Source organism: Falco rusticolus, chromosome 7, assembly GCF_015220075.1.
Source record: "Falco rusticolus isolate bFalRus1 chromosome 7, bFalRus1.pri, whole genome shotgun sequence".
In the NCBI taxonomy this organism is placed as follows: Eukaryota; Metazoa; Chordata; class Aves; order Falconiformes; family Falconidae; genus Falco; species Falco rusticolus.
Genome location: NC_051193.1, coordinates 31,164,799 through 31,307,912, shown reverse-complemented (window position 1 = coordinate 31,307,912; position 143,114 = coordinate 31,164,799). Strand labels below are relative to the sequence as shown.

At 45.1% G+C, this 143,114-nt stretch overlaps 1 protein-coding gene and 1 long non-coding RNA gene across 3 annotated transcripts; both read left to right on the top strand.

Annotated features, from left to right (window-relative positions):
- Positions 1–23,202: 23,202 nt before the first annotated feature.
- Positions 23,203–95,227, top strand: SYT16 (synaptotagmin 16). Of its 2 annotated transcripts, XM_037396076.1 has the most exons (8): positions 23,203–23,533; positions 27,112–27,364; positions 41,727–41,905; positions 53,267–53,893; positions 74,736–74,971; positions 78,898–79,341; positions 80,420–80,609; positions 92,506–95,227. In XM_037396076.1, the coding sequence occupies exons 4-8, from the start codon at positions 53,338–53,340 to the stop codon at positions 92,817–92,819; spliced, it is 1,740 nt and encodes a 579-aa protein (XP_037251973.1). In that variant the 5' UTR covers positions 23,203–23,533; positions 27,112–27,364; positions 41,727–41,905; positions 53,267–53,337; the 3' UTR covers positions 92,820–95,227. The 2 variants fall into 2 exon arrangements, with proteins under 2 accessions (XP_037251973.1, XP_037251974.1); XM_037396077.1 differs by lacking the exons at positions 23,203–23,533; positions 27,112–27,364; positions 41,727–41,905 and adding an exon at positions 52,974–53,017.
- A 12,666-nt stretch (positions 95,228–107,893) lies between these two features.
- LOC119150650 lies at positions 107,894–120,338 on the top strand. The gene is made up of 4 exons (XR_005105170.1): positions 107,894–108,006; positions 109,276–109,398; positions 115,010–115,126; positions 115,215–120,338. It is a non-coding gene; the product is annotated as an uncharacterized LOC119150650 (long non-coding RNA).
- Positions 120,339–143,114: the final 22,776 nt, after the last annotated feature.

Here is a 143,114-nt window from a genome sequence, read left to right as displayed (position 1 = left end):
TGTACCAGACGAGTCATCTTTTCTGACTTTAATAGAAAAGGTGATAGAATATACCCTGGACAGCCCCAGGTGTCATGCAAGGTGCTTTAGTTAGGCCATGGAATGAATTTAATGTGCTGTAGTTGCTATGCGAGCTCAAGTCTTGCAGAACAGGGTGCAGCAGAGATGATGGTGGAGCTTGGGAAAACAGGCAAACTTCAGGGAACAACCCTAAAGCCCTAGCTTCTTGACTCTTTTATGATGTTTGCTGGAGCCTAAGGAATCATGATGTCTCCTGGAGATCTCTTTACTCTTCCAGATGCTAGAATGTAGCCAAAAGGAATTCCAAAAACTGTGTTCTGTGCCCCTGTTCTCTGTGCCTAGAAGTGGCACACACAAAATGCAGTCCTTGATGTTCCTACCTGTCATCCAGCAGTTGGTCTGGGCAGTGTCCAGGACCATCTTCTAGTGATGCTTCATTTCCCGTGGCTGCGTAAAACTTAATATATAACTTCAAGCTCTTTGACAGAGGTCCTGACAGTCCTGGCTTTGTAATTTGCAGCATGTCTTTTACCAACTGGGCAGTCTTTTTTTTCTTTTCCTCCAGAGCTCCTTACTCCTGCTTCCTTTCTCCCATCTGGTTCAGGAGGCTGAGGCCACCTTCTCCAGACCTGAACTCACTATTACTGCTGTGATGCAGAGGTGACATGCCAGCTGATAATGGACAGCAGGAGGCTGGCTCAGCCATGTATCTGTGTTCTTTCAAGGGTACTTTGTGTGTACCTTCAGGCATGTATCTATTACATATTTGAAATGAATCATCTCCCACTGTTGGGGTCTGCAGCAGGTGTGCAGACCCCAGTATCCCACAGCATTTGTGCAATTTGATGTGGACAGTGACAAATCCAACAAAATGGGTTCTGTTCTTAGTTCATATCCTTTTTGTTCCTTCTTTAGGCTCCAAGTGATTTTGAGGGTGTAAATCATCTCTTACTGGGAGCCTATCAGGGAATCCTGAAATCAGCTACAGCCTTTGAGCACTGTTCAAGTACGAAGAATATATTTTTGTATTTCAAAACAGAAAGGCAGATGTCACCTGTTGGGACAGTATATGGGCTGCTCAGATGCATAACTAGTAGGGGTGAAGCAAGAAGTCTGAAATGATGTGAGAAGATGCTTTACCAATCCCAGTGCAGAAGGACAAAATTTATGTAGACCACCTCCTGCTACAAGGGCAATGCAAACGTGTGCATGTGGTTGTTAGGACGTCGTATCAGTGGAAGATACTTGATGTAGTGATATGCTAGTGTTAAGGTGTGTTTTGTCCTCTCCTTGCCTGCTTATGAATGGAAAAAATTGATGGTGGTTAACTGCATGCAGGTGGATATAAATGTATAGCAGCAAGATGTGTTGGGAAATCTTCCATTATGAATTTGAGAGAAAGAAACTGAAACTAGTTTAAAATCAAAACAAAGCACTCACAGGAGCAAGATCCATCTTTCTGTAGCACTGCACAGAATTTGAACACAGCAGGTCTGAGCGCAGCAATTTTCCATCTTGAAAGGAGCCAGGTAGAGTCTTTGACCTGTAATCTGAGTTACAGGAATAGTTGTGGCTTCTGGGAAGGGAGCAAGTGAAGAAAAAAAAAACCCAGTATTTTTTTAAGTCTTTGTTAAAATCTTTATTTCTGTAGGATGTAGAGATAGTGATATCAAAAATTCTTCCTAAAATGCAATGCCTTGGTTTATAGATATGCCTTTCTAAATAGAGGTGGGTGAGTGGGGAAGATATTGTCCAAAATAACACTGAGAGCTACTCGAGGAGTCTGAATCTGACCTCTTGTCTTAGTTATTGGCAGTGCTTCATATCTGGTAGACAGCACTCCCCTCTGTGATGTCTTTGGAGCCAGTTTTGTAAGAATTTGCGTCTGGATGCTGGAAAGAGAAAGTGACAGAGACTCTAGAGGGCAGTGCCGCAGCATCCCTGTGACAGGAGCACTGCCAGGGCTTTTTCATAGTAATCTTACTCTGCAGGGTAAGTGCTTAAAATGGTTAAAAATAATATAGAATTAAGGAAAAGGGTTTTTTCATTATTATTATTTCACAGAAAGTTTTGATTAATGAAAATTTTTGTACCAGGAAGACTTGACCTCCTTTTTTGGGGGAACCTTGAACTGGCTGTACTCATGTTGAAAAGGTTTTATTCTCTTGAAAAAAACCTTGTAGGATATTTGTGTATGATTTAAAGAAACAAACAAACCAAAACTCATCCTTCCTGTGCATCTAGCAGAGTCCACAAAATAACTATTTGTTTTCACATTGCTTTCCCCCTCCTTCAGGACAGTCTCATAATCTAACATATCCCTTTTGACTGGAGGTGCTCTCTGTTTTCGTTGTGGAGAGATAAATCAATAAATCATCGTGTCAGCAGAGCACAGCTTGAAGCAAAATTTCCCTGTGCTGGAAGGTTTTGAATTAATTTTAGGTGGGAGCTCAGATGTGCCATACACACATGTCTACAGATAATATTACAAGGCTGCATTCAAAATGACAGGGTGTTGATTCAGTATGTCAAGCTGCTCTTAAGGATGTTGAGCCACAACCTCTAGGCTGCTTATGCTGTCAGAAGGGGTCGGTAGCTCCTTGCTACCCAATAAACAGTTTGTGTGCAGCTGGCTGATTATCTAATGAGCATTTGGCAGGAATTTTTGCTTTATGAGAGAGTTCACATCTCCAGCCTGTGACCTTATATGTCTCTGCAAAGTGAACTGAAATCCAGATCTTGCAGCACATGAGACCTGCGGGGCCTGTCATCCTCTGAGCGCTTGCTTGCTGTGAGTTTAATTGGGGAATCACACTCAGATGCCTCCACTTCTCTTTGGAAAGGTGCACGTGCATGTGTGCCCATGTGCACACACTTATCTTGAAGGATGTTTTGGAGCGTGTGCTTGGCTTATATGGCCCTTGTCCCTGATAGCTCTGAAGCAAATGAAAGGCACATACAGTAACAACTGCTGTTTTATAACCATCAGCAAGAGTTGTTGCTTTGCCTTCACTGTCCTTCCAGAGGTGCCACAGGCTGTCTTTCACGGCAGGTGTGTGCAGCACCTGCACGCTGCTCGCGCAGGTGCACGTACTGGGGATGTGCATGGAGTCAGGGCACAGTTCACATTGCAGGTACCTTCCGTGATGGGCATTGAGGACTCAGTGCTGAAATCCAGCAGACAGGTGCTTCAACAAGGATTGTGCCACCAGCATCGCTCCCTAAGTCAGTGGATGATAGATTTCTGTTAACTTTCACAGTAGCAATGCTTCTGCCAAATTGAAGTTGACTGCATTTCACAGCAGGAAAGAGAAGGTTATCCCAAGTAGTTGCTCTGAGTGCATACAAAAATCTGTGTGTGGGCTCAGCACTAAGACTCTCCTTTGCATCTCGACATCATTTCTGTTTAGGGACTCTTTCTTCCAATAATGTAATGAAATACAGCTGATACCTTATATATGGTGTGGAAATCACATAGCGCACATCCCTGTGCAGAGTGTTTTTTACTCCTTGATAATTTCAAAATACATATTTGTTTGTTGGTTTTCTAGGTAGAATGCACCTTGTTCATCTGTGGAAATTAGAGATGATGATAGGAAAAGGAGAGCTGTGGATAACAGAAACAGGACTTTACACGACTGAACTGAACAGGAAGCAGCAACGTGCTCTGATTTCAACCTGAGGGAGGAAAATTGCTTATACATGCTTCCAGAATAATAATTAAAGGAAGAGTAGTATTTTCCCTCTCAATTCTATCTGCTTTCTTTTTCTTCAGTTCTGCCTTTAAAGAGAAGGTGTATGAGACCTATAAATGCCACACTTCTGGCTATGTCTTGCTTCTCTTGTTGCAGCAATACCTATCTGCCCTCTCTCCAGCCTTTGGAAGCTACTAGTGGCCTAAGGCTGGAGACAACATCTTGTCGCAAAAGGGGGCTGTTATAGTGAAGGGATCACAGGCTATTCAAGGGGACTGTCCTGCTCCTCTGCTCTCCACAAGGCCATGCATTGTCAACAGAGAGTGGCCAGAGCAGAAGACTTGGCTCCAGCCACTGTATGATGTGGCTCAGGCCCTCAGCTCTTGGCTGTGAAGTGCAGGAGTGTCCTGGCCAGCCTCCTGTAGGGAAGACGGTGTAGTTGGGAAGGATGACTACAGACTGGTGATGGAACAGCACGATGATACCAAGGATATGTTGTGCTGCAGAAAGTACCTGTGCTTTGTCAGTGTATATGCAATATGGTTACATTTTTGTTTGATATGGTGTAGAGGAATGAAGACAGAGGGTTGATCAGCATTGATAACATGCAGCTGTGGCCTTGCCTCAGCGGCAGTGGGTTGATTGCCATGGATGATGTGCAGCTGTAGCTCGTTCCAGCTAAGTGGTTAAATAGCCCTGAGGAGGGTGGAAGGGGGGGATTGGATGGGTGAGGAGCAGTGTGGTCTGGTCTCTGAAGGAAGGAGAAACAGCATGGATGGTAGAATCTGACTGATGGTAAAGCCTTGTTGCAGCCTGGTAGCTTGCTTGTGCAGTGACAATGTGGTCTCTTCCATACTGCTACAAGTGCACTGCCTTCTTTCATTTTCTTCCCCTCAGATGTTGTCCTTGGTCTTCTCTGAGCCCAGTGGACTTTCCCCACTATATTTCCTTCCCTCACCTTCCAGGTCTGCCTAAGTCTGAAGTCAGGGACAGGTATTGCAACAGGGCAGGTATGCATCAGTCCGATTCCCCCTCAAGGAAGCGCAGGGTGCTTTTCAGGGCTGGTGGTGGTGTTGGTTGGTTCAGCTGGCCAGGTGAATCGAACAAACAGCCTGTCCCACCACCCTCTTTTTCCAACACTGAAACGTGCTGTTGTCAAGTAGGAGACCTATTGGTAAGAATCTTCTTGAATCTGATTGACTACTGCTTGATGAGTGTTGCATAGATATTGCGTAGAGATTACTGTTAATTTATGTTTGAACCAATTAATTTCTTTATGTGTTTTCTAATTAACTAAGGTGTGACTGTAAAGTGGATTAACAGAATAATGCCAAATCCCTGTCTACACAGTCTCCTTCTGAATGAAAGTTGTTATTTCCTTTATGGTTTAAAACAGAGCCATGTGTGCTGTCTTGATTGAGATTAAAGAGTATAAAATCAGCTTAATTTTATACTGTTATTATTTAAGACTGCTTTGATTTTTTGCAGAAGAGAGATAGCCAAAGGGCTTAATACCATTGAACTGATACGCAGCAAGTTCTTGTCTTTAGCATTTCTTTTGTGTGCATGTCTCTGCCAACGCCTTCAGAATAAGGAACCTTTTCTCTGCTCCTGCTTCTACCTTCAGTTATCTGTTTGCCGTTCTCACACCGTTCCTTTGACAGCCTGATGGTCCAGGTGTTCAAAGTGAATGAAAGGGAAGGTGTCCCTGCCTATGGCAGGGGGCTTGGAGCCAGATGATCTATAAGGTCCCTTCCAACCCAAACCTTTCTGTGATTCTATGAATAGTGGGGGTGGGGGTAAATAATTTTTTCCCTAAAATATGAGAGTCAAAGTGTGGTTGTCAGTTTTTAAACACAGTGGGGCTTTCTATTGCCTTTTTACCCCAAGTGATTTGGTCTTTTGTTAATGGGGGCAATCTGCAGTGAACTTGGCTGAGTTCTGCCTGTTTTGACAACAAAGGATAAAACCTCCAACTTCCTCAGAGGAAAAATTCAAAAACTTAAAAATGATTCAATATAAGCAGTTTGGTTATGAATAAATAAATCTCTCATGCAGTGCTTGGAACTGGTATCTACCGGACACACAAAGTTAATTGTTCTACTAATGAGAGAGAGTTCTGCCTCACTCAGCTGGGTCAGTTGGGATCTTAGAGAATTAAGCATGATGACTCTGGGCCCTAAAGCTTGTGATGGTCTCACTGCCTGTATAATTCTTGCTTTTGCAACCAGCAGAGAGAGTGATGACCACTGGGTGTTTAATATTCCTTCTTTATATACTGTTATTAAAAATGTGCTCATGGCTTACAGGCAGGATCTGATGTAATCATCACAGCTGCCTGACTTCACTGGCATTAGCCTTCTACACCACAAGATCTTACCAAACGTTTAAAATGAAATGCATTTCTCTTGAGCTAGTTGTGAAGGCTGTTCCTCACCTGCTGGGGCTACACGCGTGTGTCAACTTCAGATAAAATCTGAACAAACACCTGAAATGGAAAGGCTAAGCTGACAGTAGTGTTAGGGAAGGTACAGCACTCTCCTGCACGATCTTGTTCAACATACTTGTTTCTCAAATACTGCTGCTTGTTTTAGTGCTGAGGGAAACACTTTCCTGTCTAATGTATGAGGAAGCAAGCATCAGGTCATGTGGTGGTGGGGCCCATCCATGTGTTGGTCATAGGGTGGCAGGAAACCTTCTCATTGCTGAGCTAGTGACATGGGAGAGAGAGAGTGTGATGCTGAGGCCGGGGAGACTGCACCTCCTGGGAGATGTTTTGATGGTGGGTCCTTTCCAGGGAGCACAGACTCATCGGTGCTTTGCTAGGAGGGTGTGAATTGCTGCTGCTAGAAGAAGAAAGTGCAAGACAGGGACTGGTGGGCGACGCGAGCATAAACTACTCGGAGACTTGACAAGTCTGTTGCAGTTTTGCTAAGATAAAAGGGCTGGTTCCTGGCTCATCCCATGAACCTGTCTTGCCAGTAGCGCGGAATGGGGGAGCCATCCAGGCATGCTCTGTACTTTTGTGCCCAATGTCCCAATTGCATCCAGGAAGGATTGCAGCATTATTCAAGAGAAGGAAGTGGCCAGGTGAAAAGAGCATGGTATGCTCTAGACAGTTACTGTAACAGGAGCTTGCAGGTACTTCAGTGTGTGTCTGCCCTGGGCTTTAAATATAGTTGTTGCCAGCCCAGTGTGTAGGAGCAGGAAGAGACAGAAGGATCAGCCTGGCACACTGGCAGAGGGAGGGTGCAGGGCCCATCCTTGAAGCATTGGGAAACGTGGAGAGAGAATGAAATTTTCCAGTCTGCCCCTGGGCTGTGGAGGGAAGCATGGCTGCAGCAGTTAGAAGAAAGGTCTGTTTAGCCGGCTTCTTGTCTCTGACAGCAAGCGATGTCTGGCAGGAGCACAGGAGTGGGCTGACATGAGATCTACTCCTTTTGTGATTTCTCCCGGCTTTCACAGTTTACAGTTCAGGTGCTCCCTGGGCTAGGGATGGCTATCTCTGCTGCAAGCTCCCACCGCGTTGCTTCACCGGGTTGGAGAGATACAAACTTCAGGCAGGCAAGGTCACACTGCTTTCCTGTAAATGGCCGGCATGTGCAAAGTGTAATGGATAATTCCATGATGTCAACGACCAAAAGCAAACATCTTGTAGGGTGTAATTGGTTTTTCTATAGTGTCAAGAGCTTTTATGTGTTCAGCATAAATATCTTTGCATTGATTGGGAGAAGGAGATAAAAATCGATGATTTACAGTGCAGAAGTGCTTAGAACATGACATTAAAATGACTCTGGAAGACTTAGCTCATAGGGGACATAGTAAATACTCAAGAGGTACAGGAAATGAAGAGACTCTTCCCAAGTCCTGAAACCAAGCAATAAATTTAAGGGTCTGTGTTTCTCTGCTAATGGATTTCAATACTGACTTTCCTTTTGTAGAATTGCTTTCTTTTTTGTTGTTTAGTTGTGGTTATATTTTACTCTTTTTTTTTTTTTTTTTTTTTTTCCCTCTTCCTTTGGATGTTTAGGACCCAAGGCTAAATGGAGACATTACTGTTTTGTGAGGAAACTCTCTAGCTTGAACAAAATGGGAACCAAATGGTATTTTGGCTGGCTTTGTACACTAATCAGCAGGGGGGTATCTTGACCCATGAGTGCTGACGAGCACAGATAATCATAGAAAACAAAGCTGGAAAGGACCACAGGTCCATTCCCTTGTCCCACATCCAGATAACCTGTCAGGAGTAAGTTAGATTCAGTTTATCTTGCTGCAATTTAAGCACTATATCTAATAGATACAGAGATCAGATAACCCCCCTTTGATCCATGGTGATTTTTTTATCCCCATCCCCCCCTTCAGCCTAAATGGTCCCTCTTTCTTTGTCTCCTTGTGTGCCACGTTTTCCACAACCTTTCTTTTTTGTATTTTTTTTAAGAGGCATTTAAATTGTCCTTTACTGTCCTCAGTATGCTACCAGACCTAGATGCAATATGCAACAGTGCTGAGAAACGAGGAAGAGCTGCTTCTCGTGCCTTATGCAGGGATGGTGACAGCTCCATGCTGCCAAAGGCAGCCAGCCACATGGGGTGACCCCATGCCAAATTTCACCCCAGTGGAAGAGCAAGAATGTGTAGCCCAGTGGAGTCAGCGGGATGTAGTGCTGGTGTCTCTTGGCTGTAAGTGCACTGTAGTTGCAGGGGACTTTCTATACGTGAAAGAGCTATATCCTGGAGAAGCTTACCAGCTTTTCTGTGTCTGTCCTGCAAACTAATCCTTGGCAGGATCAATTAGCTGTGCATTTCTGCCAGGGCTAGACTGTCTCCACTACTTGTGCAAACTAGCTTGAAGCTGGCTGAAATCTCTGCTGCATTGTCTAATGCAATGCCACGTATGAAGCAGACAGCAAACCAATCTCTTGATCCTCTTTTGCAGAGACTGTTCCATGTCAGGCCAGAGGTGCCTTGCCAGGGCTCTGCGGTGGCAGAAGTTTTTTGCCGAGAAGAGTGTTTGATTGCCAGTACTGCCCCAAGACTAACGTGTTCCCTTTGCGTAAGAGTTTCCCAAACTTTTTGCAAGTATGATCATCTTGGGGCTCATCTGGATGTTTTTGGTGACCCTTTCACTTCCATCTTTTTATCGTATGAGAGTGTTTGATTCCTCTAGGACTGGAGAATGAGACACAATTGTAATGGTTTTTGCTGGAGGTATTTATATACATTTTTATATTAATAAGGAAAATCCCAACTGCCTTTCTTTGCTGGCAGCAACTTCTGTGATGAGCTGTTCCCTGGAGAGGAGAAATGCTTTGAGCTTCCTGAGGACTTTCAACCCTTTGTCTGAGAATCTCATCTTGAGTTTGGACTTTAAAGTAGAAGGAAAAATTGCAACTTAGGGACGAAGGATCCCAGATATGACTGGTGCAGGAGGCCACTTGCTGAAGTATGCAAGTGGATTGCTTTGTTTAGCTGGAAGTCAGATGTTGGGTGCTTGCATTTATAGTGAGGGGTACAAAGCAGATGTCCCTGAAGTACTCTGCTGGCATTGTGCATCAATATTAGCAGAAGACAGCATAAAGCTTTACTCTTTTCTTGAAATATCTGTAAGTAACAAGGGCACCAAATAATCTGAAGGGAATTGTCAATGATATTTTTGAGAATTTGCACAATAATTGCATGTGGCTACCTGCAGACACAAGGTAAAATGTCACCTAGATCTAGTGTTTCTTTCTGTCTTCCTCAAACCTACACTGAGGAAGGGAAAACTGCTCAGGACTTTCTGCCTCTTCAGCGCACAGGTCTAGTTTGATTTTGGCTGCCTGGTTTAATTGCTGTTTAATGTGAAAGCTGTAAAAAAGCCTGTGGAACAACCAATAAATCAGTAATATATATATATATAAAAATATAAATGAAAAAAGCATGTGAGTTCCTGAAGTGATACAAGAACAACAGGGGATATGATATTCTGAGATCTTCTGACCTTTTTTCCCCAAAAAGCTCTGAGGGACCGCCTGTTTTTTTCACCTGGCTGTTGTCAGAATTGATGATTTGTGCCTCACCATCTCCCCAGCCGTGAGCTGCCTTTGAATCCCGTCCAGCCCAGCTCCTCTGCCAGGCAGACTGGTGTGGGTGGTGCTGACTGTACACTTTATCTAGCACTGCCAGTAAACTGCTGCCCTAGGGTGAGACTAGGAATACTTTTATTGTTGAGTCTTTAAGGAACAAGTCAAGGCTACTGCTGAACTGAGGATAGAAACAAGCTGTGAGCTGAAATAATTAACACTGCTTTGATCACAGAAATATGGATTGCTTTGTCTATGGCTATAGAAGTATTGCAGAATTACAGGAAAGAGTGAAAGGTGTTAATGATACCTCTTCATTAACCTAATCCTTCATACTGGCATTTTGGGTGTTGGGTCTGGGTTTCTGTCCCTGCCATCAGTGTTGGTGGTGGTCTGTGTTGTACCCCTTCCCCATTGTGCCCGTAAGCTCTCCAGTGCACAGGCAGAGCAAGGTGCTATATGGACGCTCCGTACAGCACCCTGAACTGTGGCGTCTCAGTCCTAGTTGACACCTTGAAAGTGCTAATGCAATGCAAGTTATCACTATCAAAACTGGGTTTATTAAAGTATTGGCATTCATTTGTCACAGAACTCCAGATAAATTAAGCAAGTCTGTCTGTGGGAAGGCAGGCTGTCACCACTGTGCCTGCAAGGGACCTTGGCTTTTTGGCTACCTGTTTCTCACCGAGGGATGCCTGTACTGTTGTGGGAGCTCTGGTTTCTGGATTACTTCTGCAGGCAGGATGACTGGATTAGCTGTGTTGACTTGTTTATATCTGCAAAACCATGAAAGATGCAAGGTTGCCTTCTGTTTGGTTCTTTGGCAAACAGCAATTCTGAACAAAGAGTTGGTGATGCCTTTTTTTAAGTGATTTTTTTTTTTTTCCCCTCCTTAGTGCTGCTCCTCTTTCTGTGCCTTTCCCGTTGCTTCTCCTTACCTTTGTGGTCTGATAAAGAGCGATGCTGGATCACTGGGTGGAATAAATTTATGGCAGTTTGAAGCACATTTTAGGTGGTCTGGCCATGGGGTTGTCACTGCTGAAGTAAAATCAGGCAAGAGTGACCTTGTGCTGGATGAGCATCTGGCGTGCCATGTGTTATCCCAGCCTGCTCTGTCTAGCCATTGCTTGTTTTACATTTGGATTGCCAAATGCCAGCCCAGCTCATGAATATCTGTGCTGAGTCCACATGTTAATTATCATGCCAAGGGATGATCACAGAAGACCATGGAGGAGATGGGTTGCAAGTGTCATCTGAAAGCAGCTGAATCCCATGTTCTCTCTACTCCCACCCCAGCCAAGACTGGGAAGGTGGTAGCTGCGTACACAGCTGGAAGGTCATGTTGACTACTAGGAAAGCTGTAGACATGTGATGCTGGCAAGGGACGTGCAGAGACTTTCTGCCCACTGTCCAGGCACAGATCCTTGGCAGGAGGAGCGGTGTGGGCTCTACAGTGTTCTGCTCTGGAAAGGTGCAGACCTGCTGACCCTCGCACAGGACCTGCTGATGTTAGCAGAGTTGCTGTATGTGCCACCATTTCCCCTTGGCAAGCCTACCTGTGCTGTGCTGCCCTGGCCTGGGAGACAATTCATGCCTTATGTGACTGGTAATCTGGTGTGCAGCTGCTGCAGCAGCTCCTGGGTGCCAGTGAGAAGCTTTTGGCTTTCTGGAGGGGAGCAAGAGGGGACATACTGGTTCCCCTTCTCTGTTCCCCAAGGGAGCTGGAAGACCCATGCCTGTGGATGCTTTTGCCATTTTATGGAGCAGTGTGTGTATTTGATTTGGTCTGAAAAGAAAGAAGAAATCCTTCTTTATTCTGTACTCCGTTTTTATTCTTGCCTGCCTGTCATCACCTGCAGCTTGCTCCTCCCATCTTTTGCAAGCTGTGGGTGGCCAGGCTGGGACAAACTACAAGTTCCATAGTGTTTTCCCTTCTTTGTCTCCTTCATGTCCTTGTCAGAGCCCTAGAGAGGGAGAACCACTGTGTCAACACACAGCAGTGACTGGGAACATCTGTTCAAGCCAAAGAATAAGCAGAAGTAGGACTTTTTGCAAAGCTGCTGAAGGTTTAGGATGAGCAGGAGTGACAGATGAGGACCTTGCTGTCCAAGACTTAGTGGTGGGCTGTGTGCGGTGGCATGCCTTGGGGTGTCCTGCTGCCAGTTGTTGCTGCCCAGGCAGAGCAGCCCCAGCAGCAGGGAAGGCAGGCAGCGTTCCCTGGGTGTCGGGGCAGCTCTCCTGGCTGTCTTTGCAGACCTGTCGCTGGAAAGGGGAGGAGGCAAGCAGAACCAGTGTCTGCCCTGGTTGCCTGCCAGCACTTGCAGAGGCAGCACAGATGCAGCTGGTTGAGGGCATCTGCCTTGGAAGGGCATAGTGATCCTGTGCAGGAGTCAGCATCCACTGAGCCTGTCTGGAAGGCTTTGGCTGGAGGAAGCGAGGTTAGCAGAAGCAGAAGTTTTAACAGCATGCCTACCAAGTGGTGGCTCAAGTTGGCCCAGGATGCTGGAAACCACTTTTTAGCCTGGGCACTTCTCCATCTACATCCAATCTGTGCAGCAACCAGACATGCTAAAGAGCAGGGCTGTGACTCTCCCTAGGCCTGTCTTGTAGAAGATAAAGCACCGTATGGCTGCTGATGGCTCAACTTGACTGCTAAAGATATCTGAAGACAGAGAGGAAACACAGGGCCCACACCTTTACAGATAAAGAAGTGGGCATGGTGCATTTCCTCAGCAAATGAAGCTGTTGCAGTGTCTGATCTACCCGTGGTTTCAGTCTTCAGTAACATTTCTGCTAAGGGGACCATTGGGAAGAACTTTTGCTCCATAGTAAACTTTCAGGGGAGATCAGATTTGAGACCAGAATGTGATTTTTTTTTTTCCTGTTTAGTTTGTATTTTCCCATTAAATGCTGATTTTTTTCAGGTTTGATATTTTTGATTTTGTCCATGAGAGTTCTGCTTTGAACTCTGATGGCAGTACATTCCTGATATGTCCTTGGGATTTTATTTTTTAATTTTCATCACTTTGTCGTCTTTCCTGCCTATTTTTTTTATTGTAATCCCCCCTCCTATTTTAGGTCCCCTCCTTTTTTCAGAATTTAAGCACTGGAATTTTTCACTGCTGGACCCAAGCATTATTTGTGCTACAGGGCCTTTTTTTTAATACCCTGGTAGGTGCTTAGTCCCAGATTTCTAGACATCTGTCTTATTTGCAGTACCTAAATTTGGTGCTTTTTCAACTCTGCTTCCTAATGTAGAAAGTTTTCTGCAGGCAGAAACCCATGGAAAGTATGGGCACATAGCACTTAGGAAAATTGAATACCTTGGTTCTTGAGGTGGATAGACAGTAATTAAAGTGCTTTTAAGTCTGGAGAAATTTTGAAAAATGTTTCCTGCCTCCGTAGCTATCTTCTTAAGATCTGCAAGACTGGGGTAATTGTGCTGTGGAAGGTAGTTGTGAACGTAGTGAATAGGTGGTCAGTTTTTGTACTCTTGCAATTCAGAATGACAATCCACATCATTAAAACTCAGTGCATGTGTACTTGATATTAAACAAATTGGATAGCTCTGAGATTGCTTATTTCTTCCAGAGATACAAGGATGAATTCAGCCAAAGCAGTTTGCAGCCTGGCGTGTTTCAGCTCAAGGCTGCTAATGACGCATCCTAGAAACACAGAGCATCAGCAAGTCCTTTGTACTTCGCTAATATTTTTCCTGCAGTAACATGAGAGCAATTAGAGCTTGGAAGGATGGGAGCTGGACGGCTGGAGGAGATGGAAAAATTCAGAGGAAAACAGGATTTCAAGAAGTGAAGGCAGGGGGTGTATATGGGTGGGTGAGGGAGCAAGCATCTGTAAATAGTTGGCACTGACAGCTGCTTTTGAAATACATAGGCATTTGGAAAGACAGAGGTAGAACAGCTGCAAGTGCGTGTATGTTTTATGGAAAGAGAAGGAGAGTGATGTGCAGTTTGTAAGGGAAGGAGTGAAAGTTCAGAGCTAGGCAGGAATCCGTGGAAGGGGGTGAGAGGAAGTGGCGCAAAATGGGTATAAACTGTAGTGCAGCTGATGTAAAAGTCACTGTCTTGCTAGTGACCACTAGGAAGGGGAAAACTGCTGTTGCCACCTGCCTGCTGTTCCAGCCTGTCCTCCCTCCCCCTGCTTTGTCTTTTGATTTATAGTAATAAGAAATCGACCTTCCTAAGAGCAGGTCATGCGACTCGGCTGAGGGATTAAAGCTGAGAGTCTCTGACCTCCGAGCATATTGTAATGCTTGTGAGTCATTGGCTCATCCTCTGTATTGGCAGGTTGATGGATTCCTAACGAGGTTGTTAGTGGCATCTCAGTGTTGCTGCCTGAGATGTACCTTCTGTGTTTAAACTCTGACTTGGAGAAACAAGTTCATTTCAGGCTCTTTGTGTTTCTCTCCTCCTCCTTTTCTCAGCTTTTACTTCTTTAAATGTAGACGTCTTTTGACAGATCATCTCCATGGTAACTAACAGGACCGGGCTGCCTACAGAAATTGTAGTAATAAAGTGGTTGGCTTTTACACATGATGAAAAGATGATGAAGCACAATGATAGGTGATAAAGACACAGGTAATTGCTCTAGAATAATATTGCTGCCAAGAAGATGACTGAACTCCCACACAGAAGATGAACAGATGGTGTATTTATTGAAATTCATAGGCTGAGAGAAGAAAAATGTAATTGATGGCTGTGTAGGTTTTGTTTCAGTTTACTATGTGCTGAGCAGAGCCAGGAGAGCGGTGTGCCGGAAGATGGAGCCCGTATGCAGAGCCACCACGTTTTCTCACTGGAGAACTGGCTTATGCCTGAGACCAGAATTCCAATCAGAGCCATAAAAGCAACAGAGCCACTAATTGCTCTGATGCATTTCACTGCTTTAGATCTGTCACATAGCCCTGTTTTATTTTAGAAAGGGTGTAACACTTTTTTGTAAGAACAGTGGTGGTAAATTATACTAGCATACTGGGAACAGTGAAGTAGAAAGTGGAAAAGTGAATACTTTCAAAACTTGTGCTTGGTACAGGTTTTCCAAGACCAGGTGTGTGTGTTAGTAAATGGCACCTGTAGCTTGTTTGCTAACCTGGTTGTTGGAGACTGTCTTCTAGTATGGCAGCTCTGCTGTGCAGAGTCCATGGGAAAGCAAAAGCAGGGGGGTTTCTTCTGGTTGCTCTCTCTGCGCTTTAAAGTATAAGAAAACTGGTCAATTTGCTGTTGAGGCTCTTGTGAAAATGTTGTCTCTCTGTGTGCGGCAGTGCTATGGATCTGGTTTGAACGGCTATGTTGCTGCTTTGTGGTGTGGTGCAGTGGCCTTAAGTGTGGAGTGCTGTGGCATCCCCTGCCACAGGGCTCGGTGCCTTCAAGTTTTCAAAAAGAGTACTTCAGTGCTGCCAGAAGAACATAAAGGTCCCAGGAATCACGGTCTGAAAGGTCTTTCTCTGAGGGTACAAATAACCCTGCTTACAACAAGGAGTGCTGGCTCTGGAGTGTAAAGATTTTTCTCCCTGTGTAACAAATGCTAGCTGTTGAGGGAAATAACTGCTGGGAGGATCTTGCTGAGCTGAAGTGCTGGTGGCAGACTGCTGCCTTCCCTGCAGCTCCTCTGTTCTCAGCAGCTTTAGCACCCCTGTTGTGCCTCTAACTCCCATGGTCCCATGATTTACTGGTGATAACGTCTGGGTGCTGTTTAGTACATCATGTGATTCTCTCTTTCCCTACAGCTACTTTATTGATTATATAACTCATTTTCTTATGAAGTTCAGTAAGGAAACCACTTCCCACTTGGGTTTATATCCAGCTGCACCTACTCACATATTGACTGCATTTATAGGACTTGCACGCAAGGGGCTTTGAGAAGGTGGATAAATAGAAGAAGAAACATGTTCTTTGTCTTGCAATGGTAGTATTAATGAGAATGAAAATAAATATGCAGGTAGTACAGTAGAGACTCTCTCTCCAGGGCACTGCCTTAGGGAAGAAACTAAAAGTTGCAGGTTCATCACTTGACAGTGTTTGTGTCAAACTCACCCTTCTTTTTATTTCTTCTCCCCAGATTGGCAGGGCCCTCACATCTTCTGTGGCACCTGAAAAAATCTAATTTGCATGCAAATCGCTCCTGTTTAGTTTAAAACATTCCTGTCATTCTTTTTTCAAACTTCTTTCCTTTTTCCTGCAGAAAAGGAGGGGTAGAAAAAGTTACTTAAGTGATACACCTCCATCTCCACAAGATTAAACAGAATTGTGCTGGAAGTGGAAAGATTTGCTTTTTTGAGACCTGTCAGCCAGCCAACTAGCAGAGCGTTAAGTTAGAGATGCCAGAGAGATGTACTATATTAATGTGAGAGAGAATAGGAAAGGAACGGCAGAGCATGAATCTGAGCACTGAAAGGAGACTGGCCTACCAGCTATATCCGAGTGGTTACTCGAGTGCATGAAGCATGGTTGGAGTCACATTAACCCAGCTTGGTGACTGTCATTGTGGTGACTGGTTCATAAAGAGCCTCCTGATTTATTTTCAGTGCCAGCCATCCCTGTTGCTAGATCCAGGCACCTGAGAGGCCCTGTGGACCTCACCATAGGAGCTGGCAGGGTCCAGGGGACCTAGACAGCCTGGTGGGGTTCTCTGGAGAAGATGGTACAGGGCATCCTTCGAAGGATAACCTTTTCTGGAGATAAGGGGCTTGGATGTGTTAGCTTGAACACAGATTTGTCAGGTGCTTGGTGGCCTGGGTACTGCCAGCTTCTTTCTGTCAGGGTGGCTTTATTTACTGCCAGCTGCTGGCCTCTTTCCAAATGCCACCCCACCCCTCAGCCCTTCACCTCTAAGTGAGTGTTTCAGGCAAAGCTGATCAAAACAGTTTTATTCAAAACTTATTTTTCTGGCAGAAGCTAAGCTTGGTGTCATCAAAGAAAAAGGTAAATAAAAAAGGTACTGTCATTTTTCTGGAAGAAATTATCATTTTCAAATTCAGAAGCTGAACTGTTGTCACCCAGTTGGGGGGAGGGACCTTTCCAATTGCTTTTTCCTTTTCTACTTTACCTTCTCTCCCTTCTTTCCATCTCTGTTCCCCATCTCTTTTTTTCCTTGCTTGGAGGTGTAAAATCTGCCAGAAAGGTCAAGGGAATCTAGGCTAATGTAAAGACTTCCTCTCCAACTGGGTATTTTTCATTCAAAAAATTGGATGTTTTTCAGTCTTACCACACCCCCCCCCCCCCCAAAGTAATGGTTATTCTTGGACTAGTTTCTGCCTCAGGTTGGCTAAGGCTTCTCTAGTTTCCTTGCGCATCAGGGCAAGTAACAGCCAGTGGGCAGAGCTGGGCTGGCACTCTGTGCACTGATTCCCAGAGCTCTCCAGTAGGCAGCAAAACCTGTCCATGAAACTATCTGTGGCTCTCGAGTATCCCACTGGTCGCATGCACGTGGCTGAGGCTGAATGAATGGCTGTTTGGCCATTGCTGGAATGATGTTACCTGGCCAAGAGAAATACCGCTTGTAAGTGTTTATCCTTGGGGCAGAGGAGACTCCAGGCTGGAGGAGATCATGGGTTCCTTACCAGAGTGGTGACTTTTCCCTGTGCAGCTTGTAATAAATAGAGAGTACCTTAGTAAAATGAGCATGGATAAAGATAAGGGTCCAGATTAATGCCTCAGCCTAGTTTAAGGGAAAGCTGTGGTCACAGTATCTGTGATAATTTTGTACAATGGAGTTGCAGAACCAGGGAACTGGTATTGACTGGTGTGTATATAGCACACCGGTTGGGCTGGGGTGCTGTGCTGTTAGTTGCTGGGTGATTAGCAGTGTGAATTAGCTTTAAGTACCATTTCTGCTGGCACTGCTGCCCCTGAGCTTAAACCAAATGATCAGAAAAGTTTATTTGACTGAGAAAGCTACTGGGGTAAGGTTTCTGATGTCCCAAGTGAAAGTGGCAAACCACGCAGTTAATTTTTCATCTTTTGTTAATAGTTTGCAATCTTATGAGTTCAGATTATTTTTAAATTTTAAAATGATTTAAAAAGTTGAATAAAAAAAGCAATCTGTGGTGCACTGCCAGAAGAATGGTTGCGCTGTGTCAAAACAAAGATCCCTGATGCTGGCTGGTGGCAAGTACCTGGGGAGGATGTGGAAGAACAGAGTTTGGCTATGTGTTCCCAGCTTCTGACAGTCACCGGTTCGGGGTCTTTCTAACCCAGAGGCTTCAGTATGGCTTTTAAGTTTGATAGCCCATGAAGAACCCATACTCTATTTATCTGTTTGCTTTTTGAACCCGTTTATGCTTCCAGCCCCGCAGCAGTGAGTTCCATAGTCTTGTGTTGCATTAAACATTGTTTCTGGGCCTTGTGTTTTTTGCCTGATACCTTCTCATTTTGTTGTGTGCTCTCTAGCTGCTTTCTAAGAAAGGAGTAGTTAAATTTCATTCCTTATTTGCTGCCTCCATACAACTTACCATTTTATTACCCCTCCATCCCTGCTTTGATCCCATAATTACCTCTTTCTCTATCTGAAAAAGCCAAGTTTTTTACTTGAGTAGAAGCTATCTCAGACCCCTCATTATCCAAGTTGCCTTTCTCTGTGTGATTCTATTATAAATCTTTTCAAGGCTTCTGCACTGTAGTGAAGAATGGGAGTGCAGTATGGATTTGTAGTGGCAATACTGTTTTTGTAGTCTTATTCACTAGTTTTCATAATATTTCTTTATTTGCCTTGTTACTGAACACTGAGCTATTTTCAAAGAACTATTTGGACAATCACAGAGATCCCTTTTCTGAGTGAAAATAGCTGAATTATCTCCTTCAGCTTCTCTGCAGGTAACACTGGTACAAAATTTGGCTTTTCTACTCTAGGCCTATCATCATGAACATTCCTTGTACACCTTCATAATTTCTGACCCCACTAGCTCTCAGGAAAGGCATCCTATTTCTGCAACACTCGAAAAAAGAGTTGTAATTAAATTTTTATGCTGTTAGGAAGTTGCTTACCATAGTTGTTCTTTGGTCTGCCCTCCTATGATTCCACATTTAACTTAGCAGAAGTTCACCATCTTTTTTTTTTCTTCTTCTGAATATGATAATCACATTCTGAAAGATATTCTTTTTTCCCCCCTTTTTGTCTTTACTGTCAGTAATTGCCTTAATGTGCAAAAGTTCAATCTCAAACAAAATTGATTTTTTGGGTCCCTTTAAAGTGTTTCAAATTAATGATATAAGTATCCTGATGCTTTCCTATAGTACCTGTATGTGGTCTCCTGGAAGTATTTCCACCTTTCCAGCTACTTCTTTTGACTGCCACGCTGATTTTCATTAGTTCTCCTTTTTCAAATCCAAGTCTATTGCTTAGATTTCTGTGAGTTTTTTTTCCTTGTTGAAGGATAGCCATTCTCATGTGTTGCTGGGAACTAGCTGCTTTTCTATTACAGGTTTTTAACTAGTTATTTATAATGTCTAAAAATACAGTGTTTTCATCACCCTGTCAAGATAGTTTCCCAGTCTGTGTGGAGTAACTGTAGTTTCAAATCGTTCCTGTTTTCTGTCTACATACTCAGCCTCCTGTAGCCCTGTGGACAATGTCACAATCTGGTTGGTTTAAAACTAATCTTACTCTGTGCTTTTTTTTTTTTAACACGTCGCACCATTTCCCCGTTGTCCTCGCTCGCTCTGATGTTCTCCTGCTTCTCCTATTTGGGGAGTTACAGCTTCCCCCTGGGTTTTGTCTCCCTTTGGGCCCAATCTTTCTGTGTTCCCCATAGACGAGTCCCTCCTGTCCTTCAGCAGCACAGGGCTTGCCCGTTGGGAGGTGGGACCATGGGGGATGCAGCCCATGTCTCTGCACTCTTTGGCACAGGGCTTTGTGTCTCTGAAGATGGGGAATGGCCTGGTCTTGTAAGCAAGCTGTCCTTTACCGTAGGAAATGCCGCTGTGCTGTTGTGTAAACCTAGAGTTTACCTTGAGTACTGTGTGTGGTTTTGGCCCCCTTGTTTCCAAAGGGATATAGCAGAACTGGAAGAGGTCCTGCATAGTGGCTGGGTTAGCAGTGTGGATGTTTCTAGTACTGGGCGTAACTGGTTGACAAAGACTCATAAACTGGGAAAAAGAGATTAACTTTGGGGGATCATCAGCGGCATAGGCTTCTGTGAGTAGTAACAGAGGTGGGCAGGGGGTGCTTGCTCACTGCCTCACGAGGCCTGAGGGGTATCAAAGGGAGCTGGACCTTCATGCAGCAGGTGGTAGATCCGCAGAGATCACTGTTGAAAGGTGTATAGGGTGCAAAAAGTTTACTTGGGCTCAGTGTGTGGCTGGTGAAGTACTTGGAAGAAAACAAGCCATGTCAGGCTCAAAAAATCCTTGAGATGAACGTGGTTGGAAGGTTACTCAGGAGAAGGCACTTGTGTGTGTCCCACTTTTGCTCTTTCCTCAGCTTCCACTTACAGCTGCGGTTGGAGAGCAGGCTGCCTGGGGGAGAGGGGTTCTTGCAGGGAAGAACTGCTGCTGGTACGTTCCCACCTTGTGCTGAAGCTTGTGCTGTAGGTTTTGATTTATGTCTCTGATCTCCATCAGACCTTCACCTAATTGAGTAGATTGACCCTGGCTCTTACACAGCAGGCAATTAATCACGGACTGACTAATCAGCTCTCTCAATGGCTGGCACCTTGCAGAAAGGCTGGGAATCACTCACGTGCTACCTCCACAAACCAGTTTTATGCTCTGAGATTTATAGCCAGTTAATTCTATTGAATTCTGTGGATTTACTGTAAACTTCAATTATTATAAACTCTGGAACATAATATAAGTTACTTTACTTAGCTACCTTAAGTGGGAATTTAAAAACTAAGCTCTGTAGATGCTTTAACTAATTACACTCAGTAGTTTTACTGCACTATTGAAATTTAGCTGAAATCTGTCATCTCTCCCTGAAATTAAATACCTTGAAAACTAGCTGGCTGAGCAATAGGGTCTAAACTTATTCTTTAGGGTTTAAAAGTAGTTTTATTCAACGGTCTTAATTTTCATCTGGATAACTCCCAAAATTAACATTTGACACTGCTGAAATCTAGGATTTGACTTCTGAGCTAAGCTTCTCATTTACCAAGCTGCAGTAGTTAATGACCATTCAGTGATGTTAACTGCCATCTATTAGGAGTTTTAAATTGAAGATGCGCTGTGAAATAAGATAAAATTAAACAAAGCAGAATAAATGTGTACAAACACTTAGTCTTCCTGCACCGCCAAACTCATTTATGCTAGTGTGGTCTGTGCCAGGGCTGAGGCAAAGTGCAGCAAAGGGATCCCATTGGGGGCTGGGGGACTGTCCTGAGGGGAGGAAGCTGCTGCTGATATCCTTGTCAAGGATGACATGAGGGTTATTTTTTTTATTTTTATTTTTTTTTCCCCCAGCCAGGCCTACGTACAAGCTCCTGGATGGTGTTCTGAGCCCCCTGCTGACTCCGTTTTTCTGCAGGAAGGGGGTAACTGTATATACTTTGCTTGTTTTGTGGATCCTGAGTTTTGCTATAGCACTCCATAAAATCACATCTATACCCTTACTGGTAACAAATGTTCAAATCTCTGATTTACCAGCATTAATACACTTAATTAAATAAACTAACTTGCCATGGGCAATTGTGTAGGCTGTTTCTTAATATACCACAACTGTCTTTTTGTTTATCTTCTCACCTGAACCCTAGAGAGCCTCCACTGACTTTTTCCATTGCTTCCTGCAACTGATTGACAAGTGGACCCCAGACACACTCATCTCTGCTATGTTGTTTGTGGTCCTTGGTGCCTGTATTGTAGAAGCTGCTTGCTTCACTTGGCTTTCTCTTAATGACTTTTGTGTCCTTTTTGTCACTTCTATGACCTAAAGCATGTTGCTGTCACTGAAAGCACTCTCTGGTTTTGGCCTCCAGCCAAATCCCAGGCTGGACTACCCTTGCAACTATGTCTTCACTGATGGTGAATCCCTTCTGTACATTTTACTTGCACTGTTAGTCTGGTGTCTGTCTCTTCACTGTTTGATTTTATTTTTGTTACTGGTAGATAACTATGTTGCATTCAAGTGGAGTTGCACAGAGTCTGGAAGCATAGTTGATCTGCTTGCAGTGTGGATTCCTTGCATGTTCTGGGGCATGGACATTCCCCAGTGCATTTGAGTTTCTCTTCAGAGTTACTGAAAGTTTTTGAGGATCATTGGTTTGATATCTGTTGTTGAAGTATTCATTTCCCCCCCCTTCCTATCTACATGCAGACAAATCTTTGTTTTGGAGCATCGCTGGAGCTGGGCTGGGTTGGCAGCATGGCCCTGGCATCCTCCTTTCCCCTGCTTGTGGTGGTGTGTTCCAGGCAGATCCCTGGCTGTCACTCACATATGCTGAGCATGGACAGATGACAGTGCTTGTGCATATCAAGTGCTGTGAAGGTTTTGTGATAACATTCCTGGTGTTTGGGGCTCCTTATTGGCCACCTGCATTTGCTCATGCATCTCCAAATGGTTTTATTGTGTACCAAGAGCAGCCGGTCCTTTTCCTTCAGTCTGGTGCTTATCAGTGTCACTGGGGTTAGATTGTAGTGTTTGTATGTGGCAAGTGTTTGAATTAGCTAAAGCCACTCTGGAGGCATCTTCCTCTTATTTGGCAGTGCTCTCAATCAGTGCATGTGTTGCTATTTGTGGATTTTATTTTTTTCTTTTTTTTTTTCTTCTTCTTCCTGGAGTATTTGATTCTGTCTTGCTCATCTCTGTCAAGATAGCTGTTAGGGTGTGTATTCTACTCTTTGCTTCTCATACCACTTTCCATGGTAGAGTGGTTGCTACTGCCTGTATTTCAGATCTGTTTGTCTCATCTGTCCAGCTACATTGGTTTAATCTATGTGCTGACTTGGTATTTATGTTCTTGGTTTGGCTCCTTCCCTGGACAGAGTTGTTGCCTGTGGCACTCTGCTTGCATTTTTGGAGGTTTAGATCTGCGCTTCTTCATACTTCTGCTTGCAGGCTAGACTCATGTAACCCACAAGCTCTCTGTTTAGTTTGATGTTTCCAAAGTGGTGTGTGGACTTAGTTACAAGGTGAAGAACACCAATCACCTGTTTCTTGATTTCTGATCAAAACATGCAGTTTTTCCAGGGAATTCCTGTCTCCCTTCATCTCATCTGCAATTGTGATAGTTTTGGTTGTATTTCTGGCGACAATTTGGTTGTATTTCAATGCTGGAATATTATTTAAAAAACAAAACAAAACGCCCACCCACCTTTAATTAGAAAAATAAAATCCTTGCCATTGATTTTAAGGTCTCCAAATAGACTTGAACCACCCTTGCATACATAGATTTTTCTTTGGAAATCCATCTCTTGTGGCGTTTGAGTTGGCCTGTCTGCTTGCTTTGTTTCTAGGGTTTTTTGCCTGCCAGTTTGTCTTTGCTGGGAATCCCACTGGACTGACACGGCTCCAGGCTTTCCTTCCTCCCACATTGACTGTCACGGTAGAAGAAATCTGGGTTGCAACAGACACCAGAGACCGTGGGTTCCTCTGAAACTTCTGCAGATTTCTGTGAACTGGACCACTCATACCCACTTCAGATACTATTAAATCAGTGGGAAACTTTTTCACTGGAATAAGAGAGCCCCAGAGGCCAAGCTTGGGATAGAAGTCATGGCTGGATCTGAAAACCCATCTGTAAAGTGTGCAGGTACACAGGATTGTAGCAAGCCCAGCCGTCAGGCAGCACATTCTGGAATAGCTACAGGTAAACTGATCAAATTACTGCTTGCTTAATAATCTAAATAGGCACAATTTCTCTCTTCGCATACTTTGGCAAACCAGGTCAGATTTCTCTGCTACAGGTTTAGTGGGCAGAAGGATTTTCTTCATATTTTGGACTACAGATGAAGCTAACATTTTTGTTTGCTTACAGTCTCATTTCAGTTAGTATTCAAGTGTGGTTTCAGGTAAACAAGGCTGTGCATTTGGTCTGTGCCACTTCATAGAAAATTTTGTGAGGAAATGCCGCGGACTCCAGGCATGTGTTTAATGGAAACACTACTTCTGCTAAGACAGCTTCCTCCTCTTGAGTTCGGCACCTTGTCACCTCTACCTGTTAGTCATATTCACCTGCTGTATGCTTAGGCAGGAATGTGTTGTGTAAATATTTCTGACTTCATGCTTACCTAGCACAGACATCCTCCTGCCAGCGTAGTCTGCTGCTGTACTGTGTTAGCCCAGAGGAGTGGAGTACTGGGCAGACGCTGAATGAGGTCAATGAGATGTGCCAGAGATGTTTTACTCATATATTCATGCTTTGGTAAGAGGAGTGAGAAGTGCACTGACCTGAAGTTCTTTATATACTGTTTTCCAGTTTTGGGTCTCTTGACTCAGAGGCCTGACATTGTTGTATGCAGTTCTCTCTTTTGTCTTCTGTTTATTTTTAATAAGACTTGGGGCAGAGGGGGAAGAGCAAGTTTACTTTGGGCCCAAGAAGTGGAAGTTGTATTTGGTTTTACTACCAGACCTAGGGAATGTTGAGGAAGGCTTAATGTAGTGCTGCTTCTGTGCAGTTTTATTGTTATCCTGCTCTTTCTGCACATGGATGTATTTGTTCAGCCAAGTTTACCTCTAGTAAATGCTGTGTGTAGTGATAATTATTTTGCAAAGGAACTAAAATGAGTGGTGCATGTTAAATACTGGTGGAGTGTTGTGGCAGGTATCCCATGGTCCCATGGCTACTGCCCTCTGAAGGAATGAAATCAGCCATGCCAGTGTAAAGCCTCTTCTTCCTGGCATAACTGGGCTGTGCTGGGGTTGATCTCTCTCTCACCTGGGCTCTGGGTGTTGATGCTGTCAGGGTCCCCATGAATCCTTTGCTCTCCAGTGAGGTGTGCAGGGATGTGGGGCCTGGAGATGGATGAGGGGCTGTCAGGGCCACCAGCGGTAGGAGTGCAGCTCTCGGGAGCCTTGGGATACCCCCTGGCCTCCCCCCTCCTCCTCCCAGGAGTTGCAAAGCCTCCTCTATCCCCTTCCCTCACCACTTGATAATGGGTCTGGGTCAGTGCAGGTGTCACCCTGTGGGGTGGCTTTGCCCATCGTGAGCCTCGTTAATTAATTACAGGGAGAGATGACATTTCCTGGTTGGGAGGTGACTATTGGGCACATGCTGGCCTAGTTTTTACTCCAGGTTTGTTACAGCGTGACGTGCTTTATTATCCACATCAGGGTGGTGGGGCGGGGGTTGAAAGATACTCTGCTCAGTTTGGCTCAGCGCAGTGAGCGGCTGCCTGCCTCAGGAGGAAGAGCGTGGCGTGTGAAGGCAGTGAGGACTTTATGTGACTTTAAATTTAAAAAGGCAAATTCAGATCAATGAAAAAGCGGGGATGAAATACCCTCTCCCCCTCCCTGAGAGCTGTGAGCCTGGTGCACCTTGAAAAAGAAGAATTAGAAATCAATTTATGAGGGGTTCTGTCAGAGGCGCCTTGGCAAAAGGCTTTCAGTGGAGCTTTGAAGAAGAGCGTGGCCAGCTGGGCGCCGCTTCAGCAGCGGATGCCTGAAAGGGATCTTGCTGCTTGGCCGAGCTGGAAGCACATCGCGTTGCTGGGGGAACCAGCCATGCTGTGGCTCCCAGGTGAAAGGATGTTTGATCTTTAAAATAATGGTGTAAAGGTTTATGTGAAATACATTGTCCGGGTTTTAAAAATATCATCTTGACATTTAGCGGGACATAAAGGGAATATTTCCGCAGTTTAGCTGATGGCTGGAAAATAATAATAAAAACTGACTACATCTGAAAATTGTATCTCAATTTCTGCCAATTGTGCTCTAGCTCTTTTAGCACAATGGTTCTGGGGAAGAAAAAAAAAAGTCATAAAACCCACAGAAAAAAGGCAGTGTCAAGTTGACAAGGGCAAGAGTTTATTCTCCTAATGTTATTGTGACATTATTTCAGGATTACTTTTCCCATTGAAACTTTGTAAATGATGGAATCAAGAGTAAAGTTTAGAGTAAGAACTTAACATGGGAGAGCAAGGAAAGCAGCTGAGGGTGAGGAAGTCAGAGTGGAAGTCTTAAATAGTCTCCTGTTTTCTTTCATAAATATGATAGTCCTGATGAATTCCAGAGAAATTTGAATAAAGGTGAGTAAACATCATATTACCACAGAAAATATGTTAGGGGTAATAAGTAAGGGAATAACAGAATAATCAATGGTGAGAAGTTTGGAGTAAGCAATTTCTTTGGTGCAGGGGTAACCTGGGGCAGTGGCATGGATGGAGGATGGTGCTAGGTAAGCTGTGTTGAACCTGAGACCTTCATCTTTGGCAAATCATTTCACTGCCTCCTTTCTGGAGCTGCTACTCAGACATTTATTTTCAATCATGCAGCTTTGGGGCTAAATGTACTTACAGGGAATGGGGCACCTACAGATCTGCATGCTAAACTGCCCTGGCCCCTTCCTGGTAGCCCATCTCCTTAAATCTTCAAGGGATTGGTGCTTGCTTCTAAATTAGCAGGCTTAGCAGATGAGGGAAGTCTCCTGAGCAATGGATTAAACTTGCTCAATCAGTTGGCTTCAGTGACTACTCTGACCTAACTAGACTTTGTCTGTCCCTTGTTGCTCTGCTGCACCCTTGCATATTTTTAGCACTGTGCCATGGCCGCAGCATCCTGCTCTGGGACCTCGTATGGCTGATCAGCGCGATTGCTCAGCCATGCCTGATGTTGGCATCACGGAGACAGGGGAGAGGCTGCAAGTCTGGAAAGAGCCCTGCTGAAGGGCACATATTCCCAGCATGTCCCTGTGCCCACCCTGCGCCTTTTGCCTGCAGCCATCTCGCAGCCCAGGGACCCAGACACCCTCTGCAGTTGCCTGATCTACCCGGGAATCTGGTGCAGCAAGACTCACAAGTCAAGGGGCTTGATGTCTGCTTTAATAAGGACTTCTTTCCTGCTCTTGAGCTCTTTCTGAGTAGCTTTTATTTTGAAGATGCCAGTCTGGACTACTCTTCTGGGATCTGCCAGGCAGCAGCTTTTATAAACAAGATCATCAGAATGCCTTTTTTTTTTTGAGGGGGGGGGGGGAGAGTTGCATTAGGAACACCTGCAGAAAATTGCCTCAGGGAGTAGTTTACCTTAGAGAGGCAAGGTACTGCTGATGGCTGATTAGAGCCAACTTACAAATTGCTGCAGGCAATGGGGCCAGAAGCCCTTTAGTTATGAGTATGCAAGCCCCTGCTGAGTGGTGAGTGTAGTCCCTCCTGTTTTTCTGTCCACCTTCCCCCACTCCCTGTTTTGAGCATTGTGAGTAGCTGGGTTCAGATGTGTGATCTTATTTTACAGCCTTTCCATGCTGCTTTTGAGGAGCACCAAATATTCTAGAAGCTGGAAACAAAATCTTACACCAATTAATACGTTGCTGGGAAGAGCTCCAGTTTCACTGTAGAGACACCTTTTGAAGGCAGAAGCAGTGGGGATGGATTTGCCCTGAATGCCAGGGAAAAAACAATCCTTCTACTGGGAGTGAAATCTACATCCAAAATGCACGTTCAAAGCAGCAGTTGTGTGGATAGGGAAAACAGGATGTGATCTCACAGTAAGTATCACAAAACCTTCCTTAAAATATACATTAAGGTTAAAAAAAGGAAAATAAAAAAAAACCACCCAGGAGTTGAAGTCCATTCTATACCTTACCCCCCCCCTTTTTTTTTTTTTTTTTTTTTTTTGCTATGAAGTGTGACTTTACAAGAGACAGTCCCCAGGATGAAGCCTCTAACTGTTTTGGGGTGTGTAGCAGGTATATGACCTGGTATGCGTTAGGGTGGGTGCTGGTGCTCTGAGAGCACCTCTGTGCATAGTGGCCCCATCAGCAAGCACAGAGCTGGTGCAGCTTTGCGTTTCCAGCCTGGGAGCCCACGGTGATGGAGCAGGGCCCGGGCAGAGCCCTTCAGGGAAGCAATGGCTGGCTGAGGCCTGGCAAGTGCCAGGCATGGGCTGCTCCCTGGAGAGGAAACACTTTGTTTTAGACTAAATGCTTACTGTGATCCTTCCTTAACTTTTTCACCGCAAATCTGCGGGAATCCAGGATTGAAAAGGTACGTTTCTAAAATAGATCCCAAGTATTTATGATCAGAGTGTCAGTTTAAGCTGAGTAATAAATTGCATCTCTACACAGGGGAGAAATATCACTTAAAATTTCATGATAAATGAATGGCAAATTTTTTTAGGTAAATTTGTCAGCAGGATAATTGTTTGAGTAAAGACCTAGCACTCATAAGATGAGAGTAGTAGGAAAGCTACAGCTGAGGCAGTAGTTTTTAAACAAACCCCTTTGGAGGTGGTACAAGCTGCTTTATCTTGTTTCTCTGGCTAGCATTCCTTTGGTGGCTGTCACATGTTTACCAACCAGTAGGCTTCCTTCTTCCTTGGGACATTAAATCCACAAGCACGTGCAGAGAAAAGAGCTTGAGCACTGCTGCTGTTTCTGAAACTCAGGATTGTGCCTCTCTTCAGCTTTGCCCAGCTGATATGAACACCACAGATCCTGAGGATTTAGCAACCTGTCCCAAGAAGAAAGCTTTGAAATGTTTTATTTGTGAGAAAAGTGTTCTTGGGAAATTTCATTGCTGGTTTGACTTGTTTTGCTGCTTTATGTAAGTGTGATTAGGTAAGTCTCATGTTTTGAATGATTTGTGGCTATTTCTTGGTGAGCGGACAACTTTCCTAGTTTGTTACTTTGGCGGCAATTACAGTTTGAAAAACAACTGTGTTACCAACACTTGTTACTTACATGTGTCTTTGGTTTTCTTGATGTACAAAGGTCTTGGAAATTGCATGTAATGAAACAGGATTTAGCCTTTTCTTCTGCCTTCTGCTTTGACAGCGTGCCGTTTCCTGCTGTCACTTCAGATTTTACTGTAAAGCAGTACTAAGGCCATAATTCTAGATGACTAACACAAGTGCAGAGTATTCGCATTCCTGTTAAGCAAAAGGCACAGCTGATCACTGTGCAAAGGAAGCCATGGATAATTGCAGGTATTTGTGACTGAGGTATGTTAAAAAAGGGGCCTAAATGTAGCGTGATGGCTGTGGAAGAAAACAGTTGAAGGAATCCAAATAAAGTAGTAAGTAGACTCCATAGCTTGGCTTAGGGTATTTGAAAACATCCAAGGAACATGCTGCACTTCTTATTCTTTGTCCTTTATGTCAAATGTTTTGCAGAATGTGTGTGTGGATATTTGCTCCTCTGGGATGGACTGGAGCATCAGAACTGCAGAAGCCCTTGAAATACATGGAATCTATTTTAGTCTGTCTCCATTGTGTCTGTTTTGGCTAACAGTAGCCTCTATCTGCCTCCCCCCTTCTCACTCTTCTGACTCTGAAGTGGCATGGCTCTCCATTTATCCCTGAGAATGGTCTGACGTCACAGCTTTTGCTTGAAAGAAACTCCACGCAGATGCTTTGAAACTTGTTAACACAAATGAATCCTCAGGGACAGCATTGTGGTTGTTTTCATCAGGAGGGGGCCCTTCTCAGGTTTTGTAGTGCTGGGATCCTGCCTGCACGTTGCTTTTACAAAGAAATTATGGAGAGTGTCTTGCATCATTGACATTTGTTTTCTCTGAGATCATTCCTGCTCCCCATTAGATCAGTGAGAGCTCTGTTTTTGATTCTCCATGCCCTGTAGAGACAGATGTTTTGGGCATAAATCCAGAATCCATCTTTGGTTCAGTTTGTCTGAACTGAGACTAAGCAAGGCTGAGTGCCTGGAGTAGGAAGAAGGTATGATATAGGAAAGAATAAGGTGGGGAACAACATATAGGGAGCCAGCTGTTCTGGCCGTTACAACCAGCTGTGGTTCCCTCTTCCTTATGCCTGTGGGATTTCATTGCCTTTCCCTTATCACAGAACACTTGGTTAGCTGAGTGACGACTTCAGTTCATGCCCTTTTCCATGCAGCCCTAGTAACAAGTTAACTGGTTAGTTAATACTAACATGGATAGAGTAATGTTCATGGTGACATGCTAGAAGGTGGCAGTACTTGCTAAGCTCTTAACTCCATTAAATACATGACTCTAGAAACCACTGGCATTTTTTTCCCCCAAGCATTTGTTTTAGTGGCTTTTGTTATTGTTAGAACATATTTTCCCAGGGCATAGGTCACTTGGTCGATACCAGAGGCCTAGAAATCTTCCACACAATGTGCTCTTTCCTTGAAACCACACCCTGCTTTGTAAGCAGCCTTCTTCCGCTTCAGGGCTCCCTTTTAAATGCCAACAATTCCTCCACCCGTTCCTCAAGAGCTGGAGCCTGAGCTCCATAGCTAGCCCAGGTGCTGGGGAGCTGTGTGGTGGGGCACCCTCTCCTGCGCAGATGTTCTCCAAGCCAGGACAAAAAACATCTCAGGGTCCCCTGCACCACTTGTGGCAATACCGTGAGTTAATCTGGCAGCAAACTGCATGTGTGGAATCAAATTCAGCGTAGGGCCTGTGGCTTTTGGGTTCAGAGAGTGGTGGGTTAGTGTCCTCTGAGATGCAGTAAAGAATGACCCAGGAGGGAAAGGAGAGCCTGAAAGCCAGGGTTGAGTCAGCTCTTCAAATGCCCCTATTCCCTTTGGCAGTTGCATGGAAAGGCCCTAGTCAGGGCTGTCTTAGGTGATGTAGTGCTGAGGGTTGTTAGGTGGTAGTTGGTGGCTTTTGACGGACATGAATTTCATCACCACCAAACAGAATTTCTTGTCTCAGCAGAAGCGTGACTGTGGAAAATTCCTCTCCCACCTGCTGTTCATGCCTCTCTTTGTGGCCCCCTGGTTGTGCTAAATGGCAGAGTGATCGTCTGTCTCTGTGGCTGGGCTTAAATTCAGGGGCTGGAAACCTTTAGTGGAGCTGTAGGAAGGTTGGTCTTATTTCTACTTTGGAAAAAAAAATATTACTGATTGTGCTTTCAAGGCAAAATTAGCCACCAAAGCTGCCCTTTTAGCATTGCCAATTAGAAGCTTTGGAATAAAGCAGGTGTTCTGCAGTGCAGCTTGACAGCAGGCCCCCATCTAGGAAGGCTGAGAGATACAGGGTTGTCCCACTTCTTCTTTTTGGTCAGCAGTTTGCTGCTGCTGTTACCTGGATGTGTTTAATGGGAGCTGAAAAAGGGACAGCGTGGATTGCAAAGGCTCAAAACATACAGCACGGGGCCTGTAGGGAGTGTATATTATGAATATTGGAAAATGTATTTTTCTTTTGAAGGCCAGGGGCTGCGGCGTGGGCGCTGTGAGGGTCCTGCCCCTGAGGGCAGCCCTTGGTGGGCAGCCGGTCTCCTCTGCCAGGCTGGTGCTGAGCACAGGCACGGAGCTGCCGTGCAGAGCGAGCACGCTGTGGCCTCCTGCCGCTGCCTCATCTCCTCCGGTAGCTGTCAGAAGGTGTCCGTGGCCTAAGGAGCCAACAAATAACAGGTCAAGGAGGAGCCAGGGCTGTGTTCGGAGGGTGCCGGGCTTTCTGCAGGCATGTGGCCTGCTCTCTGCAGATGGGAAATTGTCTAAGTATTAAGAGGTTTGGTTTGATTAGCTGAAATCTCCTGTTGGCAGCACATTTCCAGTCCCTGGAGCAATGGAGATCAGACAGGTTGCCAAGGCAACGCACAGCCTTCAGCGAGAGGTTTACTGCTGCATCGTCCTTGGTCAGTTGATGGAGTAGGGTTTATTTAGGTCTTTGGGAAAGAAAAAAACCTTGCTGTCTGGCCTTTTGCTGTGGTGAGTCATTCTGCCTTGGGTCAAATGGGTGGAACCAAGAACAAGGTTTTGTGGATGAGAAAAATAAGTACATGACAGCATAAAGATCCCAATTAGATTCCTCTTTGAAGAGGTGAGAGCACTTCAGTTCTGAGTGGAGACAACTTATTATTTGTTATCCCCCGGCACCTAAGAGAAGCAGCAACAGAGATCCTACTTTCTCCTCCCTCTCCTCCCCTTTTCCCTCTCTCCCAAATGTAAAATGGTTGGGTTTGTTTGCTAGAGGACTCTGTGCTCACTGTTGAATGCTTGACCCGTACCAGAGAACCTTCCAGTTTGACCTTCTGTCACCACTTTACTTGCTCTCTGCTCTTTCCTTTGTTGCAGAAGCCTCGATAAATTCAGCTTATGTAAGTTTTCATTTCATTACATTGTTCCTCCTTTTGCACCCCCTGGGAGATGAAATGCTTATCATGTCACCACTGTGAACATCACTGCAGCAGTGGTGGTGTGTTGGAAGTCATAGTGCTGTTGTTACCTGTTTGTTGATCTGGACTTAAAGTCAGGAAGCGTGTGGGGACATGGGCATGTGTCACCGTGACTGTTTCCTGGTCTTCCTGAGGTAACAGGGTTGCACCAGCACTGTGCAGATCTGTCTCTGAAATTCTGGAAGGGACCTGATGCAGTGTTCTCATACGCACGGTCAAGGAGGGAAATGCTATTGTGCTGAGTGCAAGGCCTTGCTTTGCTAAGTTGATAAAGGTTTCTTTAAAGTAATTCTGGCAGTGATAGGGAAGACATGCTACAAGGCTAACCCCACCACACCTAGTGAGTTGAAGTTGCTATATGGGAGATACCTTGAAAGTGCCTTTTTTGTTTCCCTTACTGTTGAGATAAATGTGGGTTGTGCTCAGCAGTAGATACCTTGTGTCCTGGTTTCGGCTGGGATAGAGTTAATTTTCTTCCTAGTAGCTGGTAAAATGCTGTGGTTTGAATTTAGTATGAGAATAATGTTCATAACACACTGATGTTTTAGTTGTTGCTAAGTAATGCTTACTCTAAATCAAGGACTTTTCAAGTTTCCCATCCTCTGCTAGTGAGGAGGTGCACGAGAAGCTGGGAGGGAGCAGAGCCAGGACAGCTGGCCCGAACTGGCCAAAGGGATATTCCATACCACAGAACCATCACGCTCGGAATATAAACTGGGGGGAGTTGGCTGGGGCCTGCAGATGGCTGTGCGGGGACTGGCTGGGCATCGGTCAGAAGGGGGTGAGCAACTGTATTGTGCATCACTTCTTTGTTTTGGTTTTTTTCCCCTTTGGGTTTTATTCCTCTCTCCTCCTCTCTCCTTTTCATTACAGTTGTTGTTGTTGTTATTATTATTATTCTATTTTATTTTATTTCAATTATTAAATTGTTCTCATCTCAACCTGTGAGTTTTACCTTTTTCCTGATTCTTCTTCCCATCCTGCTAGGGCTGGCGTGGGAGCTGCCTGGTACTTAGTTGCCAGCTGGGGTTAAACCACAACACCTTGTACAATGGTTTCTTCCTGAACTAACAAGCAAGAATTATGAAGCAGGCACCGCATGGTTTAACATGGGGAGCCAGGCTGGTATTTTCTGAACATGCAGGTGCTTCTGTTCTCTTGTGAGTTGGAGTGTGTGTCTCAGCTGGTGTTATGTAGCATTGGGGAGAGAGAAGGAATTAAAAAATAAACCTAGACACTGCTTGCTGAGAGACAAATTGTGGCCTTCCCTGTCAAAAAAAACAAGGCATGACCTTTGTAGACATGTGTATATGAGAGGGGAAAAATTAACAAGGATGGAGGAGCCTTTAAGGTCTATATTGGCATCCTTACTTATTTACGCTTTTTGAGAGGATGGCAGTTGATAGATGTGTCACTGTGATGATGCACAGTTATCTTCTTTCTCTGTCTCAAAATACTGCATTAGTGATACCATAGCAACAAAGAAGTTGTCTTCAAGAAAAAGCAGAAAAAAAAAGCGTGACTTCAGTGTTCAAGAAAAGTGGCAGACTGACAGCCCTAGTCTTCTCTTTCTACCAGTAAGGCAGTGGTGGTGTCAGCTATGACAAAATGTATCCGATTATGAACTCTGTGTTGTACTATGACTGAAAACAAGCCTGGGACATGATCAAAGACAAACCTACTACAGTAAGAGTGGGCTGAGAATCTTCTGAGAAAATGTGCTTTTGTCGGACAATGAAATTCTGTTTAAATTGTAACTTTTTCTAAGGAATGCCTCATCTTGAAAAAGACTTTTGTAGTTCCAAGTTGTGTCCTTATTCAGGATGGAATTCCTCTCTGAGCAGAGCATGGTGATGGTGAGAGAAACCAGCTGTCCCTTGCCACTGCAGTAGGTTTTCTGGAGGTCAGACAGTCAAAGGACATGTGGAAGGAGCAAATTCAAGTCTGTCCTGCTTGATTCAGACTTGCATTTGAGTACAGGTCTTGCGTCTAATGTGAGAGCCCTAAGCAGCAGGAGACTGGCTTTTAGGGGCTAGCTTCTTTCTCCCATTTTATCTAAGCCAGGTAGTGTAGTTACTTATCACTACAGCCTTTTTCTTGCTTTCCTACAATTTAGGTGAAAGCTTTGCTCGCTAAGTTAGTCCCCCACTGCTTTGTGTGATGGCTGTTTTTACAATGCCAAATAGTTCCAGCATGCAAAACAGAATCTGAGCATAACTTGGAGATTAGGGTGAATATTGAGGCAGAGAATAAATCACAGAGCAAAGGCTTGAGTGTACTTTCCTAGTCCACAATCTGTGATTCCATTAATTTTATACCCAGTTTTTTCTTCACTGGGATGGAGAAAGACTGAGGCAAACAGCTGTGAAGGTTTGCAGTTTTTTCACTTTATCTCAACTGCTGACCAAACTCTGAGAACAATCCTGGCAGAGACTGGTGGTGGTAGAGGAGAACCAAGGTGTGGATGGGTCCCACAAGGTTCCTTGTGCTGTCCCTGTCAAACCTCTTCAGCCCTGACATGGAGGGGACCAGCTTTTAGTTCGTGGCTGGCAGTTCAAATGCTGCACTGCTCACATTCTCAGTCACCCTGGTCCTGTTAACTTCGGTGAATTTTAAATACCGTGATGAATTGGAGCCTTTTCTAAGATTATTACTAAGATTGACAATTAGTCTCTGAATCACCCTTCAGAGGCCTAGGTTGTTACTTGAGTCACCTCTGTTAGTGTGCATGGCCTCCTGTCTGTTAGGACACACTTCTGTTCCCATGTTCCATCCGTATTTGTGTGTGTGCTTACAGACAGAGGGATGGTGTGAGGGCCAGGACTCTTCTGGATGCAGAACGTCAGGCACCATCATTTGAAAACACTGTGTACTTGCTGTGGACTTGAACTAGTGCTTCACAGCTGTTTGAAACACATTCAGCAAAACAAATACTTCATCTTTTGTAACTGGAAAATGCCTTTTGTTGAAGGCAGAATATTTCACAGAACCGTATACCTGTTTGGTTGCAAACATAGTCAGGAGTGCTGCTCAAGGCAAGGGTAGGATTGCTGCTGCTGGGAAGACAGTGCTGCCACCGGGTTGTATGTAGCAAGATATACAGTAGCCTTTGTAAGGTGGAAGATCTGGCCTCAGGGAGAGCCTTCTGGAACTTGGGCCACCTTGTTGCTGGCTTTACGGCTCTCACAGGAGAGCTGCTGGATGCTCTCAGGTTTGCCCTCCCAGTGTTTGTGCCTTGGTCATTTATCTATAGCAGGTTCTCAGTGAAGTCCAGACTCAGTCTTGAGAACCCAAGTCTGGGGCTGCCCTTTCTGAACCTCGGTGAGCAGGTTATAAAAAAGAGGTGTGCCAGTGCTGGCCCTACTGCTGGCCCCCGAACAGGCTGCACAGTGAGCCCAGCTGGAAGGATAGAGGGTGCCCTCCTCTAGTCATGTACCTGGGACACATGGTGCTGGGAAAAGAAGTTGGGGGTTTAAGGGAGACTTTATCTCAGGCTTTCCATTTCTTTGGTGAGTGCCCTTGCTTAATGCCACTCTTCCATGTCTCTGTTGTGCGGATGAACTCGGCGTTCCTTGAACTCAGCATTGCCAGGAGGTGTCAGGCACCTCTCCTGCATTGTGTCCATAAAAAGAATCAGGCTTGGTGGAAGAAATGCCAGTCCTGTGGCTTTCAGGTGACTCAGGGTGATGGAGGAGTATGCCTGGAGGCCACGGCTGTTGCTGTGGTGTTAACTCTAGGAAGGTGCTATGGAAGTTCTGTTTGGGAGCCTCAGCCTTGGGGCGAAACGTGAGGTATTTCTAGACACTGAACTGCTGCATAGGTGGATGGGACTTTTCTTGATTGTTCTTTTGGGTCTAACTTCCGCCGTTTGGGTTGTGTTGTGGCTTGGCTCCCCTTCTGTGGAGCAGTTTTGTTAGCATTTCCCTGCTTTGCAGGGTTGCTGCGGGGTAAACGCATTGAAGCCTGCAATGGTATTTGGGTACTGGGTTATGTGGGTTGTATAAGAAAGGAGATGAAGTTGCTTTACTGTCTCTGAGACCTTTGAAATTGCATGCCTATGTCATAGGCCATAAGGGCAGCTTAAATCTTTAAAGGTGACCTGCAAATACCTCAGCAGCAGCTATGAATGGGACCATTCTTCCACTCTTTGATAGTCAAATTTCGCAGTCAAAGTTAATAGAAGTATAGTCAGATCAAAAGTGCTTTTTAGTCCTTCATATTCCTCGTATAAAAGGACTGGAGAACTTCCTCATTCTTGCTATCTGTAGATCAACACATAAAAATGAAGTGTGTGAACTGAGCCTTGATGCAGGGCAAGTCCTGCCTTGGGTGGGAATTTCACCCTTCTGCTACAGTGCTGAATGTGGTCTGATTGCCTTTCTGATAATGTATTTGTGGATCACCTTGAGGAGAAGAGGAGGAGTTATACAACTGTTCGCTCACAGTGCTGTTAGGAAGGGTCGGGCTTTGTCTCCTTTGAAATAGACATCAGGAGAGAGCTGCAGTCCTGTGAAAGCACACATTTATTTCTGAAGTGTTTGTGTATTGTGTGTGTGGTGCACATGAATAGAATTGCCACCTGTCCGAGGCTGATAACGATGATCTGGGGAGCAGTGGTCACGCGCTCCTGTTTCTAGCAGTTTGCTCTAGGAAGAATTGGTGCCTACGGCTTCCCTTGGTCTGAATTCGTGAGATGCTGCATGCAGTGAGTGGCTTTACCCTTTGTGGCACTTCCTAAGCTTGCATAGATACAGATTTGTTAGAGGTTTTGCTGTAATGGAAACTGTCTTAGCTGTGGCTCATGAAAACTCTTTACCTTTTTTCTGTCTTGCTTTCTCAGAAAGGTCCCATTGGTTATAGTGTTCCTTTAGGAATCCACATATGGCGCTATTTTCCTTCATAATCTTGGCCTTGGCTTGTGAGTGGGCCAAGTGACAAGATCCTGATACCCACGTGCTTTGGGCACCAAGTGGTGACTGAGAAACCTTCTTGGTGTTTCCATTGCATGCAGCAGGGAACTTGTCCTTGCAGTGGGGCTACTGTTACTGTTTTACCCCACACAACTCTCCTTTGGTAGTTTGTGAGCCTTGCTAGGCATGGGGCTTCTTATAGATGGACTCCTGTGCCTTGTTGCACTGTGAAACTGCTGATAGGGATGAGGATATGTAGGTATGCAAGTAGGTGGAAACTTTCTAATGCATCATAATAGTAATAATAATAACGTGCACTTCTACTGCCTTGCAGCTTTCGCTAGATCTTCTGCCCACGCATCAGCCTACTTGGTTCACAATGCAGTGTGCACGCTAGACAATTAGTGGTTGATAATGAAAAATGTCATGGGAACCAGCAGGAAAATCATAGCCTACTCCAAATATATAATGAAATGTAATTAGCACAGACAGTAAAACAGACAATTTATGGGTTTTTTTGTAATTAAAAAGTACCAGTAAACATTCCTTTGGCAGGAGCTTGGTATCAAATGGAATTAAAGAGCTATTGTTCTGGAATAGGATTTTTTGCAAAGTTTAACCCCTTGCAAAACTGAATGGATTAGGTTTTCATAGTTGCAGACTCTCCAAAGTGACTCTATTGTGGCACTTCTTGCATTCATTCTCCTGGTCCTGGTCTGTCTGGAGGGGCCAAGTCCTGCAAACCTCAGAATTGCTGTAAAATGTGCTACAAGCCAAATACCCAGCTGGATTCAATGTGTGTAGTGGAGTGGCCAATACTTCTCTCCTGTTCTTCCAGGCAGATTCTCCTCTGAAATCATCTTGTAATGTGGAGGTAGCTTTGAGTGAGAGATTGGAGCAGGAACAGCATTGTAATGTCTTGTGCTCTTGTGTCTTCTGTCAGAAGTCCTCTGTTGATCTCACTTCCATCTTTGATCTCCTCTTTCCTAGAATGGGGCCCTTCACACTGCACCTCTTTGTTTGTTCTTAAGCAGTGTATGCAAAGGAGGGTGTGCAGTTATGCATGCCCTCAACTTGCCAGGAGTGCCAGCACAGTTTCTTGGCTTGTGGTCTCACCTGGGGCAACAGAATTTGTGGGACCACTGGGTTGATACACAAAGGATCTATGGCATTAATTTCTTATCTTAAAAATGTGTGAGTGGGAGAGAGACCTGACTGAATGGACTGTTTGTGTCCTAGAGCACGTGGTGGCTAGCTTCTTCCCTCGACCTGGGTACCCAGGGCTTGAAGCAACAGTTGAATGCCTGCCTATGTCTCCTTGCCCTCAGGTACAATTTGTCATCTACTGCTGTAGGGCTGGATGTTTACCTGTGTGGAGAAGCTCTGACACAGTTCAGCAATGCTGTAACACAGTGACATGTATGCATTTTTGCTGCCCTTCCTCACTACCTCCCAGGCCCAGACACTGCACAAACAAGCCAGAACAGAGCTCTACTCCAAATCAGTTTTACAATAATTTCTGAGAGGTAGTCTTAGCCTAGAGTTTCAAGTCTGAAGAAGCCCTTCAGCTGAGAGTTGAGAGGAGAGCTGGGCCACTTGGTCAGGACCAGGTGCAGCATGTTTTCCTTGTGATGATGGAGGAACAGAGAGCTAGCATGTCTCCCATCGCAGAGGGATATTGAGCTTCTAGGTGGAGCCAGGTGCACAGACTGTAACATTTCTGCCCAGGTATGTGAGACAGTGATCAGGTGCAAAATCACAGCCTTCCCTCAGAGAGACTGGCACAGACCTCTGTCTGGCATGGATAATGTGGAGGGGAGAAGAGGAGATGTCTGCTTAAAGCTGTGGGACAGGATGCACAAGCTTGTGCTGCAGAAGTCTCATCCACCTTGTTGCAGTTGGGCAGACCATCTTTAGGAGAGGGACTCTGTGGTTTGCTGCAGGAACCATCTGTGCAGGAGGTATCTGTTCCTGCCAGTGCTGTGGTCGTCCTTCTGGGGGCCCTTTCCTCTTTGCTTGGTGCCTGCAGTGAAGGGAGGTGTGGTGCAAGGATCTCAGTCCTTGTTGGTGGCTGGCTGATAGTCTTTGCTGTTCAGGATGTATGGGGAGGGGTCTCTGCAGTCCCTTCTTACCGATGCCTCTGTGTGGACACAGTTATTAGTGTTCAGTTAGTTGAAAGCTTCCTCCTAGATGTTGCTGCTGGACTTCTTGTGAGCTCTGACAGGAGGAGCCTTTTACATCTCTGCCCAAGGAGCTAGGGGAAGCCTGAAGAGTTGTCCCCAGTATTACACCACTGCACTACTACTTTCTTGTTCCTCTGCATCTGACCAGGAAACAAGACTAGACGAGCAACAATGCTGTTGTGCCAGTCTGAGATCGTTTAGAGCAAGTGGATAGCAGCTGATAATTTGTCTCCAAACTTTTTGTGATGCCTGGTCTAGTTAAGGGTCTACTTTTTGCTCTGGGATTTTGCAAGGTACCGTGCAGGTCTGTTGGAGAAAGGAGCACTTTGAGCATTTCTGCAGCTGGGGTTTGTGTAGCATAGCAGAGCATGTGTTGGACAATTTACATTTAAAAATACCGGTGGCTTGCTTATGCCCTCTCTGAGAAGGGGAAACCCTGGAATTTCCTTGGGCTCAGAGCTGAGATTTTATAGAAGGGCTTCGTAACTTCATAATAGTAACAGTGGTGTCTTTGCCACCCATCTACATCACACTCTCTGCTATGAAATCACTCACATAGAGCATTCAAAATAGGATTGTCAGTTTGCTACCTACTTGCTCCAACTTTGCACACACACACATGTGCATGAGCTTGTGGACACACATGTGCATGCATGTGTGCACACACTCTTGTGTGCTGTGATGTGGTGATCCCAAGTGTTTTATATGTAAGGTATAAATCCTTCCTGCCTATGCCATGCTCAAGAAAAGCAGTTGTCAGTGATGGAACCCAGCCATGTATATTCTGGGGTTATGGCTACTTTGATTTAAATTCAGCTCCTTTGGTTTATACTTGGCTCCAGCCGCCACTTCATGGTGACTTCAGCAGCTGAAAATAGCCAGAATAGACGTATCATTCAGCCACATTAATGTCCCAGCCTTGTTCAGTGGGTGGAGGTGTGAGGGGAAGATGGGTCTGGTGTGTGCCTGCCAAATTATCCAGGGAAGCTTTGGCACCAAATTTCAGCGCTGGCAGGGAGACCTTCATCTTCATGGCCCCTACTCGGTGCTGGGTGGCACAAGGGGGACACAGAATTGCCAGAGAAATGATTGTGCCATGCAGAAAAGAGCAATGGAAATGTAGACTGGTCTTGTCGTTTAAGCTGCTGTAATGCAGTGCCTATTTCTGTTCCTTCCTTAGGCTGGAGTGAGCAGGGTCAGAGCCACCTCCGTAGTTTGTGTAACCCATATCCTCTGGGTTCGTTTCTGTCTGTTTTGCACAGGTCTCCTGCTGTGCATGGTGATTTTTGTTTCCATTTGAGGCACATTGGCTTGTATTAATTTAAGTTATTTTAATCCCCTAGATCGTAGTCCTAACTGTGCACTATTAAAATTGTAACTGGAGATATTGTAGCTCTTCTAGTCTAAGTCTTTTGCTGAGTCAAGTCTTATAAACTCCCAGTAGGATGTTTCACAGGCAGGGCTGGCTCTGTTTACATCCTTGCCTCCTACTCATCTCATCTGTGAGCTGCAGCTTTGCAATCACAGTCATCCCTGGTGTGCCACTGATGCTGCTGATGTTTCATTTTATGGGGTCTTTGACTTGAATTGAACAACTGAACTTCACCCCTTCCTGGTGAATTAATTACCAGAATAACAAGACAATTTTTTTTTTTTTTTTTTTTTTTTGCAGATAGCACTTACAGTTTTTGACGTGTGTGCCCTTGCTGTCCACATCAGATGATGTATGTAGTGTTTGTCCCTTGTTTTGGCATTTTGATATGTGTGAGAGAGGTGAAATGGCTTTAAAAGCTCTTTTTGCTGGCGCCTGTGTTGTTGCAGACCCAGTGGTACAGGCAGAATGAGATAAATTGAAATAAGGCCGTTTCTCTGCAGTTTGACATTCTGGATGCTGACGTATAGTACTAGTCATCAGCTGGTACAAACCACTGTGCTCAGTAATGTGGCCAAACCTGACAGCAAGGAAGCTGGACTGAATTACCTGAGCTGGAGGCTGGTCTTTTGCAGCAAAGAAGGGTAATTCTGTAGTACAGTAATACGCTTCTTACTTCAGGGTAAAGTAACAGTTGAATGAGGATCATAGGCTGTACATTAACCTGGTTCTTAGTAAGCGTAATGGAGTTTGGTACCATTATGGTGTAATCTGATGCTGTAGAGAGAATACACACATTGCAAAGGAGGTGTTGGGGCCATCTGTGTCCTCACCTAATCCTCTCCGCAGCCTCCCCTGAGAATTACCGCAAGCTGTGCGGAAATGGTTTATAACCAACTGCCCTTTCTTGGCTGGATCCTTGTTGCAGTATGGATTGAGAGTTGTCTCTCTTCAAGCTGGTAGAATGCTGCATTGATACGAGAGTTATTAAAATCAGATTCTTTCCTGTGTTGGAGTTCAACATGTGGCAGAAACAAAGACCTTAATTGGAACTGAGCTTGGTGTGTAATACCACCTTGTTGTCAATGTCCTCAGTAGACTGGCCCAACATGGATGTTGTACCCATTTAACACAAGTCCAGGTTCTGCTGAATTTCATTGCTATTTCTTCTGGGGAGAGGATGGGGAAACAGAGCCATGGATACAGATGTGGTTAAACCACATCTTCCTCTAGGCAGTTTTTCCTACTTGGGCTGATATTTTCTTTCTGACTTTCTGTTCCTAGTTATTCCTGAGGCTGCTGGGTATTTTGTCTGCAGCTGGAGTCTTCACTATTCTTCCTGCAGTCCTCTTCCGCTTCATCAACAAGAAGGTCTGCTTTGAAAAGAGAGGTGGACTTCCATACCTGGAACGACAAGGAAGAGAAAACACTACAAGAAAAGTCCAGAGTTCATGAGGACCTTGGTAAGTATCACAATATTATACACCCTTAATGTAGAGATTCTCTTGAAGGCTTTGACTGCTGGGAGGACAGAGATAGACCCATTTGCTGAGTCTGGGGTTATTTGTGTGGAAACAGCAGGGTTCTGGATAGACTATAGTAACCTCCAAAACCTGACCAACGGATACGCAGTGCTACCATGCTCCCAGTATCTGTTGTTGTCTGTAGTAATCTGTTGAAAAAGGGAAGGCAACACTGGAGAAAACACATGCTCCCCACTCTGTCTGTTGTGGGAGTGCTTTTGTTAATCCAGTGAAGAGCAAATTGTGACAATTCTGAATAATGACACTGCCTTTCTACTCACAAAGGATATGCCTGTCCTGGTTTTCTTGTAGCGCTATTACACGCTCTTTCATGCATTTGTCCTTGTCTGGAAAAAATGTCTTGGGAAACCCATGGGTCCTGGAGTCCTAAATAACTGGGAATTTATGTGGTTATAAAAATAAGATTTTTAATGTTTCTCGGCCATCCAAAAAAACATCCATTCTGGTATGGTGGTAACTGAGAAGTTGCTAATTTCATCATACATTGTTTGAAAATTTGCTTTTCGTAAGTGTATACTCATTGAAATAATCAGCCAAGAAGAGGTTCTCGGAAGCTCCCCATTAAAAGGTCTGCTTCTCAGTGGTTCAGTTTTAAAGCTAATTATAGAAGGGCACAATGCCAAGCATGGAGCCCCTGGCGGTCTTTTTGTTGTACATTTGCCTTGTACGCGAATTCAGCATGTCTGTTGCAAAAGGCATGATCTAGTCATACCTTAAGAGTCCAGATTATGGACAGTTGAAGGCTTAGATGCCACATGTGATAGGAAGTCATTGGGACTGACTGCTTCTAACTAAATGCATTAACGAGCCAGGGACAGGCACCAAAAAGTTTAAAGTACAAATACTTGAAATTATTCCCATCCATTGAAAGTCCTAACTTTAATGTTTTCAAACAAAGGCTATGTTGTTTTTTTTAATAAGTTTCCTTGGTTGACATTATTTTTAAGTCTTTCTTCCCTTCTCTTTGCCTCCCATCAAGTGGTGTAAAAATGTGGCTTTTATTTTGGTTTTTAAGTTGACACATCTCCCAGGAGTGTGTGGGCGTTGACATTCTATGGAGCTGTCACAGGCCATCATGTAAACATGTATTTGCAATGGTTTTTAAAATGTGAATTATTAATAATAAGGGTGGCTTGCTTTTTTGTAATTTTTTCCTTCCAAATTTGAAGGACAAAAAATTGCTTCCCAGCTGACACACTCGATGGCAATTTTCATTTCAGACTAAATCTTATGTGTCTGAGTAATAAACCTTTGAAAACATGGGTTTATAATGGAAACACTAATTCAACTTTAACTACAGCTGTGCCATACAAGCAAAATACCACACACATTAATGAGGTGCTAAATCTGATACGGCAGAGGAATATGTTGTAATCATTAATTACAATGGAAACTTAAAGTTGGAACCTGCTTTTTCCATTCAAACAAAATCAGCTTGGTGAGCTGGAGCGAAGAGCTATTTAAAAATATCATCTCTATATTTAGTTTAAATTTCACCACAGCATTTTGATACTTGTAAGGCCAATATGGAATATGTGTGTAGGAAATGCTAATGCTTTTAAAGGACAGCAGTGTGAGAGAATAGATTAAACCCTGGTATAACACAGTGTGTCATATGGCGAATGTAAAAACCAGGACCCTGAGCCTGGGCTGGGAAGCCAGGAAAGGCTGTTCCTAGCATGGCAGTTGCCTGGTGAGGGAGTTCTCCCAAGAGGAGTGTTGACAAGCAAGAGTTTGCTTCAGATTTGGAATCTGACTTTACTGGGTAGAAAGGAGTGGGACGGGAGTGTTTCTGACGTGTAACTTACTGGTTAACATTCACTCTTCCTCTTCTCAACTTCTGGTGAGCTGTGTTTGTGACAAGGAGATCCTGACTCTAAAGACTCTGCTGTTCTTTAACATGTAGGCCACTAATGATTGTTCTTCCCAGTTCTAAGCTTTCAAACTGTGGGAATCATTTTGCATCTCCACATCTGGAATTAGAAGTGGTTAGAACATACCTGTCTGCTATGACTATCAGCTTTTTTAACTGTCTAAATAGGAGAGAAGGCATTTTGCATTTTGATCCCTCTGGTATGACTATAACATCTGCAATAGGATAAACCCCAGTTTGCAACAACATAGGTAAATGAAGGCTGTAGCTGAGGAGGTGTGTATGGGTTCTGTGTATGAGATGCTTCTCTCATCTAGTTGAGTTTTGAGTTCTCTACTGATAAAAAGGAGAGTTAGTATAGAAACATAACATAAGCAAATCTGTCAACTTTGCACTTTGCAGGTGCACAGGCTGACATTCAGAAAATGTGCTGTAAAGTGTCAAAGTCTTTTTTGTTGTTGTTTTTGCTTTTCTGTATAAAGCCTGACCTTGGAACAAGGCAAGTGACAGAATGAAATAGATGTTTCCACCATCATGGCTGTAGGATACATCTGGCTGATTTGTTCCTAATTTGATTTTAATTGCACAGTTTGTGTCCTTATGAAAGCAACAAGATAAGGGAAAGATCTTTGTGAAAATGAAGAATTAATTGAAAACCTTTCAGGAGACACCAGGACAAAGCCTCTTAATTACTAGGATACAATGAATAACGTTTCTGATACTTGAGGCTTTTGTGGATCCTATTCTTGACTGATTCATTGACCTTAGTGATGAGCCCATCTCTTGAGCAAGGATGTGCTGCCCTGATTGCCTCTTGCTCAGCTGCCAGAGCCCATTCACTGCAGGGGCTGGAGCTCATTTGGACGCAGCCAGCCTGTATTTAGGATGGACTTGGCACTGCAAAGGAGAGCCCAGAGTAGGCTGCGAAGCTTGACAGAGAAGCCAGTAAACATGTAACTGATAGGAGGGTAGCACAGAGTTAACTTCAGGCATATCAAGCTTGCTTGGCTATGCCCAGGCATGTGCGGAAGGAAGTGGTGGTGGCATGAAGCAGTTGTGAGTTGACCAGAGTGATGTATGCTTTTGATGTAGGTCATGTGCAGAATACCTTAGTGAGGGAAAAATTAAACACTACACCTTTGGCCTTAATGGAGCCAGCTGGAATGGTTCCTCACAGCATTGGTGGTCTTTCAGGTGGTAGGGGAGTATGTGTGGGGATGAAATTTCCCCTTGGAGCATCCCCGCACACAGGGAAGGAGGATCTTCCCTTGAACAGAGGCCTGACAGATGTCTGTGGGGTCTTGTGTGAGATCTTTTGATGCTGTGATGGTTTGATGTCCCTTCCTGTAGTGTGAATTTCAGGACCAAGAGGTGGTAATGTGTTCTTATGTATTCTGATGGTGTTTATAGTATTGCTGAGCCCTTTGCTTCAGAAATTCATGGGTGAAATACAAATACCTACAAAAACCTGAAGGGCTGGTGCCAAGAGGACGGGGCTGGGCTCTTTTCAGTGGTGCCCAGAGGCAGGACAAGGGGCAATGGGCACAAACAGCAAGAAGTTCCACCTGAGTATGAGGAAGAACTTCTTTACCTTGAGGGTGACTGAGCACTGGCACAGGCTGCCCAGAGAGGCTGTGGGGTCTCCTCTGGAGACATTCAAAACCCAACTGGAGATGGCTCTGTGCAGCCTGCTGTAGGTGACCCTGCTTTAGCAGGGGGTTGGGCTGGGTGACCTCCAGAGGTCCCTTCCAACCCCGACCATGCTGGGATTCAGTGAAATGAACTTCACAGAAACATGTGACAGTGCTGGGTAAACCCTTGTGTGAAGAGCTGTATCTAACAGTGTACTTCAGTGCTGTGACTTGATGAAGAAAAGGGCCCTCTTTGTTCTATACTGTAATCTTTTAATAATGATGTGTCCTGAGACCAGGAAAGAAATTGTAGTTTCCTGACTGTGCTTTATACAAAAGTATTCCAGATATGTCTTGCCTTGAACACTTGTTGTGATGTTAAGGATGTACTCCTGATATGTGAAATCAACTTAAACATCATGAGGTTTGAACAAACTTTTCCCCCCCACACTTTTCCCTTCTGTCTTAGCCTTGAGAGCACTTTCAGTTCATGTTCTCAAGCTGTTCTGCACAGCCACTGCTCTAGCCTCTGGGGCTAGCAGCACACTTAAATAAATGGAGACGCAGTTCTTATATAAACCACTCCTCTCCTGTAGCTGAGGCTTTAAGGAAAGTATCAACACCTATAACACCCAACAAAGGCAGGAATGTTAGCAGCACTATCTAGATGTCGACCTTACTTTGTGGTTGGTCTTTGTAACCCTGATGCTGAGTATCCAGTAGCTCCCTTGTCCTTGGCAAGGTGCAGATTGAAAATGAGTCTGGCGTCATTTGTGTCACCTAGTTGAGGTACGTAGCTCAGCCAGATGTTAGGTTCCTTGTCCAGCCAGCAGCAGGAGGGAGAGGAGCTCTTGAAAGGCAAGCATCTCCGTGTTCAAATGAAGCTGCTCTTCTGTATTGCTTTTTCTCTCAGTTGCTTCTATAGGGGCTCATGGGAAGAGTGGCTGGACAGGGGAGAGTGTGCCTGTTGCCACTGATGCCTGCCCTAGACATGAGAGCCTGGTTTGTAACAAGGCTGGATTAAATGAAGGGTAGAAGTAGCCATGGGAGCAGTTCCTAAGTTGGTAGGGACAACTCTCTGCTCAGATCCGTGGCTCTGAATTCTTTTAAAAAATTTGAAACTAGGTCTGGTTTGCCCAGTGACCCCCCTCAGCCTCCCAGCGTGTCTGGCTGGACTGGTGGTTGACTTAGCAGGAGTGGATGGAGATGGGAGCTACGGACTTAGCCATGTGCACACACAAGGATGGATAACCAGGAATCATCCACTGCATTTGCCACTCAGGGCTGTGGTTCCCAAGCAGCACTGTCTGCATAGCTCTATGGTGGTCCATAGGGAGCAGCTTCCATAGGCTCTGTAAGGATGGAGTGTGGGTGGGGGAAGAAAGAGTAACAGTAACTGGGTGACTCCTCAAAATGTTTCTAAAATATCTTCATTGTGTTAAACAGCTAGACACGCTCTCCCACTTCTCCTTTCCATGCAAGTAATTGCTCTGATTGACCCTGGCGTGTTACAGTCGCTGCAGACTGGGTAGCGTGATTACAGGCAGGATTGAGACTCTGTGTATAGGGTCTGCTCTGGGCAACAGCTTGCCAGCACAGGTAGGTGGGTTCAAGTGGTGGTGTAAATTGGTGTTTCTCCAGCTTTTTGAACTTGCAATTTCCTTTTGGCTCCTCTGTCTTCATGCAAACCAAAGAATGACGGCAGCTCAATAACAGAATGCACTGTAATTTCTGACTGCAGGTTTCTTCTTTCATTCCTCTAATCCAGTAATTACAGATGTTTCTCATTCCTGTGCCTTGAAAGAGCACAATTTGCACTACTAACACCACTTTTCTAATACTCCAGTGATCTGTGACTTTCTTTTATGCCCTTTTTGTAACCCTCGGTTTGAGTATAAACAATTAAAGTTATTCATTGTTGCTTTTTGTACTACTGCTTGGCACAGAACTTAGTTTTTGTGCATACGGTGACAAGTGGCTCTTCAAAGGCGCTTTTTTTGATTTGGAGGATGTGACTGGCTCCAGTGGAGTGACTCTGGACTTTACTAGTGCTGAGGCAGAATCTGGCTCTGCTGGATGTCTGGGCCAAATATGGTCAAGGACGGTGTTTCCATTTTCTCCCTCCTGAAAATTCCTTCAAGTTTTGTGGTAATATTTTGGTGGCAATAGAGCTATCTGTGCAGTTACAGGTTCCCTGTTTTGTAAGTGCAGTGGACTTAGGTGAAATGAACACACTTCTGAGTTCAGGAGGTCTGAAGGGTCTAAGCAAAACCAAAGGTGTGAAGTGGTCAGCACAGGAAATTGCCATCATCTCCTCTGCCCTGATGCTGATGGAGCTTCTGAGCATAATATTTGGATGCTGGTCTTCCAGCAGCACTTTTTTGCCTGGATTTATCACCATATACTCTATTTAGTGGAGAGACCTGGGTTTTTAGAAAAAGGCCCCACAGTTTTGAACAGTTAATGTCACATTTGCATAATTCCTTTTTTCTTATATTCCTTTACTCTTCTCCCCATCCCACTGAGACTGTGAAGATCAGTAATTGTTCCTGTTGTTTTTGACAAAAGGAGAACATGCATCGGAGGGGTGGGAAGAAAGGAGACACCATGGGGTGAAATATCCTGATCAAAACCACTTCTCTCCTTTGGGTATCAATTTTTACAACTAATTTGGCACAGCATCGCTAGTAGCGAGCTGCCTGGAAAGACATGAGATGATTTGGGAGTGAGGAATAAGTCTGCAGGCTCCCTGTGCAGAGGCAAAACTCCGTGCAGCAGGGTGCATTGCTGTCTGTCTGATCTCGTCTTTGCTTTCCCTTCACCCTTTTGCGGCTTGCAGGACTGATGTGTTGCACCAGCGGATTTATTGCCATGTTGATTTGTAACCCATGAATGTTTCCAATGAGAGGTGTGTAACTTATTGACATAAACTATTAGATCTTCCTTGAATGCCCTGGAGTTTCTGAATCACCAGCTGAAAAGTATTATTACAGAGCACATAATCACTTGGAAAGCGCCTGGCTTCTCTTTTCTTTGCATTAAATTCAGCTACATAAATAGCATTTTTATAGCATGTGGGCCAAAGAGGTACCAAAATGTTCTGTATTTCTGTTTTATTTTACCTTGGGGAAACTTGATCAGCAGTGACGCTCACAGTTGATGTGAACCTTGGGCACTGCCTGTGTACTTTCCTCGTAACACTTCTGCAAGAGGCTCCAATCAACTGTACAGCTTCAAATGGCCAGGCTGGTTTTGGCACATTTTGGTGACAGTTTTAACTGGAAATACAGTTTCGTTGTAGCAGTGTTTGGTTATCCTTCACTGTGAGGATGGAAGGGCTTTGAGCATCTTGTTAAATTTGATTTGGGCCACTACACGAGCAAAAAGTCCAGATTGTTCCCAGAACTAGGGTAGAGGATTTCTTGGCCCAGGGCTGCTGCTGCCTGCCTTCAGCAGGGTACGTTTCTAATCTCCCCTCGGCTATGGTATGTGTGTGCTAATTGGGCTCCAGTCTGAAAGGAGTGTCTGGCTCATTATGGTTTTCAATAGCTGAAAAAGGATTATTACACCATCTTACGCCTCCAAGCCTTCCTTACCTCCTCCTTTTATGAACAGCAAAACGGCCTTGTGTTTTCCACAGGTCCGTGATGTTCTGGGCGTTGGCTTAAGTCACACCTTGGTTTAGGTCTGTTCTCCTAAGCTTGAAGAAGGGCTTCACGGTGGGTCTGTAACACTGCTTTTCCTAGATGTCCACACAACTGTCCATGGATATGATCCATGGCATGCCAGGTGGGCGTGAGGTGAGCGTGCTGTCTGTATGAGATCAGGAAATAAAAGTCAGTGATTATCAGTGTCTTAATTAAAATTTCTGGGAAATGGGGAAGGCAGGAATTGTTCCCCTGGGTACCTGTAGTGTGGCTGTCTAAATCCGTGACCCGGCACGGTGCTCAGTTCCAGTCATGGACAGATGGATTCAGCAACTTGCCCAAAATGCTGAAAGAGCTTCTTGGTACAATTTTCTTGGCAGTGGCAAAAAGTGCATCTTTCTAGAACGGTGACGTGACAAAGATGTCTTCTGATCTTTGGAAGCTGGGAGCTGATTTCTTCTTGTGTCTCTATATGGGATGGTACCTTCCCAGGCAGAGAGGTGAGGCTGTGGATTTCCTCCTGATCTAGCGTTCCAGGAAAAAAACGTTCACTTGAAAATTGTTCAGTTACTATATGCTGAAACACATGTTGGGAGGCTTGTAGACAACGGGTTGAAAACAAGGGAGGAGTTTGGTAGAAAACTTGCAAGGGCCAACAAAAGGTGACTGAAGAAAAGGAGGATTGTGCCTATGCGCTGCAACAGCTCGAATAAGGGAAATAGTTGTAAGAAACACACATCTGATGGCAATTTTTTTTGGAGCCTGCATATCAAGAAGATTGAAAGACATTTTGCTAATATTACAAACCTTTATATTGCGGTAGTGTTTTAAATTCTGCTAATAGTCTTTTTTTAGCCATACAGTAATTGCAGCTCTCAATGGGAACTCTACTCAGGAATAATGATCCTATCAAGACAAGGGAATATAGATTGTAGTAAAGGTTATGATGGCTTCTGTGAAATGCTTAACATTGATCATTTTAGCTATCTGATTTTTTCCAAGAGGAAAAAAACCAAAACCCAACTTTGAGTTAAGCAGGCGATTCAGTGTGAAAATTCTTGTGGCTAGTTTTAGAAGACGGAACCTGAAGTGAATTTGCTAAACTGTTTTTTTTTTTTCTTGCTTTCTTTTTTGATGAATGCTTTTAAAAAGAAATGGATTTTTGTCCCACACATTTTAAATGCTCAGTTGTTTTTTTTAATGCAAGTCAAAATTGTTAGAGAATTCAAAAGTAAAAATCCATTATGTTGAAAAGGCCATGTTGTGAAACACATCATAAACACCCCGTTAGAGCAGTGCCTGCTAATTAAGGGAGAGAGCTCCTGGGAAACAGTAAGCCTGTGACAGAGCTCAGCCCCCTTTGATCCTCTGAGTTTGTAAAAACGTTGCCCACCTAAACTTGTCTGCAGCTTGTTACATGTTTTATCCATCTGCTGCAAGACCAAAAATAAGTGATTTATAATTCAGTTGAACTCCAGTTGTTCAGCATATCATTGACTGTGGGGTTTTCAGTAAGAGGGAGAGAACGAGAGGAAGAGCCAAACAAAGGCTAAACAGTCTCAGGCACCCTGGAAATTGCATTGCTTTTGCCTGTAGGGATGATGTAGGCACTGGTTTGGAGGTTGTACAAGCGTGTTGCAGGTTTTAATGCAATGCAGTTCAGATTTTTTGGGTGAAATATACTTCAGTGTCTATCCGTTGTCTGTAAATGGAAATAAAACCATTTGTTGGGGTTCTCTGCCTTTAATCCAGACAAATTTCCTGGTCTTGGGTAGAATCGTGGGTGTGTATATGTGTGTGTACACATCATGTTTGCCCTCAGCCTACTTATAGGAAGGTGATCAGGGCAACTACTTGAGATATGAAAGATGTGTCTTCAAGTCTTACCTGCCTCTTCAGGTGACTGGGTGACCATATTCAAGCTCTGCAGCTGACTGTAGATCACTACTTTAATTCCCTGACAAAAGTCAAATCTTGCTTTGAAAAGTTCCTTCTGTCTTTATGGTTGTGATACTAACCTCCCTAATGCGGAGTCTCTTGTGCAGTGCTGCAATGTTTGCCCGAGCCACGGTGCCATCAGCCACAGCATCTGGGAGAAGTGGGATCCTGTGTTGGGTCATTTGGGTGTTAGCTCTGAAATCTAATAACAAGAGGAGCTAATTAATCCCTGCGCAAATATTGCAAGTCTATGTTCTGTTGACTTTTGGAACAGATCAGTGCTTCATTTTAGCACCCATATGTTTTATCTGCATTGGTTAGCTATCACTCCTGGATGCCTGCATCCATCCAAGGGCTACTGTTGTCATGCTGAGGTGGAGGCAGAGCGTTAGGAAGTTCTCCTTTCATCAGAAATCAGATTCAATTGCCCTTGCCTGTAAGTAAATGACAGGTTAAAAACATATCCACCATCTAGTACTTGCCACCCAAATTTATCTCCTTCCATGCCTGAGAGAATCTCACTGTTACAAGTAAGCTGTCCTCCCAGTGGCTTCTCTGGTGCTGGGACTTACCAGTAACAAATCTGCGTTATGCTGAAATTGTGTTCTGTGGAGTTTGTCATCAATTTAGGTCTATGAGAAAATAAGTTGCACAAAGCAGAGAGGCTTCACCAAGGGCAGGGTTGGAAAGAGGAGAGTCAATGAAGGGAACAGCTCACCTGGGAGGTTATACCATGACATTATCTGTTCTTTGCCAAAGATTTAATCTGTGGCAGGGAACCTTACCAGGGTCCCAGTGGCTGAGCCAGAGGCCAACGGGTGACGGGTGGATACTGGAACAGCATGTGCCCTGAGCCTGGAAAGTTTGTAGCAGCCATCAGCTTTTAAAATGGCTTTAGTAACCTACATTCACTTGCTGCCCTTGTTAGGACTGTAATTCTTAGTACCTACTGAAGCTGATGGTAAACTTGTTCAAAGTGTCTGCAGTGTAATTCAACATCACTGAACAGTTATTTGGCACAGGTGTTTCAAAAGGTAAAGGCCTCTTAAGTCACTAATCTCATCTGTGGAAAAAAAAAAAAAAGCTGCTCACCAAGCAAGATGGGCTCTCCTTGGTCAATGCTCCATTTAAAAATCAAAACACTGGGATTCCCACTACATTTCTCTGAAGACTGTTTCACAGGGTAATCCACATTGCTGCTGAGCTTATTTTCTTGCTGCTTATACTGTATTGACCCTTTCGTAATCTGATTGTCCCTACACCCCTAAATTCAGCAAGACACCGGAAATAATTTTTGAAGCTTCTTTTTAGTTGTCTTTTAGCCTAAAATCTGCAACTGTTTAATCCTTTCTTCCTAAACCCATCATCTTATTTGTAGGTTTCTCCTTCTCAGAGTTCCTAAAAGAATATCTGTCTTGTGATAATGTGGGAAGATGTATATTGGGTAAAAAGGCACCTTAACTTTCTGCAAGTTATGCTTTTGTTAACTTGCTTCTGTTCCCAGTGATTTCATTCCTATAATATTCCACCTCCTGTGTTGGGGTGGTTTTGTGTTTTTTTGGTGTGTGGTTGGTTGTGGGTTTTTTTGGTGTGTTGTTGGGTTTTTTTTCCTCATTTCTCTGAAGGGAAAAATGACTCTGGGTTGTGTTACTCTGTGGGCAGAGAGGGTTTCTTCAGAGCCTTTCTGGAGCAAAGCATTTGAGACAGTTGTCTGCCATGGGCTGATTCTGCACACTTTAGGCCTGTCACTTTAATAAATCAAAACATAATTCTCCCCAGATTCTCCACCCTTCAGTTTTTCCATCTGGACATGCTAAGGCTAAGGATGTGGTTGAAGTCGGGGCCAGGAGATTATCTGAGATTTTTGACTGCAGATTGTTTTGTACTTTTTTTTACCGGGTCTGTGGACAGCTGTAACCAGAATGTGTGCACTTCAGAAAAGGTACTTCTGTTCCAGTGTTCCAGGTTTAAATTTTTATGTAAGGTTTAGCAATTGAATTAAGGCTTTCCAGATCTCTGCAGGAAAATCTGTTATTTTTCCGTAACTTCTGGATTTCTAGTGGTATTCTCAGTGAGTAGAAGTGCTTTTTCCATTTCTCCTTTCAGTTCTAGACCTCTTACGTAGATGATGTGTCAACAGGTGTTGTCGGAAATAAATTTACAGTAATCTCTTACGGTGCTTATTCTGCAGCTCCCTGAACTGTAAGTGACATGCTGGCAAAACTGAACAACTGATCACCAGATACTGGCATAGTGTCAAACATGGCTTCTGAGGCTGCTCAGAATTTCCTTCAGCCACTGTCGTCTTGGATGTCTCAAATATATGAAGCTATCCAACAAGCAGGAGACTCTATATCGGCTTCACTGCTGAATTTGAGTGGAGCAAGTCGTAAGACAGAAGAAGAGAGGAACCGGGACTTGGAGAATAATGGAGGGGTTTATGAGGATTATTCTGAGGAATCGGACGATGAACAACACCTGGACCTCTGGGATGAGGAATACTTATATCCTAGAGAAGATGGTCATGTTGGTGGTCCTGATCTTGCTTCACAAGACCTCCCATGTGGCTCTGACGATGGCCCGCAGAGGCAAAAACGGGTTAAAAATACTAGCAGTGTACCAGAGCAGTGCGTTGAAAGCGTCGTGTCTTTGACAGCCAATGGATCCTACTGGATGCGTGAAGATCTCCAGCTGCCTGATCGCCTTCCTACCATCACTGAAGAAGAAGGTGAGCTCTCTGTGAGGATGGGACATCACAAGCACAACCTCAGCTTGGGTGGCTCCTTAACAAGTAATAATGGCAAGGCAGGTTTTGCAGGTAAGCAGCTAGCATGCACCCTGACAGTATTACCCAGACCTCTCTTTTCTGGTCTTGATTTGATTTAGTTGCTAATCTGCTCATTATGTTCTGTGTTGTCTCTGTTTCCCACAGCTAAAATAGAACTTCCCAAATCCCAAAGAAAAAAATCTAACCTTTCCTCGTTTGTTTCCAATTCTTCTCCTGTTCGTGAGACTAATCTCATTGAAACAAGTGGAAAACTCCAGGGTGAGATGCTGTGTATTAGAAGGCAGTCAGGCCCTGTTGCTGTAGCAAAAAGTATTTTGCTCCCTCCATGTTTTGTTTCTGGTAGCAGGACCCTTCAAAGGGAGTGTTTAGCCTTAAGCCTTCGCTTTGAGAACCATCTGCCTTTGCATCGTTGCTATTAAAGATATATATAATCTCAAACCTTTTTTCTTTGTGCCAGGAATCTCAAGATGTTACTGTGCCATGTGTTGTGAAATGCTGTACTAAAAAGCCAGCCATATCTCATGATTTTATGGATGAAAGGCTCCCAAATCACTTTCCACCCCTCCCACCACCCCCACAGGCTTTTCAAATAAGACTGAAGAAGATAACAGGCAGGAGATTTTGTGAAGAACTGGATTTGATATTTTCATTTTTAAATTGGCCTAACTATGACTTCTGATCATTAAGTGACATGAACAGCTTTTCAGGTGATTGTATTTGGGACTGAATTTCAGCCATGTGACTCGTACTCACTCAATGCTGCCGCAGACGTGGCTGGACGTTACCTGGGTCACAGAGGACTGACAGATATGTACATCCCAACCAGAAGCAGGAAAGCTGCGGTCCTGCTGGCACCATCCTTGGGTCTTGCTGGGTTAAAGCCACCCTTTACCAACATCCTAGGAAGAAGGATAAGAGAGGAAAGGGGGGAGTGGGGAGTGGGTTTACAATATGGAGCTGATGATGTACTTGAGACTCACTGAGGGTCCTCAGTATTTGTCTTCCAATGTCTAAATTCTCTTTTTTTTTTTTTTGAAGCAGGCAGTAAATGCTTTTGAAAATGTTTGTTTTATAATGACCAAGAGCTTTGCATCACTCTTGGCTTCTAAGGAAGTCTTACATATTTAGCCTTTTCTGTGCAGACTGTGGAAGATCAGCCCGTTTGTTTTCTATTTAATAGGAATATCAGACCGACAGGGTATAAACCTTAACGGTGTTCTTTAATGAATGTAAAATTAGCTCTTTTCTTTATTACTATTCCTCACACTGTTATGGCCAGGGAGTAAATAATTAAAAAGAGCTTTTGGTCTAGCTGTTCTGTCTCCCAAACTGGGCCCGCTTGTTTCATATTCCAATGGACAGTTGCCAGTTCTCAGGTTCAGCACCCCAGAGCCTCTAACCTGTGTAGATCCCCTACCTTCTGGTACCCCTATATGTTGCCTGTGTGATATCCTGCCCACAGGGTTTGTTCATAGGCAAGTCAATGCTTTAGGGCTGGAATTACTCTGTGTGCTTGGATTGTGTCTGGTGTGAGCATAGACAGAACAGGGCACGTAGTGTCCTTCCAGGGAGTTCTGCAGCCACGGATCCTCCTGGACAAGTGCTATTCAGGGCACAACCTTGTCTCCTGCAGATGGGCTGCTAGAGCGATTCACGGCAAATCCTGGGGTTTCTCAGAATAGGCTGGGGAGCAGCCATGTGCCAAATGCATTGTTTCAGTGGTGGCCTCCACATCTTTGTCCTGTCTCTGGTCTGCATCCTTGCTTACAGTGGATGGGAGAAATGGTGGTGAGGTCTCAGGGAAATGGAGGCCAGGAATGGGCTGCTGTCGCTGTCAGAGCAGTTTCTCTGCATTGTCTGCAGAGACGTCTGAGAGAGAGGGTCCTTTAGGAACGTGCGATGGAGCAGATGGATTTTCCTAGATGAATTTTCTGTGAGTTTTCGTAGAGTGACAGACAGATGCCAGAGTAACCCATCACGGCAGCTAAGGGGGAGGGTCGCTCTGAACCTCTCTCCCAGCTGAGAGCCGGTGCTGATCAAGTTGCTGTTGGACTGTCTCTTAGTATTTAGTGGCTTTCCTCCTCAGCAAACTGTCTGCAGCCATTGTGGATGGGAAGGCTGGCCTTACAGAGCTCCCCAGCACCTACATAGCTGCTGCCTAGAGCGCTCTGTTCCCACACGAAGCACTTTAGGGGGGCATTGCATAGCTTTTTGCACCAGAGGGAATGTCACTCCAAATGCTCTCAAATAGTCTTTCATCTTTTTATCTCCGCAATGCATGGCACAAAGGGCCACCCAATGGTCTCAAGACTTCATAGTCATAAAGCTGGCCATTTGAGGGTTGGAGGGCTGGGAGCTGATGCCTTTTTTCTCAGAACTAAGTTGTATAATGGGAGAGAAAGTGCTGAACTGTGATTTGAAAATGTCTTCCACAAGGTCTTTGATGTGGAAGAACTCGTTTTGCTCTAAGTGACCCTTCGCTTCCAAAACACACACATACTCTTTGTATTTTATTTTTTCAACTCTTTATTTCCTCTTTTTCCTTTAGATTCATTCTCTAACATCAAGAGTGTGAACTCTTCTGATGGTAACCTAGACATGCAGAGAGACTGTAATACTCTGGCAACTTAAAATTTCAGTCATGGATTAAAATGATCAAGAGAAGATGTTTGAGGTATCCTTATTTCTGTTAGCTTTGTTACCTAACCCTAAGTGACAATGTAAGCGAGCATATGGACTTGCTGACATTCAGCAAAGGCATTCAGTAGCATCAATATTAGCTTTGAACATTTTTCCTTCCATTTGGCATTTTTTCCCCATTTCTGCAAAATACATGTTTCCTGTTTATCCTTATATTCTTTTCAGAACATTGCATCTTGACTTTATTTCATTTAATGTACCATATTTCTCTTCACAATGGAATATTTTAAAGCTAAATTGGCACAAAACAGTAGCAATGCTGAATGCTTTTTTGTTGCCATGGAAATATTTCTGGGCACTTACTGAAGACCTGGTTGCCAATAGTAATGTAACAGAGAAAATAGATACGCTTCATTTAGCAGCCACTGGTGATTAAAGAGCCTCAGAAACTCATTACAAGGTCATTCCAATATATAGTTCATTGGGTTTAGGGGGGGAAAAAAACCCAATCCTAGATGAAAATGATTTTGTTTTAAAAAAGATGCAAAACAAAATCCCATATTTGTTCCCCTTCCTTAAACTTACAGCATGCTTCTGAGATGGAATAAAATAACATTGCAGTTAAAACCCATCATTACCCCTTCTCACTTCTCCTTTTTATCAAATATGCTTTTGATCACATTTTTGCCTCCTAGTAAATGTTTCCTAGCTCCCAGAGTAGCTTTTCTCAGGCCCCAAAGCAGCACACACATTAGTGAAAACCATTCTTAGGCTTAGGGATCTAATAAAGTGTTTGAGTAATGAAATTCTTGAATTTTTAAGTCAAATGTCTGTTAGACACTGTGAGGCATGCTAATCGGCAGGGTGCATGTTTGGCTGCTGCTGAGTCCTGGTCTGTACTTAAATGATGCTAGTAATGTTGTGCCAAGTTTTCAAGCAAATGCAGGGAAAAGTTTTTCACTTTGGATGCTTTTGATTTACACTTTAAAAAGAAGGAGGTATTTTAGCAGGAAATACTGCAATGCTAGGTTTTGGTTTAAGAGGTTAGTGATGAGAAGGCAGACCCTTCCGTGCATGCAGATCCCAGCCACCATTTGCAAGTCATGTAGTTGTAAATTTTGCAAATACATACGAACTTGCTCTCGCATCTTCCTTGAGACCCTCCTTCACTGAGTCTAACCTCAATGGTTCTGACAAAGAAACAGTGTCCCATCACAGAATGGGGAGAGAGGAGCCTTTGCATCCCCTTGCAGCTAAGATGCTGCTGCTCAGCTGACTGGGGGTGGCTGGCAAGAGCGTGGCTGCCAAATCAGTCATTGCACATTTGGCTTAAGAACTGAGAAAAAGCAGTGGAGCAATAAGCCACTTATAGCAGTAGTGTGCTGCAAGCAGCGGGGCAGAGCTGGCCAGTCTGTCTGCTTCCCAGGCTGAATCTATAGAGGGGAAAAAAAGTAATAATGAAAAAGGTGAAAAGCAGCAATAATTGTGCCATGAATGCAATGGCTTTAGCCCACTTCTTCCTCAGGGCCCATGTGCTTTACAAACAAAAAGTCAAAGTGGCCATTAAGTTAGCAGTTTCAGCAGACACCGCTCTGAAAAGGCATGGGGCCAGACACACCAGCAGAGCTGAACTATTTTTGCACAGTGAGCTCTGTGATTGAAGAGTCTCCCGAGCTGTCTGACACTGTTCATAACACCAGTGTAATATATAGGTGAGCACTACACTTAAGCTACATGTAGTCCTTGGAGATTTTTTTCCCATCAATTAGACAATCTCAATGCTAGCTAAAGATTGCATTTCAGTTGGACTAAAATACATTTTTTTTGACCTTGGAATGCTAGGAAGTTTGAGGTCCTAATAGGAATCTTGTCTAGATGGCTAGATAGTTATCCTCAATACATGTGTAAGGGGAGGAACGCCTCTGAGGCTCTGGGAGTTTTTAAAACTGGAAAGCGCTATTGCATTTACTTACCTTGGCCTCCAGCTCAACAGTGGTCATTGATTTTTGCCAGTAATTGCTGTAGCAGAGGAAATTATTCTTTCTGCTCTATAGGAGCACTCCTGACCTCTGTTTAAGACCCTTCATACGGCCAGGAATTCCTAGCAAGAAATGAGTTTTCATTAGGTCCTATAAACCTATATAGCAGACTATATCCATAACAAGAAGATGCTGCTTGTGTGATAAATAAAACTTCTGCTTGAACCAGAGACTAAAATAGATAGATGGCCAGTCTCCATGTAAGGATCCTAAGTATTCGTGGATTTTATCACCTGTCTGGCTATGGAGCCAGCTAGTGTTCTAGCCATAACATAGCCCTATAAAAATTAGTGCCTGTACTGAAAGCAGGACGTTTAATGAGGCTACACTGAATCAATAGCACCGCTAGGACTGAGTAAAGAAAAGCAAAGACAGACAGTGGACAAAAGCACTTCACAGAAAATGTACCTGGCTGCTCGAGTGGGAGAAAGCTCTAACGTGACTGAGGATATGCATCTGGTCTCTGAAGAATGCAGTATGAGCCCACAGCTTTCTGAAATGAAGCGCAGATGTGAGTTTGCATTGAATGCTTTGTCTCTGGGAATTAGAGAACCACTCAGAAAATGTTTGTGCACAGACTTCTGTCCTTGTGAAAGTGGTACCATGTTCCTTTTTATATTTAAAGTACTCCTTTGCAGTTCTGTCTCTCTAAAGTTTCAGATTACAAGGGATCTTCATCTATGATGCCAAAAGTAAGTGCTGATCAGAGTACACAACAGTCCCAAAAGGAGGATAGATTGTGGTATGTCGGCTTTACAGCTGGGGGAAGGAAGCCAAGGAGTGGTTCTGAATTTTCAAAGGTGCTACCATTGTGGACTCTGTCTTGGGCCTGTCAACATTGCTGTTCATTCTCAGTTGGTGATTTTAGACACAGTGTCTTTCTAAGCCCACAGCAGATCAGTAATTTGGGATGTCACCCAGTTCCATGTCTGGTGGGCAGAGCTTCCTTGTGTTTAGCTCCCTGTGGGGCATGAGGAAGGATGTTCTGTTCAGGAGCACTTGTCATCTGCTCTAGCCATCTAGAAGGTTGTATAAGCTGTATGAAGAAGGATGTATTTGAGACGAAGAAATGCTGTTCAGTGCAGTTACAGAACAAACAGTGTGTGTGAGTGTGCGTGTTGTGCATGTATTTTCTGATCCACTTTAGCTTAGTGGCATCCTCTTCCCACTCCCCATATGGCAGTTGCGACTCTATCTTCCTCTGGGAAGGTTGTTTAGGACTCAAGAGGCTTCATTTACCAATAAACAGCATCTTGGCAGCATCTGGGAAGTGCTGCCTTTCTCCTAGAAACTCTGCCTCCTCACCTTCCATCTCCTACTACAGGCAAGGCAGGTGTGAATGATCTCATTGTGTTGTGGTGGAGGTTACGTGCAGGCGTACTAGCAGCACTCTGTGCAGAGCTGGAACATAGTATTTCTGTGTGCTGATACAAACGGTAGTACTTTTTTTTCTTTTTTCTTCTATTTTTTTTTTTCCCCTCCCTATTGCTGCTAGCTTGGCTGGCTTTGTAGAAGGCTACTTATGCAAACCCATGATGGCAGGCAAATGCAGAAGGGAATGACCATAAGGACTTAGGGAAGTGTGGATAATCCACCTGTTTCCTCCTAGCCTCTTTCATGGTTTAACAGCACAAAAACCAGTAATGTAAGCTTATAGGAGGTGGGATTGCTCTGCCAAAAGGTGAACTGGTGTTGGTCCTCACCTCTTGCTAGATAGGTGTGTGGATATGACTTACTTGTGCTTAGTTCTTTTTTGGCTGTTGTAATGACCTTTTGGCAGCAGCCATCATTTGGAGTGGCTGAAACAGTTATAGTAACCAAGGGAAAAGACTGGAATGAAAGAAAAGAGGGAAATTACAGTCATGGAGGAAAAAATGTGCACTTTTATAGACAGTGAATGATATTGTTGGGCTGTGTGGGTCTTCCAGGTAATGAGGAAGGTGTGGCTGGGCTGTACCTCTGCACATGCTGTTTGCATAATTCTCATGCGGTTTCCTCAGATTGAGTTAGGGAGGCTTCATCAGTATCTATTTGTAGACCAACACGAATGACTTAGTTTGAATCTTAAACCAATCCATAGCAAAATCTGTAGAAAATTTCTCTAGTGACTGTGAAAATAGCTGATGCTCTCATGGCTTCATCACCCTACCAAAAAGTTCCCTGATGTTCAGGCAGGTGATTAGAGAGCTCCGTATCCGTGTGAGGCGAAGCATTCCAGGAGGGACTCATTGCACTGGCTGTGAGGGCTTACCCGCACAAGCTGGACACTTGGAAGCATTTCCCTCCTCAGGCTGAGAGATCCAAGCCCATATGGTCTATACATAGCAGCGTAATCTGTGTGGGTGTATTTTCCAGCAAATAGTGTGAGAGTTGTGGTGCTGAAGAGAAAGCCCTGAATTCGGATTAATGAGAGCACTGAGGTTTGCTGAAGCTCTGTGTCACAGGGTCAATTTTGGGGTCTAGACTTACTGTCATAAATAATGTAGCTATAAAACCTTTGGGCCTGAGGGTGCAGTTTTGCAGTTGTCAGTAGCCGATGTAAAACTGCAGCTGGGATGTATCATCCTTCCCCGACCACGTAGTTGTGCAACTTTCCATACCTGGCCTCATGAGCATGCCACTGTGGGTTACCTGGGCCAGCCTGTTGCTTCAGCTGAGAGTTACCGGCTGCTTCCCTGTTCCTTTTGAATCAGGTAAGTAGGTCACATGATGGCTAAAACTGAATCAAGGGGAAGAGAACTGGGACAGGATTGTCCCTTTTGGGTGACAGCTTTGGTCCTGAACACATATGAGTCTTGTTGTACCACATCCTCACCCACTGCTGTTGCTGGAGTCTGTGATTTTTCCCAGGAGTGCCATGGAAACGGTGGTGTTACAGCGGAGGTAAGGGGGGGGGGGCTGTGGTGAATCAGCCCTCTGGTAGCAAACAGAAAGTTTCAATTAGAAAAATCAGTGGGAAAATAAATATCTGCCTTGTTGCAATGCAGTTGTTATGCGTAGCCACCTCAAACACACATCTTTCCGAGGGAGTTGATTTCCACCCTGTTAATCAGCAAACAAAGACTTGTGGGTGTGAAGTGAATGGTTACAGCCTTGGGTGCTGTGAATGGTACGTAATTGGTGTGCGTATGCTGGGTCTTGCAGGTTGTGAGCGTGGTGTGGTGAAACCAGTTTCAAGAGAAACAAGAGTCAGTGTTCTGGCTTTCCTGAGCATTTCCTTGGCCAGTTTGATTTCTGCTGGGTGCCATTTTCGTGCCAATTCCGATGAATTTCCTTAAATGTAGTGGAGAGAGTTTACAACGTGACCTCCTTGCATTGGAAGGAGAAGTGCATATCCAAGCCAAGCAAACAAGTAGGAGAGGTGACTGATGGGGAACCTGGAGAAAACCAACCCATTGTGGTACAAAAGCTACCAGGAAAACTGTCACAAAAATAACGCTTATAAAGTGAAAGTTATTTTTTTTGTTAGAAGGACAGGACGGTGTTTTCTAACTTGTCGACTGTTGGGATCCAGCAGTTTATTTAGTTTCCGAGTCCATGAGCATTTACAGCCCGACAGCCCAGAGCGTACACAGCTACACCTGCGCCCTGCAGTGTCCCCAGCGTAGGTGCAGCATCTGCTGACAGAAGCTGCTTTTCTGCCTCTGCAGCTGCGTGTTTTCTTCAAACAACCTAACTGGGGCTGGCAGAGGGGTGTAGGCTGACTCATGGATGTAACTGCATCCACACCAGGGGCTTTCCTGGCTTAGCAGTGTCTCCTACAGTGTGTAATCTCTCTTTTTTTTTTTTTTTTTCTTCTTCTTCTCTGCAAATCCTGGGCCTGTGCTAATAAAACCCAGTAGCATAAATGAAGCCTGACTCATGCTTACTCCACACGTAAAATGTAAAGTAGGTGATTGGGAAAATCAGGGATGATTGTGCTTCTGCTTCTTGGCTGCCATTTCCTTTAGCTGTGGAAGAACCTTAGGCAGCAACGTGAGAGTCAGTCTGAAGCTGAATCTCATGTTCCTATTTTTAAAATCCAAATTTGGGAGTAGGAAAAAAGCAACAGGAAAATATGTTGATTTTCATGCTGTTTTCTGTGGGCAGTTCTCTATTTCTTTGCACAGCAGTGTGCAGGATTGGAGTTTATTGCTCTGACTGCTGTATTGTGCAGCTATAGAGGTGCTTGATGGTCAGAGCCAAATAATGTTTTGTTTCTGATTACTCTGGTTGTGGTTTTTTTTGTTTGCTTTTTTTTTTTCTTTTTGTTGGAAATGTCGCCTGGTATGAAAGCTGCCGAGTTGTGATTCTTTCTGCCTGCATTACAAACAGCCAAATGTGTTCACCTCCGAGAGCTTCTGTGTGGGTTTGGTCATGGGGTGAGGACAGATGTAGAGGTAGAGATCGATGTGTTGTGAAAGCAGGACACTGTCACTTGACACTCAGAAAAGACGTGGGGACCTTACCTTTAACTGGGCACCCAATGGCTCCTGGGTCAGTATACCTACCAGAAGGGGACAAAACGACATAGGTCTGGGTGTGAGGAGAAAGCCCAGCTGAAGGCTGCCTTCTGTTCGTTAACAAATGAGCAGTCAGTGTTAGTCAGTGGTGCACTGTCACCATGCACAACCTCTTCATCCATAATGGCATGTGTAGAAGCATGGATTTACTGTATCACAGCACATTCTCCATCAGTTTTAAATTCATTTGAGGTCTAGGTGGATGTTGTGGATTATGTTTCTGTTTTATAACAGAAGACTCTTTTGTGATCAGGTTGTATCCCCAGATCGTTTTGCACATAAATGAAGCTATGAGATGCTCTCCTCCTTAGTCAAGCCCATAAATCCGGTAGTTGTGTTACTCTGTACTTCTTTTTGAACTCCCAGGTCAAATGGTTGACAGCAAGAGCAAGACAAAGACAGTGCAAATCAGAGCTGTAGTTGCACAGGAATTGGTAGTAGCGACTCCTCGTGTGTTGCTGCATGTTCCCTTTACAAAACGTTCCTTCTCTTTTCCAAGAAGGTTTAACAAATCCCTTGTTTGCAGCAACCTTTCCTTTCTGTGTGCAATTCAGGGTTTTGCTGAGTTAGGAGCTGTTGCAGATCACTCTTTCTCTATGTCATCGTGATCATGAAAATTTTAATGCCAGGCCTGTGTGACTGCTTCTGTAATAGCAAGGAACGTGGCACAGAGCGCTCCTGGGGTCCTGCGAGTGTATGCATTATGCATAGATGCACTGATATTGTCTTTGGTTGTATGATCAAATAAATTTTTTTTTATGTAGTACTTCTGCTTCCTTCAGGGCTTGGGGATGCTCCCACTGAAACTCTCACTGACTTCTGTAAAGCAGAATCAAAATCTTTAAGAAGAAAGTGGACAGACAAGGGCAGCATTAAATATATAGGAAAGCAGACATTTTACATTCTCAAACTTTTCATTGTTTGGCCAGAATGATTGTTGTTTGTTGTTGGGTTTTTTAACATGCAGGCAGACAGGATGCATACAGTACATCTATATTTTACACCTACACTACCTATTTTATTCTGTTGTTGCTTTTTTTTTTTCTTGGATAGGCTTTGAGCAAGTGATAAGTTATTCTTATACTCAGTAACACTGCAGAGAATTCTTGAATTATTTATTTCATGCATTTTAGCTTAGTGTATTTGGATGCCTGTAAGCTAACTTTGTAACTGATTGGGTGTTTGAAATTTCTGAATAAATAGTGGTAGTTTGAAATACCTTGCCAGAAAAAGAGGTTACCCTCCTTCCTCCCCCACTGTCTCCTCTGGGGAAAAAAATTAAAAAAAAAAAATCCTGCATCATGCCTCTTTATGAGTGGTGGGAAGCTGATTTGTAAAACAGATGCTGCATAGAAGTAATTGAGTTGAAGCTGCTAGAAATATGTATATGCTATGCAACATCTGCAGATCTCAAGATGTATTCATTATCATTCCAGAATTTAGATTGTAATTATGGGTCCTTTATTTAAGTTTCCATGGTGATACAGAAAATGTTTCCCCCTTGTCCTTTCCTAATCAGGACACTTGTATATTTGAATGGTGAACATTTTTCTCTCCCCTGAGTAAAGTTAGTTTTATTAATACAGAGATATTAAGTTGACACGGAGCTGTCTGCTGCTCAGGCAGAGAAGCAGCAGCAGACATATCAAGCGTTTGCTACAGATTCCCCAGTGCCACTGTTTAATTAGTCTGTATGCTTCCAAATGCTAGTAAGAAATAGCATCCAGTGTCATAATAAGTGATGCAGTCATGCTTTGGGGATTGGTAGAGTTTGAAGTCAAAGTCACGTGGCCAATAATATATCAAACTGGGCCAAAGTCCTCCCCTCCACCCCTTCACCGTTTCCCTTCTGCCTTAGAAAAAGGGCTCTGCTCTGTTTTGCAGGGAGTTGCATGCAGGTCACCCAGGGAGTGCCCTTACACTCCCTGGTGTAAGTGGTCCAGGAGTGCTGCATCCACATATCCTTTACAAAATGTCTCGTGACACCCAGAATTGTACACTGCATTAATGCACATTTATTTAAGTATACAGCTTTGTGCCCATGGGTTAATGTTACAGTGGTTTAGAAGATGTGGCTTTATTACTGAAGATGATATTTTACTCAGGATTTTTGGCAAGCTGTTCGAGTGAAAAGTGGACTACTGTTTAAACCAGAGTAATTTTTATTTATCCTAAAAATCCAAAAGATTTACACGTATAAATAGAACTTATCCACATTTGCCGAACATTTAAATTAAATTTGTACAGGTTGCAGGAGCTGCAGGCTCATGCAGCAGTTGACTGAAAAGGAATGTTTAGTTTTACGTACTTTGATTATTTGAATAGAACAAGGCACATTTAGGCCATAGGATTGTTACAGCTTGAAATAGTTTTTATTTTAAAAAATTTCAAAGAAACTTGGGTTTAATGGCTTACATAAAAATATTTTTAGTGAGACATGGCCAGTGACAATTTACAAGCTAATATCTACAACTATTTTCATTTTTATCAGAATAGGAACACCTAACTTTTTCCTCCCAATTGAGAGCAGTTTTCTAGAAGGAACAGCAGGCTTTTTGTCAAACTGTGGCAAATCAGACCAGAGGGTCAACTCTAGCGGCATGTCAGTGTGGAAGAAGCCAGCTTCTGCTGGGCTGCTGGTGGGAGCAGTTTGCTTTGGCCCTGCTAGCTTCCTTGCTCTGCCCTCTCTGCCTGAGGATTTGAGTGCTGTCTTCTGTGCAGCAGCAGGTAAATTTATGGAGCAGTGACAGCAGTTGTCGTTACGTTTATACTGCAGATTTTTAATAGACCTAACACAGTGTATAAAAGCAGGATCCAGTTTCCCTACTTGCAGCTGTGTGGTTGGCATGAGATTTGAGGTGGAAAAAGGTGCTTTCCCTCCCAAACCAGGCAGTGTCACTGAGCAAGCTGCCCTCCACCCGTTTGCCTGCGATACCCATTTGTTCAGCTGCTCGGGTTTGCCGTGGTGATTATCAAAGTGAGTCTTGGCAACCATATCGTATACTTCATGCTCAAGAACAAGCAGCAGACCGACCACACTTGACAGCCGGCTTGTTCACACGTGTGTACACAAACGTGCACGTACACACTGCCTGCCTGTCCTGCCCACTGCTCCCTTCTCTGTGCACGCAGGTGGGTCAAAACATCCTGCTGTTGTGCTTCGTTGGTGCTGATGGCAGGGAGATCAGCAAAATGCCTCTGCGTTTTCATCCTGACAAAGCAAGGCCAAGTATATATAGTATGTATTGAACCCTCCTTTCCCCATCTGGCGGATATTTTCACACTAATGAGGGTGCAGTCATCTCATATTCGAAGCATGTGTTGGTAGCAGGAGGGGAAGGGCACTCACAGGAACGTGCTCAAATGCCTATCTTCACTTTTAAAGGTTACAATTTGCATTGGTCTCCCGAGTTTCTCTGCTACTGGCAGATGGAGTCAGCAGTGCCTGTTAGCCACGTGCCACATTTATGTGTTCATGGTATTACCCAGAGCAGGTTACATCTGAGTTGCTTTTTCTGCACAAAAGAAGTTCCCTCTCCACCTTAGCAGGAGCTGCAGGGGAATGGAAGCATGAAAAACTTTTCAGTCCCTTTGCTTACTACTTTGGTTTTGCACATGCTAATGATTTTACAAGTGGTTCTCTATGTGTTTTGTGTCTTCCTTTGTGTTCTGCTCTGTTAAATATCTTCATTTTCTTTAAAAAAAGGGTAATGTGCAGAGCTGGGCGAAGTCTAGTGGTATGTAAGTGTTGCTGATAGAATATGACATTCACAAGCTTCCCAGAGGTTTGAAGAAGCAGATAATTCTTGAGTTTGTTCCCCAGTCCTCCCTAGACTCTTGGTCCCCTTTTTCTCGCCAGAAGGTCCATCAGATTGCTAGAAGCATGCTGTGTCATGTGGCTTCTTGGCCAAGGGCAGCAGGCTGTCTAAAGCCCAAGTTGTGTTTTTCTCCTAGTAAACAGTTTCTGGGCGGATGAAGGACAGACAGTCTCTTCAGGCAGCGACAGTGAGGTGATTAAGCAGTTTGAGATCTCTGTTGTGGTCACAAAGTTTTCAATCGGAAGTATCTGAAAAAGCAACACCAGCATGTGTGGAACATAGACCCAGATACAGCCCTTTGCTCTCCAGCCATGAGGGGGACAGTACAGAGGTACCCGGATGCCACGATACTGTTTGCGTGGAGTAAGATGAAAGAAGTTGGAGTCTAAGATCTGTAGCTTCAACAGGGAAAGGTTCTTTTGTTGTGGAGAGCAAGTCCTGAATCTTGCTTTCTGTCTTACTAAACTTGGTTTCTGTATTGGTTACCTGCAGCTCATTAACTATATATGGCTCTTGAATTCTGGCTCATAATCCACAGGGATTTTCGTGGGTTTAATTGCCAGTTTTGCCAGAGTAAAGACTGCAGGACTTTTTTCTAATTATTTTTGATCTGTGCCATGTAAGTAATTTCTTTAGCAAGCCTTTTAGCAGAAGTTGAATGTCTTCTTTTGTAACAGCTTTGCAAACACAAGGTGAACAGCAAATGAATTATGCTATATCGTTTGCCAGCACATACGCCAAATGTCAGGCAATGACAGAAACTAAACATTTATGGCACAGAAGGGAAGAATTCTGTGATCTTCTGTGGACTAATGTAATGACTCTTTTATACAAACAGAGATGCAATGCATTTGAAAATGTAGCTACTTAGAAAATTGGCCCGAACACATTCTAAAATCTGAAAAAGTTCATTAGAGCCATGAAAGTGCCCCTTATTTTTAGTTCCATAGAATGTTTTAATTTTGAAATACAATTGCTTGATTTTAACGTGCCCTCTGATTAGAGTGATCATTTCAAGATATGGCTCTCCATTGAACTCTTCTGGCACAACACGGTGCAGAGTTGCTCTTACTTTTCAGAGGTATTGCTTAAATAGCTGTTCAGAAACTAGATGAAACCACATGTCAAAACCTGCTTTCTCTAAGACGTTTGGTTCTCAGCCCTGTTCCTCACTAAGCTCAAGATTAGACCTTTCGTTATGAGTAAATGCCTATAAACTAATTTTTGGGTATGTCAGGCCTCCTTCAAACCCAGAGGGGGGTTCTGAGGCATGTAGAGCTGCTTTTACTGGGTGTACGGCAATAGTTGCACACACACATGGCTCCTGATAAAAGGTGTTTATTTGGGAGAAGAGCTGAGCAGTTGGGGTAAATCCTACATAACCCCACACCCTGCTGGTCAGAGAACTCCATGTGCATGAGAGTCCATTTTGGCCCCTAGGTGCTGCAGTGATCACGGAAAGGTTTGGGGGTGTAAAGCCATCACTGTGCCCCGAGGGTGTATCAAACCCTGTTTCAGCTGGGTGGGAGGGATGAAGGATCTTTGGAAGTGCTGAGCCCAGATCGGGATCATGGCACTCTCAGACCTTCTTTAGTCTCTGCCCGAGACTTCTCTTCTCCTTGTGTTCTCTTAGCGGACCTTTTACTCATACGGCTGGTAGTTTTCTTACAGAATCAGAAGTCTGTAGCAAACTTAGCCACACAGAGAAACTGAGCATCCCAGAGAGCCCTGAATAGCTTCTCTCCCACTCAGCCTTGACATACGGCAAAGTCTTCTCACATCATTTTCTTACGTGAGATTTTCCTTGACCCTCTGTTTCTGTTGTCACTGCTATGACAATCTGCACTTTGGACTCATTTAGCTTTAACTTTTCACCTGTTAAAAATCTTCATAGTAACCTGAATAGGGCTTGGAAAGAGGAGCCACACCGCAGGAAGGAAGTGTTTGGAGGATGCTCTGGGGAGCTGCATGGCTTGAATGCCAGCTCTGCCCACAGCCTCTCTGCAAATCACCCTGTTAATAAAGAGCCTATTTTAGTTCTGGAAACATGGAGTCTTCTCAGGCTATTACCCAGCATGTGGTAAATTAAACAATCTTGGCCTGATTGCATAATGTCACTTGAAATTTAAGATCCTCTTTCTTTTTAACCCCTAAAATTTACAAACCATTTTTGTTTAGATTTATTGCAATTAGATAATGATTCTGCTCCTTTGAGGATCTTCTAGGAAGTTTTGTAGCAGTTTTTGATGGCTAATCTCAAAATAACTGGTGGCAGGAGCAGTGCTTAGTGTCCCTGCATCTGGTTTGGTTCAGTACGAGGGAGCACGTGGTGCCAGGCTACTGCAGGGTGATTTGAAACTGGGACTATAGCAAGGGCCAGGCAAGAGGATTACTGCTGTATGAGGAGAAATATGCCTCAGTCCCACTAACTTGTATTTCTGCTGCTGTTACTGTATTTCAGGAAGAGGAGTTTGAAAATCACTGCTAGTAGCTAGGAGGATTTCAAGTCCAAAAGGTACCTAGATCCATACCAAAATCCTTTCCTTCTCCGGACCATGTTTAAAGAGGTTCTTAACTTTCAGCATGTGTTAGTGTACAGTCTAGAAGAAGGGATCAAATTTCTTTCGTTTTGGAAAAATCACCAAAAGACATGCTTTTTCTTGTAAAAGCCTGGTGACCCGTTGCAGTCCACAGAGCATCCATTGCCATGGTCACCACAGGTAACAGGTACACATTAAACTCTTCATCTCAGTGTTTCTTGCTGGTCAGTGAATGATGTGATGTTAATTTAGCAAGATCTACTAGGCCTCATCTTTGAACTCTGACAGTGTGTTTTAGGAAGTGATGAGGCTTCTCAGGTCATCTCTTTGGCACATTGTAATACTTCGTAGAACTGATTGTGTATCATTGAAAAAGAAGATAGATACTTAACCAAGGTCGTTTACCTGCCAGTGTAAGGGGAGTCTTCACAGTCCTTTCCAGCCTGATTTTCAGTGTTGGATGTGCTATGTGTTGAGCTTTCCCTGTATCCTTGGAGAGATGATTCCGTAGCCGAGTGCCTGTTAGAGTTCTGTTTGGAGGTGATGCTCATCCTTCTGTCTGACAAAACTCACGGTTTCTTCATGGTCAGTTCTCCAACTTTGAATATAGATTATCCAGATCTATTGGTGATTTCTGTTCCTCAGTATTTCCCTTGCCTCCTTCCTGGCTTGTGGATACATGTGACACAACAGTGAAAGGTTGGGGGACAGAACTGAAAAAAAAACCCAAAAACCAAAACCAAAACCCTCACGCTCTTTTAGTGTACAATACTATCTGCCCTTAATTTTAGAACTGCTATTTCTCTGCAGGGATTCCTGGCTAATTAAAGTTCAGATAGTTGGATAATGCTGTCTCAGTGTGTATCCCTGATGCTGTGCTGTTTATTCATGTCAGGTATTCATAAGACAGTTGACATTTTCTTCCTTAAAGATCTCTCAGGTAAATTACAGGCGTTTTACTGTTCTGACCTTTCCCTTTACATGAACAACTTCTGTTTTCACCATTTTTTTGGTGACTATAATGTTACAATAGATGTAGTTGGAGAGGTGTAGTTGTTCTAGTCTGTATAGCTGGGCTATTACCTGTAATGATCTTCTAATACTGGTATTTATAAATGATTATCTCTTACCAAACTACTTTAAAGAAAAAGCCAGACTGTTTCACTGAATGGTTTTAGTGAATCACCTTTTCCTTTCCCTTCCTTTCCCTGAATACTACACTTGCTCTCCTAACACATTCATTTTGTGCCTGAGTCTTAGGGAGATGGCTTGCTCTATTAATACATTTCTGGAGTTCTCCTGTTATGAATAGCCTTTTATGGCTTTAATGTAGTTTTTGAAAATTCCTCTATTATTGATCTAGATATTATCCCAGCAGGAGTCAAAACCACAAGACAATTGTGTGAGGATAATTTCTTACTACAGTAGCATTTTATTCTGAAAGCCTGCTGTGTGGTGTGTGCTTTGATGGATGACCCACTGTTTAAAATGTGTATTAGACATTGGCTTGCTAATTAAATGCCTTAAGGAGCGACTGTATCCATCCTGTTCTCACTAAATTTGTGGAATTTCTGTTATTTTATTTCTTATGTTCTTATGTTTATTTCTTTCTGGTTTTTGACTTTGTAGAGAAGACTGGGAGTAATGGTAAAAAATCAAATTACTTTCTACCCTTACTCAAGAGTTTTCAGCTCAGGGCGAAGGTGAGACAATGAGGGCTCTTCGTTTCAGGACCTAGGTCTGCCAGATGGGAGGATGAGGAGGAGGAGAGGTGGGATTTGCATTTCCAGAAGTGAGTCAGAAGAGCTCTCACCTGGAATTTGAGAGATCTGAGTTTGGATTCCTCTTTCCTCCTGAAGGGCCATCTCCCATACCTCAGAATAGGACCATAATTACAGAGCTGTGAGGTGCTCTTAGACTTCTCTGTTGAAGTGCTGGTGCTTGAAGTATTTTACGGGGGGGAGGGGGGGTGTGAATGTGAGACCATTCATAGTTGAAGAAAGGGGGTAAAGTTATTCTCCTAATCTCTGAGCTGTTAAATTGAAAGAGCAGCCAAGGAGAGAGACAGGGACTTCTGCACCCCTCCAGGAACTGTTTCCTGAGTATAATCCCTGTTACCCTTGCTGGATTTTGGTTTCTTTTGTTGGTTGAGTGGCTGTGAATCAGAAACAGCATGTTTGCTGCTAAGATCAAACACAGAATTTCTTCTACTTGGAAAGATTTGAGCTTTTTGTTCTAGACAGAGGGATATATAGAGAACCATAGAATGGCTTGGGTTGGAAAGGACTTTTAAAAATCTAGTCCAAACCCTCCACTGTGATTAGGTTGCTCAAAGCCCCACCCAGCCTGACTTTGAACAGTTCCAATGATGGGGCATCTTCAGTTTCTCTGGACAACCTGTTCCAGTGTCTCATGACCCTCACAGTAAAGAATTTCTTCTTTATATCCAATCTAAATCTGCCCTCTTTAAAGATTGCCCCTTGTCCTATCACTGTAGGCCCTGGTAAAAAGTCTCTCTCCATCTTATATGCCCCCTTTTAAGCATTGAAAAGCGGCAATAAGATCTCGCCCACACATCTTCACCAGGCTGAACAACCCAAATTCTCTCAGTCTCTCTTCATAGAAAAGGGGTTTCAGCCCTCTGACAGTTTTTGTGGCCCTCCTTTGAACATGCTCTAACATGTCCATGTCTTTCTTGTGCTGGGGTCCCCCAGAGCTGGCTGCAGTACTCCAGGTGGGGTCTCGTCAGAGCAGAGTAGAAGGGCAGAATCACCTCCCTTGACCTGCTGGCCATGCTTCTTTTTACACGGCCCAGGATACGGTTGGCCTTCTGGGCTGTGAGCACATAATTACTGGCTCCTGTCCAATTTTTCATCCACCAGCATCCCCAAGTCCTTTTCTGCAGGGCTGCTCTCAAACAGTTTATCCCCCAGTTTGTACTGATAGATTAGGGATTGCCCTCACCTAGTGCAGGGCCTTGCACTTGCCCTTGTTGAACTTCATGAGGTACACGTTAGCCCGCTTCTCGAGCCTGTTAGAGTCCCTCTGGATGGCATCCCTTCCCTCAAGTGTGTCAACTCCACCACTCAGCTTGATGTCATCTGCAGGCTTGCTGAGGGTACACTCACTCCCAGTGTCTATGTCGTTAATAAGGATATTGAACAGTACCAGTCTCAGTACGGACCCCTGAGGGACACTGCTTGTTACTGATCTCCATTCGGACATTCAGCCATTGAGTGCAACCCTTTGTATGAGGCCTTGCAGCCAAGTCATCCATCAGATATAGTCCATCCATCAAATTCATATCACTCCAATTTAGAGACAAGAATGTTGTGTGGGGCCATGTCAGAGGCTTACAGAAGTCAAGTGAGATGACATCTGTTGCTCTTCCCTTATCCACCAATGCGGTTCCTGCCTCGCAGGCAGCCACCAGATTAGTCAGACAGGGTTTGCCCTTTGTGAAGCCATATTGACTGTGTCTAATCACCTTCCTGTCATCCATACGCCTTGGTGTATCCTCCAGAAAGATCTGTTCCATGATCTTACTGGGCACAGAGGTGAGTCTGACTGATTGGTAGTACCCAGGGTCCTCATTTTTGCCCTTTTAAAGAGTGGGTGTGAAGTTCCTCTTTTTCCAGTCACTGGGAGCTTTGCCTGGCTGCCGTGACTTTTCAGGTGTGATGGAGAATGGCTTAGCAACTACATCAGCCAGTTCCCTCAGGACCTTGGGATGCATCTCATCAGGCCCTACGGACTTGTGTGTGTTCGGGTCCCTTGGAGGGTCTCAAACCTGATCTTCTCCTGCAGTGTGTGGGACTTTGTTCCTCCAGTATCTGCCTTGAGATTCAGGGACTCAAGAGATGTGGGACGAGCAATTGCCACTGGAAACTGAATCAAAAAACATTGTTGGGTACCTCTGCCTTCTTCATGTCAATTGGTTCCTTCTCTCATGTATCAGGTGGGGAATGAAAACATTGGTTCATTTAAACCAAAGCAAACAAATTGTTTTCCATTAAACAGAGTAATTAACATTTTTTAAAGGTTTGAGTTGGAGAACAAAATTGAAAAAAATGATGGTTCTATAGTAATCACCTACTTGGGACCAAACAAGCAGGGGGCCTTGCTTGGGCAGTGTGTGTGGGCAGGATGACCTTCAGAGGTCCCTTCCAACCTCAGCCATTCTGTGAAACCTTTAAGTGCCAAATAGCTGTGTTTGCAAAGGAGGTAATTCTGTTTTCATTACTGTCATCAGCTGTCTGGAAGCACAACTTGTTTTCTTTCACTGTAACTGCTTCTTGCTTTTTTGAAAGAGATGGAAGCAGAATCTAGCACTCTGTGTTTCTAAAGCAAGGCCTGGCATCCAGGTGCATTAGGAGGAGAAAGGCCCCTCATTTTCTTCTGAAAGTTCTTGCAGAGCACATTCAAGGCTGAGTCATGATGTTATTTTCATCTGTGTCCCTGCACATGTAATTGTCTGTGTTGTTCCATCCAGGGAGCTCTCACTGATGCCTTCAAGTAAAGTGCCATGTGTTCAAAGTAGAGACCTCAGTGGTGCAGAGAAAGAATCTGTGGTCTGAGCCAGAGAAGATAATTTTATTCTCATTAATGAACCTTACTTTAGCCCATGAAGTAAGTGTGTAGGATCAGATGAATTAAAACTAATAAAAGCAGGCAGGAAATTAGGGAACACATCTCCCCTCGGTTGCCCTTGGGATAATTTAGCCCAGACATGGGATTTGGAGATTCCTAGTTGGCTTGTGGGTCTGGTTATGCACACCCAGGCTCTCAGGGATGGGTGATAGGGCTGTGGTGGTAACTCTGTTATCTCTGTGAAACTCCTTTCCTCACCAGCACCATCCTCTTGAGGATAACGCTAACTCCTGTCCTCCTCTTCCTCCTCCCCCTGCACAGAAGGAAATTGCTGATACCTGTTCATCAGACCTACGCTGTGCTTTTCTGTAATTTGTCTGACCTGTGCTTTCATGGAAGCAATTGCTTTGGGGTTGCAAAACAGCCCCAAGGCACTTGAATATCCCAAACACTCCGTTGGTAATTGTGTTTGGTACTTAACTTCTTCAAGTAAAGGCAGCCAGTTTCTCAGGTCAGAGTGGGGTAAGAAACAGCCGTGTCCGCTCTATCAAATGCTGATTTATACGGGACTTGTAAGTTCAGTGCTTCGGTACTCAGAGGTAGAAACTGTCTCTTGCATATATACTGGAGATGGGGGGTGGGGGGAAAAGAAAGAAGAGAAGAGAAAGGCACATTTGTGGAGACAGAGGATCAGGAAGTTATTCTAATCCCTCTGAAATTATTTTCTTGCTGAAAATTGTTAGATCTGGATGGACTAAGCCAACTGAGCTACCAAGACAACCTATCCTATCGTGAAGATGACCACGTATCTGTTGATTCAAGAACAACTGAGAGCGGGGGCACTAGGCTGGAGTCCAGCGTTGGTGATGGTGTTAGCCAGCAAGGCGTGGAAGGACGTTTGGAAATGGAGGCAGCATTCACCAACCAGGGATTTGAAGTCAATGATGCTACTGACAGCTCATCGCCTTGGAGCCCTGAGGTATGGCGAATTGTCATCCATTACACACAGTGTAAGCTTTCGAAGGACGTTGGGGGCCAAAAAATGTTAGAGGAGAAATGAAGTGAAAAATTGATCAGCACAGCACAAGATAATGGTACTCCTGTGTGTGTGTGTGCGCGAACATACACCCCTCTCTATGTGTTTCCCCTTTTTCTGGTATTTTACCTCTTGCTACTAACATTCAGAGAAGCTGTTTTATTGGGTGATTTCTGACTGCAATCTCTGAACTGAAATTGGAGCCATTAGCTGCCTGAAAGCATTTAAGTGCCCTCTGTGGTGGCCCAGAGCTTTGTTGCTGGCTGTATGTGCAGGGCGTCTGGGGACATGGTGTGTGGTCACTGAGTCCAAACTGTGCCTCTTTTTCCATGTGGTTTCTATGGCTTAGACAATGGGAAGCATCTGGAAAGCTGGAGGCAGCTGGTGGGGGTGGCCCGTGACTTGGCCAAGTGACCATCAGTCTAGTCCGCACTGGTACCAGGCACCCTTCCAGGGAAGGAGACTGCCTGGGGTTGGAGCTCCTCTGCTTTCCCTTGGCTCTGCACCTTTATTTTGAAACCTCAAGAAAACTTTACAGATTTTAAGGTATTGTAAACACCTGATGACTTAGCATCCCCCTTTTCTCTCGTAATCTCTGTCCGTAATGTGTTGGTTTTCGTTACTATTTTACCACAAGATTAAATTTCTGAAAAAATATCAGCCTGCATCAGATGTATTGAAAGAACAGCACATCTTCTGCCTGAATTAAGAGACTGTTCTTCAGCTGTGGAAATTAATACCTCCATCACACTGAGCAACAAGGCTTTGAGGGAAAAGTTCTTTTCCTCAGAGCACGCTGCCTGCAGCCAGTTAAAGAGATGGAAAGCATCTCCTCAGGGCATCTGCTCCAGCCCTAAGGGGTGTTTTGAACAGCATTTTGGTTTGCTGCACAATCCAGCCCCACAAAATATTACACAAGACATGGGAACTCCACGCAGCGGCAGTCCTGCCCTCTCTTTGCTGTGTGCCTCTGACACAGGCTGCTTGTCTGCCCACGAGGCTCATTTCTCCTTTCCACATCTGCGGTACATTGCTGTGCTTCACATGTGCCACAATGTCTCCAGTGTCCTCGTGTATTTCTTTGGAATACATCTCTTGTTCTGCTCCTGATACGTACATTTTTAAAAATGCAAAGAATGGTTATAGCATTAGGGGGTAGATATGCCCAAGTCCCCGTTTATCTGCTACAAGCAGCTTCTCATCCAAAGGTATTATGTGGATTAATGAAAGACTTTTTATTGCAGGAACTAAATGTTCTGACATGCCAGAAATGTCCAAGCGCTATTATGCTTTACTCAGAGGACCTCTCTTTAGAGACAAAAATGGTAATTTTATGCCCCTGCAGTGGAACCACAAGTACCGTTTCAAGCCATGTCCATAATTAGCTGCTCTTTCAGGTTTCTCTGGCAGAAATGGACTTATTTTACCTAGTAAAGAGGATATTGGCTGTCCTGAATGACCGGGTTAGACATACAGAATCAATTGCTGTGGTTGGCTTGACCTCTCAACAACTGTGCTGGAAAGAGGGAAAGAAAGAAATTCAGAAGAAATACCCAAAACCTGCACTTTCCTTGGATTCTGGTTTAAGTGGCTGTATAACCAGTATATTCACAATAGACTCATAGCCCAAGCTGAGGGGAGTTCTGTCAACGACTTCAACAGAAAGAAAACTGAGCGTCCGTAAGCTTTGTGTGCTGAAAACCTGTTCAAGGGTGAGTCCCAGATAGCACAGTGCTCTCTGAAAGGGCCAGCCCATGACGTCTCGAAAGTTTGGTTGCCCACAGAAAGGTCATTGCCATGGAGTTTGGCATTTCTCTTTCCCTCTCTGCCTCTGGTTCATGCAGTTTTCTCTGCAGTGGATGTGGCCACAGCTATAATGGCACAATTTGAGATCTCCTGAAATCCAGATCGTCTCTAGCTCTTCGGTCAAAAACCAGATAGCTGACCTTCAGTTGCCCCTACACGCTGCCAGAAGATGAGATATTCAGCCCCGTTGGGGCAGGAAAGTGCCTCTTGGATCTTCATACTTGTGGGTTTGTGATGATGCACAGGAGTTTTTCTCCAGCTCAGGCATGTAAATGAAAGCAAAGTTAAGCCACAAGCACAGTTGTCTCCACACTGTAGCAGTAGTTCTTAAATGTGCCTTGATTTCTTCTCAACAGCAAATTCACAGATGAAAGTGGGGAGGGATGAACATGTGGAGGGAAACATGAATCAAGCCCAATCCCATTCCTTCTTAAATATTATTTCATCAGCCAGACAAGAATAACTTGACAGCTACACCGCAGCACTTTGCATTTGCATAACATCATGTTCTCTCCAGGCAACCTGGCCTGCCTTGCTTTTTTGTCTTTGCAGCCTGCTGTTCATACAGAAAGGCATTTTTATGGCCAACCAAGTCATTTTGCGTGCTGTCCAAGCAGTGATTTTTCTCCCTTTGACATTCCTTCTGCAAGATGTATGACAGTGGGTCTCCATCACTCATGTGCACGCATGGACTTCTGTATTCACGTGCACGAATTTCAAACACTTATGAAAATATGAAAAGCTGGAGCTCTGCTCATCATGGCAGCTGAATATGAGCGCTTGAAAAGTAGATTGACAGAAAGTAGATATATATTCTGAGATTTGTCTGAAGTCTTGTTTGAGACACGTACCACCCTAGACACTTGTGTAGGGAGTTGCATTAGAAGTCCCATGGCCCATCATCCATACTCTAAACAATAAGATTCCTGTTGAAAAGAAGTGTTACTTGAAATGCGAAAGAAGATAAATGTTTGAGGAGGAGGGTGACTCAGACTGCTAGTGACAGGCCTTAATTCACCTTCTGGCTATTAACTGAAAATCTTTCCCTAGTACAGTGTATACTCATGTTTAAATACAAATCATTGATCACTATAGCAACCCCTTTATCACACGAAGCATATTCTAGCTTAAAGATAAAAAAGCACTTTTGAACAGAAATGCACACGCCCACTCATCAAAAGGTAAGGTGAGCTTCCATGTTGTTTTATCTTGTTTTATCAAGATGATTTTTGTTTTAAAAGTGCATAAAAGATTGTGTGTGAATGGGTCTGCCCCTGTTTTGGTTGTTTATTTTGAATTTTTATTCTGAATGTATTAGTATCCAAACTGAACAGAAGGAACCGATGCCGCTCTTGGGAGATTTAAAAAGAGAATAAAGAATCGATATGCATTTAATCAGACTGTTTTTCTTGATTATCATTGCTTTAGCTGTAGGAAAAGTATTGAATTATAGAGTAGTATTTGGAAATGCAATTTTCATTCTGCAAGAAATTCTGACATGATTTCCCCTCCCATCAAACTGAACGTAGTGCTTAATGTTTTTTAACTTCCAGCAGAACAAAATATCCAAAAAGTTAGCAGGTTTTGACTGAATTGTTTGATTTCAGTAAAGTAAAAAAGTCCATTTTGAAAAAAATTTGGTGTATATTCAAAGTAATAGGTTAAATTGTTCTTTTTAACCAAATGAAACCAAAATGTTTTATTAATACCTCAAAACTGACATGAATGAAATTTTAAAAAAGCCTTTGTTTAGTTTTTCCTACATGAAATTTTTGCCAAATTACCAGTCTCCTGCAAAACATTTAAATATTGATGATACTTTTTGTTGGAAATGTTTCAGCAAGTGCTGTTGTTTAGTAGATTATATGGGGAATTTTACACAAAATGAGGCAATTAACTATCGTTGGCCTTTCAAGAAACACTGGGATCCTTATTTTGCAGAGCAACTGCCTACACTTGCAAGCACAAGTGAGGAGAACAATTTTTTTTTTTTAAATAGAGGTGAGATCATAGAGGCAATTTTGTACTCCAATGCAGGTTTTCCTCCTTCCTTCTCTTTACAGGAACATAATGAAGTGAACAGTGCACCAGCTCATCACGGTGCTCATGAGCCCATCTGTAAATGTGGTGACCTAGATGTCATCTTCAACTATAAAGCCTCAAGTCAAAAGCTACTAGTTACTGTCCTGGAGGCCAGGGATATCCCGGACAAAGACCGCAGTGGTGTGAACACCTGGCAAGTGCACACAGTCCTGATGCCTAGCAAGAAACAGAGGGGTAAGACAAGTGTTCAGAGAGGACCCATCCCCGTGTTCAAGGATAAAATTACCTTCAGTAAGCTGGAGCCAGAGGAGTTAAGCAGCCATGCCGTTCGTTTCCGCCTCTACGCAGTACACAAGATGTTTGGAGAGAAGATGATGGGAGAGCAGTTGTTTTACCTGAGCAACATCGGCCGGGAAGGGGAAGTGAAGGTGACATTGGTCTTGGAGCCAAGGAGTAACTTGAGTGTAAGTTTGGTGAAATAACTATGGAGTTCATAAAATTGTTCATCTGGTGAATGGGGACCAGCTGTACCTCATATCTTTCATGCAGAGCTGTTAGGATGCAACTGGTGGTCACTTAAAAAGTTACCAGTTAGGGGAAGCCTGGGGCATGTCTTCCTGACACAAAGCCATGCCTTATAAACAGTGGCTCAGCTAGCAAACTTACATAAAGTCATGTAGATGTACTACGTCTACACAAGTCATGAAATGCTGTGCCATGCAGAAACAGTAAGTTGGGCCTGGGACCACCAAGGCTAATTACGCCTTCATTTCAACAGGGACAGTAGTTCTCGTGCACCATTATGTTGGTGGACCTGTACTACTGCCAGTGTAAGAGCTACCTCGTTTGGCACTAGCTACGAGCTTGTGGATCTCTGTGTAGTGCAGTTTCCATGTTACCAGAAATGCTTGGTAATGTTCCTTTTCATGACAGATGGAAGTGGAGAGGTGGGTCATGTGAGGAGGAACTGGCTGTGCTGCTTTCATAATCTTCCATGCGCATCACAGTTGTATACAGCTCTGGCTATGCCAATCAATTTGTGTAGATGAGCTCTGTCAAGATTCATTGTCTACAAAAAGCTCAGTGAGAGCTTGTGCACACAAAATGAATAAAACATCATACTCTGGGTGAGGAGGGGGTAGAGAGAGCATCATGGTAGCAAGGAAAGAAAGTAAGAAAATGCAGAGTACATGACACACACACACACACACACACCCCCCCCAACTGCAAAATATCTTCCATCCAAATCATTGTCAAGGAGATGTACTGTGCATTTGATGTAGTAGTATCTGTACTTATCTCAGAGTCTTTGATTTACACTGGTGGTAACACATTACGCAGAGTTCCTCATCTTTATAGAGAAAGTTCAGAGATGTGTTCTTGTAAAAGTGATGCTCTGATTCTTCTGGTGCCCCATTGTAATTCATTCTTAGTCATTGTCATTTGTTAAGAGAGATCTTACTAAACAAGGCTACGAGATCTGAATTAAGGGAGGGTGGTGGTGAATGTCCTGATGAGACTTTCAGTGCTCTTTCCCTGCAGAGTGCAGACTCTCAGCTTAGTCTGTCAGCAATCTCTCACAGTGATAGCGCTTCTTCAACACAGTCCCTGTCGCATGGAGGGTTGCCAGAGCTGCTTGTGGGATTGTCATACAATGCCACTACGGGGCGGCTGTCAGTGGAGATGATCAAAGGCAGTCATTTCCGAAACCTCGCAATTAATAGGCCACCTGGTAAGTACTTCACTGCTGTTAAATAACACTATTGAGTCAAAATTTGCTTTTTATTTTCTTCCTCAAGATATTCAATTATGTCATTTTTGAGCTGGGTTTCCTTGCAGAGTATCTGATTGAAAATTAAAAGCATCATTTCAAATACGTGTGCTGGTAAATTTTACAGTGTAATTGGAGGCAATCGTATGAAGACACAGCCGATGGGACAGTAACACCTGCATGTCTCTTTTATTGCATATACCTTTACAACATTTGATTATGGAAAAAGTGCTATTGTACCCAAAGCACAGAGTAATTCTTAGCAGATCCGTAAAATGAAAGAAGTGCTTTTCAAGTGATTATATGTTACCACGTGATCTAGAGAGGTCCTGCGTAGCACCATTAAGTGTTTCCCAGGGCTATACTTTGTTTAGTCCCCTTGCTGTGCTGTTGAGCACTAGGTGACCTGGTGCTTTGGGCCCTTTTAGGGGATCCTGCTGCTGTGAATTCTCCACTGCTGCACAAGAAAATCTGCTGCAGAAAGAAGATTTGAAAGTTATTCTTCTGGGTCACAGCAGTTGAGCTCCCTTTTCCCAGTACCTAAAGGAAAAAAATTGAAATTGCCTTACAGTGGGTTTTGTTGGTGTCTGAGCTGTAGTTAGCCCTTGAGAAGGATAGTGGTGCTAATGTCCATGGTATAGATGGGGTCGTGCAGCCACAGTGTGTGGTGTATCTGCTTTGCTGCCAGCGTGCCTCGGTCAGGGGTTGAGTGGCAGTGCAGTATTCAGCTCATGTTGTCCTTTCGCCTCCTGTCTGAAACCAGCAGCTAATGGCAACGTGAAATAACATTTTTTTGGTTGTTTGTGTTTGCTTTTTGTGATGTGGTTCTCTGCCTGTCAGAGGTAATAACCTTTGACAGTTCCTTGCCTTCACTGGGTTTGACATAGTATCTGTGGCTTGCAAAATGCTAAGATTGCTTTTGCAAAATGCTGTGCTCTTTGGCCCAGAGCTAGCAAAATATTTATGTAATATTTCAGCATATGGAGGTGAAAACTTAAGTTTCCCCTAAACTATACTTGAACAAATTACAGAAATAATCCATGTCATCAGTCAGTCCCTCGAGAATTAAGGGCAGGTCTATGCAACAGTAAAACACATGGCCCCAGTCTGTGTAGCCCTAGCTAGTCTTGTATTAGCTGTGGCAACATAGGTCTCCATGTGAGTTATATGTTCCTGTTTGCATGTATATGTTTTATTAAAAGGTTTCAAGCTGGGACCTTTTTAGTAATTTAAAGCAAAGGTAGACTAAGACAAGAGTCTTACCACAGGCACTAGCAAGCAAGCTCACCTGTGTTTATACTGCGATATAGGTACATCCTGAAGTTTTATTCTCAGAAATGAAATTGAAGTAGTGCCAATATAGGTCCAAGTTAATTGCTGCAGTTTTTTCTGGCCTGTTTTCATGTATCTGCTTGTATTGGAGTTTTTTCTCTTACCTGCCTGAAGATGTGGATTATGCAACACTTCTGTTCTTAAATCAGGCCCTGCACAAGTTGTCTTGCACCTGGCTGGGTCAGGCATGTGTAATGCCCGCTTTTTTCCTATAAATGAAATGTTTTCACTGCACAGAACTCAAATAATTGCCTTCCTGCTTACTACCTGCAATATCATGACCAAATTACTGATGGTTTTGGTATCCTTCTAACAAATGTCCTTCTGGGTGCATGTTGTATAGCTCTGTGGGTTGCAGTAAGCTGAGCAACCCTCTAACTCTGTCTGTGAGTGCTGGGGAGCTGTGTCTGTCCTGGGCCTCTGGTGGGATGGGGTTTGGCAGGTTAGCCATGTGTGCACGGGTGAACTTTCAGCGTGAGATATTTTAGCTGCAATGATTGAATGTCCCATTCAGCTTTTTAGCTGGTGAGCGCACAGGAGTGCAGTAGCTTGGTTGGAAGCATCTTTAAACCTGAGAAGTATTTTGTGTGTGTTTGATAAGAACAGGAGCAGGATATGGGACAAAGAAGCATTCCTTGAGGGACCTTTCATTTTAAATTCTGCCTGATTTTTTCCATTTCTGTGTTTGCAGGGCTTCAGATAGACCTAGTTTAGTCAGTCTGATGAAGTGGCCAAAGTCTTCTGTCAGCTACCCAAGCTAATAGTCCTGAAATTGTTGCACAGCAGTTCTTCCATCTTTGCTATTCAGGTGATCTTGAGCTGTTTCTTCACATCCTTTTTGTATCTGGATCAATTTTAGCACTGTCAGACCAGTATCTCTCAATGTTAGATCAGTTTTTAGTTGAAACATGGGAATTCATAAACGATTACAGGCAAATTCTGAACCTGTCACAATCTGCTCCTTTTATTCCCAGTCACATTGTTGCTTCTGCATTCTGCATTGTTGTTCTGCACCTACAGTTCCCAGTAGTGTGGTGAGAAAAGGAAAACCCAGTGAAGCAGAAACTGAAAGAAGTTGAAAAGAAGGAAGAAAACCAGCACTTGTCTCAGGTGCTGGAGTAGCATTTCACTGATAGCTCCTGCAGACACTGCAGAAGAGTGCTGTGAGGTCCGATCGTTACTGTCTGAAACATGCTGGTGGCTGAATGAGATGCTCGATAAGTCTTTCACTAGGTGAAAACTAAAACTGCTAGCTCCCTTTCTGGAGTGTGAGCAAATAGCCCTTGTGTTTTCTCAAATATGTCCTATCTGCAGTTCTGTTGTTTGAAGCTCAGAGGGAGTGATTTATTTCTTTAAAGTATCATGGGGATTTCAGATATAATAGCACTTCAGGGCACTTAAATACCAAGCCCAATCTGCTATTCAGGACAGCCATTTGTGGTGAGACGGAGAGAAGTCAATGGGCAGAATCCATCTGCATTCCTGGCCCTGCATGCACAGAACCTATACAGTACCCATATGTGGTCCTGTTGCAGCCCAGTGGCTTTAGCATCACCTGCTGCTGACAGCTGCGGTTATGGGGAATGACAGGAGAGTCTTACACAACAGCAAGGTCTCCAGCTGTGCTTTTTGCCCACCTTGACCCTCTTCTCTGCTACCTGCAGTCCTGCCCAGGTGAGCTCAGCATCTCCTACAGCGTGCGTGCTCCCTCCTTGGCATCCTTGCACAGAGATTTCACTGTGTGCAGAATAAGGAACTGGACTGGGACATTGGTGATTTTAGGCATTAAAGGCTGCAGACGCTAAACCAGATGGTTTTCTGGAGAGGGAAAGGAAGAATGCGCATGTCTCGGTTTTTCCTGGGCACATCATCTGCTTCGCGTAAACCTTTAAACTGAGTGAGGTAAATATTAAAGTCGTGGGTTCTTACATGGGTAATAACTGGGTTAGAAAACATCTGGACAGCTTACAGAGACTTAAATCTCACAGGCAGCGTCTTCTCTTGAGGTCACATTTGTGGGATTTAAGAACAGTTTGGTCAAGGATAAGTGTTCAGGTATTGTCCTGGGGAGCATGCCGAGTTACAGGCCTGTGTCTGCAATCCCTGATCACGCAAATAGGTCCATTATCACTCGGAGCACTTAAGAGCACTCAAAAGTATGGCTGCAGCATTGGGCTGTAATTTATCAGTGTGTGCCAAAAAGCCTCAGGCAGAAAAGCATCTACAGTTTTGTCAGATGTAGACACCCTCAGTATTAGAGTGCTAATGGCTTGTGTGCAGTGCACCTCAGTCTTTTTGCTTCTTGTAAAAATCATTAACCTGTGTTAGTGTTTTGTGGGTGTTCGTATTTTGGTCTGTGGTATTGTATTTTCTTAGAACAAAACACAGTGTGTTTGTTTAAAGGATGTTTATTATAGAAAAAGTAACAAGAGAAGCCTACACCACTGGCAGACACCTCTTTAAGAATTTATAACCAGTTACATACCATGTGCATGGTAGTAGTACCTTGGGATTGTAGTGATGGCAGGAATCATTTGTGCCAGTTGGCGTATAAACATGCAACAGAGACATGGTCTCTGCCCACATGATGCTTAACCTTCACCAGCTACTCTGCTGGGTGCAGTTCTCTTTTCAATAATCCAGCCCTTGTTTTTTTCCCCTTCTGCCTTTTTTGGGGGGGGTTGTACGTCTGTGTAATGCAATTTGAGAAGGACTATTGTAAAGATATTCCCTCGCCTAAGAAAAGTCCTCCAAGCTTTTCAGCAGCTGCAGAATTAATCACACATAATAATTACATCCGTACGTGATTGTTATTATACAAGCAGCATATTAACCCCATTAAACAAATACAATAGCATTAATGTTGGAAAAGACAGGGGGGAGAGAACAAGCTATCAGGATTTCTGTTGGGAACAGGAGAAATTCTTGGAGTGAAGACTTGTCTGAAAACAAACATATGAGCCACAGATAACAATGCCAGTAAGTGCAGAAGATGCTCCCATAGAGGAATTAGGATCCTTGCACGGTATTTGTTGCTCTGGTATCAGAGTGCTTGAAAGCCATTAGTGGCTTTTATTTTATCAGCTTGTGAGGGAAGGAAAGTTGTTATCCCTGTTTCATTCCTGGAAGACTAAGGCACAGGTGAATTTCTCCCAATCAACCAGGGAGCTGAATAAGGAACTTAACTTCTAACCTGCGCATCTTGCTCTGAACAGGGAATTTGCTTGAGTTCCTAAAGCTTTGTAATTCATGCTTTCATCTCATCCGTAGCAGAAGGGTGATCTGTACTAGGGTGAGCTGGGGTGGATTCAGACGTCCAGAGAGCTTGGTTATTAACAGAGCAGTAGAGGTGCTGGGCAGCTACTTGCTGCTTGCTACTTGCCAATTGGTCACAGTAGGCTTGTACAGGACCACCACTCCCACAGATTTTCGTTGCCCATCCTTGAATATAGCTTGAATAAACTTACAGTAAAGGTCAGTTTTGTTTGAGAAAGTTTTGTTCAGGGTGGTAAAAATGACGCCAGATGCAAGGAGCCCAGAAGGATGTCTTAGTAATGAGCAGCTGGGCAGTGAGGTGGAAGATGAAGGGTGGATGAATGTAAGGTACTACATGGGGGCAGGGATGGAATTCAAGCTTAGTATCTGGATGGGCTCAGAGCCACTCGTGAGTGAAATATTAGGCTTATAGTAAATAGCTCCAGGAAAACGTCCACTCAAGGATCACAGTAGTAGTGGGAAAAAACAAGTTAAAGGTTAGAAATATACGGAGGACAAAATGAAAAATTGGTGTTTGACTGTAACTATGTCACTGGTGTAATGAATACCATGTACAGTTCTGGCTCCTGCTATTCATATAGAATACGGCAGAACTGGAAGGATGTGATGAGGAGTGTCAGAGACCATCAGGGGCATGGGAACAGCTTCCAGTGAGCTGCAGCTGAATAGACTGCACCTCCTACGATGCTACCACAAAGGGAGATGGGAGATTTCACGGACGCCTCTGAAATCATAAGTATCATTGAGAAAGTGAATTGGCAGCAGTTATTTGTTTTCTCTCCTGATACAAAGCCACAAAACGAAGGTAGGAGGTAGTGGGTCTTGAAGAGGAGACAGCTCTTCGCTTATGCTCTCAAATTCCTCACTACAGAATGTCATGGATGCTAGAAGTCCACTTGAGTTTGGTACAGCACAGGACAAGTTCACAAAGAAAGATCCACTGAGGACCGTTAACTATGAAGAGGTTAACTCTGACAGAGGAAGTTCTTAAGTCACAAATAGCTGAAGACTGGGAAAGTATTTGGGGGAGAATCAGCATATGCCATATTCACCATATTTTTATTGACTTACTAAGGCACGTGGTATTGGGTACTATCGGGTGGATGGACTGGCTTGGTGCAGCTATTTCCACCATGTTGAGACCCGGGATTAATTAAGCTCGGAAAAGCAGGTCACAGAATAGTGGACTTTCAAAGAGAAATTGTGAGATTTTGGTGGGGGATGTTCCATGATAATTAGACATCCACTGATAGCATGCCGTTATTCAGTAATGTTTTCAATAGTTCTGTATTTCTAAAAGGTCTTTAAAAGCTATAATCTATGTTATACTTGCTGGGTGTAAAAATGAAGGTATTTCTGAATCAAAGGAGTACATCTGAAGTGGAATGTATGGTGATGGCTCTTCCATTCCCATAGCTGTGAACAAGAAAAAAAAAATCCTCTCCCAAAACAAACAAAAGGCAAAGCTTACTTCCAGAGTAGAACTCTCCTAATTCAAGCTTCAGTTGCAGCTGAATGTTTAGTGCAAATCTGCAGCAATTCTACAGAGCGGTTTGCAGGAGATCCGATGACAGGCTGTATCATAAAGCCATGCCCCTGGGCACCACTGCTGGAGGTGAGAAAAGCCAGGCTTAAGCAGCCTTACATCATGCTGCTGCTGTTACTGAGAAAGTGTACGTTCATGCTTTCTGCTATGCTCTTGGTTAAAGATCCCACCCCCTCTCTGAGGCAGCAGCAATGATGCCCAATGTTGAAACGCCCTGATTAGAGGAGAGTCACCTCGTGCATCTGGAGAGGTGTCTGCGTGCTGCTTTGGCTGGGTAAGCCCTGAGTAAAGCTGCACCTCTGTGGGCTAGAGAACGCAGGGGGGGTGGTAAGCTGGCTCTGCAGCCCACCATGCATCCCAGGTGAGGGCTAGCACTGTCAAATAGAGTGTGCATGGGGTCTTGTGGCAGCAGAGGAGGGATCACCAAGGACCTGAGCTCAGGGGGTCTCAGGAAGCAGCTTTCCTTCCTGAGAGACCCGGGCGCTGCTGCTCGGGAGCCCTTGTTTCCTACCCCTCCCCAGCCCACCTCCTTGCATGAAACGGGTCACTGATGCTGGCAGTTCCCTTCTCTCAGGCCAAACTCTGCTTCCTGGGAGCAGTGCGCTCCTTTCTGCTGCGTTTTAAATTAAAGGCGCTGCTGGTCTGTTCTCAACGCACGTGTTGTCAAGGTTTGCCATATCCCAGCCTCTCCCTTGCGTGGTGGCTGCCAGCCGTGGGAGAGGGGACCTGAGTAGCCAAGGTTTGGTGGAACAAGCCTTTGAATGGAACAAGGGGAGGAAAAGCTGGCATCTCGGCAACGTAGCAGGCAGCTCTCAGCCCTTGTAGGATTTCTAGAGTAGTCCACAAGCTGCCTCTGGTCTACACCAGACTTCCACAGTGTGGGGCTGGGAACAAAAGCCTGGGTCTAATTCTACTCCCTGCTCTTTTCCCGATCCGGCTGCAGTGAGCCAGGTTCACAGTATTCCTGCCTCGCTGCTGGTCCGGTGGGGAGGTGAAGCCGTGACTAACGGAGCCCTGGCCGCCTGGGTCTCCCACCGAGACCTGGCGTTGAGCCGTGCTGTACGGAGCAGCGCAGAGCTGAGCTCTGGGGCTGCATTGCCAAGCGATGCTGCATTTATTATGTAGGCTAGGAGCGTGGGCATGCCAGCTGGGTGAAATTAAGCTCTACGCCCAAGGCTTTATTGTACTGCAGCTGTTATTAGTCTGGATTGCAGCATGCTGACATGGTTATACTGCTTTTGGAAATGAGCTAGCTTGCCTGGAGCGAGGGTGGGAAGGTCCGTACGGTGCGCTGCTGTACCCTGCAGTCCGCAGACCTGAGGGGTCAGGAGTCTTTGGTTGTTTCCTTTCTAAACATAAATTTAAGCAGGGGGTTAGACGCTTTTGTATTTGCAGTGGTTTTGTCCATGGGTCAGCTTTATTAGTAATGGTGGAGCTTAGGGTAAATGAAAGTAGAATGCACGCTATGGTCCCTGCTCCAAAAATGGGAACGTATAAATTATAGCTGATTATTCCCCTGAGTTGTCATTATCAGTTAGTTCCCTTAGAAGGATGATGACAGAAATGGGTCATTAGAAGAATTGCAGATAAACTGATTGCCTTTGCAGATGAGCTCTCGAGAGGTGTTTTATGGTTGGGGCAGTGCTGATGGGGGCAGATCAGTCCGTGCGAGGAGAGGTTTAGCCAAACCTCTGGAGTAAGATTATGCAGCGCCAGCCCAAAATGTGTCTGGCTTCTTGCAGCATTCCTTGATTTAGTGCTTTTCACTCTGGTATTAAATGCAGAGGTGTTGATATTTTATGTATACGAGAACATTGTTCAATCCACTCGTACCAGAGATGAAAGATGAGTTTAGAGTAAAAATGATCTGTAGCAAGAACTTCTGTTCCAAAGCCCATATGGAAAGGAGAGCCTGGTGGATGCATGCTAAAATTGGTCTCGGCAAAATTAGACAGTTCTTGCTTCTTCACAGACTTTTGTGTAATCGTGGGCAAGCTGCAGTCTCAGACCCTCCCAGATCTTAAGAGGGCTCGCTCTTCTTTATGTCAGTGAGATAGGTGCCTAAATAGAAGGTGAGCACTTAGGCATTTTAAGGAGTGTAAGCCTTAATCTCTCTTCTCCCTTTGTGCTTGACAGAGGTGGCATGAAAGTAAATACACTGAAGAGCATGAAGTGCTGAGATACCACAGTAATGAGGCCATTACTGGATCTGAGCGTGTAATTAGATGGAAAATGTTGCCTTCAGAATAAATAGATGCTCTCACACATATATTCTTCAGTAAATTTTCAAGTTCATCCTTGCTGTAGTTCTACTAATTTCACTGTGTTTCTGGGGATGGATTTTCTTTGGCAAAGCCAGCTGGAGGGGAGAGCTTTCCATCTCAGAGGACCAGAGTGGACCACAAGGAGAACTAGGGAGTGTTACCTGATGAAACACCTAAAAAGATGCTGCAAGGAGCACAATGCAATAAGGGCAAACCACGATCTTAAAATGTAGTTAGTGAAGCAGAATAACAGCTCAGCCTCATACGTACCAGCTCTGCAAAGCAAATTTTGAATCCACACCTACTCTTTTATTTCTGTTCAGGCAAGCTCGATTCTTTTGGCTGGTAAAATACACCCAGTGGAATAAATTTGAGAAGGATTAGCAGCCTGATTTAGTTGCCACTTGCACTGGTTTTGTGCCTGTGTTTACAAGGGGGTGAATAGGGCTCCTGGTATTAGTTCTGCCCTGAGCATAGTCTTCTTCCAGCCTTGCATGTTCTTGCCTGATGCAGATGATACGTGCAAAATCCCCACTGACATAGGTACTGTATAGACAGGGCCTTGCAGCAGAATTATGTTGCAGACCTGTTGTATATTAAAGAAAAAGCCTAATTTTCTGACTTTGGTCTCTGTTGGATTTGAGTCATTGGTCGTGCGACGCTCGGTTTTCTTTAAAGCCAGCTGCCTTACTCCTCACTTGCAAAAACTGAGGCCTCAGGGATGTGACATCCTAGAGTTTATGACTGCAAGAAACTCATCCATTCATTGCCTGGAAAATTAACTGGGACATCCTGAAACAGCATCCTGTGAGGTGTTTCAGCTGTGGCACTTGGTTTAGTGTTAAAACCTTTATCATCTGTAATGGTAGCACCATCTACTAGGTCGCTGCTGAATTATGCCTTATGCTCCTTCGGTGGTATTGATTATAAATTGGTTGACTCCTTTGGGGACTGCTCAGATGAATGTGCCTGCAGTTAGGTGTGATGAATCTCTTCTGAGCTGGTGGCACTCAGAAGGAGGGTGATAGGGAAGTTTAATGAGAGGAAAATCTAGACCTCAGTCCTCTCCCTGTCTTCTCTGAAAAAGACGTACTACAGCCTGAGTGGGTGACCTTTCCCTCAAGTAGCATGGGAAGATAAGCTAAAAAAGTACTTCATCTGCTGTTAGTTATGTTGCACATTGCCATGCTCAGGTGGGATAGCAGTGAGGGTGTTGGTAGCAGTCCTTGGCTGCATACCGTTTCTCCGCTCTGCCCAGCCCCTGCTCCAGCACAGCCAGGGAAACCCTCCCGAGAGCTGCCAAGGGTTCCAGGGGCAGGACCTTTCCAGTGCTGCTCCGTGCCCCAGCTCTGCCCTTGCCGACTCTTCCCAGCCCCGACTCTGATCCCAATCAAATGCCCTCACCCTCAGCAAAGCAGTTCTCAGAGGGTAGTGGGGAAAGCGATATGGCAGCGAGGACATATGTGGAGAGAAATGGAGGTGTTGGGCCAGGAGCAAATAGAGGGTCCCATCTCCCTGAATTCGTAGGTCTCAGCACTCACCTCTCTTGTGTGTCAGCAGAAGCAAGCCACTTCAGCTTTCTGCCTGTCAATGGGATTGGTTTGGGAAATGCACTGAAATTCTGTAGAAAATATAAGATTTCAATTTGAAAGTAAGAAAAATTTTAAAGTTCAAACAGGGAATCATACTAATTGGCTGCTTGTTTGTATTTAAGAATCACCCTGGTGGAGGTTTTTCACTATTTTGAAATCCCCTTCTCCAAAAAAAGGGTGAATACATTAAGAAAATCCATAAACCCCCTACCCACCCCCCACTTATCTTTATTTCCAGGGAGTTCCCTGCAGGCTCAGACCAGCATCCAGGACTTCCACGTGAGGAATGCGTCAGTGCAGGTTATGCTTTGTCAGTGGAAGCAAAGTGACGCCTCTGCAAGTACTGCAAGAGATTGTGTCTGGTGGTTATCTTGCATGGTTTCACATTGAGTTGAGCTGGAAGAGAGAGTCCTCTCTTGCGCTTTGTGTTTGCGAGGGGTCTGAAGTTGTTACAGGTTTCGGTCCCTCAGCACCACCAATATTGAATGCTACCGTGGGAATTAGGCCACCTCTTGATATAGCAGTTCTTTGCTTCCCAGATACAATCAGGAAGCTATTCCATGCCTCAAGTCTGCTTTTCTGTCTAGCAAGGAGGTCTTTGTTGGCAAGATCTACTTCATCTCCAGTGTTAGGCGGGGAGGCAAGCTGGCACCCCCAGTTAATGATTAGACTGAACTTTCCCGGCAGAAGCTCGATAGCTGTACAGCTGTGTGGGCTTACAATTTGCTCCTCAATTGTCAGTCTCCTGACAGCTTTTTCAGAGGAACAGTTTGAGAGGAGCGGAAAGCCTTGCTTTGGAGACACAGAAGTGTTTTCACACCTGAAGTGTAATTTCACACCTTGTGTTGCTCAGTAGATAAGTGCGTAAAATAGCACATCAAATGGGAACAGAAGAGGATAGAAATGCTGTAGACAAGAGACGGAGGCTTGTTATTTATTTTCTATCTTCAGCACGCTCTAAAATAATACTCACTTGCAGAAACCCAGGCACAGACTACGAAGGGGCTAGAAGGGGACTCTTCTAGCCAAGTGCTCTGTTACCATCACGTGCAGAGTGAAGTGAAAACTTACACGGAGCTGGGTCTGTGGAGCTTTGGGACCACAGAGCTCTGCTTGAGACCGTGGTATTAGTGACCGCGTAACAGAGGTGAACTAATCAATACAGGAGGCAACAAAAGTTTTAAGGGTGAATTTATGGGAACACTGACTTGGACCATCCCTTCCCTGTATCTATTAAGCGTTTTTACTCCTTGTGTTGACTGAAATAGTGAATAAAATTGACCTTGAGTCCACCAAAAATGTAAGTGAGAATTTGGAAGAAGCCTTGAAACTATGATGTGAGATCAAATAATTTCACTGTGTATGCAAGTTTCCTTTCCCTCTTTTTTCAGGACCCTTTTTGCTTGCTATTTCAAGTAATAGGTCATAGAAGTGGGAAGGCAAGTGCAGCCAAGGGAAGCCCCGGCAAGACAGCCCCAACGGCACTTGATTGTAAGGGAGAAGAGAAGGTGGAGATGCACCATTTGATGTAGAGATGTTAATAGTTTTGGTTAATCTTAGACAAGTCTGCTAGGCTTGGGGACCAGATTTTCTGCTCTTTCCAAGAGACCAGGGCTGAAACACACATCAGTTATTTGTTTTTCTCCCCAGCTGAATATAAGGTGCTTTCACCTGCTGCTTCTCATTCCATGGATTTTGCTAAGGAGAGCAGTCCAGCTCTCATTTGTTATTCACTGCAGACAGGCTGCTCTACTTGCAGGGTTTTTTGGGTGTTCTTTGACTGCTTGGGGCTTTCATATAGTCTGTCACCTGTTCCAAACATATTGGTTTCCTCTTTCTTGTCCTAGACACCTACGGAAAGCTCTGCCTGCGCAACTCTGTGGGTCAGGAGATGTCTCGCTGCAAGACTTCCATCCGTCGAGGGCAGCCCAACCCTGTCTACAAGGAAACTTTCATCTTCCAGGTCGCCCTCTTCCAGCTCTCTGATGTCACCCTAATGATCTCCGTGTACAACAGGCGCAGCATGAAGCGCAAAGAGATGATCGGTTGGATTTCTATGGGTCAGAACAGCAGCGGGGAGGAAGAGCAAAGTCATTGGCAGGAAATGAAGGAATCGAAGGGGACACAGGTCTGCAGGTGGCACACACTACTGGAGTCCTAGTGGTTACCAGGGCAGCCTGCGGGTCCTGGGACTATGGGCTGTCTTCCCTTGCTCTCAGTCAGCAGAGAAGAGCTATCCCATGGCAATCACTGTGCTCCGACAGGTCACATACACTTTAACCTGAGTTTTCCATGTCAGCAGTCATGAGTATTAAAGGGGTGGCAACGCCTAGGAAGCAAGTTTAGTTCTTGTCTTTCCAGGTTGTCCTGCATTTTCTACATCCAAATAATTAACCCTGGGAAGAAGCAATGGGAATACCTACAAAATTCTTTCCTTGGTCATTGTCTTAATATTTTTGTCATAGGCTTAATCGTCACAGACTGACTTCGATGTTGTTTTCTTCTGGGCTAAACTCTCTCTTCTGTTTCTGCCCTTATTTATATTAATGAAGTTTGCAAATACTCTTGACACGCAGATAGCTCACAGAAAGGCTGACCTGCAGGCAGATCACATTCTCTCCCTTTTTTTGTTACCATGTTTCTAAGTCCTAGAAATAAGCATTTTATACCACTGTAGACTGGATGATATATTTTTCAGGCAGCATGGGAAAGCACTCTTGAATTCTCTGTCAACTTTTAAGTGCCTAGACGTTACTACTGTTCTCCTGTACTAGCAACTGATATTAGGACTAAACACTACCAGTATTTTTAATTAGGCATCTTGTGCACTTGTTAGCCTGCATTGCCATAGGTTTGCACGAGAGAGAACTAGCGTCAGTTTTATATTGCAATTATACAATGCATGTTTAGATGCTTACTTGAAGTTCATGGCTTCTGTCATCACAAATACCAAAAAAGACCAGAACAAGCTGCACATCCACCTTTGTGCCTGAATCACTCTTTTCTGCATCACTGTTTTGCCCATGTGTTACTTACGTGGTACGTTGTTTTTTAAAAGTGAGGTTTATTCAGAAAAGCATTTCTGTGAGCATCACACGGGAAGGCTTTAGACCATGCTTTCTCTGTGATGCAGTTAAGCACAATTCAGTTTGCTGAGGGCTCTTCTTCAAGTGTGCTATCTTGTAATATCTCCTCGGGATCTGCAAGGGGACTGTTCTTGGCACGCTGAGCAGTAGAGGATGTCAGGCCATGTCACCTCATCGTTGAGGTGAGCTCTCCTGCAGGCAAGGAACAGGATCCAGAGGACCCCCTGGAGGGTCTGCTGGCTCTGCTGAACTAACACCAGAGAAAAGTATTATGCTTCCTGACTCTAACTGAAAACAGTGCAAGGAGCAGGCTTGCTGGATGAGGTGATGACACTTTTATGTAGGTACTTTTCAGACTGTGTTGTCATCTTCCACTTTAATCTTTTTTCCTGTCTCTGTGAGTTAAAGTCATGGAGATGATGGATAAGGGGCCATGTCTTAGTCTGCTACTTGGCTATTGAAAGTTTAGCAGTTGTTAGCTGTTGAGGTGCTCCGTGTGACAGCAGAGGATGTTTGTCCTCCAATGTAATGATGGTATGTAGGCAGTAAGGTGCTGAGATCTTCAAATACTGTCAGCTGCCCAATCTCCCATTCTCTGCACTCTCTAGGAGAGGACTGGCATTTCTCTGCTCCTGCTGATGATAGCAAGGAACAGGAAATATTTTGCTGAAAAGGTTTGTCTGTACTGAATCACTTCATGTTTTGTTTTTGTCATTTACTGAGCCCTGGCACCAAATTCTGCCTCCTACTGCACCACAGCTGTCTCCTTCCCTTCAACGGTGCTCTGCAAATCTAACTAGTGCAGATTGTGGCACTGGCTGTTTGACCAAATTTGAGCCTTGGTGCTGGTTTGCATCACAGCCAGGCTAACCAGACCCTGTGGGCAGTGGTGTGATACAGGTTATCAGTTGGTGTCATACACACAGGCTTTGTCTGTCCTCCTGAGGCAGACAGAATAATCTGCATGTAGAAGGACTTCTGATACAGGCGATACGAGTTATTCCACAGCCGATGTTTTTATATATTCTTATCACTTACCTGTCTGAGCGTCATTTTTCTGGTGAGACTGGTGGGTATCCTATGCAGGAGGGTTGTCCTCCACTGCCTAGATTAAAATCTGCTTTGCACTGCTGGGGCTTCGTACCATAAAGCAGGATCTAACCCAAATACAGCTCAGCAAACAAGTATGTTTTTGACGGCACTGTTCATGCTGCTGTATTACCAATGCAAGAGAAAATGAGCATGAGTGATAAACAGCAGAATAGGAGTGGGTTTTTATCACGTACTTTTCTTCTGGGGGAAAAAAAGCAGGGGAAGCAGCCCAACTCAAAAGGTGCATTTGCTGATTTCAGTTGGTTTCCAGTCTCTGCATCTTTTTTCCTGAACTGCGTAAGATGTATATACAAGTGTTTATAAGTAATTTTATTATCTGGGATGTGTACGTGTAATAAACTTACCGTGATTCTCTTTGTAACTTCTTGAACCTGCCAAGTGTTTCTTGTGCTTCACCATTAGCTAAGGGAAAAATGTAGATTAATAATATGTTTCAGCAGTGAACTGGAGATAAACCAGTTTTGTAACAGTGTGATTAAAAAAAAATATCTTGGAAAAGATAATTTGAGAAAACAATAAAGCAATCTAGTTTTGGACTTCTTGCCATTTTCACATCAAGATCTTTTCTGAAGATACTGCATTAAGGGAATTGAATTTTAATATATAATTTCAGTGTAGAGTGTTGGGAGTCAGAGGAAAGCAAGAGAAGATAGCTCAGAGTAAGTTAATATCTGAGCACATGTTAGAACTTTGCTCTCCGATGGAAGCAGGTTGCTGCATCCTTGCAACAGTGTTTTGGCCTTATATTTTACCAGAAAAAAATTGGAGGGAAGGGGAAAGGGATGAGCCAAGGGGAGCACTGGGGTTTTGGAGCTGCTGCTAAACCTGCTGGTGCATCTATGCCTTGATCAATGTGTTTGTGGGGTTCATTAAGTTCCTACTGAAGCAATGGAGAGATTTAGGAATCTTGGGACAAACACCGTGCTGGGGGTGCTCATGCTTGCTAGCTGTATTTTGGGATTTTTGTTGCTTTTGTGGTTTATTTTACTTTTAAGTATTGGCTGCCTATGAAATGAAGGCTTTGTGGCAGCTTCCCCATGTTCCAGAGCTCCCGTAGTTTTTCCCATTGACAGATTGAATTAGTCATTGCTAATATTGATACAGGCTGCGCTTGTGCTTATGGTCTTTCTCTTGTAAATACCGCTGCCCTTTCAGTCACTGCTTTAACCCCTTGTTTCCTTTGATTGTGGCTGACAAGGCTGAATTTCCAGCAAGATTTCCATTCCTTGAGAATCCTGACTTGCACATGGCTTGCAGTTGGCGATGGTCAGTAGTCTCAAGTCCCTGTGTTCCCTTGGCCTCCATCCACGTGGGTGCCAATGCTGATGCCTGATCTCTGCTTCTGTGGGGCTCCAAGTGGGGAAAAGAGCTGTGGGAGGCCCATGGGGAGTTCAGCAAGCAGGAAAGGAACGGCTGACCTGCTCCTGGAAATGCTGGAGTGCTTGCAAGTCCAGATTATGGAGTTTCCCAGTGAGCTCATTTTCTAAAATAATTCATCCCCTTTTGACACCACTATCTGGAATACCCTTATAGCTTATTTGCATTTTCTTCTCTTGGGGGGTGGGGGGGGTGGGAAGCCTGAAAACCCACAAAACCATTGTGTGGGAAGCAACTAACTGCACTGGCATAAGCCCAGAATACTGTGGGCAACTGCTCTGGATACATATCTCGAAAAGCATCGTTCAGCTCATTGCAGTCTGTTCCTTCCTTGGTCTGTCTCCAGCCAGCACACCCCTGTCCTGCGAGGCTTTCTGCTGTTAATTTATTTTTTGGGGTTTTAGTGTGTATCGACAACAGAACAGAATGATCTCACCCTGTTTATATTCCCTGTAATAATGGTGACTTTCGACCGTTGCCCACAGCAATGAGTACCTCTTCTAGCCCACTGAGCTACAGCTATAGGTTACTGAAGTGTCCGTTTGTAAAGGCTTTATCTGGATGGTCTGCTATGTCATTTGATGTGTTTGGGTTTCCATTTTACCAGCGTCTTTAATTACCTGGATCCTGCTGTGGCCCGCTTGCTCCTGGCACTCTGGCTTGTCTGCGTTTCCCTTGCGGAGTGACATGGGTTGTGCAGCTCCTGGGGCGCATGGACAATACTTAGATATATTTTTAGCAGCTGCAGATCCTGAGAAGTTATTTGGTGCTTTACATAGTCGACTGATCTTCAGTCATGAATGTCTTTAGATGTTTTTGGACGCACAGAACCAAAGGCCGCCAGCTGCTATTGATCATTTCTCCAGCATAAAGCCTAAGGTGGCAGCTTGGCAGAGGACAGGCGTTTCCTCTGCTGGCAGTTAATTTTCTCCTTCAGCTGAAGCTGGCGATGACCTTGGAGCTAGCGTGCCTGCAGAGCTTTTTTTGCACTCCCATATTTATCATCATCTTTAATCTGTATGATCAAAGCACTTCATCTCTCTGCCTCTCAGCTGCCTTCTGCCCTTCAGCACGAAAGGTGGACGGAAAGGCTGAGCAAAGAGTATGGCCTCCCTATTGCATTATCCCGGGGCTCAAGGGGAGCTGACTCCTGGGGGGGTTATCTTAAAGTTATGATGCTCATGATCAAGACCTTGCCTCCCTGCTCTCTTACTTACGGAGTTTGAAGCTTGTTGGTTGGGCTGTGATACTTTTATAGTTACAAAGTAGTGACACCCATTCCCCTCAATGTGGACCGAGTTAATGGCAGAGGAAACAACCTCTTCCGTGTGTGCTTTCTTCTTTTTTTTTTTTTTTTTTTTTTTGTAGGTATCATTCTGTAAAAGGACAACAGAGTCTGAAGGAATTAGTATGCAGGAGCATCGACTTTCCATTTAAAATGTACTAAGTGTGATGTTTGCAACTATGGTTTGAGGGGGGGAAAAAAGGCAGCCAGGGTTTGCAGAAGAGCTCATGCTTTGAATGAGGCAGGTTTTTCCCTTCAGCGTGCACTACCCCAGCAGATACATTCTCATACCTCAGGCAGTGATGCTGGCTCCCAGCTGATCTGCTTTTGTGATAAAAGCAGACAGAAACTGACAGATCCTAAAGCTTGGAAAGACATACAGGATAAATCAGCATAGCTGGTTTGGGTGTTTATTTGGAATCTGGTGCAGATTTAACGAGTTGTCATGCAAGAAATGAGAAGCCCAAGCAGTGGGCAGGAAGGTGGTGGGGAGGGAAGGCTCTTGCTGCGCTTGTGCTGCCATAGAGCTGGGAGTTTGCTCACTCTGTGCTCCAGAAAGCAGCGCAGTCAGGCTGCAGTGGCATCAAGCCTGAGCTGAAACCCAGTTTCTCTGCATGATTCCTTAGCTCCAGATCTGCTGAAGGCATACAGCTTCCACACACCACACCATCCCCCCCTTTTTTTTTTATCCCCAGTGCAGAGTGAGCTTGTGTCTTCCTGCAGCCTACGCTGTAGGCCTTAAGAAATGAATGTGTAAATATTTTGTCTCTCACAGCAGCCCAAGGTCATCTTTCTGGAACAGCAAACAGGCACAGAATCCAAAGAAGATCAGTCTGTCATATGAGTAAGGTTAGCATCTGCACTTACAAATGACAAAGGCTATTAATCCTCATGCTGTAATCCCCAAGCTGTTTGCCAGCTGGCAGCAGGAAGATGTTCCCGCTCAACCCACACAGCTATCCATGTTTTTTCACCTTTATGAAGCAGATATAGGTCAATACTGTAGCCTGGATAAAGAACTTGGTAGATACCATTCATCTCTTCTAGCGTTACAATCCGTCTCTTCTCCACACAAGCCATCTGTACAAACGAAGGTGTAAGAGGGGAGCTGCAGGCTGGGCTCTCCCTGTGCTGCTCCCCCAAAATAGAAGACTGAAGGTGAGACTTTTTTCCCCCCCTCTGCTCCTGAATTTGTCATGGGAGGATGAATTTTGCGATCTTACTGCAGAGCTGAACAGCCTGAGCAAAGCTCTGTCACTCGACAGGTCTTCATACGAGAGCAGGAAAAAAGCAGCGCTTGTCAAAGGCAGATGGAAGTCCAACACTGAGACTTTTTTGATCCTGATTTGGGAACCTGCATGAGATTTGGGTACTGCCCATCACAGGGACATAAGAACCTGAATCCCATGAGGTACCACTGATGAAGCAGAAGGAAATCTGCTGCATGGCAGCAGTGCAGGTAGGGTGTGGTAGTTTGTAGGATCTTGCACAACAGAAAACTGTACCATCCCCATGTTGCATCCAGTGAGCATTAGGCAGCTGAGGTTGGAAAAAGTTGGAGACCCAAAAGGCAGGTGGGAGCTGTGAAGCTCCACTCAGACCTATTAGTGGCTCATCTTTCTAGAAAATCAGAGAGAAAATTATTGAATTTTACTTAACAGAAGTGGTTTAACAGAAATCACAGCTCCTTGACCAGCTGCAGGCACAAGGAAGTGAGGGCATTATCCCTGGCGCCTGCGTTTCCTCCCAGCTGTAGCGGGTGACCATGGAATAGATACCACTCTGGAGGTGTCTGGCCCCTGTAACGTCATACCCAGCATGGGCCGATCTCGTTGAGTAACGAGACAAAAAGCTGATCTTGGTCATGGGTGAAGAATGGGAAGGATTCAGGATACAGACAAAAGCTAAATTCTTTCCTGAGTCCCACAACCGTTAATTAGCCTTGACCTCCAGGGAAGGCATTTTATTGTGCCAAATACTTCACTCTCTCTTCATCTCTCTGACTTAAGAGAGCATTGCAAATGTCTGTCTTCATTAGCAGCTGAGAAAAATCATAGAATTTTGCCAGCTTTCCTCATCCCGGTTGTGTCTTGTTAACACTTTCCAGGTGCTTTTCCTTCACGCTGTCTCCACCATCACATCTTCCATCCTCTCATTAATATCTGTAGAGGTCTGCTGCAAGGCAGGTCTGTGCCTGGTAGCAATATCTTATGTTCATGGTGCTCAGGATAAAACCTATCCTCCACTTTCTTGCTGTCACTACGTGGCACCTCAAGCACAATTTTTCCAATTAAATTGGTACCACATCTCTCCCGTAGTCCTCTGCTGGTATTGCTGTGGGTTTTGCCTCGCTGGGCTGTATCCTCCACTGTAACTTCAGTGACTTTTTCCTAGTAGCATTTTGTTTGTCAAGAAGAGTAAATGAAGTAATCATTTGGTAGACTTAGCATTTAAATACTGTGTGGCATTTATATGTGTATATATAAAAATGTTTTTTATGGTAGAGTGCCCCAAGGCATTTGCATGAAGCACATCTCAATGTATATTTGGCTGTTGATTTAAATATACCATATATAATGTTATTTTTCGTACGTATTGGCTTCTTTCAATATTGGAACAATATACCATTTCTGGCAGGTACAGGTTTTTGTTGTCTCACTGTTGCAGCCACAGCTGGACACTGGCGATGCAGTGGCTGAGGTGTGTGTCCATCTCCTCTCTCCTTTGCGCATGCCGTGACCTGGTAGGCTTTCCCCTCCCCCAGCTTTGCAGGTGGACAGGCATTGCTGCCAGGGCACATTGCAGTGGGACAGCATTGTAAGACCACGTACTGCATCTCCCTCCTGGCATTTAGCAGAATAATTTGCCTCTAAGGTTTCCCCCTTCATTGCTGCCGTATTCTCAGCCAGGACTGTGGGCAGGTAGTGAGCCGGTTGGTGTTCCGAGTAACTCAGCCCTGTGGCTGAGGGGGCGTCAAAAGTGTTAGAGATCTCCACTCTCCCAGCCTGAGGTGTACAAGCACAACATTTATCTAACAGTTGATCACTTTAATAACAATGCAGAAAAATTAATAAGAATGCCAGGTCCCTAACTTCTGTCGGTGCAAAAGCAGGGCTTCTAGAGCTTGAATTTATTGCTGAATTATTTTTATGATAAATACATCTATACAAGAAGAATTGTTCATACTGTGGAGGTTATAGGAAACAAATTCATATCTCCTTTTCACTTTTGTAAAGTTCAAAGATTTGCACTGAAAATTATACCTTCAATCTAGTTAATAAATGGCTGGTATTGACTGGTGAGGCCACTGGAATGGTATGAGCATCATTTCACTTGCTCTGTGTGTGACTGAAAGAGATGTCTGAAGTGCAAAACTGTGATGAAAAAGATGAAAAATACGATGAAAAGATGTTTGGATATTCAACAGGAAGAGTGGTACGGGTTTATTCTTAGCTTTTCATGTACTTGACAATGAAACATTTTTATTCTACTTAAGTGCTAACGTGCATGATCATACAATATATTGCCTCTCACTAATTATATGCTGCGTTAGGAATACTAATGTCTAGATGATATCTGACTGGAAAAAAAGCATTAAACCCAGCTTCTACAGAATTCTGGGCTGAAATTGCCCACACACACATACAACCATCCAAACCTTAGAAACAGTCTTGTTTTGTTATGCTGAACGTTGTTGTTACAGGTTTTTATCAATAAAATAGAAGCAGATGGCTCATGAAGACATGCAAAACCGGTGTATCTTCCTTTTTGTTTGTATTGTGGCAGAACCGAGTGAATATGCAACTAGGAGAGGTGGACGTGTTTTGTTCAGAACAAAGATGCAGGTGTCCGGTGCATAATGCATAACTGGGAGGAATGGGAAATATTGCCACCCTCACCCCCACCCCTGTCTTGGTCCCTCTGTCCCTCTGCGCAAACAAAGGGGCCCTGAGGCAGCAGGTGGAGGCTTCTGTGGGGGCTTTGGGAGACTGAAGAGGTTCCCATGCCCTGCCATGTCTCTGCCTCCCTCTGTATACCACCCTTCAGCCAGCTCTGCGTGGGCGAGGAGAAGTGCTGGTGATGTGTTAGACATCTGCTGTTCCCCCGTCTCTCATCCAGCCCCTGGCAGGAGCATGGGGAGCATCCCCTTGTGCCTGCCCTGTGGTGGTCCCCCAGCCACTGTTTGTCCTGTACGCCAATGGATGTGTTGGCACCTGCCCCAGGGCACGTGGCAGTCAATGCCACCAGCGTGTCTCCTTTGTTGATATCCTGGCCACGTGTATGGGATGCTGAAGGATGCCTCTGTAGCGGTTGGGGTGGCCGCAGGGTGGCTGTGTCTTGCTTTGGAAACAGGGGTAGGAGCTTGTGTGGGGCTGAAGAGCTGAAATTGGGTGGCCAGGCACGTCACGTCACCGCAGTGGTGAGGGCTATGTCTTTATCTGGTGGCTACTTTTGCTCACATGTGCCTTTGGTCGTGATGTATTTGTGTGTGTGGTGTACTCCTGCCAGGTCGCAGCTGTAATCCATGCCTACATTAAGATGGAGAAAGACAAGCTAAAAAAATTCCAAATTGGTAATTTTGAACCGGGGGTAGTTTGTTCCTCTCAGAATAGCAGTACCGTCTTTGAGGGAGACGTGAGAAATGATGATTTCTGAATCCCTGCTGGCATCCACAGGGCTGGCTTTCCAGGACCAGCCCAGAAATAGAGTTTCTTTTTCTGGAGACAGTTGGTAGCTTCAGTCCCTGGAAGCCTCAGCAACAGCAACTGGTACTTGCCGCGTCTGGGTACATGGAAAACCCAGCCCAGAGTCCTTCCTCGGAAAGACGGTGGGGAAATGGGATAAGCTGGGAGGCTCAGAGAGACACCAGGGAGTTTGGCAAAACTCAACCTCCTTGGTGCAGACTGGTGATGAAATAGGTGTTCTGCTGAGGACTAACGCTGGTGGGATGGCCAGGCTCAGCTGAGAGGGGTGTGTGTGGGAAGGTGCTGCAATGTTCTATATGTTTTGAGACTCAGCGGCAGGTCTGGCTGCAGAGTAGGGCGGGGGGTTGCTCGGGGCTGCAGAAGACCCCTGGCAGCTCCTGTAGGCACAGGGGGCATCTGCAGAGCCAGCCACCATCTGCAAGTTGCGCTGGGGTCTGGGAGCTCAGGTGGACACTGCTGCCAAGGTGGTGGCAAGGCCTAAGGAGGTACCAGGGCAGCGCTTGCCTGGCGCTGTTTCATGTTTCATCCTGTGCAATCTTCTGGAAAATACTTAAAGTTCACCTTGCCCATCAACTGGCTTCAATTCCCCCACCAACTCCACCCTATTTCTCCCATAAAACCAGCGCTGAGGGGTGCTGGCAACTACTCAAAAGGACGTGGGCGCTGCTGGGGACACCACACCTGCTTCGCTGCTCCTGCAGCTTCACGATGTCCTTGTGGGAATGTCCTCAGCCGCTGTGTGGTGACGAGAGCAGGCGGTATTGTCGCAGTGGGTGGGCATTCTCAGGCCGATCGCCAGCACAGGGCTAACCTGAGTGGCTTTTGTTCCTCCGGGCAGATCTGCCTGTGTCCCCGTGCGAGCTTCGTACACGCTACAGTAAAACTGCTGGCCTTAAACATGGGGAGAGTGGGGAATGGGCTGTATGTCTTGGTGCCAAGGTATGGGCAGCCTGTCCTGAATGAGGCCACCCATAAAACTGGTGGTAGAACACTCAGGCTTTCTATGTGCTTGGTGTACAACACCGCTGTGCAAATACAGCAGCGGGCTTAGCAATCCATTTGCTGCTCTTGCTGGGATGCCCGCTGTTCGGCATGAGCATGTGTAGGTCTCGTCAGGATCCTGGCTGTGTTTTGTTTTATTGTTCTGATTATCCTGTTCTTCCTCCAGCTGCATTTTAATTCCTTGCTTGGGTTGGCTTAATTCCTTGGCTAAGCACCAAGTGTTGTTTTGCCAAGACATCCCTGATTTCATCCTTATTTTGACCGGTTGGAAAAGTCACATTTTTAATGTCGGGAAACTAAGTTTTGAATTTCAACGAAAGAGTGATATCGTTTTTCAAGAGAGGGTGAAAGCATTCATTCCCACTTCTCAGTCAGCTCAGTTGAGGCCAAAGAAGCTGAGCTGTCTGCCATCTGTCTCCTCGCCAGGCTCTCTTCTACCATAAACATTTTTGAACAGGTTGGCCAATTTCAATCACACTTGAAAGAAGGGTAACTGTCTCATAGACAATTATACTTTGACAAATTTTATCACCTGCCAGAGGATCATTTACAGAGAAGCAGAAAGAAGTCGATGTGATGGCCAAGGGTCAGATAGCTGGTCCATCACGATGGCGTGCAGCTCCGGACCAGCTGGAGTGTGTGCTGCTTCTTCTGCTGTCTCTGGTTGAGCTGGAGGTGTCCAAGGGGATGTGGTGGAATTTGGTTAATGGTGGTGGGGAGGATGTAGGAGATAAAAAGCACAAATGTGTATATAGGTATATATATATAAAGTATAGGAAAATGGGCTTTATTCGTTCTGCTCTTCCCCAACTTGCTTCTGAAGTTTTTTTAAGGTTTCTAAAATATAAAATGTAAAAATGTAAAAATTCATTTTAAAATACCAACAATATTTTTTTTTGTACAGTGAATTGGAAGATAAAGCAGAAACATAAATTTCTAGTGCATGAAAAATGGAAAGAGAAAGACCTGATCTTTTAGGATGAAGTGCAAAGGCTACATTTTAGATGCAGGCAGGATTCACCTCCCAAGTCAGCCGGTCCCCCTGAGGCTGGCCAGCCGCTGGGAGGCATGAACAGCGTCCAGAAACTCGAGCTGCTCAGCTCCATGTGCTGTGACAAGCCAATGGCTGCGACAGCCCATGAGGGTCTTTATCTGTTGAAGGCAGCTGAATGGGCCAGGCCAGGGATAAAAAATGGTCCAGGATGTAACGCCTCACAACTGAAACTGCTCGGTGTTCCAGGTACAAATGCCAAACTTTTCAGGTACATTTCATTTTTGGAAAGTACCTTCTTCCTGCTGTATTTCGAAATATAGCACGTGTGTAGGTATATGCTGCCCGAGAGGACTGGTGCTTTTCTATACACATCTTTTGAATGTTTGGTGCTTAAATTCAAAAGGGCACATTAATTTAATTAATTTTTCTTTAACAGCTGGCTTGAGGAGGTGTAACTGCTTTGAAATGAAGAAACTTTTTTTCTAATTCTGTGAGGCAGTTAAAGTAAATGCTAATGTTCTGGGGGGTTATATTCCCAATTGCTCTAAACCATTCAAAATCATATATTTATTCTAGTACTGACTATGCTAAGCAATCTTGCTTTCAAAAGCCTAAAAAAAAAGAATAAAAAAAAGCTACTCATCTATTGTCTGCCTGTCCAGGTTTTCTCTTGTGCAGTACACATTTATAGTCTTATCTTTTCCAATAATATCACTGTCAATAGAGACTTTGGTCCCAGGTCACGGTTCTGTTTAATTTCCATTGCATTAAAACACGGTACACCTCAGCTGGGCAGCGATTCCCGACCAGGCATCACTGGCAGAGGGGGAAAGCTGCTCTTCAGACGAGGAGGGGAGGTGATCTCTTGTGCTCCCATGGCAAGAGGAAGGGGATGGGCTGGGGTGGGAGGGGATCGAGCATCTGCTGCTCATCTTGATGGAGATCCCTTGCAGCCAGCATAGCAATGCTGGTTTATACTGGCAGGGGACCTATTTCCCTGTGCTCTCATCCCCCTCAGAAAGTGCACAAAGAAAAGCAGCTAAACTTGTATTGCAGAAGAATTTGCTCCAGGCTGATCCATGGAATGGAAATGTTTTTTGGAGCCATCTGGGGCAAGATTAGCTGACCTTTTGGCTGCAAATTATTACCAGCTAGTAAGTCCTGCTTGTGTGGTCACAGGAGAGGATAAGATTTGTCTTTGCAGCAGAAGTTGTATTGAATGTTAAAAAAAAAAAATACAATCAATTTCAGGAAGACTGGAGTAAGTAAACCTGCCGTTCATTCAGTTCTTAGACGCAGAGTAGGTGCCTCTGTGTCTTCCTTTTCTATCTCTGCTTACAGAAGTGATATTACTGAATTAATTATGACATCTTCATGAAAAGCTGAAGAATCACTCAAGTCCTCTATTCAGTGGTAAAGAAACGTCAGATTCATCTCACAGTAAATTTAAAATTACACCAACCTGAACTATCACTACTGGCAGCATAATAATAAGGCAGGTAATCAAAATCAATTAAATTCCAGTGCCTTTCTATTGTCCTAGAAAATTCAAATTTGAAATTAGTTTGAGTTCATTTGACTTCTCAATAAAAGAAGCAGAGCTTCAGAGATAACTTGAAATACCTATAGGGCCATGACTGATCTTTTCTCAAACTGCAAAGACCAGAGGAGCTGTGTGTGCACGTGCATGTCAGTGCATACTGAGCACCAAATACAACCAGATACTCAAAGTCAATGGAGTAACTGGTTTGAAGCTGCTGTTTTGACGTGTGTTAGCTGGGACTCAGGCCTGCCAGAACTCAATTTGTTAAAAATTTGGATGAGATATTGATCAGGTGAATGCCAAATGAAGTGTGCCTCCATTTCCACCACGTAAGAAGGAGGAGGACTAAGTCTGGTGCATGCTCCTCTGCAGAACCTTCACAGAGACCCTGGAGCAACCAGAGGAAGGGGAGCTCCATGTGTCCTACCAGCAGTGACATGTACAGATATGTCTATGTATGGGACACCCACTTTTCAAATCACAGAAGAGGGGATTGCCCAGGAGCTTCAGATGCTGCCAAGATGAGTGTGTTCCCATAGCACCTTGCCTTGGTTTTGGCACTGGCTGAGCCTTTGAGTTACCTCCAGTAGTAGGACGGAGCATAGGCTGGAGCGAATGATGCTCACATGGGGGTGGCTATGGGATGAGCATAAGACTCTCAGGAGCAGCGGTGTCATCCAGGGTAGTTCTGTGGACATAGACATAGCTGGGAGGCACAGAAGAAAATTTACTGTCTAAGGAGATTTTCTCCTGGAGAAAGGTGCTGAGCAAAGCCCGGGCTGGGTGTTGGGGCTGATCTAAGCCAGCATTGTGCCAGTAACTTCAGCACAGCCATTGGCACCAGTCTGGCTTTCCAGAAAAGCTCATCTTGTACAACCCCTTTTCCCAAGCCTGTGAGTGGCACACCTTCCAGTGAAGACCCCTACACATAGCTGGAGAGATATATATATGTATATATATATATATATATAAATACTCTTCTATCTGCCGGTATCTGCCTAGAGAGTTAGGATCTTTGGGACAAGGATTTCCCCTCTTTGTGCACCCTGCCTCACACAGGTAAGATTTTTACTCCTTTTACACTTTTCCTGAGCCTTGCTGGCTGGACCCATGGCTATGAGGGTAGGCTGGGTATGATACCCCACCTACTGCCATAAGGGGGGTGCTCAGCAGCAAAATCCTCTCTGTCTGTCTGGGATGCAGGAGCTGCCCCACCCCACAGTGACCTGCTGTTTTGTTTGGGAAAAGAGGAGGTTTGGGTTGTTTTGCTGTGTGGCTTCTATTCCTGTAGCAATCCCAATTCCTGCCCATGGGATTTGGGAATGCTGTGGTGCATCTTTGGGGTCATGGAAGTATGTGCCACGGTGGGGCCCAGGGCATGTGAGGGAGTATCCCAAAGGCTCAGGGAGAAAACAGTGTGCCCAGATGTGGTGGTGGGCATGGAGGGAGGAGGGAGCAACACAAGTTGGGAAGGAAGAAGACTGTGACCTGGAGGGAGGGCAGAAGAGCTTGGCTCTCAGCTGTCACTGCCAGCAGTCCCAAACTGGACTCACCACTCCCTCCAGCCTTTCCAGGCACTGGGTTATGTTTCTCCCAGTCCAGCCCTGAAGCGGGCAGAGCTCTCGCCCTCTCCCCGTGCTGCAGCGGGCAGCCGGCACTCCTGCGGCTTGCCCCGATGGGAGGTGTGATCCCACCCCCACCTGCCACGGCGCCGCCGCCCCGAGGCTCGGAGCAGGGCTCCCCCCCGCCCCAGTCCTGGTGTTTCCCATCCCCATCCCCTGCTACGGCGCCCCAGGCAGCCCCTCACCGCCTCCCAGCCCTGACCGCGGCACCTGCTCCATCTTCCGCGCACCCCGGCCCGCCGCGGAGCATCCCGGCGGCGGGACCTCCCCCGCCCTCCCTCCCTTCCTCCCTCCCTCCCTCCCTTCCCGCGTCCTCGAGTCGCGCCAGTGATGGAGAGAGCGTCACCGTCTCCCAGCAACGCTCCTAGCAACGCTCCTAGCAACCGGGCAACATCTGCTCCCGCTGGACCAATCCGCGCCGGGAACATCTGGGCACCCACCTCCGCGGGCTGCGGCCGGGAGGTGATGCGCTCCTCAGTGGCTGCAGGGACCCGCAGGAGCTGCCACCACCGCCGCCACCACCGCCTCCACCGCCACCACCTCCTCCAGGAGCAGCCGGCGGCTCCGGCAGCGAGGACAGGACGGGGAGCAGCCCTCCCTCCGGAGCGGGGGCTGGCGGGGTGAGTGCCCTGAGCTGCTGGTGGCAGGGGACAGCGAGCCGGGGGGTCGTCGGTGGCAGCGAGCTGGCGTGGGGCTTGGCTGGTGGGATCTGCCCCAACGGCTTTGGCAGGTGGCTGTTGGCGTAGAGTAAGTTTTGCTTGTGTTTGTGAGCTGTTGGCTTTGCTGCATCGCGGGAGAGGGCAAAGAGCTGAGCGGGAGGCTCACCGCTCGTCCTGCGGCGCTGGGGGCTGTGGGCAGGGGTGCCTGCTGCTCTGCCGGGCTCCAGCATGCTCTACAAAAGGTCGTTTTAATCAGAGACATCTTTTTACGGTCAAAGCTGAACTCTGAAAAGTAACCGAAGCTACTCTTTCGTTGCCTGTCAATGAAGTATCATCCTCTGGGATGAGACAACTATCTAAATATAGTTGTCTTATAGCTGCGAGACGGGAATACGCACACATACATGCTCTCTTTCTTTCTCTCTTGCAGGATTTAGACCTGTTTATTTTCATTCTTGTACAAAAAAAAAAAAAAATAGTGTGTCTCTGCACACACGTGTAGAAGTGTAGACTGGGTATACGCATGCATATCTGTGATTGTTTTTCTCCCCCGAGTGGGAAATATTCTTACTACGGTGTGCCAGATACTCCCTCCAGAAAGCAAGGCATCAGCTGGCTGCTGCTGCATCTACTTGCAGCCTAGAAACTGTACCCTATGGAAGGCAAACACCGAAATATGCATGCTGCAATAATGCTGTTTAATATAAATGGTAATCTGCCTTTCCCCAGACCTGTATTACTCTGCAGGCAGTGTGTGTGGGGGTGTGTGTGTGGATGATAGGAAATTAATGCTACTACTCAAAATAATGGTGTGGTTTTAATAGCTTTCCTCTGAGGCTGACAAGAATTAATGGAGAAAATAATGTGTCTTTTTAAGAGGTGCTGTTCAGGGCAGTTATGTTCTAGCTTAGGAAACTTCCAGATATTTAGAGGAGCAAGCTACATTTTTGCAGCATTTTCTCCAACAGGATTAGAGCTATGCCACTGAGAGACTGAAATGGTTTTTCTTAATGTTTTCTTTTACTTTCCTGATGCTTGAAAGGGAGTCCAGGAAGCAAGGTCAAAGTTAGAGAATTGGATGTGACATCAGAACTCTTTATTTTTCCTGTTATTAAGCCCCGTGGGGCTGCTGAAATAGCACTTTCTTCTCTTGCGGTCCAGCTACTTGCCGTGTATGTCCTGACTTTGCCACCTGAACTATGTGTGTTTCTCCTTGGTCCGCCACGGCAGGTAACTGTTCAACAGTGCTGTGCTGCCAGAAATGCTCGCTGAGCCCGTGCAAGGAGGAAATCTTACCCGAACCGCTGAGATTATCCCAGACAGACCCTTTGCAGATTGACTCCGCATCCTCAGGTAACTAAGAAGTTTGCAGGCTTCAGCTGGTCGGGTTTGCCTTCAGAGTGAGGGAAATCACTTGGATTAGTGTTGAAAGGGGGTGAAGCTGCGAACGTGATTTTATTCTACTGATAAGAGCAGTGGGACTACAAGGAGCCAGACAGGAATAGTCAGTCAGTCATTAAGTCTCGTGTCTTCATGCACTCATGAGAGCTATTCAGATGCTCGTGCCTTGCACACACGTGTGCTCGGGGAGAATCTGCAGTTAGGGAGGTCTACAAAGCAGTTAGAAAACTAAAAGAAAAGCAGTTTTAAAGTGAAAAGCCAGCAGCTCCAGCCAGCAGACAACAGCACGTCTGTGGGTCCCCACCTTTTTGCAGGTCAATTAAAGGGGGCTTTCTCTGCCTGAGCAAGGAACAAGACTTGATATTCTGGAAGGACTGCAATCAATTGGCAGCCTGTGTGAAATCCTGGGGCTGGCATGTGTTTTCGATCCACATGTTCATGTGCCTGTGGTCTGGTAGCTTTACATTATCAACTGGGAATCTCACAGTGGGACCAGCTGCTTTTTCTGCTGCGGAAGAAGGGAAATGCAGCTGTATAGCATATGTAATCAGAGGAAGGTTTCAGCTGAGCACCCCCTAATTGCAAGTGCTGCTAAGGTTAGAGGGGGTGGTGGAATTTATCACTGCAGTTTGACAGCAGTCACAAGAACATGATGATACGTCCTGCCATGCCAAAGTCATGTCTCCTGCTGATAATAAATGTCAATTTCTGTGTGCTCAGAAGCCTCAGGTTTTCTATTTGTGCATGCAAGAGATGCTCAGAGATGGTTTCTGTCTCAGCCAGCTTTCGCTTGCATATTGATTATCCTCCCTTACTCTGTGATAGGGAACTGCAGGGCACGGGCACATTTGAGTCACCACCTTCGGCGCGCAGCATCGTCGGCAGGTCTGCTCGGCCAGCGAGTCTCTTTGCTTACCCCCTGCAGACGTCTGCATCAACAAGCCAATAGTACTGGCTCGTACAACCCCTTTCACTGCAGCACCGAGCAGGCAGGGATGAATTTTCTTCCCAAGGAAAGGTAGGAGAGGTGGAGGCACAGGCAGGTGTGGGAACACTCCCAAGGTCTCAAGTGCAAGCTCTGGGGCAGAGCTGCTGTTCAGATGCAGGGCTTGCAGATCCCTCTCTGTTGCCTGAGATTGAAAAGCACAAGGTCTGTGTCTGTTTTTCCTGGCTGTTCAATCACTTGTTAAACCCCATCTTGCCTCCTGCCTGGGCTAGCTTGCAGCCCTGTGGAAATCACCCAGCACTAATTCATGCCAAAGAGGGGCTCCTGTCGCTGGGGTGATGTGTGAGTACAGGAGCCAGATGAAGATAATTTCTTGTAATTTGCATTTCAACTGTGAAGTTGCCATGTTATAAATCTATTTCCAATCCAATCTAGATAAGATAACCCTCTGTCCAAACATGCCTAATAACTCTGTAGGTACGACGCCATAGAGCACTGTAATTATTCCTGGAGAAATAAATAGGAACAGGCACATTTTGCTCCTTTGAAAGTACAATTAAAGCCCTTGCAAAGCTGTGTTTGAGAGATCCAGGCTTGAGACAGAGGCATCTATTCCCTCATGGCTGCGTGTGAGATTTATGTTTCAAACTTCCATTAGCGTTAATGGCAGCTACAGCCGCGGTGCTCCGATGTGCCGTGCATTCAGAGCAGGCATGTACCGGTGGGGTGTAAACACTGGCCAGCGTGAGCAGGCAGCGCCTGCCCTGTGGCTCCTGAGCTCTGGCAGTGCTACTTGCTGTTGCAAATTTTACCGAGTCTTTGGTGACTCACAGAGGGCTTGCAGCTGAACGCTGGTGGGATGCTGAATGCGCTTTTCTGAGGTTCATCCAGGCTGGAAGGACAAACCTCACGCTCAGGACTCAGCACTACGCTGGTTAGTCCCTATGGGGAAATTTGGCCCTGTGCCTTGACTTGTGGTGTAGCGCTGAAAAAAAAATGTAATGTGATTAAGATGTATCTGTCTCTGAGCTTGACTGAGGCAGAGGCAGTGACTCATACCACCTTGCTGTAACTGTCAAAACACTTGGCTCGCGAGAATAGCCTTCCACACAAAAAGCACTGATTCAATATGTTTATATTTAAACAAAACACTAAGGGTCTGATTCACTGCGGCATTACTACAGCCTTGGATGCCTGCAGCCTCAGCCAAGCAGCTCGTAGGCACGCACAGAGCCAGTCTGCTCTGACTTTCAAGAGAAGTGTTGGGGAAAGGCTTGGTCCTTGCAGGCTTCCTGCAGGGAGAGGTACCCTTTGTAGGCTTTAGCTGCTGTCAGGGGTGCAGTGCGAGGGCACAGGTCATGCTTTCTTTCCTCTGCACCTGCAGACCGGTGTGTGGACAGCAGCAGCAGCAGCCACAAAAAGATGACGGTGTCAATGAGAGGGGTGGTGGTGGGATGGCAGCTACACCGAGCATGAGAGCAGACCTTGAGCTTCTATGGAGCAGCACTGTGATGGGGTTTGCCTTTAATTCGCTTTCTCACCCTGTTGCTGCAGGTGTGCAGGCAGCACCCCTTCCCTCCCAGAGAGAGAAGGTAGAAGTTGAACCACCCATGACAACCCGTGGGAGCTGCTGGGTGCCCCGAGCCCTGCAGATTCGGAATTGCTGGAATTTGCTAACAGCTGGCATGGTGTCGCACAGCTTGTGGCTCCTTTGCTCTTAGAGTGTAGCCTTTCACTTACAAGTGGGAACATGTTTAAAACCAACCTTACACCCCAGAGGTGCTTTTGGTGTTCATCTGCTCGTTGTTTCCCTTTCTTGCAATTAAATCAGGTTGGCGGGGGGTTGTTACAAGTTTGCTGCTTTGTCTGGTGTAAGGACTTTAGGCATTTAAATACAGCCAACAACTTTACACCCAAGGGGTATATCCCAGGCTGGTGTTGAACATAACCCCAGAAAGGGGGTGACAGTTGGATGCTCGATGAATCCACTGCCAGGATGGTCATGTGTGTCCCTCTGCAAAACACAATTCTTTCTGCTTGATTCTGCCAGCCAGCATCAGCCCCCAGCCCACGGCATGTGCTAAACCACAGCCCTCCCTCCTCCTCAGGGTCGGGGGGCCAGTGCTGCAGTGGCTCTTTGCCTTGTCCTGGCTCCCTGCTCTTTGCTGGTGCCTCCAGGACCACCCGTGCTCAGAGGACAATGAATGTCCCACAGTCACCTTCCATTGCTGGAGTAGGGTGAGGAATTCCTGTGGCCAGGAGCAGCAAAGAGAGAGGTTTGCATGGAGCCGGCAGAGCTGAAGGACTGAGCTGGCACGCTCTGCACGCTGTGGTTGTCTGTCTTGCCCCTGCACTCGGGCTGATTTTCTGCTTGTGCTGCACATGGGCAGTGCTAGGTCTGTGCTTCCAGCCTGGAAACCACTAGGGAGCAAGTTTTAGCATTTAGAGGCTTCGTTTGAAGGGGAAGGATGGGCCCATGGTTAGCTCATCAACCTGTACGCTGGGTTTGTCTCCTTTCCCAGCCCTGACAGCCTGGGTGGCCGCAGGAATGTCTCTTCATCTTTCTGTACCTTTGCCTTCCTCAGAGTAGTGCGAGGAAAACTGTAACGTTTTCCCATCCCACGGTGCTGGGAGTATAAATACACTTGTGATTGTGCTCAGATAACACAGCAGTGGGCTTTTCACCTAGAATAACCTAATATCAGAGCAATTAAATGTCCAGGTTGTCTGGGCTCCGGTGTAATTAGACCACTAGAGTAAAACCTGCAAGTGGCAAAGGTTGCTGCCTATGAATTTAAACCAGTGGTTGCAGCAGCTCTGTGCTAGCAGAGCAGCAAAGCTGCTGCTGTACTCTTGCCCTTGAGAGCTGAGGTAAGTGCAGGGAGCATCTCTGGTGTGTGCAGTGGTCCAGGTTGACTAAAATGTAGCGTTGTTCCACAGCAAAAGGGATGGTCCCTCTCCTGGGGAGATGCTGCTGTTCTGTGCAGACCGTGTCGCACTGGATCCCAGAGCAAGGCTGGGGGTCTTGGTTCCAAGTGAGGTGTTAATCCACCAGTCAGGAGTTTTCTGCCCAGATTTGTAACATCCTTTATGGGAAATCTCTATACCCACAGATTTGAAATTCAGGGAGAAAACACAAGTGAAGGGATTTCTTCTTCAGCCCCTTCTTGTGTGTTTTTGATGTAGAGGAAGGAAGGGAGAGCTCATTACTCCTTCATGACAGTGAAGGAGAGATGCCACCAGTCCCTGAAATAGCTGTGTGGGTATCTTTTCACTCCCACCTGCACCTACGGCTCAAAGAGCCCCCCGTGCCGCACAGCAGGATCCTTCCAGTGACGTGACACCTGTGTTTGCGCTGTGCAATACCTTGGGGCTTTTCTACTGTGGCAAAGCAGCAGTCCAGAACCAAGCCCCTTTTTTCCTCAGAAAACCTAAGTTTTCAATACCCCCATAAGGAGGTCTTGATTTGGGGAAGAGAACCTATCCCATAGGACCTCACTTTGGGTTATTCTGAAAAATGGCTCTGTACACTTTCTTCCCCTGAGCTGCCTTTAAATGCCAGCATAGTAAGATAGTAAGTTGGTGTTTGGGGTTTTTTTGGTTTTTTTTTTTTTTTTTTTTTTTTTTTTTTTTTTTTTGATATAGTGCATTTAAAAGCAAAACCCAGACATTTCTTACAAAAGAGAGGGTTTGGGAGGTGATGATGCTACTCGCAAATGATGCAGACGCCTCCTGGTGTTGTCTGGTGTATAGAAAAGCAAATCCCAGTGCTGGCTTTCACAGGGACCCAGTGTTCACCAGACTGAACACCACTGAAGTTGTGGATCTCATTAAGATGCTGAATTAGCACCACGTCACCTTTCCATGGAGATGAGCCAGCCTGGAGCAGCCAGCCAGGTCCGGCTGGGGCTGTGGGGGAGCTCTGCTCGGGGGGGCAGCCCTCCGCCGGGCTCCTGTCACAGGACGTGGTCCCTCCTCTCAGTCCAAAGGCTGATCCTCCATCCTCTGTGCCCTAAAAAAATGAAGCAACCCAGAGAACGAGCCAGCTGCATCCCCCTCCCACCGAGCCGGGGTTCTCCTGCTTCTCTGGGACGACACTACCACCTAGTGAATACGCTCCGCATTGGCTTGCCAGGGAGGCCACAGAGCCCTGTGTGGAAATTAAACCCCATCCCTTGTCCCACCCCCACCAAGTGTGGGGCAGGGACCCCTGTTCTGAGGCCTGGTGGCCCCATCCCTGTCCCTCCCGCGGTGCATGGGTACCTCCCCGGCTGGGGCTGCTCGCCCCGCTCTGCTGGCTGTGCTGCCGGGGTACCCCGCGGGGCTGGCACTGGGGGTCCTGCTGGCAGCGCCAGTGTGCCCCGTGTTGTGGCTGGCACTCCGCAGCGGGGCTTGGTGGGCTGGCAAGCCTCACGGTGGCAGCTCAAGAATGCCTTTGTATCTGCCAGCCTCTTTGTAAATTTGCCAGTGGGATGAGGGCTGCAGGTCGAGGCTGGGTGTCACCCCAGCTGCATCCCACCGCTGCACCCCTCCTTCCCCCCGCACCCTGGACCGTGACGTTACAGCCACTGCGGCACCACAAGCCACTGAGCCATTTTTTCTTCTTCTTTTGTGCAGAGCTGATCTGATCGGGGCCTACCAAAGACATTAACGACGTCGAAAGTAGCCTACTTTAAGAGAAAATATGCAGAAGAAGAACATTTACATCAAGATTACCATGAGTATTGTCCAAAAGTGAGTAGCTCTCTCATTCCAGACCCCATCCTCCCCTGGTTTCATTCCACCGTGCTAAAGACCCATTTACTTGCTCTTTACTCCCCAGCACCTGATACTACCCGAGGACCGGACTTGTATTCTAAAACTTTCTCTCCAGAAACTCCGATTCCTGGATGACCCTGAAGCCTATCTCCGTAGGTCTGTATTAATTAACAATCTGTTGAGGAAGATTCACCTAGAGACAGAGAGGGAGAGCTATGAATACTTTAAGGAGGCTCCGTGTTATAGGACTGCTTACTCTGACGCACGAAAACGGCTGAAGTTTATGGTGCAGGAGTGCTGTTCCCAGTCGCTCTATTATGAAGAGCTGCATTCGTATCGCATCGTGCCTTACTCTGCAGAGAACGCCGTTTACGGAATGGGCTACACGAGCAGCCACTTGGAGCAAAATTCTCAATTGCTTATTTATAAAATGAATTAAAGTAGCTGTTAGACCCACTGATGTTTGTTTCTGAATGCTTGAACTGCTTATTGAGATGTTAAGATGAGGCACTAATTGCAGATGTACCTGTGATCAAAGGCGGATGTGTTCAGAGCTAAGTGGAAGGTACTTTGACTGATGTTCTGCAGTCCCCGCTGTTAACCCCCCGGTTATGAAGTACCTTGACGTACACACAGAGCTGGTGCAATACGGAGGTCCTTATCTGCAGAGACTGTGTGCAATGCGTTTGATAGAAACAAAGCTGCATTTAAATTATCTGTGTGTAGATAGACATTCAAAATCACTTTGCAGTTCAATTAGGCCATCCCCGGTGGAAGGGGAGCCCCCAAAGCGGTGGAGTAGTCTGAAAGTGAGTAGTAAAATGCAAGTTATTTACTGTAGAGGTATAGGTAGAAAGTTTCTTTGAGAAATGCTTTGACCATGGAGGAGCCAGTGCCAAAGGAAACAGCCTTTTGCTTAGGATTTTCAGAGACTTAACTTGCTTGCTACTTACAAGACACTCTATACTGAGATTTGCAAGGGTTTGTTTTTTTTTTTTTAAATAATTGCATTCACCTTTTACTTATATTATCTCTTAGCTGGTATCTACTTTGCTATTTTAATACAATCCAGAATGAGTCACAAGAAAGATTGTTTCTTCAGCCTGTCATCAGTGTTTCCTTAACTTCATTTGATTCTTTCCCTAGCTGTTTCCCTGATACTTCTTTGCATGCTAATTTGCTGTTTGGCCAGAGGTTCACGTTGGTGCTAGGGAATAGACAGTAATTTCTTTTTATGTGGAATATAAAAGACAGAAAAACAATGATAGCTCTCATAGATAGAGAATGAATGTATCTGACAGATGCTAGTAAAACCTCAGAGGTTCTCCTGATGAAACTGCTCAGCATTAGTAATAGTGTTTCAGGTTAAGTGAAATACCTAATTTCAATCTGGGAATTAACCTTAGAATATGTAAATATATATTTCACAAGCTATGACATGAGAGATGTTCAGCAAATCGATGACTACAGGTGGAAAGTTTTATAGCTGCCAAAGCTATGTCATGAAAATACCAAAGAGTAATATAAGGGAAAAGATGATGCTCCAGCAATGGGGTCAAAAGCAAAGATTGCACTATAACCTGGGGAAATGTGACTAACGAGCCTGTAAACTAGCTGTTACCGATACACCTGCAGTTCACCTGCAGGTGACTTGCATCCCAGAACTGCTGAACAAATATACAAGATGATCCAAAGCCTGTTGAAGTCCTACAGGTCTGTTGGCTTAACAGTGAAGAAATTGGCTTTGCCTTGCTGGCTATCACCACTTTAAAGCTTTAAAGCAAAATAAATAATAGCGCATACTCAGCTGTAGGCAGATATATATCCAAAGGCCTAATTTTTTATTTTGAAAGGCTTTGCTCATGCACATGTGGCTGATGCTATTTCTGAAGCATTATACGAACAAATACCATTGCTTGCCAGGACATGCTTCACGTAGGATCCCTCCTGTAACCCTGCTTAGAGCATCCTAGTTGTGTGTGTCGTACATATCATTGCAGCTCTCAGGCACGTTGTTAGTGCAGGAGAAAAGACAGAAAGGCAAAGGCAGGAGGTGTGAAGAGCAAAGTTGACTCTGGAGTCAGTAGTTAGAAGCCAGTACAGGATTAGGAGACAGAAGGAAACAAAGAAATCCAGATATTTTTTTAAATGGGGGAAAAAAAAAAAAAAAGCAACAGTCTAATTCAAAACAAAGATAACCTGCAAACTGGAGAACATAAACAGCACAGATATTGTGGGAAGGCTGGAAAAACAGGGCAGTGCTGTTTGGGAGGTGCTGTTAGTCAAGATGCATGTGTTCAGGTTTTTGTTTTTATTTTGAGACAAGGCGTATTTACTTGTCTCTTACAAAAGGGTGTCTTTAAACCCTTGGTCAGTGTAATGTGGTGTCAGAGCTGCCTGGCTATGTGCGGTTGTGCTCCTGCTGCCCCAGCTTGCCCCAGCCCCAAACGCCGTGAACAATTAAGCCCACACTGGGGATAGTTTGCGAGATCTCCAGTAAAAGTGGCGCTGCCCATCTCAACAGGGGCCAGCTGAGAAAGGCCAGGCTAGTTATCAGTGTGTGGAACAGCCCTAATATCACCAGCAAAAGCCAGCAGCGAAACCCATCGCCCGTGTGGGCTGCTGCTGTGACGGCTCCTGTGAGCCGTGCCGTTGTCCCCCAAAGAGCTCTCCGGCCTCTGCCGGCACTTTGTGCGCCCCGTGCAGACTTAGGGGCTGGGGTAGGGACATTAGAAGGCTGCTAAGTGGTAAAGGAAAAGTATTCCTGTCTTCTGATTTTTCAAATGATCTAATTTTCCACTCTGATCTGATTTACGCATATTTTTAATTTGTGTCCATTTTTGCCTGAATCATATCGTTTAGCAGCTACACAAAATGCTAAAATGCTTTTTTTTTCCTTTCACTGATCTACTTTATATATTCATAGGGTGGTTCTTGCCTGGATAAACAAAACTTTTTACATAAAATTAATAATGTTTCAATAGAGTAAAAAATCTCAGTAGGATTAAAGCCTTTAACATCACCTGAAAAAACCCCGTTGTCCCTGTCAGATTCAACTTTGAAGAATAACTTCTCTGCCTGCTAGAAAAGGCAGATACTTTCTTACCCATTGAAAGCTTCTCTGATAAGGTGTTGCGATAACTGAGTGGGTATAACAGACAAAAATCTGAATCAGATAACAAAACTCCTGAAAGAGGAAGATATTTTACTCATGTTTTTCTCATGTGTTGTTTTCTTGAGCAACATTGGCTGATTTTTTTACTTTTACTTACTCTAGGGCTGTTAAAATGGACAATTTCTTTCTAGAAAACACATTGCTTTTTTATGGCTGACTTTTTGATATGAAATTGAATCAAAGGTCCGCATTCTAAATATTTAAAGTCTACTCAAGTTTTTACTGCCTTCCGCTTTGCACAGCGATTTGTGCTGTTGAAATGTGGGTCTGAAATATTCTACTTTAGTGCTTAGAAACCACAATTTATGGGGTGATTGAGAAGTACAAAGGTGCAATAACATTGCAAGTTACTCCTGAAATATTTAATTTGACACTTTTTGAATTATATACTGATTTTAACATTTGGTTACCAAGTTACTGGGTACCAGCCTTTTAACGCAGCTACATACACTGATTTTTCTTCTTTGGGTTTGTAGCTACAATTCAGCTCTTCTGGCTTCTGATGTGTGAATCTGTCTGTAGGTGGTCAACTTTTTCAGTGAGATATATATATATATTCTATTACGACTGCATTAGGAACTCCCACGTATGGGCTATGTTTGCACTGGATGTAAAGCAAGTCCTTCCTTCCCTTTGACTCAGTTGCCTTGGAGATAGTAGATTCATCAGAGGAGAATATAGACGAGCTAGGTGACAAAGGACAGACTTGGTAACGATAGCTGATCATTTTGAAAATGGCTGGCTTAGGACAATTCATTTTCGTCTGGGAATAGCAGCACACTTGACTGTAATTAGTGTTTCAGTGAGTTACATTTTCTCTGTGCCGCTTTTCCCTCGCTGGCTGTAAATGCTGGGCCTGATCCCAGCTGCAGGAGGGGCGGCGGTGGCTCCGTGGGAGGCATGGCAGGGGGCAGGGGTGTGGGGTCTCCTGGAGCTGGTGGAGCTGTGGCAGGGGGGTGCACACGCTGGGAGGCAGCCCGGCTCCACAGGGCAGCATTGCTGCCCGTGTGACCTGGTGCAGGCACCCCGACGCTGTAGGGCCCTGATCCTGCAAACGCTTCGGTTCTCTGCTGAGTTTCTTTGCACAGACCCTCTCACTGAAGCCAGAGAGGCTCCTTGTGTACTTGATGCTCAGCATGTGTACGAGTGCGTGCAGGGCTGGGGCTGCTGCACACCACAGATGTACGTACTCCTCCGTTGCCTAATTATCGGTGAAAGTGATTATTGAGCTGCCGCTTGAGTTCTTGAATACATTTATATTGCACTGTAAATGGAACTTTTGTTTTCAATGAATGTGTTGAGTATATGGACTATCGTGCCTTAAAGTCCCATCCTCATACGAGCCTTTGTATATGTTCTGTAAATCCGCAAACTGTCTATAGCTGGTAACTCTGTGCACTCTATACAGATCTGGTTCAGTACTCGGCAGGACCTTGGGAAACACCATCCTGACCTCAGTTTCCCATGAACACAGAGGGGATACGGCAATTCCCCTTTCTCTTCTTTTTTAGATTGCTTTCCTCTTCGCCGTTCATGAAATTTGGTTTTTCTGGTTTCTGTCGTAGCTGGGTTCTGGGTTACCTGCAATGCCAGGCACCCCTCACGGGAACTCAGAAAGTTGTAAAAAAGTTGTCTCCAGCTTTTAAATGCCATCTGTACAGCGCGCTCTCAGCAGGGAATCACAATTGCATATGACAACTGTGGCAGGTGTTGTCAAGTATATCATCATATATTTGACATGATTAATAAAGCAGAAAAGGGAACACCTATTTCTGTTGAAATGCATGAGCCTGCATTATGTTAAATACATGGTGATTATACACCACTTAATTGGAGTAATACCTACTGGTTCTATAATAAAAAAACGGCTTTTTAATGTTTAAAATTACTTGGGACCTGATTAAAGGTTTTTATGAAATTGTTTTCTAAAGTGAATAGTAAAAAAATGTATATGTATTTTAAATATATGTATGATGTGCATGTTATTAATAAAGATCTATTTCTATTGAACCAGGTGGACCATCATTGAATACATGCAGTTTGGTTTGCAAGCTAACACATAATGTTACTGAAGAAAGGTTTCTAATACCATCAATCCCCTGAAAAATGTATAAAACACAAATTATTTGAGGGACCTGGATCCTGGGGTTGAACCTGGACCCATCTCACATAGCTGATGTGTACAGCTGGGGCAACTCCCCTGATGCCGTGCAAACCCTGGCATTCACGTGTCCTGCCCTGATCCCATCGTTTGCATCCCAACTTGTCTACGGGCTTGCAAGACCCTTCTCCTTTTCCTTGTTCATTTAATTTATTTAAAAATCTGCGAGGAACCATTTTTCTAATTATGGTCTGCAGGACTCCTTCCAGATACTGCAGAAGTGTCACAGGTAAAAAAAGGTAGCTATTGGAGCAATTCAGGAAAATAGGAATTTTTACTAAAAATCCTAATTATAACGGAGAGATCACCCTCTCCCTCATCCTCAGGGCTTTTCCTTAGGATTCTTTTCCCTGAAGAAGCTGAAATGAAACCCTGAAAATGTTTATGGGCTATTGAAAGGGGAATTATCTGCAAAAGGATGAACTCCCGCCTGCAGGCAGGAGCCTTTTGAAGCAGCCACAGGGGAACATCTTCCAGGGCCAGGTGCCTCAGCACCCTCCTCCAGCCAGGGCTGGGGTACCATGGGGGTGCTGCGGGCCCAGGGTTTTTAAAGACCGAGCATTGCACCCAGCTGCTGTAGGCACAGCAGTAAATCAGTCACCTCCTTGAATGGTGTTGCGTTGGGAGAGAAGAGCTGCACGTTGTCAACCTGCGGCCAGCTCTGAAACTGCCTATCCCCAGTCCCTTCCATACCTCATCTGAATGTGGTGTTGCCAGGATTAAACAGCCACCACCCAAATCTTGAGATGTTCTTTATCAGACACAGCCCTTTACTTGTCTCTGGACCACCCCTGTTTTAACCAAAAAGCAATACCTTGACCTTGGTATGGGTACGTGCGTGACCTGAAGAATGAGCTTCTTAAAAGAGGTAGGCTGCATGTTTGCAGGTCTGGCCTGTTTTCTCCCTACATTATGTGTGAATGACCAAGGGTCTCTGGGGTGCCATATCCCTGGCACAGAAAGATGTATTCAGATGGCCAAAATTCCTCCTGGATCCTGTGTGGGAGCTGCTACCTCTGAGGATACGTCACACTGGTAGGAGATGCTGAGCCTTGGCCTTGGTCCAATTGTAGAGACAACTGCTTTAGTGTGGAAATAAAAGGCAGTGTAGCAGCTTCCCACGTCCCAGCACAGCCGCACTATGTTGTCCAACCCATGTAAATACTTTCCCACTATGGATATTTTCAAAGCCATGGGAATCATCCTGCCACAATGCAAATTCTGCTGCAGACTGGAGGTGGGGTCCCCTGTGCCAATCCCTCTGCTGAGGAAGGAGGGGGTAAAAGCACTGTGGCCAGACCACCCTGGGCTTGCTTTGCTCTCAGCTGAATTTCCTTTTTTGCTGTTTATGGCCATTTGCAGTCAGCTTGAATCAAAGCAGCTGCTGGGCTGCCCTACCTCGGCACTGCCAGCCCAGACTCGTGGAGCAGCTGGTGCAGGAAGGACCCAGGGAATCCAGCTGAAAGCTGTAATTCACCATTGCATCCCACACTCCGTGCATTTCAGGGCTTAATTAATTCAGGCCCTAAGCTAAGCAGAGCTGTTTGCCAAACTAGGTGATGCTTTGAGCTCCTGGCTGAACTGCAGAGTGTTGCAACCTCCCAGCTTTCCTAGCACAGCAGGACAGTCTACGCTGCCTTGCTGCCTGCAAGCTGATGTGCCACTGCTGGTAAATTATCCCCAGCTGGGCTGAATGGTGCCAAATTGTAGCTTTTACCAGTGGAAGGTGGCTTTTCCTGAAACAAACTGCTTAGTGGAAATTGTTGTCAATTTGCAGCAAGAAGGGTTGTGTGTAACATCTGCTGTCGGAGAAGAGGAAGGATGGTTGGGAAGGTAAAGGTCTTTCTCCCTGTAAGGTACCAGAATCTCCTGTTCGTAGTGGAGCGCAAATATTGCTCTCCCACATTATCCTCTGAGGCTCAGGACCACGCAGGCACTTCAGCTGTGCTGGGGCCATCCCTCTACGCCATCCCCTATGGTGCCTTCCAAGAGGAATGCCCAGGGCTTGCAGCACAGTCCAGGCATCCAGTGAGCCCACAGCCCTTGCTGGGATGCTGGGAGGAGCCACAGGAATTTTCCAGCATGTCCCCATACACAGCTGGTGTCTGGTTCCACACCCAGGGAGCAGTCCCAAAGGCTGGTTGTGCTGTGCCCCAGGCAGACAGCGTCTCTCCCAAAGCTCTGCAGTGCAGACAGGGTTTGCACCTTGAGGTGGTGTCACCCAGGGAAACCTCGGAATTTGGTAAGTAAGGGTGGGACTGTACAAATGTGCCCACTGTGACAGTGGCATAAAGACTTAAATGTCCTGTATTGTGGCAGCACGTATCAATCCAAGCCCCGCATGGCCAGGTCAGGTCTAGAGGGTGATGGCCCTGCCCATCTGCAGCCTTTACATCACGGAATCATGCTGGTGAACCCAATGAGATGGGCCCCTTCCTTACAGCATCAGTGTAAAGAGTGATTTTTCTGCAAAATGTTGTGTTTAAGGCCAGTGGGCATCTCTGTACCCTTTGGGGGCAAAGGTCCATATGCAGATAGCTGAAGTGAAGACCTGCCTGTGATGGATGAGAGCTGGAGCCCATCTCTGGTTGCTGCTTAGACATGTGGGCTGCAGAATGGGAAGGCTTTTTTGTGGGAGTACCTGAATCAGGAGAAAATCTGGGCTGGAAGATGTGGAAGGTTTCAGCTCCCTGGAGCCTTACACTTGCTATCAAGCAGGTACTCTTCACATGTAATTGTTTTACCAGGTAATTTGTGTCTTGGGACACGGGACTGAATGAAGTAGTGACTGGTGCCAATGGACCAGTATCTAGGAGGTGCTGATGGGCTGGTGCCTGCTCTGGTTGCACTTTGGATGACAAATCAATGCTGTGAGAGCTGGGAGGGAGCCTTGTCACAAGGCTGAAAAAGCTCGGATGGATCTGGCAGTTGCAATTCTTAGGGCTGGGGATCACCTGGGAAGTGGGGGCAAGCTGGAGCTAACACGGGGCAGCAGTAAGCCGAATGCTGATACCCCTGGGGACTATTCTGCCCTGCAGCACGCCTGGTCCTCGCTCCCTGGCAGTTCCCTATGCCCAGCAGAGGCAGGGCAGGCTTTTTACCTGAAGATGGCACTGCTATATTGAAGAATCGCTGGAAAATTGCCGTAATAAAGCTATGTGTAAAACTAGTCTGGGAGAGCTGTGGACGTGAGCTCAGGTGTGGGTGCAGTGATGGGTGCTGGCTGCGTTGGGGCTGAAGGACCCCGTTTCCCACGACCAGGCAGCCCCAAGCCAAGACTCCCTCTGTACCTATTTTTGAGTTTTTCCTTAACATTTGGACCCAGACAGTGTCCAAAACACGTATATGTGGTACTTAGGGACGTGGTTTAGTGATGGACTTAGCAGTCCTGGGTTAGTGGTTGGACTTGATCATCTCAGAGATCTTTTCCAACCTAAATGATTCTGTGATTCTATGAAATCTTGCTAGTTTGGTGTAAACTTTCTTCTCTGCTCTCTTAAGGAGCAGTATGGTATGTGCTTGTTGCTGAGCTCTGCAGAGGTCTGATGTGAGTAGAACAAAATGCAAGGAGCTGCTCTGACTTGCTCACAAGAGAACCGCTTCTTGTCCTGGTGGCAAGAGGGTGGATGGGAGTGTGACCCAGGCTCTGCCCAGGTGCTCACGTCAAGTGAAACAGCAGGGCCAGAGCCACAAGGTATGAAGTTGTCTTTCCTGGGCTTGTGTCCTGCCCCCACACCCCCCTTTCCCTTCTTGAAGGACCTGAAGTAGCAGCAGGTAAGAGTTAGTACACACAGTGAGGGAAATGCCCCTGGATGACCAAGATCTCCTGGGTCTGTTGTCTGAACGTTGATATTGGCTCGTTTCAATGCAGAGGTGATGGGAGGCTGACTGCGATTGTGGTGAAATGGCAGTGAAAAAACTAGAAAAGTTGTCTAGGGGTCTGGACTGAGCATGAAGTAGCCCAAAGGCAGTGTCTGACCTGTGCCTGGTGGTTTGGGCATTGCCTGTATGGCAGGCAGGACTGGGCCAGAATTAGGATGGGAGTGTGCCCTGATTGCCAGGCTACGGCACATCCCACATGTGGTTTGAAGAGAAGGACACTGTGCCAGGGCAGATGTGGCTGCAGACAGAGAAGCCTTGCTCCTCTGAAAGCTTCACGTGGCTCAGCTTTTTGCTTACTCGTGCCTGTCCTCAGCCCCTGAGCCACAGTCCTCGTGAGACGGAGCCCATGGACCCACTTGGAGCTGGGGATGGGTTTAATGTCTTCTGTGCATTGGCACCGCCAAATGCCATCAAGAGAGAGAAGCAGCAGCAATCATTGCCCATTTCAATAATTTTGTCAACTATGCACACACAGGAAAAAATGCATAGCTGTGTGTCTTTATTTTTACCACTGGAGGGCTACATCTACCTGCAGACTTTAGTTGGGTTATGTTAAACCCAGAGCACCTGTCACCTTGAGGAATGTGTTGTACCAGCGTAATTGAGGAAGGCTGAAAAGCAGAAACTGTTTCCTTTGGGGACAAACCTGGCTGTAAACTTCATCAGTTTGCAGTGGAAGTGCTTTTTTCCCTGTTGGAGGCTTTGTGGTTAGTTTCAATAAAGGCGGTGGGCTGGGAGGGAAGAGAGGAAATTGCTTCAGGATAGTGGGGCTGTGAAAATAGGAGTTTGTTTTGAGCTGTGTTCACTCTTTCATAAATGAAGTACTGGGGCCAGGTGCCATCAGAGGCGAAGAGGCCCATGGTCTCCTGAAGACGCTGTGCCTGAGCTGGACGGTGGTACCCTGTGGCTCAGCCCCTCTGGGCTCCAAACCTCAGCCCTCCCTGGCCCCCGTGGGCTCAGCAGGTTTCTGCAGAGCCAGCTGATGGGCTTGATCTCCCCTTTTCTGGTTAACTCACCGGAGAGAAACACAGCTGCTGAGCAGCTCCACCTTGACGAAGGAAATGTCTTATCTGCTGATGCGATAAAGTATGTTAAAGACTTGTGCCTCTCGGGGGGGGGGTGGGGGTGGGGGGCGGAGGGAGGGATGTGTGTGTGCATGTCTCTGCTCAGGCTGCTGTGCTGGGGTTTTTTCAGCTTCACACAGACTTTGCAGATTTATTCTGAACCCCTGTAGATTACAGGCACGACAAAGCTGCTAGAAACATGAGCAGCAAGCCAGGTATTGCCCCAAGCCCCGTTTGTCCCCTTCGTAACTGCAGGGTGGTCCCTGTGAAGGTTCATGGCTGGCTCGTGGAGAGAGCTTCCTCGGCAGTGGGAGCTCCTTGGGATGGCTTCCCCAGCGATGACACGCACTCGGCAGGGTGGCTTTGTTGCTTGCCCAGTTGGACCTGTCATCACTATGCTTTTCTTGTGCCGTCTTGGGCCCACACTTCTAAGGGTCAGTGGAAGGATTCAGTTAAAAGCAGTAATGTTCCTGCCATGGATTGAATAAAGCTCTGCTTGCTCTACAGAGGGCAGCAAATTGTTCAGAACACAGTAGACTATCCCGTGCTAATTTTAGCCACTGCAGCTATGCTGGACAGGTTCACTGCAGCTGGGAAGAGGAATGGGTCTCCAGTGTAAGGACCAAGCGCCAGCCAGCATGGGCAGAGCAGGCAGGTCCGCCCTACTCGCTGCTTCTGGTGGCTGGTGTAGCCCAGCCAGCATGGGCAGAGCAGGCAGGTCCGCCCTACTCGCTGCTTCTGGTGGCTGGTGTAGCGTGTTGATCTCCTCCACAAACTTCTGTGGAAATGTGTTTGCCAGCTCATGTAGCAGTTAGAAACTACCTGGGATGGAAAATGGTGCTTTTGCCTTTTCCAGGCTACAGTATGGTATTTAAAGTGTTGCACATCCCTCCCCCCCCCTCCCCAACCTTAATATGTGCTTTCTCCTGAAAAGACAGAGAAGCAAGCGAGGAAGGGCTGCCAGGTTAAAACCACAAGCAAGTGTGCCACGGATAAAGTCTTCTGCATTGCTCGCGGCGGGTTGCATGTGCCTACAAAGCCCTCTGCACCTGTGTGTGTGGTGCTCCTTGCTAGGGGTTGGGTAGGGAGTGTGCAACTGTTTCAACAGAAGCTTTTGGGACTTCTTAAAGAAAGCTTTCATGGAATTACTAATTTTTGAAAAAGCCATTCTAGATGAGAGCTTTTTGTGCTGCACCTCTCTGTGTCTCTCTCCTTCCCCTCCCAAATGACCATGCTTACTTTAAACTCCTTTGAAAATGCAGCTTTGATAAATAAATCAAAGAGCATTATGCTTCAGAATCACTGATGCTGGTCAGTGAGCAAACTGTTTCCTTTGAAACCCTTGCTGAAAAGGAACCAGCTGTATTATATATCTCGTGACCTCTTGGCATTTGTATTTTTGGAGTGAGACACTTCATTTTTCTGGGAACTCGTGGTACTATTTTCTTTTCAGTACGCGGAAGCTGCGTACAAACGTGCCAGCAGAAACAGCTACATGGCCCTGTCAGTTCCTGCTGAGCCACTTCTGGATCTTCTAGAGCTTTTCTGCGCTGGTGGTAGCATCTCCCTGTCATACTGAGTAATGATGGACGCTGGTATGGGGAAGGCCAGCAGTGCTCTCTGTTTAACACAGCGGGAAGGAACGTGCATAGATGGAGCAAAATATAAGTCTATCCATTGTGCATGCTTCCAGTCAACTTCCTTTTGCTTTTCCTGCCTATGGAATGGTGGGTGCAGGACGGTATTATGGAAGGCCATACTATAGATGTCTGTAAACGCATTGCTTTTCTATGCTGGGCAGCTTCTGTTGCAGTTCAAGTGTACGTGTAAAAGGGTGACAGCAGGCAGGACCCAGCTGGGATAAGGTATTAACACAGTGAAACAGGCACTGGACTGGCTGTTTTGGGTGGCCTCTTCATTTCAAGGACAGTTTTAATAGGGTGGTTCAAGGCACAAGTTCTGCTAAAGCCCAGGAAATTGCCCTGCACTGTCATCGCTGGGAAGGGCTATTTCATCTTTTTTATGGATCTGTTTTGGGGGCTTAGCTAAGCTCAGAAGGAGCTGGTAGGTGAGCTTTTGGTAGATTCCAGCTGGGTTTCCCTCTTGGGCTCTAGACTTTTCCAACCTAAACAATTCTATGACTGCAGGACACCTCCCAGAAATCATCCAGTCTTGGTGTGGAGACTCTATCCTTTCCAAGTAGACTGTCCCAGTGACCAGAACCACTTAAATAAGTGGTTTTTTTTAAAAAAAATATTCATTTTTTTAAGTGTCTCATTTCTAATTGGAACTGGTCTGGACTCAGCTTCTATCCGTGAGCGTTTTGTTAAGCCTGTCTCCTAGATTAGGAATCCCTTTTAAGTGCCCGTTATCTTCCCCATGTGAAGACAGTGTAATCAAGTTGCCTCCCACTCTCCCTTTTGAGACTAAGCAGATTGATCTCCCTGTCTGTGGCTAAAAGGCCTTTTCTAAACCTTCCATCAGAGCTTCGCTTGGGTATCTGGAGCTGAAATGGGACTGTAATCACTAAGTGATTCTTAGGCTAAAGCGATTTTCTAAAGCATGACATGAAGCATTAAGGATTTCTTGGCCAATACAGAGTGAAGTCTTTTTCATCCAGTTTCTCGACTCTTGCCTTTTTATATTTGTTTCAGTGCTTTGGACACTAAGATGTAAAATTGATTCTGGATGTATCACCCTACAATATCGGGAGACAGATGTGTTGGCTGCGGTGCGGATCCCTTTGTCAAGACCAGAATATTAACTGTCCTCATTAATTTCAGGTCACACTGGAGAAAGCAGATGAAGACAGACGCGCCTGCTGGCAGGGGCCAGGGAGTCGGCAAATTCAGCTTTGAACTCGGGAAAGCCTAACGCTTGGTCTGTCTGCTGCAAGTGCCAGTGTGATAGCTGTAGGGCAGAAGGTATTAAACAAAGGTTATATTGCTTCCCGACTGGGGATAATAACAATTTCTCATTGTTTTTCCCATGCTGGGAAAACAGTATCTTGAACTCCACCATGAAGTTCTCCACTGGTAAGATAATCTTGTTTCCCCCCTACCCCAAGGCTATAAAAAAATACTGCATATATTAAAAGAAAAAGGAAAAATAATTTAAAAATGTCAACAACTCGGGAAAGAAAACAGGCAACAGAAATGGCCTGCATTGTCCCTCTGAGTGTTGCTCAAGCTGTTGTCTGTAATCCACCCCCTTGTGTCCTGAGAGCACTGGAGCTCAGCGCATCGTGCAAGTCCCGAGTGCCTCGGCTGCTGCAGCCAGAGCAGGGCTCTCCGAGACAGCCAAGGTGTTAGGGAGCAGTGTTAATCGGGAAATCCTGAGCCTGGGAAATCCTGCTCTGTCCCTGTAATAAGAACTTCAGAAACTGAACGCTTCTGTTGTCAATGATAGAAGCTGCTACTGCAGAACAAGAACAGGAGAAATGGCTGTTAAATCAACGTTAGATTAATATTTATAGTGCTATGACTGATGAGGAGACAATCTGCCTTCACACATACACTTAAAATCTTTCCTGATCCCTGCTGCAGGAGTTGAATCCACTCCCCCTGGAATGCCCTGCATTACACTAATGCTGTCCAGAACACGCCTGCATTAGAAAATCCCCACATTGAAAACCTCTGTGTGTAAAACTCTGATGACTTCAAGCAGCCATTGAGGTATGTTGGCTCCTTTTTTTGAAGCAAACTTCCACTGATGCAGTGCAGGCTTGAAGTGTGTGTGGTGGGATGAGGGCTGGGGCTGCTGGTGCGGAATGCAAGAACAAGTAAAGACCAGAAACCAGTTTAATGGTGACTTGTCCCATGGGTGAGTTTGTGCAGACAGCTTTGCTACTGGCTGATTCATTCCTGGGGATGAAGGAGAAATGCAAGGAGGAAGCAAAACCAAACTATTACCCAGTGCAGAAAGAATTATGGTGGCATAGAAACCACATACGCGTATGGTGTATGTCTAGTTATGCTCTTGACAGCATCTAAGAATGCAAGGAAGCATATCACGTACCCTCTCATTACCAGTAGTTTCTTTTTCATGCCCATTAGTTACTGGTTTATATTCCTGTTTATCTTTTATCAAACATAGTAAGAATAAAGCTCCAAGATTTATAATAACTATATCAAGAACATAACAGACAACATTGCTTTTTTTCTTGTAGCTTCCCTGCCTTCCACTAGAAAAAAAATAATAAAGAAGATAAACTCTGAAACTTTCCTTGTGTGGGAGAGAAAAGCCATCAAACCATCTGTGGCTTCCAACTTGTTTTTCAAGGTCCAAATTAAGGAGCGGTCAAGGACTGAATAACAAAACCCAGAAATATGAAGACTACAAACGAAGCCAAGGGTAGAGCTGTGGGTCTGGCCACTGGGGTTGCTTTTTGAGGGGAAAAGAATTGTGCATGGTTGCAGATTTAGTAGTAGGAAGTCAGGCATGCTTCACCTCTCGGAAAGGATCCGTACAACAGAGTTTTCTTTTTGGAGACCATAGAAATCATAGAAATTGTGAGATGAAAGAGACCACTTCAGAAAGAAATGGATAAATATCACTGTACACTACGAACTCCTTGTCTCTTTGGGGGAGTTATGTTAATTAGCAAACTTTGATTCCTAGCGACAGTCCTTCTAATGAGAGTACCTTGCATCTTCCTGGTGCGCAACTGAAATCAAACATTTATAACAAGCAAATGTGTTGGCTGTGACATGTCACACTTAGCACGTGGTCATGAATGGTTTTTTTTGCAAAACAGAAAGTCTCTTACAACTTCTTAAATATTATCTTTCTTTCTTTCTCATGCATTCTCATTGATTTGCCAGCTCAATGTTTTCATTTTCTTTTAATTTTATATTATTGCTGTCTCTGAGAATCTTTTAACTACCTGTCCAATCTCAGTCTGTAGAAAAAACCCAACTTTGTCAGAAAGTTGGGCCATGAAATCTTCCTGTAGCAGTGAAAGGATGACCAGATAACCTGGTTACTCATATCCCAGCTGAAACCGTCACTGGGTAAATTTCCAGGTGTGAAAGTTTGTTTCGTCCTAATGATGCCAAATGCTCCAGGCACTTTCTGCTTTGATCTCACACAGACATGACTGGCAGTGCTGCGGAGCTGCTGAATGGAACTGTCCAGGAGCCAACAATATCCAGGACACAAAGTAAAAACTACTCATCTGAAAAGCTAAACCTTCATCCTCTTTGGAGCAGACAGGAGAAAACATAGATGGACTACATCTGGGAAAGATTGGCTCCTTTCATTCATGGGAGAAAATTCTTCTTCAAAGTGACTGGTGTGTGACAGTGAGCAGAGTGAACCTCCTCTTAATATGCAATATTACACGTTTGATTTATTTTTGAATTGATTTAATACTTGCCTATTTTTCAAACATGTTATGGCTCTACACTTCTGTTTCTCAGTGCTGCTGTCAGACCAGAGGAACCACTGAGGTAATAAATTCCACAGATAACTTAGGCTCGGAGCCAAGTGAACTTTTTGGGGAAAAAATGAAACAAAACAGAGAATCAAGTGGTAGAAACCTACAGGGTCTGTTTATTATATTTTTGGTGAAGGAATTAAGTGCATAAAAGTGCTCCCTGCTTTGGGATGTGTGTCTAGTGCTGTGTTATACACAGGAGCCCTAGAACTGCAATTTGTCACTTGCTCGTAGTTTGTGCATGGTCCAGTTTTAATCCTTCTTGTCCTACAGCCTGTAACGAATTCCAGTTGGCTCCAGTTCCAGACACGAACAACCCTATGGTCTCCCAGTAAGCTGGGTATGCAAACAGCCTAGATGCACAAACTGCATTTGGGTAGAAGTCACCTCTGTGCGCTAAATTGAGGGTTATTGATAAGGTTTCATTGTGGCATAGAGAGGCTATATAGCCATCTTTGTGCTTAAATGAGAGAGTCAGAAGCAAAATTTGTTGCTTTTCCGCTTTATTCATCCTTTTGTTCCCTCTCTCCCCGCAGGCAGCAGTGTGCAGGCTGGTTTGTATTCTCCAGCCATGCCCGGTTCACCTGGTTGAGGCGGCTCAGGGCACTGCTGCCCCTCGGCCCTGCACCAGCCCGGGCCAGCCCCATCTCTCTGGTGGGCTGTTGGCCCTCCTGCGTGACGGGGACTGAGCCATCCCCTGCCCAGCGGCAGAGTGGGGACCGTGGAAGGGACATTTCTGTGAGTGGCAGGAGTACGGGCCATCCATCTGAAACAACAACCCACTGATGTGCATGCAACACGCGATGCTTTCTGCCACGGGAGAGAGACGGGTTCTGCAAAGTGACTGTGGAACAGCATTAAACTCCAGTAAAGAGCTGAATTAATCACAGGCTCCAGCAGCGTGCTGGGGAGGGTGGCAGATGAAGGAAAATGAGCCACTGCTGAGAGCTGAGCCAGCACCCGGCTGATGAGGTGCTCTCCTCTCTTCTGAGAGACTTGCAGAAGGATATTTCTCCCCCCTGGAAGTAAGATGGCTTTTTCAGTGTGGGGAGGAAGATGACAGTAAACATATGTTCTGCTTCCCCTTCGCTGCTGTCTGAGATTTTGCTCCTCCTGCGTACGACTGATTCTTGATTTGTTTCCACACTTCTCTTGCTGTGCCCAAAAGCAAGAACAAAAGGGCAGGGGAAGAGCAGAAATGTGAAGACCCAGAACAGCATTCACCACCCACAGGCCTTACTTCTGGGTTTTGGGTAATATTTTTATGCAGGGCAGGGCTGCTTGTGATGAGAGGATTTATTGATCTAATTCCTTGTTCCTTAGTCACCGTATCCTTTTGTCTCCTGCTTCTCCAGAATATGCCTCACAAGCTTCTTTCAACCATCAGCTGGAACTTTTCGGTTTCTGTCTCTGAAGTGTTTCTGCCCGTGCTCCCTGATGACTCCCACATCTCTAGCAGCATTTATCCATAAAACAAGATGTTTCTGGACCAGGCACCACATCACTTTCAGAGCTTTGGTGCAACACAGGTTCCCAGGCTCCTTCCTTCCTCCGGGTGCAACTGGCCCACAAAGGAGGTCGGCCGTGGTTTAGCCGAATTCTGTGCTGTCAGAGAGGTGTTTAAACTCCTCCTGCAATGCGTCTTCATGAAGAATTACTTCCTGAATGGCAAACAAGGTGCAGTGTAGTCCGCAGGTGGGCTAACGCACTACTGGTCTACTATAAGATGGTACCAACTATGCTGAAGTCTTAGAGGTTTGCAAAGCCTTAGGAGACATAGATACGTCATGGCCAGACCTGGGCTTAGAGCTCCGCTTTTAAATAGTGCCTGCGGAGGCACAAGGGAAAAGAAAGCAGAGATGTTGTTTTATAATCCTCTCTTTACAGGTCTTACAGTGTTCTTGAGGCTTTAGTACAACTTAGAGGTAGGAACGGTCCCAATAGGATGTAAAAGCACTTACGCAGGATAGTAAACACTGCTGAAATGTGGCTCTGGGCTCCAAGGTTCTGCAGCTGGAGCTATTAACAGCCCCTTATCTCTATGCTGGACGCAGAGAGTGACCTATTTAACACATTTACACACTCTGCCAGTTCCTCCATCACATGCATAGGCCCAGATACTGTCCTTGGTGGAAATGCACACCCAAACTATGTGTTACATAGCTCTTGTCTTCAGTTTTGTCCCAGCCTAGGCAGCACGGGATCAATAGCTTCTGGCATCTCTTGGGTGTCTTCCTCCTGCAGACCTCTCCTGTTGCTTTTGCTTTTTGATTCAAACAAACAGTGTCACCGTGTGTCACTTCTGCAAGCAGCTGCAGGACCCAAGCCCTCTTCAGCAGAAATGTCATCTACTTCCTCGCAGCTTATTCTTGCAAAACCATCCAGTTTGCCTCCTTGTCTAATGCTTTCACTTTTTTGGGCTGCTGCTCCAGCTCATTGTGTGCTCTGTGGTGTCTGTGTGCCAGAGCTCCAGGGCTGCCATATATAGAAGTATTGGTGCGCTGGAGCAAGGCTAAACACGAGAGCAGTCAGATTTATTTATTTTCTCTGACTGTAACACTTGCCTTCTGGGCAAGCACTGGGGACCTGCCATGTAAGCAGTTACCAGTTGAGCTCAAAAGCCAAAGTTCTGCAGTCAGAGTTATAAACAGCTTCTTATCTCTGTGCTGGACACAGGGAGTGACCTATTTAGCACATTTACCACTCTGTTTTAAAATAGTTTTAAAAACTGCAAGTGCATAATGAAATGATGTGCAGAAACAGTTCAAACATTCTACTTCTACAGCTCCTGCTAAAATCAGTCTCAGTCTTCTCCCCCCACGCCCAAAAAACCCCCTCAAACCGTTATCTTGGCTTGTTACTTGCCTGCAGGGTTAGTGCCAGATGGAGTTTAATAGCAGGTACATAATATCCTGCTGTTTAAGTGGTTTTTAATCTTTTTTAAACAAAAAAGCCCCTCTCCTTTCTGGATTTTTAGAAGGGTCATATCTATGCATAGGCAAAAGCCTGAGTTTTGCTATATTCTGCTAATTTGTAGTGTTTAAAAATGGCCTTACCTTTTCCTGGGATGCTGTATTTTTTTGCTTGAGTTTCATTTTTCTTTGAAATAACAGAAGTGAGAGACCCAAATCTCACTGAGAATTTTCCAGTTATTTTCCTGCCATTGCAGCCAAGTCAGCAGAGTTGTAAGTATAGATGATGACCAAAAATCACCCCAGTATTAATGGACAAGAGCTATAGTCACGCCGCTCAGCAGGAATACAACTGCAGTATACACTAGGAATTAATTTGAGAAAAAAATATGAGTCATTAAAACCCTGACATAAATCCTGTAATTCTAAATATCTTTTTAATATGTAATTTTATGTTAATTTGGCACTTACAGGGTGTGTATCTTTATTGAGGGGATCAGACAAGGAGGGATGGGAAAGGTTTTAGGATAAAGAGGAAGAATGGCCCGGTCTCCCATCCCTGATGAATTTAAAGGTTAGTCAGGGGCTGAGGCAGCCTACAGGTCTTTGCATCATTTTTGTCTTAACAAAGACTTTGGGAAAGCTTGTTTCTGCTACCTACAGGACCACCCTATGGAGAACCAGAGCGCGACTCTTCCTCTTAGGTAAGGAACTGCTCTTAGATGTGATAGCGTACACAAAAACTTAGCACCTTGCAGATAAAGCCTGTTTGTGCTCAGGCCCCCCCTGCTGCCACTCCAAATCAGATAATAACCGTGTTGAGGGCAGCTGAATCACTAACGGGCTTCATCTAAAATGCCTTTGCCTGTAAAGCTCTCTTTGCAGAGGCACACAGGCCAGTTTATTTCAGAGATGCAATGATCAAAGGCAGGATACAAAGAGTCAGTGTTGCTGTGTGCTGCAGAGGAAGGCTGGAAGTAATTTGGGTCAACTAAAGTTAGAAACTGTCCCCCACCTCACGAGACAGATGTGAGCTTTGAAGTCAGGGAGATTATCAGCAAGACAATCCAGTAAAGCCCGTTTCCCACCCCGTCCGATTTCTAATTTGCTGCCTTGATGCCTGAGCGGGACCCCGGTGCAGGGTGGGGACAGTCTGCCCAGTCCTGCGACCTGCCCTGGGCAAGGGGCAAAAGAGGAGGGCTGAAAATGTAAAACACATGAGCGATGCTGCAGTGGATTTCTGGAAAACATTCTTTCCTCACCAAAGGAGTTTGTGACCAATGTAGGCTGAATCAGAGGGATGTAGGGCCCTGATACTTGCCTGCTCTGTCCAACATGGGCTGCAGGAATAACCACAGCTCTAACATCTATTTGTTAATATCAGTACTTTGGCTTGTGGCTTCTGAGGCTGGTGACAGAATGTAAACTCAGTACAACCGGCCTGAATGTTGTACCAAGCTGAAGGAATCCTGTTCACAGCCCAAGTAGTCTTCTGTAGGAAGACCATTATCTCTGCCTTGCACTGTAGCTAGATGATGACCTGTCTGGGAATAAAATACTGGTCTGTCTCCTGGATGTCCTCCCCCCACCTCCCTTAGCTCTTCAGAGGTGGGAGCTGTGGTTAGAGTACAAGCGGAGGCCTCATGAAATCCAGATTTCCAGAACCTGGGAGGAGAGGCTGTGATGGATCCACAGTTTTGCACCTAGGCGTGCTCACTGCCTCTTTGTCACTTTTTCTTTCTTCCTGTCTGGGAGAAGATATTCACCTCAGCTCCTTTGTGCTGTTTTGATGAGTAACCCTATTATTGGGGAAATCCCTGACGCATATGTCTGGCTTTTCAGACTGCTCCCTACTGCAGACTCATAACTTCTACGTGATAGATGACTGCAACGCAGTCTGTAATCCACGTTATCAGTGAAACAGGCTCTGTTCTAGAGATGCTATCTTACCTTTCCAAATAGTCTCATGGCAACACCGGCTTACAAGTTTCAGCCTAATGGACCACTGTAACAGCTTGGCCTGTTCTCCCTCTGCAAGTATTTTGTAAGCACAGCCTGAAGCAGAAAGCCCTGGGCCATGTACCCATTCTGCCATGCCCACGTATCTGTTACAAACCAGCAGATGCTTTGATCCTGTTCCTGGTGTATTGACCTAATGAAGGCTAGTCAGGAGGTAAAACTCCCTCAGAGTCTCTAATGAAGGCTTTTGCAGTGGTTTATGCACCCAGAAGCCAACTTGTGTAGAGGAGGCTCACTACTCCAGGTCATCTTCCTACATTCATTCCTTCCAGGTCTGTGTGACACTGGGTGGCATTGACCTGATGGGTTACCTGGCCTTCCCAGGCAACTTTAACTCCTTTCCTGCCACACCATGCAGGCAGAAGGACAGTACTGATGTGGGTCAAGGATGCAAGCGTGAACCATCTGTTCATCTGTCTTCTGTTGAAGATCCTCACTATTCTTCTGCAGGTGGAAGAGGACAGCAGCTAACAAAATAAGACGACTTCTGAAGAGAGAGATCGGAACAAGGTACTACAAGGCAAATATTGAAGCTGTTTTACACATGCATGTGTAATACTAAACAGTAAAATGGTGGGAGATATTTGGATTTCTGGGTTCTTGCTCTAAAGATGACAAGTATAAGTTCCTTATATCGCCACTGGATCTCTAACCTCTCTCTCTAGTTCATTCCTCATCTCCTCTGCCTCTTGATTTGTCTTCCTATTTCCTAACTAGTTTATATCCCTGTCTGTAAACTGTCCTTTTTTTGCAAATTAATCCCTCGCTTTTTCCCACTCTTGCCACTTCTGCATTTGAAAGAGGACGAGGTGTTTCCTCTTCCTCCAGCACACCAAGGCCCAGGAGGACATGTTAGCAATGAAAGGGTCACTGCTCCCGTCCAGACCTGCAACTCCCCACAGGGATGCTGGGTTGAAATGGCAGGGAAAGGCTCACCTTCCATGGGAACCGAGAACAGAGTCCTTGGGTATTTTAGAAGTTGAAATACCAAAAATCATGAATATAAATCTTCATGTGGTGAAGGAAAGAACAGGCTGTTGGTGAATGCTAGCCCCTTTCTGCTTGCTGACATCCCACAGCATGCGTGTGCTAGAGTTTTTAAAACACAAGCTTAAAAATCCCTTCCTCTCTCCCAGCTCTGACACCAAAGACGAAGCCAATATCTTTCTCTTATTTTTTTTTTTCTTTTTTTCTTTTTCTTCCCTTGGAAGCCACTAACCTCTTTGGCTTTAAATGTTCTCCAAAAATGCTCCCTGAAGCAACTATATGAACACTTCAGCACAAACACTTAAACTGAATAATAGAAAGAGTTGGACAAGCTTAATACCAAGCGGTGTTGTAAATCAGGCCTATAATCTCAGCAGATCTGGCACATAATTAATCTTTGGGGAGTCTCTGGGTAGCAACTTGCAGGTCATTTGTCAGTAAACTCCCACAGGTCTCGGCAGGTTTGGGATTAAGCTCTATGTTTGAACAAATAATCATCTAATTAATCACCTCAGGCAGGGATTTTAGAGACCTTCAGTCCCTACTCTTGGAGCAGGTGTAAGGTTTAAACAAGCTATGCCAAAGTTTCATTATATAGTTCACTGCCAGCTCCAGATGTGCCTGCTCAGACCACGTCTTACTGGCATTGGGAAATGCAAACGTGACCACCCTGAGTGAGCTGGGAACAAAGCATGTTCACCGTGCTTTGTGTTGCTGTCCTGTGCAGCGGGTGGCAGTGCCCGGAGGGATAAATCCTGGTTTCCCATTACCTGTGCACAGAGCTGCCACAGCAAGCTAACAGGAGTCAAGAGAAGCTCAGAAAGGAGTTTTCATCTCAGGTGGTGCAGGAGGGTTTGAAGTTCCCATTTATTACAGAGGTAAACTCTACTCAATCATGAAATGAACCCAGACACGTTTGCCTTGAGATGACTCCTGAAAATGATAAAAAATTAGAGCCCTTTTTGAGGCTCACTTACACAAAACTTCACGACAAAGGCTACAGCAGGCCACCTATGGTCTTACAGACATCTGTACCCCTTCCTGGTTCAAGTCATCTGTATCTGAGAACTCTTTTGCCAGAATTACTGCTGCCTTCTCAGGACCAAGCACATCTGCAAGCTGAACATGTGCTTCAGTCCCATTTTTGAGCACTTTTGCATCTTGCCAAGGAGAAGCAGCCTGCAGGTTAAGGATGGAAAGGCCATGAGTGATTTCTCTTCTGGGAAGTGTCACCCAGAGTTGCGGCTCTTTAACTTGAGCTACAGCTCATCTTCTCAGTCGGTGCTGCACCCCGTTGTGAGCAGGTTCTACTCCTGCCCATCACACCCTGATGAAGGCCAGTATCTCCTCCTTCATCACAGAAAGCTCTCCACCAGCAATGTCTGTCTGGAACATAGTTTAGCCTCCAGATGCGGCCGCGTGCTGCAGTGCTCAGGGAAGCCCCTGTTTTCTTGGTATCCAGCAAAGAGAGAGCTGGAGTTAAAGCTGTGGGGACCTATTCTGTCTTTTGTAATTTTGACACTTGCCTTAAGAAACTGGAAAAAATTTTGCGATGCAATTCCTTAAGTACAAGTTTTCCAGGCAAAGGATCTAAAATATGCTTTTGAGACTCTCCAGTAGACAAAACTTAGAAAAGTGTCATCTGAAATTGTTGCCTGGGAGGAAACTATTGCCCAGTTTCTGCTCTTTCACTCTGCTGCAGCTTGCTAAATATTTTTAATGCCCTTATAATGATTTAAGTAGAGAAGAAAACTAACATTAATATTCATAATAGAAGCAAATATCTGTTTTAAAGGTACTGTTCTCCACAACAAGGCCATGAATTTAATAGGCTTTTACTGTATTATCGGTAGCACAATGTCGTAGCATTGATCCACAGCTATAGGGAACAATCCAATTACTGTTCAATTGAGTCAAAGCAATTAGTCAGCTTAGGCCAGGGGGTAATGCAATCAGCTGAAAACATTCAGCAGTTAGATTTGCAGAGAGCTGAAACCCACATTTACTTTCTTTCTTAGCTGATTCAGAGATCTCCTTGTAACTCATGAGCATGGGCAGAGCAACAATTCAAAACATGGTGACAACCCCCCAATTCCTTTGAAATCTGCAGCCAAGGTAATCATTGAGGGCTTGTAAACAGCCGGGTTATTTTTGAAATGCACAAACTCCTGGTCCTTTTTGTATTTGATCTTCCTTTAGTATGTGCTTAACTGCTAAAATACATTCAGACTTTGGTGCTTCTTTTCTCTATTTAATTCTTTAAAAATGGAAAAGCAATGACAAAAATTTATTATGACATCTGAGGTATAAGGACTTAATTGGGTGTTTTATCGATATGGATGAAAACGGGATATTTGGGGACTGGCTAAGCAAAAATTATTTAATGAAAGCTTTTGCTATAAATTGTATATATATATATATGCATATATATACATATAATATAATACCAATGCTTGTGCTGAGGTCACTAACATTTTCTGGAAAGGTTTTTTTTGGACCTTTTTTTTTTTTTTTTTTTGTAATGTGGCACTGCATTTTGGTCATTATGTTGCCTGTGTTAAATAAGAGATGAAATTTTCAAGCTACAGCATTATGCCTGAGTACCCTGTGTTCTTCCTTGTAGCTTAATGATCTTTTGAAGGCAGAATTAACATAACCAAAGCATTATGGGTCTGGCTTCTGTTTCACAAGTATTATACTCCCTTTGACTTCTTTTGGGATTGTTGTTACTCAGAGCAGTGGCATACAGCACCCAAAAGAATCTTGTTTCTAGTTAAAAAAAATGCAAGGGGGTGCTTCATAACTCTAGAGTGTTGATTTTGCCAACAAAAATTGAATACAATGCAACTGTTCCTGTCTGAGCATGATCTGCTTTCTGTTATTATCCTGAAATAATTGACTGAATAGTGCTCTTGTGTTTTGTGATGGAGAAGAGCTGACATGTTTCTATCACGTAAGAACTGACAAAACATGATTGGAATGGTTTAACTCTGAAGATCCTAATCTGACACGAGTGTTTTTCAGGCATGGTCTGCTGAAAACCTCCAGGTCTTGATTCCATTACATTCAGAAAAGTTAGACGATAACTTGATTTTTTCCAAAGGGTGAATGTAATCTGGGTTTGAAAAGAAAAGGCCCAGGAGAATTTGTAGCATTACAGGTGTGATTTCTTCTGCACTCAGCAGAAGGAAAAGCTGTCTTAAAGCCAATGCCTTTTGAACTCAGCTCGTCGCTTGCTGGGGAGGTTATACCCTAGCACCCTGTAGGGTGAGGCTGTAACCCCAAACTGCCTTGGTCTCTAAGCTTGGGATGGAAAGGAAGTGATGGATTTCTCCAACTTCAGTAAAAATGTAGAAATAATGCACACATTGGGATTTCTTGAAAGTTGAAGTAAAACTGGGTCGTGGCAGCTCTTTTGGAATTCAGCCTTTTGCCAGAATCTTTGTCTGAGGTGTTTTCTGGAGCAGGCACTGGGGACTGCCCCTGAGATAGATAGGAAGCCTCACTTAGAACAGTCTTTTGTGCAACTCTCTAAAGTTAGCTCAGGAATCTATCAAAACGAGAGCCTGTCTGGGCAAAAGAGAGTAGTTAGGGTTTTTCCTCTCTAATTAACAGGTTGAAGGCATTGATGTGGAATTGAAGTGCTTGGGCTAACTTCCAAGGTAATATACTGCTGTATGTGAAAATTCTTCTGCATTAATAACAAAACGGTGGGATTTACAGACTCTCTCTTGCCTCTAGTGTTGGCAAAAAAGCTTAGTAAGCGCTTATCTTGCCTCTTCACACCAGAATGGATTTACTGAATGAGGAGGGGTGAGTGGGAAAGAGACCTCGAGGTGTCTCCCCCAGAGCATCGCACTGCAACGTCAGCCCGTTTGGTTTATACCATCTCTGCAGATGGATCTGGACCTTGTGTTCTGTTGAAGGGCAAAGCACATCATTGTCCTTGGAAACTCTGAGTGAATACCAAATCCTTAAGTGTGAAAAAGGCTTTTTCTTCCTGCTTAGGTTATCTTGAGGCTGTTTCTGAGTTGTGTCCGTTAACATTCATGCATTCTGAAGAATTTGTCTCTGGAGTTGTAAGCAACTGTTGTAATGCTAAGTTAGAAATATTTGGGGAAGACATTAAAATATAGTATTCTAGAGGGTTTATGACACGCTGTGCCATTATGTACTGCAGTATAAAAGTTGAATAAGAAATCAACTGAATGAGCTGCACTATTCATGTAAGGCTTGCTAACCTATGAATAATGTGATCACCCCAGACACAGCATTGTAAAGGTTTTATAAGCACCACCAGAGTATTTTTATCTGTATTTGCATGTCTTAAAAGGAGGGAAGAAAGCTACAAAGGTTGATGAGTCAAACTCTCAGGGCTAAAGAACTGTCCTCTGGTTTATGCATTTCTTTTTTTTTGATGTTGCTTGCCTGTGGTATGAAATGTTGAGTTTTCCTTTAAGAAGACAGCAAAGAGATCGGGTAATGTTACACTGATTCCTTATCTCTTCTCTGGATGAGTCTTCCTGTGTCACATGGAGCGATTGAACACTTGTAAAATATAAGCACCATGAAAGGAACTTGTATCTAGTCAAGGCAGTGCCCATCTACCCGGACACCTCTCTCCTTTCCAGTTATGCTGTGTGTTCCTTAAAGTCTTTCTGTTTTTCACAAAGAGGGAAAAAGGATGACTTCATGGCTTCACACAGCTGGAGGGTGCCTTGGTGGCATGGACATTCCATCTGCCTAGTGAATTCCTACCTGATGATGTGCAGACCCAGCTCTTCCCAGGTAGCCGCCAGCTGCCATCAGCTTTCAAGACCACTGAGAAAACTGCAGTGTGGGAGGGTGTGTGACAGCTTTCTCTTTTTAAGTGAGAAATCTCTGCCGCCTTCCCTGCTTACCTTGATTATCCTGCTCTGGAGCTCATGTTGCTGCTCAGCACTGGAGTTACAGTGAGGGCTGGCAGGGGCAGGTTGTCACTCACTCTGGGCAAAGGCTGGAAGGAGATGAGCCCTACCTTCTCAGCTGTCCCCTCATACTTTCCAACGCTTTTGGATGGGAGAGACAGGGAGACTCAGAACTGTGCTCCAGGGGGAAGAAGAAGAAGCCCCAAGCCTTTTGTGCATCCCCTGTAAGCTTGTCTGCTTTTGGCATCCTCCCTGTAATGGGGTAGCCGCCCTATTTCACCCGTGCTTGCCCTCTCAGCAGATTTCCTGGCCCACACTCTCCCAACATTGGCTCCAAGCAATCCATTTGCTTTGCCCTTTGCGTAAATCTGTGGGCTGCGATTTGCAGTGAAAGAGAGAGAAAGGTCCTTGACCCTTGCTCAGATGCTGTGAGCAGGTATTGGGAGAAGCAGGCTGACTTGTCAAGTCCATGTATGCCCCTCGCACTACTGCAAGGCAAGTTCATCAGGCTATTACATATCAGAACCAGCTTCTCTGTTAAAAATGTAAGGATTTGCGCCTTACCTGAAAGAAGTTTCTGCCATCCCCAGGACTTGTCTCTAGGAGGTCGGTTGGGTGCTGTGGGAGGCCAGACTGGTTCCCGAAGGACTTGTGCATGTGAGGAAAACATGAGACTGATGATGAAACATACCTTCTGCTCTTGTGTCCTGCCTCTGCCTGCTGCTGCTTGCCCATGGGGAATGTGGGGGCTGGCAGGAGGCTGTCCACAGAGCGGATGACAAGGCAGCCAGGAGCATGGCTTGTGGGGATGCAATGGGTTCCTTTGCTTTGCAGGGTGTCCATCAGTGTTGTCTTGACTATGCTTCACCTGCCGTGCCTGCTAATGGCCACAAACAGTTTTATTTATTGTAATTTCAGTTTTGACTGCATATCTCCCATCCACTTTGAAACAGGTAGAAGCAGAGTCCTTTCTCAGCAGAGTACGGTGATTTTCTATGGTGGCAAACTGACTCAGCCCTGCTGTCGGTCACACAGTCACTCTGCCAGCAGAGCTGGGGTGGGGAGGGATGGAAGCTGGGCTCTAACTGGATCCCTGAACTGAAAAAGTTTCTGCACAGTGAACATTGCAACCACATTTCAACACAACTGAGGGAATGATAAACTTCAGGATAGGGATAGGATTGCGCATCCAGGGGTAGGAGAAAGGATAGGCTTTATCTCTAGAGAAGATGGTATGAACTACTACCTTGGTTTAAAATTAAATTTTATTGGCTTTTCCAGTAGATCCAAGTTCCTATTCAGGTACAATTTGTATAATTCCTTTCCCATGATCTTCTAAAGGGTTATCTGGAGTCAGACAACTATTGCAATAGGGATTTGGCAATAGTAAAGTTATGTGGAGCATCTGAAAACCTCTCCC

Bases quoted from the DNA above. Each gene is read 5' to 3' on its own strand.
- SYT16 (XM_037396076.1), top strand. From the start codon at position 53,338: ATGGCTTCTGAGGCTGCTCAGAATTTCCTTCAGCCACTGTCGTCTTGG. The intron at 53,894-74,735 runs GTAAGCAGCTAG...GAAAATTGTTAG, and splicing joins TGGCAAGGCAGGTTTTGCAG to ATCTGGATGGACTAAGCCAA. The intron at 80,610-92,505 runs GTAAGTACTTCA...TTCTTGTCCTAG, and splicing joins CGCAATTAATAGGCCACCTG to ACACCTACGGAAAGCTCTGC.